Source organism: Lepidochelys kempii, chromosome 14 (genome assembly GCF_965140265.1).
Source record: "Lepidochelys kempii isolate rLepKem1 chromosome 14, rLepKem1.hap2, whole genome shotgun sequence".
In the NCBI taxonomy this organism is placed as follows: Eukaryota; Metazoa; Chordata; order Testudines; family Cheloniidae; genus Lepidochelys; species Lepidochelys kempii.
In genome coordinates this window covers 24,200,121-24,322,298 of record NC_133269.1, presented here as the reverse complement: position 1 = coordinate 24,322,298, position 122,178 = coordinate 24,200,121, and the positions used below count along the sequence as shown (strand labels likewise).

Genomic DNA, 122,178 nt, shown 5'->3' with positions numbered 1-122,178 from the left:
TTCTGCGCTCTCACAGCCCCGCTTTCCTCTCTCTGTTAAATCTCCTGGGGTGGGATCCACCTTCCACCCCTCCGCTGACCTGCCTGTGCCCCTCTCCTCTCTCTGCCAGGCCCCTGCCTTCGCTTGGAGCTCTCGCCGGGGAGGGGCTGCTGCTGCTGACTCTGCTCTGAGCTCTGCCTGAGGCTGGGGGAGATGCACTCGGCTCCTGGAGGGGTCAGGAACCGAAGGTAGAGAGCATCTTGCAGGGGTTCCTGTTTCAAACAGATCGCTGCACCCAGGGCCTGTTGCACTGGGAGAGCCATCAAGGGCCTGATTCTGGGAGCTGCCTCCTCTGTGAATCGGCCCAGAGACGCCTGGGAACTAGTTCATGGTTTGAGATTGTCTAGCTCGGCATTTGTCCAACTGGGAGTCCTGACCCAAAAGGGGGTTGCAAGGCTTTGGCGGGGGGAGGGAGGGGTCAAGAGATCACAAAAATATTCTCAGGGGAGGGGGGCAGGAGGGGAAGAGGGCTGCAACAGCTGCCCCTCTCCAGCTGCCCAGCTCTGAGGGCAGTGCCCCGCCCGTAGCAGCCCAGAAGTAAGGGTGGCAATACCATGCGTATGTTTCTATGAGTCCGTACAGTAACTTGCTATGACTGTTTGGGGGTCGGGGGTTGTCATACCCTGAAATACTTTCAAAGTGAGGCCAGCAAAACCAAAAGTTTGAGAAGCCCGGGTCCAGCTTATTCTGATACCTGTTGCTCCCAGCCTTCCCCCAGCTGGTTTTATAGAGCTGGTGAGGCTCTTCCTCCTCATCTAGTGTCCGATGATAGTAAAGCAAGAGGGAAAAAAGTGATCCAGGCAACTACAGACCCATTCATCTAAGCAAAAAGAAAAGGAGGACTTGTGGCACCTTAGAGACTAACCAATTTAGTTGAGCATAAGCTTTCGTGAGCTACAGCTCACTTCATCGGATGCATTCAGTGGAAAATACAGCGAGGAGATTTATATACACACAGAACGTGAAAAAATGGGTGTTATCATACACACTCACTTCAGATGAGCTATTACCAGCTATTATCAAGGTGGGCCATTTCACTCTCACAAATCTTGGGAGACAGGCCAGTACTTGACTACAGACAGCCCCCCAACCTGAAGCAAATACTCACCAGCAACCACACACCACACAACAGAACCACTAACCCAGGAACCTATCCTTGCAACAAAGCCCGTTGCCAACTGTGTCCACATATCTATTCAGGGGACACCATCATAGGGCCTAATCACATCAGCCACACTATCAGAGGCTCATTCACCTCCACATCTACCAATGTGATATATGCCATCATGTGCCAGCAATGCCCCCTGCCATGTACATTGGCCAAACCGGACAGTGTCTACGTAAAAGAATAAATGGACACAAATCAGATGTCAAGAATTATAACGTTCATAAACCAGTCGGAGAACACTTCAATCTCTCTGGTCACTCGATCTCTGACCTAAAAGTTGCTATATTACAACAAAATGACTTCAAAAACAGACTCCAACGAGAGACTGCTGAATTGGAGCTAATTTGCAAACTGCATACAATTAATTTAGGCTTGAATGAAGACTGGGAATGGATGAGTCATTACACAAAGTAAAACTATTTCCCCATGTTTATTCCCCCACCCCCACCCCCCACTATTCCTCAGACGTTCTTGTTAACTGCTGGAAATAGCCCACCTTGATTATCACTACAAAAGGATTTCTTCCCCCCCCCGCCCCCCGCTGGTAATAGCTCATCTGAAGTGAGTGTGTATGATAACACCCATTTTTTCACGTTCTGTGTGTATATAAATCTCCTCACTGTATTTTCCACTGAATGCATCCGATGAAGTGAAGTGAAGTGCATCCAACTATACTCTTAGCCCAGCAGAAGAATCTGTCCTAACTCGGGGCCTCTCTTCTGCCCCTGCACTTAGTCCCTTCACCTGGGGATAGGTTCAGTTGCGCTACTACCCCTTTCATGGCCATCTCACCCTGGGACAGCCTGAAACTGGAAACCTGACACAAGCTGCTAAGGTTGTTCTGTGCTTAGCCCCTATGGCACAGCTGGGCCGGGCGGCCTTTTCTCACTGTGCTGTGTGGAGCAGGTTCTAGGCACTAGGGATATGAAGAGGCTCTCAAGGACTAATTCTTGAAAATCAATATCAATGAACTGCAACCCAAATAAAAAATCACTGCTGCTAACATTGGTGGGTGATAAAATAGTAGCAGAGTGGTAACTAATGATGAGGACAGGGCAGTGACACAGAGAAATCGGATCCCTTGATAAGCTGGACCCATTCAAAGAAAACAAGTTTGAAAATAACCAAAGGAAGGGTCCTAGAGCTAGCAACAAAGCATGCAGGCCACACCTACAGAGTGGGGAAGTGTATCCAGGAAAGCACTGACTGTGAAGAGGATTTCGGGGCCATGCTGGGCAAGCCATTCAACATGAGCACCCAGGGTGATGCTGTGGTGAACGGGGCTAAAGCCATCATTAGATGTATGAAAAGAGCAGTGAGGCGCAGAGGGAGGTGACACACCATGAGGAAGACTGATCACGGAATCCTGAATCCAGTTTTGGCGTCCACCTTTGAAAAAAGATTTTGAAATATTGGAGATGGGGCAGCAAAAAGCAACGAAACGTTTTGAGGGCTGGAGAAAAATGCCTGCGAATGAGCTATTGAAAGAGCTCAGCCTGTTTAGATGATAAAAAAGATCGGGAGGTGATGTCATTGAAGTGTTGAAGTGACTTCATGGAGAGAAAATATCGGGTATTAAAGGGCTCATTTATCTAGCAGAGAAAAGCATAACAAGACCCAGTGGCTGGAAACTCAAAAGAGACCAATTCGTATTCGAAAGAGGGCACACATATTCAACCGTGAGGATGAATCACCAAAGGAACAAAGTAGAAAGGGAAGTGGTGGGAATTCCCCACTTCTTGATGTCTTCTAATGAAGACTAGATGCCTTTCTGGAAGGTGTGTAGTCAAAAACTAGCTCCTATGCTCTACAGAAAGCATGTGATATGCAGGGGGTCAGATGACACGCTCTAATTGTCTCTTCTGTCCATAAAGTCTGCTAATTTATGAAAAAATGAGCGTAGCATGGGGAGAAGCCTCTGATGTTTTACTGTGTTCGGCTTGAGCCCACAATGAACGCTCATTGAGAGGGGTGATCAAGGGGAAGCAGCTCAAACATCCAATGTAGCTGGACAGGGGCAGGACATCAGCACTGCAGGGGAGGGGTGGGTGTGGCAGTGACATCACAAGGGCCTTTGGCAGGACCTCAGCCTATTGGACAAAGGTGGTGGGGAGGCGATGACCTCACAGAGAGATCTTGACATCAGCCAGGCAGGACAGGGGTGCAGGACAGGGGCAACCTCGGAGATCCCTGTGGCTTTGCTTCAGCACGTCTCCTTCTCGAGGTCTCTCCTGGAGGACTGAGAGAGCATTCACTTTCACATTCGTGAGCGCAAGGAGGATTCTTTTCGGAGTTTTCTCCTTTTCTTTTAGTGGTTTTGCTTGAAAAGAGACGTCCCTGTAGAGAAGGTAAGAGCCTCGGAGAGATTTGGAACCTGTTCAGTCTGATCCATGAGGTGCCGGCTGATTTTTAGCAATGGAAAATACTAGATTGTGGGGGCAGCATTTTATTTCCGACCTAGGACTTTGTCCCTTAGAATTACTGGGGACATTGGGGTTTCTCCTTTTTGTTTTCCCTTTCCTGTCTCTCCCTCCTTTCTCGTCTTCTCTTGCATCTTTGTCCTTTTCCCCTGCTTTCCTTTCACCAACCAGGACCTGTCTGTGCGTCTGGAGTTGGGGACGGGCGGGGGGGGGGGGGTTGCACTCCAACTCTCATTGCGGGAGGCCCTCCCAAAGACATGTGGCTGGAATGGTGCTCTAAGAGTGACTCCCTCAGGTGGTGACCGGGACATCTGGTGAGAACTCTCAGCTTTCTGCTTCTCAGAGTCTCAATGCTGATTGGGGGAGCTTGGGGCTATTGTGAGGGAGGAGGCTCAGGTCCTTGTTACCCTCTTTTAAGACCAAGGAAATAGGCCACAACCAAATATGTATTTGATTGCTCTTGCCGCTTTTCTCCATTCATTGTCTTTGAGTAATTCACGATTCTCTCTCTAATGGGCTAGTTCTTCTAAAATACTTACTAAATAATTAGGTTTCAATAAAGTCAAATGCAACCCCATACCTCCAGTAACAAAGGAGTCAGGCGGCACCCTACAGAATTGGGGACAATCCGCTGGAAAGCAGTGACCCTGAAAAGGATTTTGGGGCCATAGTGGACGAGCTGCTCAACATGAGCTGTCAATGTGAAACTGTGTTAAAAAAGGTTAAAGCCATTCTTGGCTGGATAGAGTAGTGAGGATGGAAAGGGAAGTGAAGAGCATTGGTGAGACTGATGTTGGAACGTTGAATCCAGTTCTTGTGTCCACATTTTGAATATTATGTTAAAACAATTGGAGAGGGTGCAGAAAAGATTCATAACTGAGTGATGGCGATGATGCCCTATAATGAGACATTGAAAAACCTCAATCTGTTTAGTATATACAAGAGAAGAATGAGAAGTGAGTTGCTTGACTTCATGGAGAGAAAATGTTGAGTATAAAAGGGCTCTTTTATGTCGCAGAGAAAGGCATGACAAGACCCCATGGATGGAAGCAGAAATCAGAAAAAGTATAATGACAATAAGACCCAGATTTGTAAGAGGGTGGTTCGTCATTGGCACAAAGAACCAAGAGAAATGATGGCTTCTCCATCTCTTGATCTCTTCGAATAAAGACGAGATGCCTTTCTGGAAAAGGTTTGAGTAAAAGAAAAGCCCAGCTCTTCTGACATACAGGAAGCCTTAGGATACACAGGGGATCAGATTAAATGCTCGAACGGTTCCTTCTGGCCATAAAGTCGACTAACTTGTGAAACCTAATTGTGGCCTGGGGAAGAACCTCTGTGTTCTACTGTGTAGTCGGTGTCACCCCACAAAGAAGTGTCATTGAGTGGGGTGATCCAGGGGAAGCAGCTCAAACATCCAATGTAGCTGGACAGGGGCAGGACATCAGCACTGCAGGGGAGGGGTGGGTGTGGCAGTGACATCACAAGGGCCTTTGGCAGGACCTCAGCCTATTGGACAAAGGTGGTGGGGAGGCGATGACCTCACAGAGAGATCTTGACATCAGCCAGGCAGGACAGGGGTGCAGGACAGGGGCAACCTCGGAGATCCCTGTGGCTTTGCTTCAGCACGTCTCCTTCTCGAGGTCTCTCCTGGAGGACTGAGAGAGCATTCACTTGCACGTACGTGAGCGCAAGGAGGACCCTCTTCGAAGTTTTCTCCTTTTCTTTTAGTGGTTTTTCTTGAAAAGAGACGTCCCTGTAGAGAAGGTAAGAGACTCGGAGAGGTTTGGAACCTGTTCAGTCTGATCCATCAGGTGCTGGCTGATTTTTAGGAAAGTAAAACATAAGATTGTGGGGGCAGTATTTTATTTCCGACCTAGGACTTTGTCCCTTAGAATTACTGGGGACATTGGGGTTTCTCCTTTTTGTTTTCCCTTTTCCTCTGTCCCTCCTACCTTTCTCTTCTTGCTTCCTTTGTCCTTTTCCTCTGCTCTCCTCCCACCACCAGGAGCTCTGTGGGTGGAGCGGGGGCCGGGGGGGGGTTGTGGGAGGCCCTCACAGAGAGGTGAGACTGGACTAGTGCTCCGAGAGTGATCCCCTCGGTGGTGACCAGGGCCATTCTTTGGGCTATTTGATGAGAACCCTTAGCCTCCCACCCCTCAAAGTCCCAACCTTGATTGGCTGAGGAGGGGGCTATTGACAGGGAGGAAACTCTGGTCTTTGTTGTTCTCTTTTATGATCAAGCAAATAAGTCACAACCAGTTATCTGTTTGACCAATGTTGACGCTGCTCTCCATTCATTGTCTCGGAGCAGTTCATGATCCTCTCGAACATTCCAATTCTTCTGAAATAATTGCTGAATAATTACTAGGAACAATTGTTGGTCTGTAGCTCATTTGAGAGCAACTCTGCTACTGACTGGCTGCATCAGCTAAGAAAAGTCCCCGCTCCTTTCTCAGCCTTCGTTTCTCCTTCTGTCAAGTACGAATAACAATCCTCTCCCACCTGCCTCGCCATGGGTGGATGCTGGGGATCCACTGAAGAGTGTCACTCGGAGCAGTGCAGACTAGGGGGTGTCCTATCACACTGAGCCATAGCACATTATGACCTAATATTCAATCTCATTTGTATTTTATTGTTTTGAAATTGTGAAGAGCAGCAACTACTTAGCTCAGACTGAAGCATCTCATCTAATTTTCTAGAGCATAGTGTCTCCCCTTTGTGTACGATGAGACAGTTTAATGCACTGTGACGGACAGGAGATGCTCTTGTTTTGCAAACAAATATTTTTGCAAAGAATTTTCATCCTACTTGTTACGATTTCAAGAAACAAAGTGGTTTCGTCTGAATGGATTTTCTGACAGAAAACGGTTTCCATGCAAATGTTCACACCTGATTTCCTGGGCTTTATCCCTGCCTCCGGGGGGGGGGGGGGGTTGTTTACTGTTAGTTAGACCAGGAGTTAGGACTGTTGTCTTCTCTTTCTGGCTCCGTCCCCATTTTGCTGTGTGACACCTTGGGTAGGTCCAATGGGAACAGGGTCAATTCTCTAACTCCAGGCAGCAGGGAGCCTGGGTGAGATAAGGAATGTTAAGGCCGTCTGCGAAGGAGAAAGGGATGTTTCCAGGTGCTGAATGTCAAGAATTCTAAACTTTGCTAAAATGGCTAGTCAAGAGAAACAAGAACTAGTTGGGGCCAAACTTTAACCATTGTCTTTTTTAAAGCCCATTCAGGGATGTGAGTCCCAGAGAGCCTAGAGCGGGGGAGCAACTTGCCCAAAGTCCCACAGATCAATAGGCAGCAGTGGAAGCAGGAGTGACACCCCCTCTCAAAGGCAGGAGGACCAGACGTTAGGGCCTGGTTCCAATTGCCAGCTGTGGGAGGGAGTGTGCGGCAGTGGTTAGTGAAGGGGTCCATCCATGGCTCTGACACTCAATGTGACCCTGAGCTGGTAGCTGAGGCCCGTTTGCCTAGAGTAGGGTTGGGGTCCCATCGCTACAGCCCAGCGGGGTTGGGAGGCTCCAGGAAGATGTGTAAAGTGCTGGGATGTCAGGATCCTGGAGGCGCTGTCACCTCTGCCCTAGGGCCGTGTTCTGCACCCCCCTGCTGCTGGCTGAGTTTCTCCGTCCCTTGGCAATAAGACAAATTCTTGTTTTTACAGCCAGTCGATCGCCCTCGTGTCATCACCCTGCCTGCTGGCTGGGCAGGGTAACTCCTGAGGTCACCACCCTCTCCAGCCTGCCTTGGGCTTGGAGAGTGAGGAGGAGGGCGAGGGACGTCTGCTGACCCTGAACATCCGCCATCCATCATCCCATCACTGAGAGCAAGTGAGTGGCATTCGGATTCCTCGGTGTCTTCCCGTCTGTGTGGGGAGAGGCAGAAAGAAGGGAAGAGAATATCTCCAAAGGGGGATTTCATTTGCAAACAGCCCCCAAGAGCTCCTCTCTCTTAGACCAGGCAGGGGCTTCTCCAGAGCCGTCTCCAGTGTGTTTGGAAAGGTTCCAGCAATGGGGCTCCCAGCCCTTCCCTTGTGGGACACTGGTCCCCAGGCTGAGAGTCTCTGAGCTGGGCCAGACCCTGTGAGCTGCTGAGTCTGGAAATCAAGGGGGAACGAGGAGGGCCCTGGTCTTCCTGTGCTTAGGGTCTCTGTGACTTTGACATGGGGAATGGTTTCCCAGGAGAAGTCCGGACTCCTGGCTTCTGTTCCTTCTCTAGCCTGGGCGGGAGAGTGGCCTGGGACGTCAGGAGGGGGCTGCTTGTCCAGAGTAACCGATGGTCTTTGGGACTTACGCCATTGCTGGAAAAGGATGAGACTTCCTGGCTATTGCAGCAGCAGGGATTATGAGGGGAAAGGTTGGGAGCAGATCATGCAATGAACTCCTGCCCGTGTGTGTAGATGGCACTCCCTGCACTCCTGTGGGGGCAGAGGGTGCGGCTGTGGTTGGAGCAGGGAGGAGGAGGGACGGAAAAGGCCCAGGAGTGAAAGGATACCTTGAGCCCAGACTCACACCTGCTTTCCGCTCAATTCCAGGATGGCCAGGCTCCTGCGGATGTTGCGGAGGAAGGCTCTGCACGTGGCCCCAGAGCCTGAGGGAAGCAGCTGCCGTCTTCCCAAGGGGCAGAGCAAGCCCTGCGTCCCCGCTGGCGGGGAAGCAGCTCCCGTCCAGGCCAGACGGCGGAAGTGCCCGGCCTTCTGGAAAAGGACCCCGGCTCCCGGCTCCGGCGCCGAGCTGGGAGAGGCCCCGACCAGGCCCCAGTGGAGCTGGCCCAGGCTGCGGTTTTGCAGGCAGGACCCAGCCCAGGAGGGGCGCCGGGCAGGGTGGCTCTGGGGCTTGTTGTGTGGACAGCAGCGGCCCCAGGAGCCCAGCCCTCCTTCCCATCAGGAGGCCTCGCCCTGCCCGGTCTCTGAGGCCCTTCCAGCCCCCGCCGGCCAGGAGGGGGAAGGTCCCTGTCCCAGCACCGGCAGCTCAGCCTGGGACAGCAGCAGCACCTGGGCCTCTGGCAGCAGCCAGGCCGACGGGCGCCACTGCTTTGTTCCAGGTGAGGAGCCGGGCTGGGCTCCGGGAGGGCTGAGGACGGGATGTGAACACCCTGGGCCCAGACGCTCTCCCACGGATATGGGGGGTCCCCAGCCCAGATGTCTGGCCTGAGCCCTGCGAACCCCACGGACAGCAGCAGCTGTCACACAGCTGCCCCTTCCGCACGGGGACCTGGGGGTGGGGGCGTGAAGAGCTGCTGCCACTCTGGTCCTTGCTGCTCCGGGCGGGGGGAACAGGCACCTCCCCTGGAGTCCTGGGCAGGGGAGGGGGGCTCTGCTGTGGGCTTCTGCAACTGTTGGGGGCTGAAGGCATCCCTGAGAGGGGGGTTTGGGGCCTGATCTGCCCTTGGGGCCTAAGGTGGGAAGGGGGGTCTTGAATCCTGCTCTGCCCACCACTCCCCTGTCCTTCCCTCCCTGGTGCAGGGACCCCCCTGGATTCGGAGCAGGAGGAAGGGGTGGACATGTCCAAAGATGAAGCTGCTCTCAAGGTCATCCGAGAGCAGCTCCAGTGCAGAGATAAGGTACAAATGTTCCCCACCTGGGCTGCAACCAAGATTGCCCTGTTCCTTCCCAGCATCCCCACCCCCTGCCGAGGGTCTTGTCCCTCCTGATCCACCACCCCTAATGGGGCCCTTTTACATCCATTATGTGGGACCCCCAAGATGGGGGTGTTTATCCCACAAGAGCCGAGGTCGTCTCCCCCGACAGGCACTGTCCCAGTTCCTGATCCTGCTTGCGTAGGAGTGGTGGGGGATTTGGACAATCGGCGGGTCCCCACAATCCCCCATTGAGGCCTGAGCCCTGGAGCTGGTGTGGGTGGGGCAGGAAGGTCCCTCGCTAACAGGTTCTCTCTCGCTATACCCCACTCCTGGTGGGTCCAGGATGAGGGGCAGCAGCTCCTGTTCCTTCAGGCCATCTACCCCGCATGTCTGGCTGCACGGGAGAGAGGGGAGGACACGCTGGAGCCGCGCTGCTGCAAGGCGGCTGTGGTGAAGAGGATCGTGGTGAGTGAGACACTCCATACGGCAACTGGAGGGAGGGGGGGAATTGTGGGGCTGGGGGGCAGCTGAGAGTGGGGGACAAGGAATCACATGGTCCCAGCTTGGTCGTCGGGATGGGGCTGAATGGGGGCAGTTTTGACAGGGAGGAGGAGAGAAGGGGATTGGGAGTGAGCTGGGCAGGAATCCGGGAAGGGGGCAAGTTGGATGGGCAGGAAGGAATCGGGGGAGCGGGAGGTGGTGGGGGATCCTTCTGGCCATGTGGGGCACTGGCTGTGTCATCTCCTCCCTGGGAGGTGTCAGTCGGGCCTGAATCTCACATGCTCCTTTGTCTCCTTTGCGTCTCACAGGAGCTCATCGAGGAGCTTCCCGATGACTCGTCACCCAGCGCCGTCCTCGCCCACTCCCTGGCTGCAGTGGGCAACCTCTGGTACCGAAACAGCCCCACCCCCCCACCCCGCCAGCTCCCCTCACCCCAGTGCTGCTCAGGCCCAAGGCTGGGAGTCACCGTCACTGTCCCTCCCAGGTCACCTCCCAAGAGTGGCGCCTCTGGCAGAGATGGTGGGGTGGGAAGGGTCACTCTCTCCTGGTGGGGCTCTTCTTTTCACTCCCATAACATGACAGGGGCCTTGGGGAGGGGCTCATTCCCGGGCTCAGATACAGGAGGGGCAGCAGGCTCCAGGGAACAGGAGCTATTCCTGTCCTGCCACTGTCTGTCTGGGACACCTTGGCCTTGTCATTCCCTAGCGAAGTGCCTCAGTTTCCATTCTCGCCAGCCTGTGCCTCTATCCCTGTGGGTTGGTGTCTGTGTTGGCGACAGTCCCACCCAGTACTGCACAGTCTAATACCAGCTCCTCTCTCTTGCCAGCACCATGAAACCTGCCCTGGAGCCAGCCCTAGAGACCCACCTCTTGCGAGCTGCCCTTCACTCCGTCTTCACCCTGGGCACGGAGAAGGACACCACCGACATCCAGGTACCTCCTCCTCCTCCATCCTCTTACTTTTCCAGAGTGGTCCTTGGTCCCTGCTCCCTTGATTCACTGGAGCTCCAGATTTAGGGGTGGGGTAGCAGAGATGGAAGAAACTGCAGGGTTGGATCCTTGCCTCCAGCAGGTTAGAGATTGCCCCTCCCTGGGGGATTTCTTTCTTTCTTTCTTTCTTTCTTTCTTTCTTTCTTTCTTTCTTTCTTTCTTTCTTTCTTTCTTTCTTTCATAAGCCCTGTTTTATCCAGAAGCCCAGCTTCCATCCATAGCAACTTGGCTGTTTTATACTCTTCTGCCTACAAGGCACTCTGCAGAGACCTGCTAAGCTCATGGATCAAAGGTCCAGGGGTCATCAATTCTTGCGAATTGCCTGCAGTGGGATGTGAAGGAGAGAGGCCAGGAGATGTGTTTGGGAGTCTCCCCATTGTTTCCCAGAGACCCCTCTTCCCATCCTGTGGCACGTGTAGGCCCAGGTTCCCTAACTCTGACCCATGCTTTGCAGGCTCTGCACAAAGTCATCCCAGAGGTCCTGGATGCCATGCTGGGGAACCTGCTGGCAGAGTCCCCAGGCACAGACAGGCTCCACTTCATCTTGGAGGTGAGCCCCATTTCACCTGAACTCTTTGGAGGACTGGTAAGGAGAGACTGGAAGATCCATTTTCTACTGTGTCCTCCTAGCTGGGTCCCCAGTGGGCCGTCCTTGGTTGGGGAGGTCAGTGCAAGCAGTATCAGGTCCTTCCTTCTTGAGGGACAGAGGAAGGAGCTGGGACTTAAAGCCAGAGCACTGCCTGGTTCTGCTGAGCACTAACCACACGGCTCCTGGCTGTCTTGGGGAGTGAGAGTCTGAAAACCCACCTTTCCCTCACCCCTGCAACACACACACCCCATGAGATTTGGGAGATGGTTCTCAGAGAAGAGGCACACGCTCCTTCCTAGAGAAACAGGAGGATCCCAGGGAATCAGCCCTTCCCTCTGATCTGCTCTGAAATTCCTGGGGGGATTGTGTTCTCAGTCACTCCCTACATCCCCGCAAGGATTTTCGTAGCAGGGAAGGGCCGAGGGTTCAGTCTCCTTTCTGGTGAACTGTTCAGGAATCAGGAGTTCTGGGAGGAGGGAACCAGCCCCGACCCCGAACATTGTCCCAATCTAGAGAGACGCTGACAAGTTGTGACCTGCAGGGTACAAGCTGCATCCTGGGTGAAATAATCCCCTTCTAAAGCTCTGCCACCAAGGCCTCAGATATTCCCCCCTGCACAGAATGTCTGAGGCCCCTGGAGCTGGGGGCGTGGGGAGCTCATTTTCAAAGCAGGTGCACCTGGCCACTGAGTCTGACCTGCCTCCTTTCCCCGCAGAATATCAACTTGTGGGTCGTGTCCAGGGTGTCGCAGGAGCGAGCCAGGGCCATCAGGAGCAGCACAGCCCTGCTGAGATACACAGTCACCCTCCCTGAGTTTGACGTAAGTGAGCTCCGACCCCAGCTTGCTGGCTCCAGCTGGTGGCGGGCTGGCTCCAGCGGGCTGCAGGATCTGCTGCTGCCGGGGCTGTGGGTTAGGAGGGTTCTTCATGGGGAGGCAGAGTCAGAGCAGGGACTGAGCTAGGCTTGACTCAAGTTCTTCTTGTCCTGGTTCAGTGTTGCCCCTGGGCCTTTAAGGGGCCCATGCTCCAGTCCCTGCTTGGCATCCCAAAGCAGCTCCGTGCTCCCTTGGCAGCAGAGAAAATGAAGGGTCGATCTCAAGCTCCTCTCCCCCAGCATCTCCTGCAGAGGAACTAAGGGGAAGGAGCCCTCTGGCCCAGGGGAGCTGACAGGAAAATGCTGATGGAGTCCCCTCTCCTCTCTCTTCCATTAGATCTCTGCCGAGTTCCCCAGGATGGGTCACCATGTGGCCCAGCTGGCTCTGTTTGTCAGCGATCCAGACAAGGACATCAGCCGGCAGGCCAGGGAGGGGACTTACCGGCTCTACCAGCTGCTGCTCCAACAGAGGGGTAAGGAACCCAGCTGGGACACAGAACCCAATAGGGGACTGAGAGTGACCACAGGTGGATAATGGGACCCCAGACCATTTCTCTCAGACTCACCCAGGCTGAAGGACAAGTCTCTCTCTGCCTCTGTTCTTCTCCACTCCACTGTGGAGCCACCAATGGGATTGGAAGGACACAGAAACTGCAACCAGAATGAGGAGAAAAGTCTCTCTCTCTGTCTCTCTCTTCCAGGCCTGACCATACATGATGCAGAAGATCTCTGGTGCTATGACTGGCACCAGGACAGAAGGCTCTTAGGCTACAAGAATACAGCCAGAGTCGGGGAGGTAAGGGCACTGTGCCAGGGCATGACACAGCTCAGGGAATGTGGCTGGCTGGGTTCCCTGCAGTGGATGCCTCCTGGAGACAGGAAAAGAGCCCACACCTTATTTCCAGCTCAGAGTTCCTCATCCAGCAACCAGTGGGACAGGCTGGTGCTAAAGGTCCCACATTGGAACCTCGCTAGTTGCCGTGATTTGAGTGTCTTACATGGCTGCATTGCTCCGTGGCATAAGGAGGATCCCCGGGTGGGTGAGTTAATATAGGATTATGGCTTTGGGTGTCTCTCTGCTCCTTGTCCCGCTGGCTGATCCCCAAGTGTCTGAGAGGAGAGCCCTGAGTCAGTCAGTCAGGATTGCTTGATCAGACCCTTGTTTAATTCCCTGCACCCTGTAGAAGCAGAGAAAGGAGGTGGGCTTTGCCCAATTCCATTGCAGGTCAGGAAGCCGAATGCCCCAACCTGGGAACTGGGTAGGGGACATAGTGAGCTCCAGAGCCAATATGGACCACATGCGCCCCTCATGTCTCCAGACCCGGCCAGGGAATGGCAGAGTATCTGGACCTCAGCCACTGTTCCAAAGAAGCACATTGTCACTGACCCAAGTTGCGGCTACTTGCTGCACAAGTAGAAAATCAAAGACACCCCCCCGCCCCCGTCTCACAACTGTGGTGAGAATATCCAAACCTTCCAACACACCGTAACACAGTGCCCCCAGCCTGGAGTCAAAGGTGAAATGGGTGATTGCCACAACATCACAGAGGAGGCCCTGGAGCGGCTCCTGGATCGACAAGGGCATCGACAGAACGCTGCTCCACAGACGCCCCGTGAGAGAGACTGTGTGAGCTTGTCCCGCCTCCCACAAGCTGAATTGCTGTCGCGGAAGAAAAGTCTCCGAGGAGTGTCTGGGATGGGGACTGGGCCATGAGTCTACTTGTCCTTGTCAGGCTGCAGGTTGGATTCCCTGTGAAGAAACCAAGGAGATGCAGAGGCCATTCCCAGCAACGAGAGAAATCACTAAGCTGCGGGGAAGAGACCTTTGGTCTCTCAGCTCCAACTCCCTCCCTATCTCCCCCCATATACACTCCTCTAGCCGCTGAGATGCAGGAGATCTCTCTGCTGGAAGCAACACAGGGTCCCTTGTCGTCTCTGTGCCCTGCACAGCAGAGTGGGCCTGCTCACACACATTAGAGATCCATTTCCAGCCTATCCTGGCCCCTGCCAGAAATTGCCCTTCTGAAAGAGCCACTGGAGGCTTTGGTCCCTCAGCATCTGCGACCTTTTAATAAAGGGGCTTCCCTGAGCCCTGGGACCCTGAAAGCCTCCTGGGGAATGAACTGCCTTGGCCACAGCAGCTCTCTTCCCCGCCCTTTGGGGCACTAGATGCCATTGTACCGCCAGGACTTGGAGGCTGGCTCTGGGCAATCTGCTCGAGTCCCGTGTCCTCTTGGTTTTAGGTCTTTGGAAAATTCTTCTCCATTGGTCAGAAGAGATCCTTCCTGCAGACAGCAGTGCTGTCCATCCACGACCCCCTGTTGCGTGTCAGCCAGGCTGGGCTGATGCTCGTCTACTCCCTCCTGGGGGAAGCGCAGCGACTGATGGGGGTCACGGTAAGCAACTGCAATCGGCTCAGGAGCTTGGGGTGGGGGCCAGGGCCTCATTCCCATCCTATTGCCATTCACTGGCCCGTTCAGCAGGGCTGCCATCCTGTGGCTTTAGCTTTTGTCCCTGGGGTTACTTGGGGAAAGGTCTCAACCTCTCCCCATCCCACTTCACTGCTGCCAGAATCCCTTCTGCCCCCCGCCACCCTGCTAGAGCCCCCTCCCTGCCCTACCTGGGTGGGGATGGAGGTAGGGGTGGAGAAGAGGGTTCTAGGAACTTGAGCAGTCTCCCGAGGTGGGTTGGAGGTGGAACAGCTGTCAGGGGCACCGATGGGGCGGTGGCAGGAGCCCACCCGACAAGGAGGGGGGTTGGTACTGGAGGTCACTAGAGAGGACAGCAAGCCTCCATCCTGGGCGTCAGGAGGGTGAATCCACCACTCAGACATGAGCAGTTGCTGGGTGGAAATGATGGTGCTGGTTCCAGGTGCCCTTAATTTTCCCTGATTCCTGGGGAGTGTCTCTGTCTCTGACATGTTCTCGTTCCCCTGCAGCACGAGGATGTCACAGCCAAGGTCATGGGCCAGCTTCACATCATCAGGCACTTGCACCAGATGCCCGAGGCGCTGCAAGGGCTGTGGCTCATCTGATGCTCTTAAAGGTTCCCCTCCCTGTTCAGCAAGTCCCGCTCCCTGCTGCAGGTACTGTTCTGTCTCATTGTAAATGCGGGGCTAGTCGAAGCGGATATGGAGGCCCCTGGCACTCACAGAAATTCTCTGCCCTCTCTGTGGAGCTGGTCCTTCCCTCGGCCCCCGAAATTCCTTCATCTGGGGCAGGAGCTCTTTCCCTCCCACCCATACCCCTCCCCTCTTTCCTTGATCTCACCCCAATCCCATTGCCCGTGCTCCCAGGCAGAGATCTTCCTGCCCCATATGGCACAGAAGGACCTTTGGGTCAGGGCGACAGACTGTCTGCCCAACTGAAGCTCAGGAAGCTCCACATTTGCGGAGGTGAGGATGGGACAGAGGCTCAGGGCTAGCTTCATCTCCTGCCCTTTTTTCTTCCTTTGGCCCCTCTATGGGCTCTCAGAGTCTGACATGAAGAGGAGCCTCCTCCCCCCGTGTCTCCTAGGCCCTGGGGTGTGTGACAGCCTCCCAGATGGGTGCAGTCAGAAGCTGAACCACCTCAGGGAGCAGTGGGGGCAGGTCCCTTGTCCGAGGAAACCAAGCAGTGGTAGTTCTCAAAGAGGCTGAGAGGGAAGACCCCATTCCCTCATGGAGGTAAGAGCCATTGACTTCTTTGGGCATCTGGGTTTCTTGGGGGAGAAATGGGATCCCTGCTGCATAGCCTGGCTGGGAGCTTCCCCCATCCCTGGGACAGAGACATCTCCATCAATGTGCCACCCTTGTTTTTTTCCTAGCAGGAGGCTCCCCAGAGAACTCCTCAAAGCTGTTCTCTGGGACCGTTTCTGGGAGGAGACTCCCTTCCCTCAGTCTCCAACTCAATCATGCAGTCTCTTTCACCTAACATCTCCGCTCTCCAGCTCCACTTCCTGCAGCAGGACAAACGGACCTTCAGCTCCTAAAGAACAGACTCTGACCTCCTTCTGATCAGCAATAGGGTTTCACCATCCCCTCAGCAAACCTGTCAGCGGGCTGGACCGGATTTGGAGTCCAGGGTAGGACTGGGTTCTCTCACCGTCCCTAAGGAAGGGGACACAGAAGACCATGGAAACCCAAGAAGGGCAGGCCGAGCCGAAATCAGGCTGAGGCAGAACTCCCCACGAGGGTGGAAGACCTTGTTTCTGTTCAAGACATTTTTGGACTTTGTTTGGAAGGAGCACGACCCAGGAAGGAGTGGAGTAAAGGCCAGTCATCTGGTTGGAGGGCTGAGTTCTCAGCCAACAAACTGCAAGAGTGAGTATCAGCGGGGTTGCTAGCCCAGCTAGAAAGCGGTGACACGAGGCCTGGCCAGCATCTAGCGGTGAGTGAACTCTGGTACGCACCTGCTTCCATTCTGGAAACAGCCTGGTATTGGAGAGTGGGTGGGGAGAGCAGGGAGGTGGGAGGGCTTCCTGAGGCTGGGGTGGGGAGGCAGCTGTGGGGCTGGCAGGGGAAGGACACGGCCCAGCTTGTGGGAGGGATCCTGCTGGCTGTGTCTGGAGCCCTGTGTAGCCTCTTCTGTGGGAAGTTCCCATGGATCAGTGGGGCCTGAATCTCTCCTGCTCCTTTGGTCTCTTTGGGCTTCACAGGAGATGTCTGGTGAACTGCCCTTGGACTCTGGGCCCAGCACCACTCAGAAATTTTTTGCTACCTTCAGAGAGACAGGGCACAGCTCAGCCTGTTGGGTAGGCTGGAGACTCACACTTCACTCGAACACCCAGCGCTGAGGTGCTTTGGGAAGCACAGTAACAAAGAAGAGATTTAAGTGAAACTAAGCAAGAGAAAGAGACAAATTTCAAACAGACAAAGAAAACAAAACATACTTTGTAGTGACTTAAACTGAACCTTAACAAGTCACAATCTTTGCCTTAGCAGTTTCCAGACTAACATCTCAGCTTTCCTTACAGACCTTCTTTGATGTCCCTGTAGGGTACAAAACCACTCTCTCGAATCCGCTGTTTTGATTGCTTCGTCTTCTGGTTTCAGACCCTCTGTTCTCCTTCTGGGCTGCCTGGACCCTGACTGTAACATCTCTCTGGCCCAGCCTCTTACACAGATGTGTGCTGCAGCCAGAACAGCGCAGGGAGCAGTGGGGACAGATGATCTCATCATGTCAGACCAAGAAACAGGGGTCCCACTGAGGCTTAGATGGAAGATCCCAGGCATCTCCTGGAGGTAAGAACCGTCCACTCTTTTGGGCACTTGGGGTTGTTGCAACAAAGAGGGGGCTCCTGTTCCATAGCCTATTTGTCCTCATGACTGTGTTTTTTTATTCTCAGAGGATGCGTCCGGGACCCTGGAGACTGTTTCATGCAGGAGGTTTGAGCGGGGAGAGATCAGTCAATGTCATGACCCATGGCTCATTAACCCGGGTGTGCAGGGTTCCTGGGAGCAGCCACCCTCCAGCACGCCACCTGGAAACCTACGAAAAACTGCTTACCTAGGACTGACGAAGTCCAGACCCAGTTTGAGGCTCCTATTGGCAGAGTCCCAGAGCAGCTAATCGGCCCCCAGGACCTCCTTAAACCAGCAGCAGGAACAAGAAGCTGTCTGAACACCCGAGCTCCTCCCCGCCCCCTCTGGACCGTGTGTTGGCTGTTCCTGCTCCCACTCCCCAGGCTTGATTTCCTGGCATCCGGACTCGGGGTGACTCATCTGACTTGAGGTGCTGAACACAATTTGGTCTTTTGCTTCTGCTCTTCCAGTGTCCTGACCCAGCTGACTCTCGACTCCTGTCTCGTGAGTGTGGACTCTGCCTCTGCCCACTAGATCTGGCTGCCCATGACTCGGCCATGACACTGACTTTTCTACAATTCCTCCAGTACCCTTTTCTGCTCTCCAGCTCTGCTCTCCCAGCAAGACACACTGATTCCTTGGCTCCCAGAGTCCTGCTTACCTGCTAATCAAGGGCTCAGGGGGAGAGCTTGTCTTGCCCCCTCCCCCACCACAGCTGCTTTTCCTCAGGGACTCACTCTAGCGCAGAGGAGAATCCGTCCTGGCCGCAATTCAGGAAGTCACGGAAGGGACGGTCTGCTCAGCTCCCTCTGCAATGCCACTGCCCGAGACCATTACGAGTGGGTGCCCAGTGACTGCGCCGGCAGCTCCTTGAGAGACTCCTGGGGGCAGGGTAGTCGTGTTTCCCGGTGACCGCGGGAAGCCATGCAAAGAGTGCGGCATTGAGGAGACTCTCCTGCTGTCCCAAAGGGTTTCTGTTCTCCTGCACGGTCAGACCGTGGGGCCGGGTGGCAGAATGGGTAAGAGATGGTTGGTGATGAGTTGGAGGATTCACCATAGAGTTGGCAGCAGCTGCAAATTCTGGAGTCCCTGTGGTCGGGTTACCATGCGTCCGGATTTTCCCGGACATGTCCGGCTTTTTGGGTTTTAAATCGCCCTCCGGGAGGAATTTGTAAAACTCTCCAGAGGGCCGGGATTTCCCTCCCAATGCAGCACTCTGGGGGCAGGGGTTGGGGAGCTGTGCGCTCTGCGGGGGAGCACGGCACTGTGTCTGGCTCCGCACCCCAAACACACTGCTCTGAGCAGCAGGGTAAGGGGGCCGGGGGGCTGGAGAAGGGCATGGGGTCCCAAGGGGCAGTCAGGGGACAGGGAGCAGGAGGGGTTGGATGGGTCAGGGGTTCTGGGGGGAGCCTGTCAGGGGGTGGGCATATGGAGAGGGGTCGGGGAGACAAGGGACAGGGAGCAGAGGGGTTAGATGGGTCGGGGGTTCTGTGGGGGCAGTCAGGGGACAGGGAGTGGTTGGATAGGTGTGGGAGACCCAGGGGTCTGTCAGGGGGCGGGGGTGCGGATAGGGGTTGGAGCAGTCAGGGGCCAGTTGGGGGGGAAGTTCTAGGGGGGCATTTAGGGTGGGGGAGGTCTAAGGAGGGGGCAGTTGGAGACAGGGAGAAGGAAGGCTTAGATGGAGAGCAGGGTCCTGTGGGGGGCGATCAGGGGACAAGGAGCTGCGGGGGTTGGATGGGTTGGCAGTTCTGTGGGGGGCAGTCAGGGGGCAGGAAGTGGGAGGGAGTAGATAGGGGGCAGGGCTACAACTCCCCCCCCCGCCCCCAGAGTGTCCTCTTTTTTGAAAGTTCAAACATGGTAACCCTGCCCTATGGGCCAAGCCTCCACTCCTGAGAGTTCAGGCGAACCTCCCCCTGTTCTCAGGGAGTCTTTGGACAGAGGACTCAGTGTTTCCATCAGGCTGCTCAGTTGCAAATGCAGCCATCCAAAGGTGTGAAGAATGGAAGCGAAAGAGCAAAGCTGGACCCTCCGCTGAGCTCTTGCAATCAAGTGAGCCCAGCCTGGGAGAGAGGAGGGAAAGCTCCAAGGTGTCTGCAGGAATCCAGGGGAGGAGAAATAAATTGCGCATGATGAATCCTACAGGCTTTGTCTTGTGTGGTGAAGGGTTTAAAATGGGTCTAGTTACTATCACATTAAACTTTACAATGGCTGTGTCTGATTGAAGGGCAGATCTGGAAAGGTCAGAGGTCACTCGAGGAGCTTCAAGTCTCCGATTCTGTCCCTATTGCCTGCTTTGACCAGCTGAGCTCAGCCCAACACATCCCTCAGGTGGTTGCAGTGATGAGCTCTTTCCCCCTTTTTCTGGATTAGCCACCAACATGGGGACAGGATACATGTGGCCAAGGAAATGGAGGGGCGTGGGGGTCTCTTGCAGAGGCATGCAGAGAACTTGCAGAGTTGCCTGTTTATGCAGCTCCTCTTGGGGGAGCACGGTAGGGTACCGTGCACGCAGGGGCACCATTTCAAATTTTGGTGGTGGCTGGGAGGATAATTTCACCATGATTCAAAGGGCTACTTCGGCACCTGAAAACTCTAGTGTTTTGGCGATAACTTAGCAAAGAGCTGACAGGAACTCTTGCCAGACTGCTTTCCGGGGAAGACAGCTGTAAGAATGGATCCAGGAAATGGTTCTGCATCTCTGAGCTGTTTGGACACTTCCAGGGAACATTCCAGATGCAAGACAGAGATCCCCAAAGTTATCCTGGGTAACCCTGAGAGACTTATGGAAAACTAGCAGATACCTCATCTCTGCTGTCACTTTGCACTCTAAACTTGGACTGTCCCAACCTGTTCATGTATTTTTCCTGCTTTCACCTCTCAATAACTTTCACAAATAAAAGAAAGAAAATTAAATAAATGACGTAGTGACACTGATATAGAGCCGTAGCGCAAACCCGACCTCCGAGTTGTCCCATTGAAATGGAATTATTCACAGCAGTCATTAAAGTTAAACATGCAGGTTAAAGTGTATCCAGGGCTGAGATTAAGGCCACAGCTTATGAGAGGGGCAGACGCAAGAAGAGAAGAGCGGTGCAAAAACTGAAATAGCACGTGGAACGTGGCCCAAACAATGCATCATGAAAAATAAACTCATCTTGTTATATAGTAGTAGAGCTGGTTCAAAACGGTTTAACACTCACAATGCAACCTTTGAATTAAAAATGCCACTTTGGATTACATTGATCATTTGAAAAGAGTTCCCTTTTTAAAAAAAACATTTTGGATTTCCCTGCCCACTTGAGAGAGAACGTGGAGGTTTTCCCACCAAAACTAAACAGAAATGTGATCATTAAAAACATTTGCAAATAAGTTTGAAGAATATGGGGCGGGGGGGAACTGGTTTCTTCTTCAATTTTCATGACCCTCCCCACCCCTGCTATTTTTGACCAGTTCTAATTATGAATAAATGTCCGTCTGTCCATGAATGATAAATATGTCTGCTCCTGAAACATTTACAAACAATGGCTCTCCTGAGGAGCACTGAGGTCACATTACGCAGAAAAACACCCAGGCCTGCAGGGTTCACATTCTCAAAGAGATAAACCGCCCCAGGACGGGAATGTAACACACCACACAGCGTGACTGGCCCGTTTTGTTGTTGCTGGCAAATTGTGCTTTTTTGAGGTGGGGGGGAGTTATATTTGAAATGAGTTCTTCATCCTCTCCCACTCTCATCCAGGGGTGCTGGAACAGGGGAGACCAGGGCCCACCAGTTTTTACTGGCCATAACTGTGAGCGACTGGATGAGGGGGGAGAGAAGGAGCGGGAGGGGGGCGGTGTTTTGGGGGCAAGGGGCAGTGTGAAGTGGGAGCTCAGGGAGAAAGGCGGCATGAAGGGGGGCCTCGGAAAGGGACGTTTTGAGGGGGCCGGACTTCGAGGAGAAGGGGTGGCACAGGGGCTGGGCCACAGTTTGGGTGCCAGCAGCCCTCCCACACTTTTAGGAAGCTTTTGTCCATCTTGCCCTCATCTCAAATCAATTTGTTACAGTAAGAAAACTTTGAGCAACAAGGAGACTCAGAGACCCACAATATAACCACTAAAATCCTCACCCGCCCCAAGAGCTGGGCAAACAGAATGTTTTGGTCGCTGACAATTCCAAAAAAAGAGATGGAAAAAAACTGGTTTCAGGTTGAACAAAACTAATTTTTTTCCAAATTTTTGATGAACCAAAAAGCTTTAAAGAAAAAACAAAAACAAAAAACAAAAAAAAACACAGGAACATTTCAAGGGTTGTAACTTTTTGAATTTTTAAAATAAAACTGAAGGACACTTTTTAACAAAAGATTGTTTCAAACTGAAAAATCAAAATGGATTGTTTGGAAAGTGTCTAAACTAAATGCTTCGACTTTTTAAGAACTCGGGGGAGGGTCTGGACATGAACAATTCAGCAGACCGGATATGAATTCGCAAACTGCTGAATCTAAAATAGGTTTAGATGAAAAGTTTTGCCTAGTCTAGTCCCCACTGTTGAGGGGCATCGTAAGAGGGATCAGCTCTTCTAGCTGGTTCCCCAGCCCAAGTCTGTCTCCATTTAATGGGTCCCTCCCCCCACTCCGGTTTAGGGTTGCCAATTTTAATTGGACATATTCCTGAAGATTTTATCACATGACAATTAATCTTTAATTCCTGCAGTCTCCCGGTCATCCTGGAGGATTGGCAATGCTACTCCAGTTTCCTGGGCCACACCCGTGTCCCCACCTAATGGATCCCTTTCTCTGGGTTCCTGGGTCAAGCGTCTGTCCTCCATTAGCAGGTCTCCCTCCCCATTCTCCAGGGCTGGGTCTCGATTCCTGTTTCTGGTTCCCTGGGCCTGGTCCCCATCCCTGTCACGCACTGCGGGGAGCTCAGATTCCTGTGAATCCTGCGGACTTCTAGGCTGCTGGGAGGGATGAGTCAGCAGCTTCCTGAAGACGAGTCGCGAGTAGGCAAACACTTTCCCTCTACCTTTCCAAAGCCCACATTCGTATAGTGAGACCAGCACCCCCACCACTGCCACCACTCCACGCACCGTGAGACGATTCCAGGATGCTGGCTCTGAAACTAAAGAGAGAGAGAAAGGCCCCATGACTAAGGGACTCCGTTAAATCATCCCACTGCTGCCATGATTCTCCCAGAAGATGAAGACGTTCCTGGGACACAGTAAGAGCTGAGTTGGGTCGTGTGCACATGGTCACCACTCAGAGCAGCGGGAATGAGATCTCCAGGCTCATTATCCTCAACGGCCAACGTGACGGAGGGAGAAAGGTGAGCCCGGCAAAGCAGCCCCTGTTCCAAAGTCTGGGAACTGTGATTTTTAAGATGCTCCAGGACGGGGTCCCTCAGGTCTTAAGGTTAGAGGGGACGGTTAGGATCATTTACTCCAGCGTCTCCTGAAGCGTGGAGAAGGGCTTGCCATGGTGGGAAGGGTGGGGTTTGAAGATGTATACAAGAAAATGGGGGGTGGGGTCGCTAACACATTGCTGACGGGTGAGGGGCACGATTGGTTTCTTTGCCTTGAGGAGGGGGCTCAGCTTTTAAAAGTTTTGGGAAGAATAATTTAGTCTGAGCCCTGGCATAACCCAGGCAAGAGAACATCGCCTACTGATTTCTGCACCCAGTCCAGTGATTTATGGCACTGACTTGGCATTGAGAGGGATTTTATCATATGCTGAAATCCAGCTGCAGAAGGGAAAGGGCATTAGAAGCTGAAAGACCCCAGAAGTGGCTCTGGTTTTCTACTCAAAATAACCACCCAGGGCTGATTTTCCCCAGCCCAGCACCTTGCAGTCATGCACCCAGCGCCTAGTGAGTGTGGTGTGCAGGCAGGCCCTGAGCGCCCGTCCTGCAAACACATACACACCTGAGCCCTCCCACTGCCATCCAAGGCTACTCCTGCGGATGGAATTAAACACGTGGCTAAAGCGTTTGCAGAGGTTCCAAAGAGCTGAGGCTCTGTGCAAAAGGAACATTACTTCAGTTATTCCAATCTTGGGTTGAGGAGATGCTCCTGCCCTCCCCCTCCCTTCACAGCTGAGTCTCCCACCCAGTGGAATTCTCCAAGGAACTTCGCACTCCAAGAGACAGGGGTGCCTGAAGTGGCCATTAGCCTCTTAAGTCCCTTTGGGAATCCAGCCCTAATCAGGACAAGTCCTCAGCTCCCTGCAGCTCTTCCGTTACCCAGGCCGCACGGTGCAGGTTTCCTCTCACCCATCAGACTTCGTTTTTAAAGGAAAGTTGAGATGCAGGAGATCAAGGTGGTGCTTCCAATGAACAAGTACCAGGTCACCCACCCCATGGGATTCAGCCTCGTATGGTCCTTGCTCCAGACCCCCAACTCTGTGGGTCTCAAGCAGGGGTACATGTATGCCTGGGGCACACAGAGCTTTTCCGAGGAGTAGGTCAACTCATCTAGATATTGGCCTAGTTTTACAACGGGCTACATAAAAAGCACTAGCGAAGTCAGTGCAAACTAAAATTTCAGACAGACACTGACTTGTTCATACTGTTCTGTACGCCACACACGGACATGTAAGTACAATACTTATTTCCAATGGGTTTATTTTATAATTATTTGGTACAAATGAGTCAGCAATTTTTCAGCAATAGTGGCTGTGGCAACATTTGTATTTTCATGTCGGATTTTCTAAGCAAGTCCTTTTTAAGTCAGGAGAAACTTGGGGTACGCAAGACAAATCAGACTCCTGAAAGGGGTGCAGTGGTCTGGAAAGGTTGAGAGCCACTGCCCTAACTCACCTCACAGCCTGGGATGTCTTCTCGACTCACGCTCCGCAGGGAAGTTAGAGATGAAGGACAACACCAGAGCCCAGCTTCCCACTACGGGGAGGGGAAAGAAAGACTCACCCCTGGGCCTTTCCTTGTTACAGGGACCCACAGTGACACGGACTCTCTCTCACTCTGCAGCTTCTCAGGCTCTGCTGATGGGAACAGCTGCAGGTGGATAAAAGGCAGCCAGGTTCTGTCTGAGACGCGTGCCGCGGAGCTCAAATGGATCTGCCAGAAAGAAGCGGCCGTGATAGAAACAGTGCAACTGAGGATCCACATTTGTGTAGCTGTAACGTGAAGTACCCCCTGTTTAGTCTCCTGGGTAGAGCCCTACCAAATTCACCCATCCAGTTTGGTAAATGTCATGGTCATGAGATTTTTAAAAGTCCTTTAAATTTCACAGTTTTAGCTATTTCAATCTGAAATATCACCCTGTTGTAACTGTGTGGATCCCATCCCAGAAGAGGGTCAAGGGGGGGGGGGGGGTCTCAAGGCTATTGGGGGAGGGGTGTCACGGTATTGTGACCCTGACTTCGGCACTGCTCCTGGCAGTGGAGCTACCTTCAGAGCTGGGCTCCCGGCCGGCAGCCACGGTGCTTTCTGCTGCTGGGGGAGGTTCCTGGAGGTGGCTCTGATCTGGCCCTGGGAGCAGTCCATGCAGGGGACGAGGTCCGGTTCCTCCCCAGCCCAGCCCGAACTTGCAGCTAGAGCCTGGCACAGGGTAGGAGCACCTGCCCAGGACGCTCCCAGCCCTGCCCCTCCCCCGTTTCAGGGTCCAGCACTCAGAGGTTAAAAGGGCCTGGAGCTGGCGGGTGGCAGGGTTCTCTCCTGACCACCGCGCTCGGGGCAGTTGCCCACATCACCCACCCGTAAGATCGGCCCTTCCCCTCCCCCTCCCCCACCATGCCACCCTCAATTCTGCACTGTTGCTGGCAGCAGCGCTGCCTTCAGAGCTGGGCACCAGACCAGCAGCTGCTGCTCTCTGGCCGCCCAGCTCTGAAGGCAGCGTAGACGTAAGGGGGGCAGTACTGGGACATATCTCTCCCTCCCCCCGCAGCCAGATTTCACGGGGGAGACCAGATTTCACAGTCTGTGATGCATTTTTCATGGTCATGAATTTGGTAAAGCCCTACTCACGGGGCGGGACTGGGGCTTTAGGCAGAGCAGAACTCTGGGCGGTGCTGGGACTCAGGTGCCCCACGCAGTCACAGTTCCTCTCCTCGGTCCTCCTCACTGGGCTGGGGCCTTGGGGTGTAATTTTTAACTGCCCCAAACCTGCAGTAAGTTAATACCCTGCAATGCTTCCCAGGGTACCCAGGGCTGGGAGGCACCTCGCCACCACCTGCCCTTTGCCTGAGGGAGCCTTTTCTGTGCCTGCCAGGGGTCAGCTCCAACTCCACTGGCCACACGCACTCGCTGCTGGGCCTGCCGTCACTGCAGGGTAGCAATAGGCCCACTCTGCCCTCAAGCCCTATGAGCATCTCTCTGGAGCGTCCAGTCCCTGGTCCCCTGGCAGGATTCACAGATTCACTATTTCCAAAGGAACAGTAACATCCTCGGCCCCAGTTTACCAGGTCCAGCTCAGATCACTGCTCCACTTAACACACAGCGCTGCCATAGGCTCACAGCGAAATCACACCTCAGTTCAACAAAGCCAAGAGTCAAGTGGAAGTGTTGGAAACAAATGGTTACATATAACAAAGTCATAACATGCGTTCTAGAGCCTAGAGCAAACTAACAAGGTATTCTCCTGTCTAACCAAGTACAGCTCACCCGAAATCCTTGCAGCACTTCATAGCCAGGCAGCCTCGGACCCTTCTTTCTTGAGACATGCGTACTGTCAGTTCGTCTCCGAGGGGACGGATCCAGTAGGTCTCTGCACACCGAGAGAGATCAGGCCGATCCTTTGTCTTTATGCTTAAACACCACAGACAGACACACACACAGCCCCCTGCTGTTAGTTTCTTCCTGTAGATTTCCCTTTTTTGTGGATTTTGCAATCTAATTTTGCACCTGGCTCAGTGCGCAAAGAGACATCCAACATCAGGCACACAATACACAGAGGGCCAGACAGGGAGGTAACTTCAGTTGTCTCCTGTCTGAAAGGAGCATCTGGGGTACATCACCTCCCGTGACCTGCCTTGACTCCAAGACCTTAAGGGCACCATTGTCCGTCTGGAGACACAGCTCCTTACATAGTATCCGTAAAGAGGTCTTGCTCCGATTATGGTGACCATTGGGCTACTGGCCCTTGATACAGACCTCACATGCCCCCTTTGGTGAACTATTCTGTAGACCACTGGTTCTCAACCAGGGGAACATGGGGAACACAAAACCAGGGGAACCAGGGGAACACAAAAAGCATGAGCGAAGTCAGTAGAAACTAAAAATTCAGATTGTGACTTATTTACACTGCTCCTGAAAGAGGTACAGTCATCTGGAAAGGTTTAAAACGACTGATGTAAAGATCACGCCCAGGGGATTCCTGGAAAACCTTCTGTGCTGCCTGCCACTTGGCACCAAGGGGTCCCTGGGTCACATACATCGGTCCCCCAAACTCCATCTCTGGGCAGGCTCAGCTCCTCTCTCCTGCAAGGAGGGAACTGGAGCCAAGGCCGTGCAATAGCACTGTCTGCAGTGTCCTGAGAGAGTGCGCGCCAACCTCAGGGCAGACTGCTGGGAACCAGGGCACAAATACAAACTGACTGAGAATTCTAGACCTAGATTTCACCAACCAAACATGCAGGGTTACCTCCCCCGGCATCCTAACAGCCTAGCCATGCAGTCCCCTTGGGTTCTCCGATCTGTCTCGCAACCCAGGTGAGCCTGCCTTTGAGAGACAGATGGTCTCTCACACTCAGAATCACAACAGTATTCAGGTTACTCCCAGTCCCACAGGCCCAGGCACCGCAGGTGAACTGCACCTTAGACATCACACCAAAGACCACGCACGTAGCCAGTCTTATTATAGGACAATTTATTAAAAAGGAAATAAGATTTCTTTACAAGGCTAAAGCGGGTGAACATACATACGCAACGAAGCTACAAAGTTTCAAAAGGTAACAGAAGCATCTATAGCAGTGATGCTCTGAGCTCGGTGGTTCAGGAGCGAAATTAGTGATCAGCCTTACCCAAAAGAGCCACAGTAGCAGGAATTCATTGTTTCATTTACTATAGTATTACTCATATTTAAACAGAAGGGCAGGGGAAATATTTAGGTTTTTATATAAATGATCGCAGCAAATAACTTAGTGGCTAATAACATAGTAAAAGCATCCTGACTGGTTAACAATGAAATCACAGTGTTTTAATATCAGGTGCTAAAAAGAGCGACAGAAGACTCATTAAAGAGTCACTTGCAGCTCATGAGCCGCAGTCTGTGTATCACTGGTCCATTATAAACTCTGTCCTTTAGGGCTAACCCAGGCTAAGCAGCTGGGGATCTCTTGCTTATGCCTAGAAAACCCTGCCCCCAGCATCAACAAGCTAGATGCAGTTCCTTCTTGTATCCCACCTCCTCCCCTGTGCTCTGAGCTGCTGGAGATCAGCACTTCACACTCCTGAATGCCTTAATTCGCTCTCCTGTCTGCTGATTTACACAGTCACAGAGGCTCCCAAAACAAACGCTCCAATATTACCTCACAAGGTGGGATACAGAGGTCAGAAGAAATGAGATTAATGCTGCAGCAGCTCACAAGCGTTCAATAAAGGCTCAACACACATTCTTATAACGCTAATACCTATCTTAACACACAGATGAGCCAGCCTGATCCCAGCTGTGTATTTCTCAGGGTCCCCTTGAGACATGGGGACTTTAGCATGACCTGGCACCTGGTCTGTCTGTGTCACACTGATCACCTCCCTGCCCTTTTCAAACCCACTGGGCTCCAGGAAGGGAGAGAACAGACATTTCTCCTCTTACGCGTACGTTCCAGGCCCTAGGTGTCACATGAGGAGTGTAACGGGGGTCTACTCCCTTGGCAGGTGCAGCGCTCTTAAAACTAAAAATGGAAAATTAAAACCAGTTTAAAACATTCATGCTTTTATCCAAAGCAATATCTGGAAACAACAACAACAAAAAGGAACTGGAGGTGTAAACCTGTAAACTTCAAAATCAATTGGGTTTCCAAAAGACCCCAAAAACTGACCCATAAAAAAACTTTGTTAAAAAGTTCCTGGGGGGGGGGGGGGGAAGGCACGCGGGAATGTAGAACATCCCCCCTCAGCTCTATTCCAGACCACCAAATGGGAATGATGAATATTTTTCAAAGATTCCATAGATAATTTTCTGTAGTGAAAAGCTTCTGTGGGGGAATGTCAGGGCAGTGAAAGCTGAGGCTGGTGCCTTGCCTCAGTTAGGCAGAGCTCCTGGTCCAGCTGAGGGAAGTTGGAAAGGCTGGATTTGAGCCGTTCCACTGGCGGAAAAAGAGACGGCACGGGTTGGGGGACAAGATGTGCAAATAGCATCTCTGGTTTTCACCTGAGTCCACAGTGCTCTGCCCAGTGATGCGCAGAGCATTCCCCGATATTCTGGAAGTGCCCAGATGTGATCTTGTAAAGAGATCAGTCCAGCTTTTCTGGGACTAATTCCACAGTACTCTCCTTACGAGCCCCCTACCACGGCAGCCTCCTGTGCCTGTGTAAATGCATCGGGTTTGGTGCAGATACAGGGTCTCTCACTGGTGCATCGCAAGCTGCTGTCCCCATGCACATCATTCAGATACGCACAGTCTCCTCCTCCTCCTATCGGAAACCTGCAAGACAGAAGCCAGGGAGCTGGTGTCAGGTCAGAGTTGGACATTTCCCTTCAGTCACAGGCAGGGAGAGACGCTCTCGCACAGTGCAGGGAGCTGCTGCACTCACAGCCCCTCACGATTCCCCTTCCTGCACCTGCCACAGGCCCCAACTAGAAAGCGGGCAGTGGGGCAGCAAGGCCAGGAAAGGTTCGAAGATCAACAGATCTCCATAGAGCATATGTGCCGGGTGGGTATTAACCCAGTTCCTACTCCGTCCCCTCCCAGCCCCGCACACCCAGCTGGGTCTGGATGGGCCCCTGCAGGCCCAACCCACCCAAACTGCCCCGGGCGCAGGTTCCAGGTGACTCTCAGCATGGCGAGGAGCAGCAGTAACGCCGCACAGAAGAGCTGGGTCCAGAGCTCCCTGGACAGTTTACATCAGCTCTCGGGCCAGAAGACTGTCAGGACAGGCTGTATTGCATTGTATTGTATTGTATTGTATTGTGGCCGGGGTGAAATGCCAGCAGCACAAACCCAGCGGCCATGGGGTGACCCCAGCCACTCACACAGAGCTTCCCGTGAGAGCTGGAGGCCAGCGCTTCCCACCTGGGAACAGGGTGGGATCAAGGCCCACAGGCAAATCCTCCCCCATGGTCCCATCCTGGCTACTCACAGTAGTCATGTGCTGGGCTGGGAGGAGGCCCAGCACTACTCTTTGGGCAGGCCGGGATCTCCCTGCCCTCAGGCCACCAGCCTCTGGCTCGGGGTGAGATCTGTCCCAGAGAAGGGAGAACCCAGCTCACAGCCACCTGAGCAGATGGCTGTGGGTGGCTCCCCCACCAGCATCACCCTGGAAGAGCTCTGAGGGGATGGCAATGATGCACCCAGAGCCTTCTGCTGGGGTGGGCGCCCGCAGGGTGGCAGATTTCAGGGTTAACACCCCACTGAGATGCCTGTTTATGCAGTTTGGTAAATTGGCGTCACATTAGCTATCCTCCAGTCATCGGGTACAGAAGCGGATTTAAATGATAGGTTACAGACTACAGTTCACAGTCCTGCCATTTCACATTTGAGTTCCTGGTCCTGGTGACTTGTTACTGTTTAGTTTCTCAATTTGTTCCAAAACCTCCTCTAATGACACCTCCATCTGGGACAGTTCCTCAGATTTGTCACCTAAAAAGGACGGCTCAGGTTTGGGAATCTCCCTCACATGCTCAGCCGTGAAGACTGCTGCAAAGAATTCATTTAGTTTCTCTGCAATGGCATGGTGCCAGCTGCGGTGTGGACAGACCCCAAACAGGCCTGCTAACAGATGGGCTCATGAGGCAATCACAAAGACAGACTGCTGCTGACATCAGGGCATCCTTGCTCGAATATGTGAAAATATCTGACTGGGATCAAACAACAGGTCATCAACTGACTTGTTTTCTAAGCCTCCTCTGGGCACATTTTCCAGCTTCCCATCAATCGCAAAGGGCTTTTTTAAAAATGCCATTCAGCTGTAAGTACCTAAGACTGGGTCAGACCAATGGCCCATCTAGCCCAGTGTCCTTTCCTCCGATACTGGCCAGCGGTAGGTGCTTCAGAGGGAATGAACAGAACAGGGTCAGTATCGAGTGATCCATCCCATTCACACCCAGCTTCTGGCAGTCAGATGTTTATGGACACTCAGAGCATGGGGTTGCATCCCTGACCATCCTGGCTGATAGGAACTGGTCCAGCTATCCTCTGTGAACTTATCTACTTCTTGTTTGAACAGAGTTATACTATTGGCCTTCACAATATCCCCTGGCAACAAGCTCCACAGGTTGACTGTATGTTGTGTGAAGAAATACTTCCTTTTGTTTGTGTCAGACCTGCTGCCTATTCATTTAATTGTGACAGGTTTCAGAGCAGCAGCCCTGTTAGTCTGTATTCGCAAAGAGAAAAGGAGGACTTGTGGCACCTTAGAGACTAACCAATTTAGTTGAGCAGAAGCTTTCGTAAGCTACAGCTCACTTCATCGGATGCATTCAGTGGAAAATAACAGTGAGTAAATTGATATACACACAGAGCATGTGAGGGAGATCACATCAGAGCTCGTCTGGGGTGATGCTGGTGGGGGAGCCACCCACAGCCATCTGCTCAGGTGGCTGTGAGCTGGGTTCTCCCTTCTCTGGGACAGATCTCACCCCGAGCCAGAGGCTGGTGGCCTGAGGGCAGGGAGATCCCGGCCTGCCCAAAGGGTAGTGCTGGGCCTCCTCCCAGCCCAGCACATGACTACTGTGAGTAGCCAGGATGGGACCATGGGGGAGGATTTGCCTGTGGGCCTTGATCCCACCCTGTTCCCAGGTGGGAAGCGCTGGCCTCCAGCTCTCACGGGAAGCTCTGTGTGAGTGGCTGGGGTCACCCCATGGCCGCTGGGTTTGTGCTGCTGGCATTTCACTCCAGCCGCCCCCTGCAATACAGCCTGTCCTGACAGTCTTCTGGCCCGAGAGCTGATGTAAACTGTCCAGGGAGCGCTGGACCCAGCTCTTCTGTGCGGCGTTACTGCTGCTCCTCGCCACGCTGAGAGTCACCTGGAACCTGCGCCCAGGGCAGTTTGGGTGGGTTGGGCCTGCAGGGGCCCATCCAGACCCAGCTGGGTGTGCGGTGGGGGGGGGGGGCGGGAGGAGAGTAGGAACTGGATTAATACCCACCCGGCATAAATGCTCCATGGAGGTCTGTTGATCTTCGAACCTTTCCTGGCCTTGCTGCCCCACTGCCCCCTTTCTAGCTGGGGCCTGTAGCAGGTGCAGGAAGGGGAATCGTGAGGGGCTGTGAGTGCAGCAGCTCCCTGCACTGTGCGAGAGCGTCTCTCCCTGCCTGTGACTGGTGGGAAATGTCCAACTCCTACCTGACACCAGCTCCCTGGCTTCTGTCTTGCAGGTTTCCGATCGGAGGAGGAGGAGACTGCGCGTATCTAAACGGTCTGAGTGCGGTCAGCAGCTTGCGATGCACCAGTGAGAGACCCTGGATCTGCACCAAACCCGATGCATTTACACAGGCACAGGAGGCTGCCATGGACGGGGGCTGGTAACAAGAGTATTCTAGAATCTAGCCCTGGAAAAGCCTGACTGTGATTTCTTGTGACCATCACATCTGAGCACTTCCAGAATATCGGGGAATGCTCTGCGCATCACTGGGCAGAGCACTGTGGACTCAGGTGAAAACCAGAGATGCTATTTGCACATCTTGTCCCCCAACCCGTGCCGTCTCTTTTTCCGCCAGTGGAACGGCTCAAATCCAGCCTTTCCTACCCCTCCTCAGCTGGACCAGGAGCTCTGCCTAACTGAGGCAAGGCACCAGCCTCAGCTTTCACTGCCCTGACATTCCCCCACAGAAGCCTTTTACTACAGAAAATTATCTATGGAATCTTTTAAAAATATTCATCATTCCCATTTTATGGTCTGGAATAGAGCTGAGGGGGGATGTTCTCCATTCCCGCCCCCCCCCCAGCAACTTTTTAACAAGATTTTTTTATGGTCAGTTTTTGGGGTGTTTTGAAAACCCAACTGATTTTGAAGTTTGCAGGTTTACACCACCAGTTCCTGGTTTTTGTTGCCAGATATTGCTTTGGATGAAAGAATGAACATTTTAAACTTTAATTTAATTTTCCATTTTTAGTTTTAAGAGCGCTGCACCTGCCAAGGGAGTAGGACCCCTGTTACACTCCTCGTGGGACACCTAGGGCCTGGAACGTAGGAGTAAGAGGAAAAATGTCTGTTCTCTCCCTTCCTGAAGCCCAGTGGGTTTGAAAAGGGCAGGGAGGGGGTAGGTGTCACACAGACAGACCAGGTGCCAGGTCATGCCAAAGTCCCCATGTCTGCTATAGATGCTTCTGTTACACAACTAAGCTACAAAGTTTCAAAAGGTATGTATGTTCACCTGCTTTAGCCTTGTAAATAAATCTTATTTCCTTTTTAATAAATTGTCCTATAATAAGACTGGCTACGTGCTCAGTCTTTGGTGTGACATCTAAGGTGCAGTTCACCTGGGATGCCTGGGCCTGTGGGACTGGGAGTAACCTGAATACTGTTGTGATTCTGAGTGTGAGAGATCATCTGTCTCTCAAAGGCAGGCTCACCTGGGTTGCGAGACAGATCGGAGAACCCAAGGGGACTGCATGGCTAGGCTGTTAGAATGCCGGGGAAGGTTACCCTGCATGTTTGGTTGGTGAAATTTAGGTCTAGAATTCTCAGCCAGTTTGGATTTGTGCCCTGGTTCCCAGCAGTCTGCCCTGAGGTTGGCGCGCACTCTCTCAAGACACTGCAGACAGCGCTATTGCACGGCCTTGGCTCCAGTTCCCTCCTTGCAGGAGAGAGAAGCTGAGCCTGCCCAGAGATGGAGTTTGGGGGAAAGATGCATGTGACCCAGGGACCCCTTGGTGCCAAGTGGCAGGCAGCACAGAAGGTTTTCCAGGAATCCCCTGGGTCTGATCTTTACATCAGTCGTTTTAAACCTTTCCAGATGACTGTACCTCTTTCAGGAGCAGTGTAAACAAGTCACGATCTGAAATTTTAGTTTGTACTGACTTCGCTAGTGCTTTTTATGTAGCCTGTTTTAAAACTAGGTAAATATCTGGATGAGTTGATGTATCACCTGGAAGGTCTCTGCATATGGCCAGGAGTACATGTTCCCCTGGTTGAGATGCCTGATAGTCACAGTGGTCTACAGAATAGTTCACAAAGCGGGTTTGCCAGCTCTGTGTCAAGAGCCAGTAGCCCAATGGTCACCATAATCGGAGCAAGACCTCTGTACAGATACTATATAAGAAGCTGTGTCTCAAGACGGACAATGATGCCCTTAAGGTCTCGGAGTTAAGGCAGGTCACAGGAGGTGATGTACCCCAGATGCTCCTTTCAGACAGGAGACAACTGAAGTTACCTCCCTGTCTGACCATCTGTGTATTGTGTGCCTGATGTTGGATGTCTCTTTGCGCAGTAAGCCAGGTGCAAAATTAGATTGCAAAATCCACAAAAAAGGGAAATCTACAGGAAGAAACTTACAGCAGGGGGCTGTGTGTGTGTCCATCTGTGGTGTTTAAGCATAAAGACAAAGGATCGGTCTGATCTCTCTCGGTGTGCAGAGACCTACTGGATCCATCCCCTCGGAGACAAACTGACCGTACGCATGTCTCATGAAAGAAGGGTCCAAACCTGCCTGGCTGTGAAGTGCTGCAAGGATTTCGGGTGAGCTGTACTTGGTTAGACAGGAGAATACCTTGTTAGTTTGCTCTAGGCTCTAGAACACATGTTATGACTTTGTTATATGTAACCATTTGTTTCCAACACTTCTACTTGACGCTTGGCTTTGTTGAACTGAGGGGTGATTTCGCTGTGAGCCTATGGCAGCGCTGTGTGTTAAGTGGAGCAGTGATCTGAGCTGGACCTGGTAAGCTGGGGCCGAGGATGTTACTGTTCCTTTGGAAATAGTGAATCTGTGAATCCTGCCAGTGCCCAGGGGACCAGGGACTGGACGCTCCAGAGAGATGCTCATAGGGCTTGAGGGCAGAGTGGGCCTATTGCTACCCTGCAGTGACGGCAGGCCCAGCAGCGAGTGCGTGTGGCCAGTGGAGTTGGAGCTGACCCCTGGCAGGCACAGAAAAGGCTCCCTCAGGCAAAGGGCAGGTGGTGGCGAGGTGCCTCCCAGCCCTGGGTACCCTGGGAAGTATTGCAGGGTATTAACTTACTGCAGGTTTGGGGCAGTTAAAAATTACACCCCAAGGCCCCAGCCCAGTGAGGAGGACCGAGGAGAGGAACTGTGACTGCGTGGGGCACCTGAGTCCCAGCACCGCCCAGAGTTCTGCTCTGCCTAAAGCCCCAGTCCCGCCCCGTGAGTAGGGCTTTACCAAATTCATGACCATGAAAAATGCATCACAGCCTGTGAAATCTGGCTCGGCGGGGGAGGGGGGGAATATGTCCCAGTACTGCCCCCCTTACGTCTACGCTGCCTTCAGAGCTGGGCGGCCAGAGAGCAGCAGCTGCTGGTCTGGTGCCCAGCTCTGAAGGCAGCGCTGCTGCCAGCAACAGTGCACAAGTGAGGGTGGCATGGTGGGAGAGGTGGAGGGGAAGGGCGGATCTTACGGGTGGGTGATGTGGGCAACTGCCCCGAGCGCAGTGGTCAGGAGGGAACCCCACCACCCGCCAGTTCCAGGCCCTTTTAACCTCTGAGTGCTGGACTCTGGAATGGGGGAGGGGCAGGGCTGGAAGCGTCCCGGGCAGGGGCTCCTACCGTGTGCCAGGCTCTAGCTGCAAGTTCGGGCTGGGCTGGGGAAGAACAGGACCTCGTCCCCTGCATGGGCTGCTCCCAGGGCCAGATCAGAGACACCGCCAGGAACCTCCCCCAGCAGCAGAAAGCTCCGTGGCTGCCGGCCGGGAGCCCAGCTCTGAAGGTAGCACCACTGCCAGGAGCAGTGCCGAAGTCAGGGTCGCAATACCGTGACACCCCTCGCCCAATAGCCTTGAGACCCCGCCCCTTGACCCTCTTCTGGGATGGGATCCACACAGTTAGAACAGGGTGATATTTCAGATTGAAATAGCTAAAACTGTGAAATTTAAAGGACTTTTAAAAATCTCATGACCATGACATTTACCAAACTGGATGGGTGAATTTGGTAGGGTCCTACCCAGAAGACTAAACAGGGGGTACTTCACATTACAGATACACAGATATGGATCCTCAGTTGCACTGTTTCTATCACGGCCGCTTCTTTCTGGCAGATCCATTTGAGCTCCGCGGCACGCGTCTCAGACAGAACCGTGCTGCCTTTTATCCACCCGCAGCTGCTCCCGGCAGCAGAGCCTGAGAAGCTGCAGAGTGAGAGAGAGTCTGTGTCATTGTGGGTCTGTGTAACAAGGAAAGGCCCAGGGGTGAGTCTTTCTTCCCCCTCCCCATAGTGGGAAGCTGGGCTTTGGTGTTGTCCTTCATCTCTAACTTCCCTGCGGAGCGTGAGTCGAGAAGACGTCCCAGGCTGTGAGGTGAGTTAGGGCAGTGGCTCTCAACCTTTCCAGACCACTGCACCCCTTTCAGGAGTCTGATTTGTCTTGCGTACCCCAAGTTTCTCCTGACTTAAAAAGGACTTGCTTAGAAAATCCAACATGAAAATACAAATGTTGCCACCGCCACTATTGCTGAAAAATTGCTGACTCATTTGTACCAAATAATTATAAAATAAACCCATTGGAAATAAGTATTGTACTTACATGTCCGTGTGTGGCGTACAGAACAGTATGAACAAGTCAGTGTCTCTCTGAAATTTTAGTTTGCACTGACTTCGCTAGTGCTTTTTATGTAGCCCGTTGTAAAACTAGGCCAATATCTAGATGAGTTGACCTACTCCTCGGAAGAGCTCTGTGTACCCCAGGGATACATGTACCCCTGCTTGAGACCCACAGAGTTGGGGGTCTGGAGCAAGGACCATACGAGGCTGAATCCCATGGGGTGGGTGACCTAGTACTTGTTCACTGGAAGCACCACCTTGATCTCCTGCATCTCAGCTTTCCTTTAAAAACGAAGTCTAATGGGTGAGAGGAAACCTGCACCGTGCGGCCTGGGTAACGGAAGAGCTGCAGGGAGCTGAGGACTTGTCCTGATTAGGGCTGGATTCCCAAAGGGACTTAAGAGGCTAATGGCCACTTCAGGCACCTCTGTCTCTTGGAGTGCGAAGTTCCTTGGAGAATTCCACTGGGTGGGAGACTCAGCTGTGAAGGGAGGGGGCGGGCAGGAGCATTTCATAAACCCAAGTTTGGAATAACTGGAGTAATGTTCCTTTTGCACAGAGCCTCAGCTCTTTGGAACCTCTGCAAATGCTTTAGCCACATGTTTAACTCCATCCGTAGGAGTAGCCTTGGATGGCAGTGGGAGGGCTCAGTTGCGTATGTGTTTGCAGGATGGGCGCTCAGGGCAGTCCCTGACGCCAGGGCAATGGGGATGTGAAGTGCCGCTGTCTGGATTTGGGAGCCTGCCTGCACACCACACTCAGTAGGCGCTGGGTGCATGACTGCAAGGCGCTGGGCCGGGGAAAATCAGCCCTGGGTGGTTATTTTGAGTAGAAAACCAGAGCCACTTCTGGGGTCTTTCAGCTTCTAATGCCCTTTCCCTTCTGCAGCTGGATTTCAGCATATGATAAAATCCCTCTCAATGCCAAGTCAGTGCCATAAATCACTGGACTGGGTGCAGGAATCAGTAGGCGACGTTCTCTTGCCTGGTTTATGCCAGGGCTCAGACTAAATTATTCTTCCCAAAACTTTTAAAAGCTGAGCCCCCTCCTCAAGGCAAAGAAACCAATCGTGCCCCTCACCCATCAGCAATGTGTTAGCGACCCCACCCCCCATTTTCTTGTATACATCTTCAAACCCCACCCTTCCCACCATGGCTAGCCCTTCCCCACGCTTCAGGAGACGCTGGAGTAGATGATCCTAATCGTCCCCTCTAACCTTAAGACCTGAGGGACCCCATCCCGGAGCATCTTAAAAATCACAGTTCCCAGACTCTGGAACAGGGGCTGCTTTGCCGGGCTCACCTTTCTCCCTCCGTCACGTTGGCCATTGAGGACAATGAGCCTGGAGATCTCATTCCCGCTGCTCTGAGTGGTGACCATGTGCACATGACCCAACTCAGCTCTTACTGTGTCCCAGGAACGTCTTCATCTTCTGGGAGCCTCATGGCAGCAGTGGGATGATTTAACGACTCCCTTAGTCATGGGGCCTTTCTCTCTCTTTTGTTTCAGAGCCAGCGTCCTGGAATCGTCTCCTGGTGCGTGGAGTGGTGGCAGTGGTGGGGGTGCTAGTCTCACTATACGAATGTGGGTTTTGGAAAGGTAGAGGGAAAGTGTTTGCCTACTCGCGACTCATCTTCAAGAAGCTGCTGACTCATCCCTCCCAGCAGCCTGGAAGTCCGCAGGATTTACAGGAATCTGAGCTCCCCGCAGTGCGTGACAGGGACGGGGACCAGGCCCAGGGAACCAGAAACAGGAATCGAGACCCAGCCCTGGAGAATGGGGAAGGAGACCTGCTAATGGAGGACACATGCTTGATCCAGGAACCCAGAGGAAGGGATCCATTAGGTGGGGACACGGGTGTGGCCCAGGAAACTGGAGTAGCATTGCCAATCCTCCAGGATGACCGGGAGACTGCAGGAATTAAAGATTAATTGTCATGTGATAAAATCTTCAGGAATATGTCCAATTAAAATTGGCAACCCTAAACCGGAGTGGGGGAGGGACCCATTAAATGGAGACAGACTTGGGCTGGGGAACCAGCTAGAAGAGCTGATCCCTCTTACGATGCCCCTCAACGGTGGGGACTAGACTAGGCAAAACTTTTCATCTAAACCTATTTTAGATTCAGCAGTTTGCGAATTCATATCCGGTCTGCTGAATTGTTCACGTCCAGACCCACCCCCGAGTTCTTAAAAAGTCGAAGCATTTAGTTTAGACACTTTCCAAACAATCCATTTTGATTTTTCAGTTTGAAACAATCTTTTGTTTAAAAATGTCCTTCAGTTTTATTTTAAAAATTCAAAAAGTTACAACCCTTGAAATGTTCCTGTGGTTTTTTTTTTGTTTTTTTTAAGCTTTTTGGTTCATCAAAAATTTGGAAAAAATTTAGTTTTGTTCAACCTGAAACCAGTTTTTTTCCATCTCTTTTTTTGGAATTGTCAGCGACCAAAAAATTCTGTTTGCCCATCTCTTGGGGCGGGTGAGGATTTTAGTGGTTATATTGTGGGTCTCTGAGTCTCCTCGTTGCTCAAAGTTTTCTTACTGTAACAAATTGATTTGAGATGAGGGCAAGATGGGCAAAAGCTTCCTAAAAGTGTGGGGGGGGCTGCTGGCACCCAAACTGTGGCCCAGCCCCTGTGCCACCCCTTCTCCTCGAAGTCCGGCCCCCTCAAAACGTCCCTTTCCGAGGCCCCCCCTCATGCCGCCTTTCTCCCTGAGCTCCCACTTCACACTGCCCCTTGCCCCCAAAACACCGCCCCCCTCCCGCTCCTTCTCTCCCCCCTCATCCAGTCGCTCACACTTATGGCCAGTAAAAACTGGTGGGCCCTGGTCTCCCCTGTTCCAGTACCCATGGATGAGAGTGGGAGAGGATGAAGAACTCATTTCAAATAGAACTCCCCCCCACCTCAAAAAAGCACAATTTGCCAGCAACAACAAAACGGGCCAGTCACGCTGTGTTGTTTGTTACATTCCCGTCCTGGGGCGGTTTATCTCTTTGAGAATGTGAACCCTGCAGGCCTGGGTGTTTTTCTGCGTAATGTGACCTCAGTGCTCCTCATGAGAGCCATTGTTGTAAATGTTTCAGGAGCAGACATATTTATCATTCATGGACAGACAGACATTTATTCATAATTAGAACTGATCAAAAATAGCAGGGGTGGGGAGGGTCATGAAAATTGAAGAAGAAACCAATTCCCCCCCCGCCCCATATTCTTCAGACTTATTTGCAAATGTTTTTAATGATCAAATTTCTGTTTAGTTTTGGTGGGAAAAACTCCACGTTCTCTCTCAAGTGGGCAGAGAAATCCAAAATGTTTTTTTTAAAAAGGGAACTCTTTTCAAATGATCAAAGTAATCCAAAGTGGCATTTCTAGTTCAAAGGTTGCATTGTCAGTGTAAAACCATTTTGAACCAGCTCTATTACTGTATAACAAGATGAGTTTATTTTTCATGATGCATTGTTTGGGCCACGTTCCACGTGGTATTTCAGTTTTTGCACCGCTCTTCTCTTCTTGCGTCTGCCCCTCTCATAAGCTGTGGCCTTAATCTCAGCCCTGGAAACACTTTAACCTGCATGTTTAACTTTAATGACTGCTGTGAATAATTCCATTTCAATGGGACAACTCGGAGGTCGGGTTTGCGCTATGGCTCTATATCAGTGTCACTACGTCATTTATTTAATTTTCTTTCTTTTATTTGTGAAAGTTATTGAGAGGTGAAAGCAGGTAAAATACATGAACAGGTTGGGACAGTCCAAGTTTATCAGTGCAAAGTGACAGCAGAGATGAGGTATCTGCTAGTTTTCCATCGTTTTCTCTCAGGGTTACCCAGGATAACTTTGGGGAATCTCTCTCTTGCATCTGGAATGTTCCCTGAAATTGTCCAAACAGCTCAGAGATGCAGAACCATTCCCTGGATCCATTCTTACAGCTGTCTTCCCCGGAAAGCAGTCTGGCAAGTGTTCCTGTCAGCTCTTTGCTAAGTTATCTGCCAAAACACTAGAGTTTTCAGGTGCCGAAGTAGCCCTTTGAATCATGGTGAAATTATCCTCCCCCCCCACCACCAAAATTTGAAATGGTGCCCCTGCGTGCACGGTACCCTACCGTGCTCCCCCAAGAGGAGCTGCATAAACAGGCAACTCTGCAAGTTCTCTGCATGCCTCTGCAAGAGACCCCCACGCCCCTCCATTTCCTTGGCCACATGTATCCTGTCCCCATGCTGGCGGCTAATCCAGAAAAAGGAGGAAAGAGCTCATCACTGCGACCAGCTGAGGGATGTGTTGGGCTGAGCTCAGCTGGTCAAAGCAGGCAATAGGGACAGAATCGGAGACTTGAAGCTCCTCGAGTGACCTCTGACCTTTCCAGACCTGCCCTTCAATCAGACACAGCCATTGTAAAGTTGAATGTGATAGTAATTAGACCCATTTTAAACCCTTCACCACACAAGACAAAGCCCTTAGGATTCATCATGAACTATTTATTTCTCCTCCCCTGGCTCCCTGCAGACACCTCGCCTCTCCCAGGCTGGGCTCACTTGATTGCAGGAGCGCAGCGGAGGGTCCAGCTTTGCTCTTTCGCTTCCATTCTTCACGTCTTTGGGTGGCTGCATTTGCAACTGAGCAGCCTGATGGAAACACTGAGTCCTCTGTCCAAAGACTCCCTGAGAACAGGGGGAGGTTCGCCTGAACTCTCAGGAGTGGAGGCTTGGCCCATAGGGTAGGGTTACCATATTTGAACTTTCAAAAAAGAGGACACTCTGGGGGCTGGGGGGGGGCAGTTGTAGCCCTGCCCCCTATCTACTCCCTCCCACTTCCTACCCCCTGACTGCCCCCCACAGAACTGCCAACCCATCCAACCCCCGCAGCTCCTTGTCCCCTGATCGCCCCCCCCAGGACCCCGCCCTCTATCCAAGCCTGACTTCTCCCTGTCTCCAACTGCACCCTCCTTACACCCCCCCACTCTAACTGCCGCCCTAGAACTTCCCCCACCTGTCCCCTAACTGCCCTGCCCCCTATCCGCACCCCTGCCCCCTGACAGACCCCCGGGTCTCCCACACCTATCCAACCACTCCCTGTCCCCTGACTGCCCCCACAGAACCCCCGACCCATCTAACCCCCCTGCTCCCTGTCCCTTGTCTCCCCCGACCCCTCTCCATATGCCCACCCCCTGACAGGCTCCCCCCAGAACCCCTGACCCATCCAACCCCTCCTGCTCCCTGTCCCCTGACTGCCCCTTGGGACCCCATGCCCTTCTCCAGCCACCCAGCCCCCGTACCCTGCTGCTCTGAGCAGTGTGTCTGGGGTGCGGAGCCAGACACAGTGCCGCGCTCCCCCGCAGAGCGCGCAGCTCCCCACCCCCTGCCCCCAGAGTGCTGCATTGGGAGGGAAATCCCGGCCCTTTGGAGAGTTTTACAAATTCCTCCCGGAGGGCGATTTAAAACCCAAAAAGCCGGACATGTCCGGGAAAATCCGGACGCATGGTAACCCGACCACAGGGACTCCAGGATCTGCAGCTGCTGCCAACTCTATGGTGATTCCTCCGACTCATCACCAACCAGCTCTTCCCCATTCTGCCAGCCGGCCCCACGGTCTGACCGTGCAGGAGAACAGAAACCCTTTGGGACAGCAGGAGAGTCTCCTCAATGCCGCACTCTTTGCATGGCTTCCCGCGGTCACCGGGAAACACGACTACCCTGCCCCCAGCAGTCTTTCAAGGAGCTGCCGGCGCAGTCACTGGGCACCCACTCGTAATGGTCTCGGGCAGTGGCATTGCAGAGGGAGCTGAGCAGACCGTCCGTTCTGTGACTTCCTGAATTGCGGCCAGGACGGATTCTCCTCTGCGCTAGAGTGAGTCCCTGAGGAAAAGCAGCTGTGGTGGGGGAGGGGGCAAGACAAGCTCTCCCCCTGAGCCCTTGACTAGCAGGCAAGCAGGACTCTGGGAGCCAAGGGATCGGTGTGTGTTGCTGGGAGAGCAGAGCTGGAGAGCAGAAAAGGGTACTGGAGGAATTGTAGAAAAGTCAGTGTCATGGCCGAGTCATGGGCAGCCAGATCTAGTGGGCAGAGGCAGAGTCCACACTCACGAGACAGGAGTCGAGAGTCAGCTGGGTCAGGACACTGGAAGAGCAGAAGCAAAAGACCAAATTGTGTTCAGCACCTCAAGTCAGATGAGTCACCCTGAGTCCGGATGCCGGGAAATCAAGCCTGGGGAGTGGGAGCAGGAACAGCCAACACACGGTCCAGAGGGGGCAGGGAGGAGCTCGGGTGTTCAGACAGCTTCTTGTTCCTGCTGTTGGTTTAAGGAGGTCCTGGGGGCCGATTAGCTGCTCTGGGACTCTGCCAATAGGAGCCTCAAACTGGGTCTGGACTTCGTCAGTCCTAGGTAAGCAGTTTTTCGTAGGCTTCCAGGTGGCGTGCTGGAGGGTGGCTGCTCCCAGGAACCCTGCACACCCGGGTTAATGAGCCATGGTACATGACAGTGAGTGATCTCTCCCCGCTCAAACCTCCTGCACGAAACAGTCTCCAGGGTCCCGGACGCATCCTCTGAGAATAAAAAAACACAGTCATAAGGACAAATAGGCTATGGAACAGGAGCCCCTTCTTTGTTGCAACAGCCCCAAGTGCCCAGAAGAGTGGACAGTTCTTACCTCCAGGACATGCCTGGGATCTTCCATCTAAGCCTCACTGGGACCCCTGTTTCTTGGTCTGACCGGATGAGATCTTCTGTCCCCACTGCTCCGTGCGCTGGGCTGGCTGCAGCACACATCTGTGTAAGAGGCTGGGCCAGAGAGATGTTACAGTCAGGGTCCAGGCAGCCCAGAAGAAGAACAGAGGGTCTGAAACCAGAAGATGAAGCAATCAAAACAGCGGATTCGAGAGAGTGGTTTTGTACCCTACAGGGACATCAAAGAAGGTCTGATAGGAAAGCTGAGATGTTAGTCTGGAAACTGCTAAGGCAAAGATTGTGACTTGTTAAGGTTCAGTTTAAGTCACTACAAAGTATGTTTTGTTTTCTTTGTCTGTTTGAAATTTGTCTCTTTCTCCTGCTTAGTTTCACTTAAATCTCTTCTTTGTTACTGTGCTTCCCAAAGCACCTCAGAGTTGGGTGTTTGAGTGAAGTGTGAGTCTCCAGCCTACCCAACAGGCTGAGCTGTGCCCTGTCTCTCTGAAGGTAGCGAATAATTTCTGAGCGGTGCTGGGCCCAGAGTCCAAGGGCAGTTCACCAGACATCTCCTGTGAAGCCCAAAGAGACCAAAGGAGCAGGAGAGATTCAGGCCCCACTGATCCATGGGAACTTCCCACAGAAGAGGCTACACAGGGCTCCAGACACAGCCAGCAGGATCCCTCCCACAAGCTGGGCCGCGTCCTTCCCCTGCCAGCCCCACAGCTGCCTCCCCACCCCAGCCTCAGGAACCCCTCCCACCTCCCTGCTCTCCCCACCCACTCTCCAATACCAGGCTGTTTCCAGAATGGAAGCAGGTGCGTACCAGAGTTCACTCACCGCTAGATGCTGGCCAGGCCTCGTGTCACCGCTTTCTAGCTGGGCTAGCAACCCCGCTGATACTAACTCTTGCAGTTTGTTGGCTGAGAACTCAGCCCTCCAACCAGATGACTGGCCTTTACTCCACTCCTTCCTGGGTCGTGCTCCTTCCAAACAAAGTCCAAAAATGTCTTGAACAGAAACAAGGTCTTCCACCCTCGTGGGGAGTTCTGCCTCAGCCTGATTTCGGCTCGGCCTGCCCTTCTTGGGTTTCCATGGTCTTCTGTGTCCCCTTCCTTAGGGACGGTGAGAGAACCCAGTCCTACCCTGGACTCCAAATCCGGTCCAGCCCGGCTGACAGGTTTGCTGAGGGGATGGTGAAACCCTATTGCTGATCAGAAGGAGGTCAGAGTCTGTTCTTTAGGAGCTGAAGGTCCGTTTGTCCTGCTGCGGGAAGTGGAGCTGGAGAGCGGAGATGTTAGGTGAAAGAGACTGCATGATTGAGTTGGAGACTGAGGGATGGGAGCCTCCTCCCAGCAACGCTCCCAGAGAACAGCTTTGAGGAGTTCTCTGGGGAGCCTCCTGCTAGGAAAAAAACAAGGGTGGCACATTGATGGAGATGTCTCTGTCCCAAGGATGGGGGAAGCTCCCAGCCAGGCTATGCAGCAGGGATCCCATTTCTCCCCCAAGAAACCCAGATGCCCAAAGAAGTCAATGGCTCTTACCTCCATGAGGGAATGGGGTCTTCCCTCTCAGCCTCTTTGAGAACTACCACTGCTTGGTTTCCTTGGACAAGGGACCTGCCCCCACTGCTCCCTGAGGTGGTTCAGCTTCTGACTGCACCCATCTGGGAGGCTGTCACACACCCCAGGGCCTAGAAGACACGGGGGGAGGAGGCTCCTCTTCATGTCAGACTCTGAGAGCCCATAGAGGGGCCAAAGGAAGAATAAAGGGCAGGAGATGAAGCTAGCCCTGAGCCTCTGTCCCATCCTCACCTCCGCAAATGTGGAGCTTCCTGAGCTTCAGTTGGGCAGACAGTCTGTCGCCCTGACCCAAAGGTCCTTCTGCGCCATATGCGGCAGGAAGATCTCTGCCTGGGAGCACGGGGAATGGGATGGGGGTGAGATCAAGGAAAGAGGGGAGGGGTATGGGTGGGAGGGAAAGAGCTCCTGCCCCAGATGAAGGAATCTGGGGGGCCGAGGGAAGGACTAGCTCCACAGAGAGGGCAGAGAATTTCTGTGAGTGCTAGTGGCCTCCATATCCGCTTCCACTAGCCCCGCATTTACAGTGAAACAGAGCAGTACCTGCAGCAGGGAGCGGGACTTGCTGAACAGGGAGGGGAACCTTTAAGAGCATCAGACGAGCCACAGCCCTTGCAGCGCCTCAGGCATCTGGTGCAAGTGCCGGATGATGTGAAGCTGGCACATGATCTTGGCTGTGACATCCTCGTGCTGCAGGGGAACGAGATCATGTCAGAGACGGAGACACTCCCCAGGAATCAGGGAGAATTAAGGGCACCTGGAACCAGCACCATCATTTCCACCCAGCAACTGCTCATGTCTGAGTGGTGGATTCACCCTCCTGACGCCCAGGATGGAGGCTTGCTGTCCTCTCCAGTGACCTCCAGTACCAACCCCCCTCCTTGTCGGGTGGGCTCCTGCCACCTCCCCATCCGTGCCCCTGACAGCTGTTCCACCTCCAACCCACCTGGGGAGACTGCTCAAGTTCCTAGAACCCTCTCCTCCACCCCTACCTCCATCCCCACCCAGGTAGCGCAGGGAGGGGGCTCTAGCAGGGTGGCGGGGGCAGAAGGGATTCTGGCAGCAGTGAAGTGGGATGGGGAGAGGTTGAGACTTTTCCCCAAGTCACCCCAGTGACAAAAGCTAAAGCCACAGGATGGCAGCCCTGGTGAACGGGCCAGCGAATGGCGGTAGGATGGGAATGAGGCCCTGGCCCCCACCCCAAGCTCCTGAGTCGATTGCAGCTGCTTACCGTGACCCCCATCAGTTGGTGGGCTTCCCCCAGGAGGGAGTAGACGAGCACCAGCCCAGCCTGGCTGACACGCAACATGGGGTCGTGGATGGCCAGCACTGCTGTCTGCAGGAAGGATCTCTTCTGACCAATGGAGAAGAATTTTCCAAAGACCTAAAACCAAGAGGACACGAGGCTCGAGCAGATTGGCCAGAGCCAGCCTCCAAGTCCTGGCGGTACAATGGCGTCTAGTGCCCCAAAGGGCGGGGAAGAGAGCTGCTGTGGCCAAGGCAGTTCATTCCACAGGAGGCTTTCAGGGTCCCAGGGCTCAGGGAAGCCCCTTTATTAAAAGATCGCAGATGCTTAGGGACCAAAGCCTCCATTGGCTCTTTCGGAAGGCAATTTATGGCAGGGGCCAGGATGGGCTGGAAATAGATCTCTAATGTGTGTGAGCAGGCCCACTCTGCTGTGCAGGGGCAACAGAGACGACAGGGGACCCTGTGTTGCTTCCAGCAGAGAGATCTCCTGCACCTCAGCGGCTAGAGGAGTGTATGTGGGGGGACGTAGGGAGGGGGTTGGAGCTGACAGACCAAAGGTCTCTTCCCCGCAGCTTAGTGATTTCTCTCGTTGCTGGGAATGGCCTCTGCATCTCCTTGGTTTCTTCACAGGGAATCCAACCTGCAGCCTGACAAGGACAAGGAAACTCATGGCCCAGTCCCCATCCCAGACACTCCTCGGAGACTTTTCTTCCACGACAGCAATTCAGCTTGTGGGAGGCGGGACAAGCTCACACAGTCTCTCTCACGGGGCGTCTGTGGAGCAGCGTTCTGTCGATGCCCTTGTCGATCCAGGAGCCGCTCCAGGGCCTCCTCTGTGATGTTGTGGCAATCACCCATTTCACCTTTGACTCCAGGCTGGGGACACTGTGTTACAGTGTGTTCGAAGGATTGGATATTCTCACCACAGTTGTGAGACGGGGGCGGGAGGGGAGTGTCTTTGATTTTCTACTTGTGCAGCAAGTAGCCGCAACTTGGGTCAGTGACAATGTGCTTCTTTGGAACAGTGGCTGAGGTCCAGATACTCTGCCATTCCCTGGCCGGGTCTGGAGACATGAGGGGGGCGCATGTGGTTCATATTGGCTCTGGAGCTCACTATGTCCCCTACCCAGTTCCCAGGTTGGGGCATTCTGCTTCCTGACCGGCAATGGAATTGGGCAAAGCCCACCTCCTTTCTCTGCTTCTACAGGGTGCAGGGAATTAAACAAGGGTCTGATCAAGCAATCGTGACTGACTGACTCAGGGCTCTCCTCTCAGACACTTGGGGATCAGCCAGGGGGACAAGGAGCAGAGAGACACCCAAAGCCATAATCCTATATTAACTCACCCACCCGGGGATCCTCCTTATGCCATGGAGCAATGCAGCCATGTAAGACACTCAAATCACGGCAACTAGCGAGATTCCAATGTGGGACCTTTAGCACCAGCCTGTCCCACTGGTTGCTGGATGAGGAACTCTGAGCTGGAAATAAGGAGTGGGCTCTTTTCCTGTCTCCAGGAGGCATCCACTGCAGGGAACCCAGCCAGCCACACTCCCTGAGCTGTGTCATGCCCTGGCACAGTGCCCTTACCTCCCCCACTCTGGCTGTATTTTTGTAGCCCAAGAGCCTTCTGTCCTGGTGCCAGTCATAGCACCAGAGATCTTCTGCATCATGTATGGTCAGGCCTGGAAGAGAGAGAGAGAGACTTTTCTCCTCATTCTGGTTGCAGTTTCTGTGTCCTTCCAATCCCATTGGTGGCTCCACAGTAGAGTGGAGAAGAACAGAGGCAGAGAGAGACTTGTCCTTCAGCCTGGGTCAGTCTGAGAGAAATGGTCTGGGGTCCCATTATCCACCTGTGGTCACTCTCAGTCCCCTATTGGGTTCTGTGTCCCAGCTGGGTTCCTTACCCCTCTGTTGGAGCAGCAGCTGGTAGAGCCGATAAGTCCCCTCCCTGGCCTGCCGGCTGATGTCCTTGTCTGGATCGCTGACAAACAGAGCCAGCTGGGCCACATGGTGACCCATCCTGGGGAACTCGGCAGAGATCTAATGGAAGAGAGAGGAGAGGGGACTCCATCAGCATGTTCCTGTCAGCTCCCCTGGGCCAGAGGGCTCCTTCCCCTTAGCTCCTCTGCAGGAGATGCTGGGGGAGAGGAGCTTGAGATCGACCCTTCATTTGCTCTGCTGCCAAGGGAGCACAGAGCTGCTTTGGGATGCCAAGCAGGGGCTGGAGCATGGGCCCCTTAAAGGCCCAGGGGCAACACTGAACCAGGACAAGAAGAACTTGACTCAAGCCTAGCTCAGTCCCTGCTCTGACTCTGCCTCCCCATGAAGAACCCTCCTAACCCACAGCCCCGGGAGCAGCAGATCCTGCAGCCCGCTGGAGCCAGCCCGCCTCCGCCTGGAGCCAGCAAGCTGGGTTTGGAGGTCACTTACGTCAAACTCAGGGAGGGTGACTGTGTATCTCAGCAGGGCTGTGCTGCTCCTGATGGCCCTGGCTCGCTCCTGCGACACCCTGGACACAACCCACAAGTTGATATCCTGTGGGGAAAGGAGGCAGGTCAGACTCAGTGGCCAGGTGCACCTGCTTTGCAAATGAGCCCCCCACGCTCCCAGCCCCAGGGGCCTGAGACATTCTGCACAGGGGGGAATATCTGAGGCCTTGATGGCATAGCTTTAGAAAGGGATTCTTTCCCCCAGGACACAGCTTGTACCCTGCAGGTCAGAACTTGTCAGCGTCTCTCTAGATTCGGACAATGTTCGGGGTCGGGGCTGGTCCCCTCCTCCCAGAACTCCTGATTCCTGAACAGTTCACCAGAAAGGAGACTGAACCCTCGGCCCTTCCCTGCTACGAAAATCTTTGGGCGGATGGAGGGAGTGACTGAGAACACAATCCCCCCAGGAATTTCAGAGCAGATCAGAGGGAAGGGCTGATTCCCTGGGATCCTCCTGTTTCTCTAGGAAGGAGCGTGTGCCTCTTCTCTGAGAACCATCTCCCAAATCTCATGGGGTGTGTGTGTTGGAGGGGTGGGGGAAAGGTGGGTTTTCAGACTCTCACTCCCCAAGACAGCCAGGAGCCGTGTGGTTAGTGCTCAGCAGAACCAGGCAGAGCTCTGGCTTGAAGTCCCAGCTCCTTCCTTTGTTCCTCAAGAAGGAAGGACCTGATACTGCTTGCACTGACCTCCCCAACCAAGGACGGCCCACTGGGGACCCAGCTAGGAGGACACAGTAGAAAATGGATCTTCCAGTCTCTCCTTACCAGTCCTCCAAAGAGTTCAGGTGAAATGGGGCTCACCTCCAAGATGAAGTGGAGCCTGTCTGTGTCTGGGGACTCTGCCAGCAGGTTCCCCAGCATGGCATCCAGGACCTCTGGGATGACTTTGTGCAGAGCCTGCAAAGCATGGGTCAGAGTTAGGAAACCTGGGCCTACACCTGACACAGGATGGGAAGAGGGGTCTCTGGGAAGCACTGGGGAGACTCCCAAACACATCTCCTGGACTCTCTCCTTCACATCCCACTGCAGGCAATTCGCAAGAATTGATGACCCCTGGACCTTTGATCCATGAGCTTAGCAGGTCTTTGCAGAGGGCCTTGTAGGCAGAAGAGTATGAAACAGCCAAGTTGCTATGGATGGAAGCTGGGCTTCTGGGCAAAACAGGGCTTATGAAAGAAAGAAAGAAAGAAAGAAAGAAAGAAAGAAAGAAAGAAAGAAAGAAAGAAAGAAAGAAAGAAAGAAATCCCCCAGGGAGGGGCAATCTCTTTCCTGCTGGAGGCAAGGATTCAACCCTGCAGCTTGTTCCATCTCCGCTACCCCACCCCTAAATCTGGAGCTCCAGCTAATCAAGGGAGCAGGGACCAAGGACCACTCTGGAAAAGTAAGAGGATGGAGGAGGAGGAGGTACCTGGATGTCGGTGGTGTCCTTCTCTGTGCCCAGGGTGAAGACGGAGTGAAGGGCAGCTCGCAAGAGGTGGGTCTCTAGGGCTGGCTCCAGGGCAGGTTTCATGGTGCTGGCAAGAGAGAGGAGCTGGTATTAGACTGTGCAGTATGGGGGTGGGACTGTCTCCAACAAGGACACCAACCCACAGGGATAGAGGCACAGGCTGGCGAGAATGGGAACTGAGGCACTGAGCTTGAGAATGACAAGGCCAAGGCGTCCCAGACAAACAGTGGCAGGACAGGAATAGCTCCTGTTCTCTGGAGCCTGCTGCCCCTCCTGTATCTGAGCCCGGGAGTGAGCCCCTCCCCAAGGCCCCTGTCATGTTATGGGAGTGAAAAGAAGAGCCCCACCAGGAGAGAGTGACCCTTCCCACCCCACCATCTCTGCCAGAGGCACCAGGCACCAGAGTTTGTGTGTTTGGTTTTTGGGAGGGGGGTGAGGGGGTGAGAGAACCTGGATTTGTGCAGGAAATGGCCCAACTTTATTATCATGCACATTGTGTAAAGAGTTGTCACTTTGGATGGGCTATCACCAGCAGGAGAGTGAATTTGTGTGAGGGGGTGGAGGGTGAGAAAACCTGGATTTGTGCTGGAAATGGCCCAACTGATGATCACTTTAGATAAGCTATTACCAGCAGAACAGTGGGGTGGGAGGAGGTATTTTTTCATATTCTCTGTGTATAAATAAAGTCTGCTGCAGTTTCCACGGCATGCATCCGATGAAGTGAGCTGTAGCTCACGAAAGCTTATGCTCAAATAAATTGGTTAGTCTCTAAGGTGCCACAAGTACTCCTTTTCTTTCTGGGAGGGACAGTGACGGTGACTCCCAGCCTTGGGCCTGAGCAGCACTGGGGTGAGGGGAGCCGGCAGGGTGGGGGGGTGGGGCTGTTTCGGTACCAGAGGTTGCCCACTGCAGCCAGGGAGTGGGCGAGGACGGCGCTGGGTGACGAGTCATCGGGTAGCTCCTCGATGAGCTCCTGTGAGACGCGAAGGACACAAAGGAGCATGTGAGATTCAGGCCCGACGGACACCTCCCAGGGAGGAGATGACACAGCCAGTGCCCCACATGGCCAGAAGGATCCCCCACCACCTCCCGCTCCTACGATTCCTTCCTGCCCATCCGACTTGCCCCCTTCCAGGATTCCTGCCCAGCTCACTCCCAATCCCCTTCTCTCCTCCTCCCTGTCAAAACTGCACCCATTCAGCCCCATCCCGACGACCAAGCTGGGACCATGTGATTCCTTGTCCCCCACTCTCAGCTGCCCCTCAGCCCCACAATTCCCCCCCTCCCTCCAGTTGCCGTATGGAGTGTCTCACTCACCACGATCCTCTTCACCACAGCCGCCTTGCAGCAGCGCGGCTCCAGCGTGTCCTCCCCTCTCTCCCGTGCAGCCAGACATGCGGGGTAGATGGCCTGAAGGAACAGGAGCTGCTGCCCCTCATCCTGGACCCACCAGGAGTGGGGTATAGCGAGAGAGAACCTGTTAGCGAGGGACCTTCCTGCCCTACCCACACCAGCTCCAGGGCTCAGGCCTCAATGGGGGATTGTGGGGACCCGCCGATTGTCCAAATCCCCCACCACTCCTACACAAGCAGGATCAGGAACTGGGACAGTGCCTGTCGGGGGAGACGACCTCAGCTGTTGTGGGATAAACACCCCCATCTTGGGGGTCCCACATAATGGATGTAAAAGGGCCCCATTAGGGGTGGTGGATCAGGAGGGACAAGACCCTCGGCAGGGGGTGGGGATGCTGGGAAGGAACAGGGCAATCTTGGTTCCAGCCCAGGTGGGGAATATTTGTACCTTATCTCTGCACTGGAGCTGCTCTCGGATGACCTTGAGAGCAGCTTCATCTTTGGCCACGTCCACCCCTTCCTCCTGCTCCGAATCCAGGGGGGTCCCTGCACCAGGGAGGGAAGGACAGGGGAGTGGTGGGCAGAGCAGGATTCAAGACCCCCCTTCCCACCTCAGGCCCCCAGGGCAGATCGGGCCCCAAACCTCCCTCTCAGGGATGCCTTCAGCCCCCAACAGTTGCAGAAGCCCACAGCAGAGCCCCCCTCCCCTGCCCAGGACTCCAGGGGAGGTGCCTGTTCCCCCCGCCCGGAGCAGCAAGGACCAGAGTGGCAGCAGCTCTTCACGCCCCCACCCCCAGGTCCCCGTGCGGAAGGGGCAGCTGTGTGACGGCTGCTGCTGTCCGTGGGGTTCGCGCGGCTCAGGCCAGACATCTGGGCTGGGGACCCCCCGTACCCCTGGGAGAGCATCTGGGCCCAGGGTGTTCACATCCCGTCCTCAGCCCTCCCGGAGCCCAGCCCGGCTCCTCACCTGGAACAAAGCAGTGGCGCCCGTCGGCCTGGCTGCTGCCAGAGGCCCAGGTGCTGCCGCTGTCCCAGGCTGAGCTGCCGGTGCTGGGACAGGGACCTTCCCCCTCCTGGCCGGCGGGGGCTGGAAGGTCCTCAGAGACCGGGCAGGGCGAGGCCTCCTGATGGGAAGGAGGGCTGGGCTCCTGGGGCCGCTGCTGCCCACACAACAAGCCCCAGAGCCACCCTGCCCGGCGCCCCTCCTGGGCTGGGTCCTGTCTGCCAAACCGCAGCCTGGGCCAGCTCCATTGGGGCCTGGTCGGGGCCTCTCCCAGCTCGGCGCCTGCGCCGGGAGCCGGGGTCCTTTTCCAGAAGGCCGGGCACTTCCGCCGTCTGGCCTGGACGGGACCTGCTTCCCCGCCAGCGGGGACGCAGGGCTTGCTCTGCCCCTTGGGAAGACGGCAGCTGCTTCCATCAGGCTCTGGGGCCACCTGCAGAGCCTTCCTCCGCAACATCCGCAGGAGCCTGGCCATCCTGGAACCGAGCGGGGAGCAGGGGTGAGTCTGGGCTCAAGGCAGCCTTTCACTCCTGGGCCTTTTCCGTCCCTCCTCCTCCCTGCTCCAACCACAGCCGCACCCTCTGCCCCCACAGCAGTGTTAGGGAGTGCCATCTACACACACGGGCAGGAGTTCATTGCATGATCTGCTCCCAACGTTCCCCCTCGTAATCCCTGCTCCTGCAATAGCCAGGAAGTGTCATCCTTTTCCAGCAATGGGGTCAGTCCCAAAGACCATTGGTTACTCTGGACAAGCAGCCCCCTCCTGTCGTCCCAGGCCACTCTCCCGCCCAGGCTAGAGAAGGAACAGAACCCAGGAGCCCGGACTTCTCCTGAGAAACCATTCTCCACATCAAAGTCACAAAGACCGTAAGCACAGGAAGACCAGAGCCCTCCTCGTTCCCCATTGATTTCCAGGCTCAGCAGCTCACAGGGTCTGGCCCAGCTCAGAGACCCTCAGCCTGGGGAACAGTGTCCCACAAGGGAAGGGCTGGGAGCCCCTTTGCTGGAACCTTTCCAAACACACTGGAGACGGCTCTGAAGAAGCCCCTGCCTGGCCTAAGAGTGAGGGGCTCTTGGGGGCTGTTTGCAAATGAAATCCCCCTTTGGAGATAGTCTCTCCCCCTGTTTCTGCCTCTCCCCAGACAGACAGGGGAAGACACCGAGGAACCTGAATGCCACTCACTTGCTCTCAGTGATGGTATGATGGATGGCGGATGTTCAGGGTCAGCAGACGTCCGTCGCCCTCCTCCTCACTCTCCAAGCCCAAGGCAGGCTGGAGAGGGTGGTGACCTCAGGAGTTTCCCTGCCCAGCCAGCAGGCAGGGTGATGACACGAGGGCGATCGACTGGCTGTAAAAACAAGAGTCTGTCTTATTGCCAAGGGACGGAGAAACTCAGCCAGCAGCAGGGGGGTGCCGAACACGGCCCTAGGGCGGAGGTGACAGCGCCTCCAGGATCCTGACATCCCAGCACTTTACCCACCTTCCTGGAGCCTCCCAACCCTGCTGGGCTGTAGCGATGGGACCTCAACCCGACTGATAGCAAACGGGCGTCACCTACCAGCTCAGGGTCACATTGAGTGTCAGAGCCATGGATGGACCCCTTCACTAACCACTGCCGCACACTCCCTCCCACAGCTGGCAATTGCAACCAGGCCCTAATGGCTGGTCCCCCTGACTTTGAGAGGGAGGGTCACTCCTGCTTCCATTGCTGCCTCTTGATCTGTGGGACTTTGGGCAAGTTGCTCCCCCTCTCTATGGCTCTCTGGGACTCACATCCCTGAATGGGCTTTAAAAAAGACAATGGTTAAAGTTTGGCCCCAACTAGTTCTTGTTTCTTGAGACTAGCCATTTTAGCAAAGTTTAGAGTTCTTGACATTCAGCACCTGGAAACATTCCTTTCTCCTTCGCAGATGGCCTTAACATCCCTTATCTCACCCAGGCTCCCTGCTGCCTGGAGTTAGAGAATTGACCCTGTTCCCATTGGACCTACCCAAGGTGTCACACAGCAAAGCGGTCACGGAGCCAGAAAGAGATCACAACAGTCTTGACTCCTGTTCTAACAGACAACAACCCCCCCGGAGGCAGTGATAAAGTCCAGGAAATAAGGTGTGAACATTTGCATGGAAACCGTTTTCTGTCAGAAAATCCATTCAGACGAAACCACTTTGTTTCTTGAAAGCATAACAAGTAGGATGAAAATTCTCTGCAAAAATATTTGTTTGCAAAACAAGAGCATCTCCTCTCCGTCCCAGTGCATTAAACTGTCTCGTCGTACACAAAGGGGAGACACTATGCTCTAGAAAATTAGATGAGATGCTTCAGTCTGAGCTAAGTAGTTGCTGCTCTTCACAATTTCAAAACAATAAAATAGAAATGAGATTGAATATTAGGTCATAATCTGCTATGGCTCAGTGTGATAGGACACCCCCTAGTCTGCACTGCTCCAAGTGACACTCTTCAGTGCATCCCCAGCATCCACCCATGGTGAGGTAGGTGGGAGAGGATTGTTATTTGTACTTGACAGAAGGAGAAACGAAGGCTGAGAAAGGAACAGTGACTTGTCTTAGCTGATGCAACCAGTCAGTAGCAGAGTTGCTCTCAAATGAGCTACAGACCAACAATTGTTCCTAGTAATTATTCAGCAATTATTTCAGAAGAATTGGAATGTTCGAGAGGATCATGAACTGCTCCGAGACAATGAATGGAGAGCAGCGTCAACATTGGTCAGACATCTAACTGGTTGTGACTTATTTGCTTGGTCATAAAAGAGAACAACAAAGACCAGAGTTTCCTCCCTGTCAATAGCCCCCTCCTCAGCCAATCAAGGTTGGGACTTTGAGGGGTGGGAGGCTAAGGGTTCTCATCAAATAGCCCAAAGAATGGCCCTGGTCACCACCAAGGGGATCACTCTCGGAGCACTAGTCCAGTCTCACCTCTCTGTGAGGGCCTCCCACAACCCCCCCCCCCCAGCCTCCTCTCCACACACAGAGCTCCTGGTGGTGGGAGGAGAACAGAGGAAAAGGAGAAAGGAAGCAAGAAGAGAAAGGTAGGAGGGACAGAGGAAAAGGGAAAACAAAAAGGAGAAACCCCAATGTCCCCAGTAATTCTAAGGGACAAAGTCCTAGGTCGGAAATAAAATACTGCCCCCACAAGCTAATGTTTTCCTTTCCTAAAAATCAGCCGGCACCTGATGGATCAGACTGAACAGGTTCCAAACCTCTCCGAGGCTCTTACCTTCTCTACAGGGAGGTCTGTTTTCGAGCAAAACCACAAAAAGAAAAGGAGAAAACTCCGAAGAGGGTCCTCCTTGCGCTCACGTACGTGCAAGTGAATTCTCTCTCAGTCCTCCAGGAGAGACCTCGAGAAGGAGACGTGCTGAAGCAAAGCCACAGGGATCTCCGAGGTTGCCCCTGTCCTGCTCCCCTGTCCTGCCTGGCTGATGTCAAGATCTCTCTGTGAGGTCATCGCCTCCCCACCACCTTTGTCCAATAGGCTGAGGTCCTGCCAAAGGCCCTTGTGATGTCACTGCCACACCCACCCTGCTGCTGCAGTGCTGATGTCCTGCCCCTGTCCAGCCACATTGGATGTTTGAGCTGCTTCCCCTGGATCACCCCTCTCAATGAGCGTTCATTGTGGGCTCAAGCCGAACACAGTAAAACATCAGAAGTAAAACTTCTCCCTGTGCTACGCTCAGTTTTTCATAAATTAGCAGACTTTATGGACAGAAGAGACAATTAGAGCATGTCTTCTGACCCCCTGCATATCACATGCCTTCTGTAGAGCATAGGAGCTAGTTTTTGACTACACACCTTCCAGAAAGGCATCTAGTCTTCATTAGAAGACATCAAGAGCTGGGGAATTCCCACCACTTCCCTTTCTAGTTTGTTCTTTTGGTGATTCATCCTCACGGTTGAATATGTGTGCCCTCTTTCTCATATGAATTGGTCTCTTTTGAGTTTCCAGCCACTGGGTCTTGTTATGCTTTTCTCTGCTAGATTAATGAGCCCTTTAATACCCGATATTTTCTCTCCATGAAGTCACTTCAACACTTCAATGATGTCACCTCCCGATCTTTTTTATAATCTAAACAGGCTGAGCTCTTTCAATAGCTCACTAGCGCCTGCCAGGAAGGGAGTCCCCACAGAGGGACACCGTAATCTCCCAGGGCGGGAAAAGGCTCTCACTGCCATTTTTTAACCTCATGGGGTATTCTCCTGTTCTGCCAACCCCACCCCTATTTAAGCATCTCCAGGTGCCTGAGGGAGCAGGAACCAAAGGCCATCCTGCATCTGGGACAGAGATGGAGGTTGATGACCTACCTGCCCATGGTGACCATGGTGCAGGACAGCCCTCAGCACATGCGAATGCAGCTCCAGATCTGGGAGCAGCTTCCCTTTGCTGGCACGAGACCTTGCAAGTTGAGGGGGTGAGACAGGCACTAACTTTTGGAAACCCTCAGTGGGATCAGAGGGTAATGGTTTGTAGAAAGTGGTGTTGGACAGCTTTACAAAAACTAGACAAGAACGGTGCATGTTCCAGGGCAGCTCCAGCCCTGGTGCTGTCAGTGAGACGTGTCCTCCCAGCCCTGCTTGACGGGTCTTTCTGTTTCAGAACCTCATTGTAACTGCAAGAAAAGCCCAACCTGTGGAGTTGTGGTTGCACTGAGAGTTGTATCGTCTGCTTTGATCGCTGCCATCATTGCTCTGGCAGGTGAGTTCCCAGCTTCCGCCCTGCTCCCTTCCCCTCCATCTACAATCTCCGTGCATCCCATTCCCCGTGACCTGCCACGGTCCCTCTCTCCTCCCGGCCTGTCTGGCTTCTGCCCCTGGGACAGAGGATTCCTGGGGGATGTTCCTCCCCGACCCTCCTCCTGCTCCCTCCCAGACCCCTGCACCTGGGCACTCTCTGTGTCGGGACGATCTGACTGACATTAGCCCCCCCCCCCCCTCCTCCCAGCCCATCTCTGAGCACTTTGGGTCCAAGTCACCTTTGCCACGCGCCGTGAAGCAGTCCCTGACCAGGGTGTCCAGTGGGACAGGGTGCAGTGCAACCCTGAGCCCTTTGCCTTCCCTGTGTTGCTCTGAGGTTACCAGCCTGGCCTTCCTGGATCTTCAGGTCACGCCTGTGGCCGGGCGGCAGGTGCTGCCGTGTTATTGAAAGGAGCCGTAGAGCTCAGTCTAGACCCCTCCACCAGCGCAGTGTGAAAACCCACCAATCGCTGAGCTTGGCCATGAAGGGTCCCTTAGCACCATTCACTCCCCCGGGCTGCCCAGACAGCGTGTGCTCGTGCAGAGGGCTTCTGTTTGCCGTGAACATGAACCCTGCTGTATCCCCCCGTCGTCTGGGGCAGGGCGTGCTGGAGGCTGTTGGGGGTGGGATTTCTCTACTGCCCTGGGATCCGATCACTGGGCCCCAGGAGGGTTTAGCAGCTGGCAGAGGGGATTGAATCCAGGTCTGTCTGCATTAGGAATCCTCTGTGCCGATGTCATGACATCCGTGCCGTTGAATTGGGGCAAACCGCTAAAGGAGACGCATCGCACTGGTGCACAAAGCAGCTTGCCTTGGTGCAGTTCGCTGCAGGAAGTTACCAGAGCGAGCCGCAGTGCTCCAGCGCATCTCCAGGAGGTGTTTGCCCTGATGTCACTGCGTCACTGTGATTATACGGGTGCAGATTGCTCGGATACAGAGGTGAATTAAGTTCCATCATTCCTGGCCCACAGTACAACAGGTCACTTCCTGTGGCTGTGGTGTCTGGCGCCCCCTTGTGGCTTTCATGTCCCTGAGTGAAAGTTCCCACCTTCTTCTCAGTTGTTCACCTGCTGTTTGTTGCGAGGTTGAACATCCAGCTGTTGATCTTGTGCCTGGGGTGAAATGCTCTGAGCTGTGTCAGTCCCTCCCAGGCTGGGAGTGTCCCTGGAAGCCTTCTTGCCAGGCAAATTTACTGTGACAAACATCTCCCTCACCCTGCGTCTGATTGCCGTGGACCAGCCCCAGCTGGAGGTCCCAGTAGGCTTGGCAGGCCGGTCAATTGACTGCCTGTTTGACCTCAGTCAAATAATGTCAAATACTCCAGCAAGAGCCCTGGGGGTAGGAGGCAGCATGATTTTTGATTGCGTCTTGCAGCCTCACTTGTGTTTTTCAGAACTTGGTTTCAATGTTTCACTTTTTAATCTGAGTTAAAATAACTCAGTTCAATAATTTTTTTAAAAATTAGGCATAAGTATCTACCTTAAGCTAAACCTACTGGAGACAATGACGTCTTGCTCTTTTTTTGTTACTGTTCTGATAAATTGGTATTTTAAAATATTTGACCATTGGTTTTTTTTATGACACATTTGAGGTACCAGTCAAATGCCCAGTTCTAGGTGCAACTCTTACCCTCCATGTGACTGTCTCATTCTCAGTGCTGGCATCTAAGCTTTCATCAGCTGATCTGTGCCCCCCTGCTGGACCCTCGTGCCCAAACAGCTGGGTGGGATACCGAGGGAAACGCTACTATTTCTCCGAGAGGGAAGGGAGCTGGACCGACAGCCAGAGCCCTGCTCTGCACCGGGTGCCTCCCTGGCTGGGATCGACAGTGAGCAGGAAATGGTGAGAGACTCTCGAATTGCCAGACACTGGCCTTGGCTCAGCGGCGGCTGCTACAGTAGGACCTGGGCTCTGCCCCCTCCCGTGCTGGGAGGCCAGAGTGAATGAACTTCCAGCGGCTGAACGCCAGCCCTGGCTGGGCCCAGGGCCCTACTGTCTGTGTGTGATCACGAGGATTGGCCATTCTCAGCTTCCCCCTCCCCAAATAGGGAGACAGCCCCTCTCTAGGGCAGGGCTGGCTCAGGCATCTACTGGCTGCGGGAGTGGGACTGAGAACCCAGCCAGTGCTCCTGTTTGGGGGAAGGGAAAAGAGCAGCCAGGTGAGGCTGTGGGGGGTGGGGTGGGGTGGGGGTGGGAACCTGTCACATTGACCCCTCCCACTTTAGCTTGACTTGCTCCCTCCTCCTACCCTGCTGTGGTGAGTGGGGGCTGCTCTGTGAGAAGAGACGTCTCTGCAGAGAGTTCAGACCCAGCAGCTGCCCCCAGCCCAGGGGGACTTGGGGTGTGGGTGACTGGGAGCACTGGGGCCGGGCTGCTGTGTGCGGTGGGAACGTTAAGACTGCCCGGGTGGTCTTGTGCTTTGCAAGAGGGAGGGGAAAATCCCCCCCGAAAATAAACTGAGCGCCCTTCAATATGCGACTGGGATTCTCTGCAGCACAGAGCCCTGGAGGGGCGGTGGGGGGAGCATGGGAGCTGGGGCTGATACCTGCTGTCCCTCGGCTTTCTTTAAGGCGTTCCTGCTGAGCCATAAGGGTGTCTATGACCACTGGATCGGCCTCCGGAGGGAGCAGGGTCAGCCCTGGACATGGGCCAACAGCACCAAATTCAACCACCTGTGAGTCTCTCTCACCCCTCTGGACTAATTCCCTGGGCTTGGGGATTCTGGTGTCTGAGCGGTTTGAGCTCAGGTAGATCCACCATTCAGTGCTAGTGAAACCACCAGACACGACCCTGGTCCGTTCGCGTCCTGCGTGTATCGGAGACCGATGGGAGCCGGCGTGTCCCTGAACTCTCGGCTCCTCCCCGCAGCACGGTGCTGGGCCGGAGACAGAGCCCGCCATAGCCAGAGGTGCCCTCGCAGCACGCTGGGATTTCAGCTGGGACACTCGCTGTTCTCCCCCAGCCCTCTTCAGCAAGGTCCCTGGGGTGTCTGACCCCCCCCGGGGAAAGGAGGCAGCAGGGAGCTCAGGTTAACAGTGGCTGCTAGAGAGGGCAGCATGCCGAGCAGTGCATGGCAGGTGCAGGTCCCGCTGGGGATTGCAGCCGGCAGGTTTGAGTGACTTGGCTGGTGAGGCCTCTGAATCCGCAGCAAGGCACCGATGTTAAAGGAGCCTGCGGTTCACAGGTGCTGGACGCCTGGGGCTCCCACTGGAATGGGGTACAGTAGTGATGGCTGCCCAGCCAACACCCCGCAATGGGTTTCAGTGGGCTCCAAGTGTGATCACAAAACCTTGAGCCTGGAGCAGGGTTTGAACCCCGGAATTCAGCACTAGAAGCATGAGCCTCTGCCATAGGAGCGAAAGAATCCACTTCTTTAACTGAAACCCCCCCTGATTGATAAAGCTCTTATGCAGGCCAGCCATTAGAGGGGGATGGAGACCCCCCACTTCCCTGGTCTGGTTTACTTCAGTACTTTGAAAACTCAGGCTGTTATGGCGCTGGGTCAGGGCTCCCCAATGGACAGTCCCCATTCTGCTGTATTGGACCCAACCTTTGGATCCCACCTGCTTCCAGCCTCACTGGGTCTGAATAGCCACCAGACACTGTCCTGAGTTCGGGCCTCTGTGGCCCTCTCCTGGGGTACAGACTCCCTGTCTGGTTCCCTCCTTAGGAGGTGGGACCCTGCAGATCAGCTGCTGTAGGACCCAAAACCAGGTCTGAACCCTCCCAAACCTCCCAAGAGGCATGTTGTCCCTAGAGCTCCACCCTCCACTCCAGAGGAACTCTGGGAGGGTCACGGGAGGGTTACAAACAGGGCACACATGCTTTCACAAAGGAACTTCTTCAACACTCTCTTTTTCCCCCATCCCCAATGGAAAGCTCAGGAGTTATAGATCAATGGAAAAGGAAACCCCTGAATGCAATTTCCTCTTTCAGTGTCATCTTGGTTCTGCTCCGTGTGTTTCAAGGAGGGGAGATTCCTCCTGCCCCCCGCTTTTCCTGCTCGGTCGTCTGATTCTGGTGATGGTCTACCCCTCTTGTTAGAGGACCGGTCCCTTTTGACAATCAGTCTAAGAAATTCTCTCCATCCTGCTGGGGACTTTCCATTCTCCAGTACCCCTGTGGGCTGCTCAGCATAGAGGGTCACAAACAATCAGTGGTTCTGCAAAGTCCCCGCTGTCCTGAGCTCTGCTCCTGAGGGGCTGGGAGAGTAGCTGCTCCGCACTCAGGCCTGCACTGTGGAGAACGGCTCCCCTGGCTGGGACTGGTGTGAAATGCCTGGCCTCTGCCTGACTGCAGCTCCCTGGCTTCTGTGTTGCAGGTTTCAGATAAGAGGAGGAGGTGACTGCGCGTATCTGAACGAGGAGAAAGGGGTCAGCAGCTCACGGTGCTACATGGAAAGACGGTGGATCTGTAGCAAACCTGAGGTGTATGTGATGGGAAAAGAGACTGCACTGGAAGGGGGCTCGAAATGAGACTCCTAGAAGTGACACTGATTCAACTCACACCTACTTGAACGAGCCAAGTCCCCATTCGTCAGCCTGGCCAGGATCTCAAAATCAGGCAGCGGGGCCCTCAAGCATTAAGTGTGTCTCGTTTAAACTGTGGATTCTTCGTATGTGCCTTCTGCTTTTGAACCTTTAAACTCAGGGTCACATTGTCAAGCTTTTCTCTGCAGCTGAGAGGGAGTGATCTCATGAGAAGGAGTCTCAGCCACACGCTGGGGAAATGAGAGAAGGGAAGGCCTTGTTCGTTTAGACTCCAGAACAGCATTTCTCAAATGCAGCCACCAGCTGATTGTTTTGCAGCCACAAGAGCCTCCAAAGTGCCCCAACAATCGCTGAGATGTTAGGTATTAAAGGTGCCTTCTAAATGCCATAAATCCTAATGCGCGCTCCCTTTTACATAGTACCATGCTGGCGGAGCTGTGCTACATCGGTGTGGTTTTCTTCGAAGTCGCAAAGTGTATTCTTTGGCTAAGAACATAAGAAGGGCCAGACTGGGTCAGAGCAAAGGTCCATCCAGCCCAGTATCCTGTCTGCCGACAGCGGCCAACGCCAGGTGCCCCAGAGGGAGTGAACCTAACAGGCAATGATCAAGTGATCTCTCTCCTGCCATCCATCTCCACCCTCTGACAGAGGCTAGGGGCACCATTCCTTACCCATCCTGGCTAATGGCCATTCATGGACTTAACTTCCATGAGTTTATCCAGTTCTCTTTTAAACCCTGTTATAGTCCTAGCCTTCACAACCTCCTCAGGCAAGGAGTTCCACAGGTTGGCTGTGCGCTGTGTAAAGAAGAACTTCCTTTTATTTGTTTTAAACCTGGTGCCCATTAATTTCATTTGGTGGCCCCTAGTTCTTGTGTTATGGAAACAAGTAAATAGCTTTTCCTTAGTCACTTTCTCCTCACCACTCATGATTTTATAGACCTCTAACCACTGTGTTTACATCTCATGTTACTGTAGCTCTGTAAGTGGCTATGGGCCATCTCAGTGTGGTGTTTGGGTAGGTTGCGATTGTTCATGGGCGGGGGGGAGGTGAAAGAGTTAAAAATGTGACTAGGTATCAGAAAGTATTTCAAATAATCTAGTGCCAGAACATGACCTTGAATGTGACAGCAGGTGGCTCCTCTGGGACCTTCTGCGAAGAAAAACAAAACATAGAAAGAAAAAGGAACACTTCAGCACCAGGGGGAAAGGCAGTTTCCTGTGTTTCTGAAGCCACCCGATTCCGTTTCTGAGCAAGTTGCAGTGTGCGAGAGAAATTCATCAAATTGAAACGTATGTCGTGCAACGTCCCTACAGCACTCGTGCAAGGGAAGTTGAACCAAATTACCACGGTGAGTTTCAGAGGCGCAAGCTGTTAAATGATGCAAAAACCAAGCTGAAAAGACAACAGCAACGGCTCAGATTTTGTTGTTCCTATTATCATTATTATTATTACTGGGCTAGGTGGATTGGGTTTTTTTGTCTGTGAAAGAAATTTTGGACATATTGGCAGATACATTCTCTCATTATTATTTGGACTTCTCTTATGTAAAGGATTTTTAAATTTAGTTCAGAATTGTTGTACAGCCCTCCACCTTTGACCAAAAAAGCAAAAGAACAACAAAAAAGACAAGACTGCGCAAAGCACTGGTTTGTTCTGTGTTTAGGTCCAGTAAAGATAGGACACAACTGTACCTTATATTTATTATTGAGTCTGCAAAAAATCCCTATGTAAATATGCACATGTAATTTATTTGTTTGTTTTCCCTACAGTTAGTTAAGTATTGTCAGAGCCGCATGCTGAGGCTGCCAAAAATTTGTGAGAACCCCGGCTCTAGAAAGTGTGAGGATTTGGTTTTCTATGTAACCATTACTTTCCAGTATTTATTCACTCTCGCTTGCATCTCTGTTCTTTGATGATAAACTCGTTCCTGTTTTCTGTATATCTAAGTGCTGGGTTCTCAATAGAGTGGTTGGCCTGAATTGAATCTTACAAGCTGCTGTGGACCGCGCCTGAGGGAATAGAGTCACAGTTCTGCGTGTGCTCAGTGGAACGGGCTGAGCACTCCCGAGGGACGCTCAGAGGCTTTGGGGGTGTCGATCGCAAACCTGTACACAGAGAGCGAGGCCTGCAGGGGGCTGGAAGGTCAGGCCTGCCCTGCCAGGGGTGGTGGTTTGAGAGAGCTGACCCATGGCAGGCCTGGACAAGGCTCCCCCAAAGGTGCCTCGTTTGCCTGCTATGAATCGCTCAAACGGGCACACGTCCCCGGCTCATTCCACCCCTGCACCCCCCAGGTACAACCCGCACAAGGCATTCTGCCAGGGGCGAGGAGAACTCGTGAGCTTCTGCCCTTCCGTCCCATTCCTGCTGCTTGCCCGGAGCTAGGCTGCCTGCGATGGGTTTTCAGTGTTTGCTACTTTCAGGGGGTTTAGCGTGTGAGTGGCTGCGGGAGGGGAAAAGAGAGTCGGAAAGTTGTATCCCGAGGGTTTAGGGAAGCATCAACCTCCACCGTCCCATGAAAGCCGTGGCAAATCAAGTATGTGAGGCGGTGCAGGGCGGTAGTTCACACTCCACCGCGTATGTCAGCCTGCAATGCAAGGAGGGGGGTGCACCAGACGTCTCTCTTTTCCTTGCTCGCCTGGACCCAACCCCAGTGATGATAGGGGGCATTTCTGGTTGGCTGTACCGGGCCTGCTACCCAGCAGTGTCTTGAGCCCACTCCCGGTGAAAATTCTCACCCTTAGTCTCACAAATAGGGTGCAGGCCGTATCAGGCCATACTGGGGTTGGCATTAGCTCCGCTCACCACAGGGCCTTAGGCAGCAGACGGTTCAGATACTCAGTTGGTTTTAAGAGCCATGGCAGGAGAGGGGAGGTAGGAGCCCCTTAAAACTATATTGGGCACAGACAGGCTCTTGGGAAGTTTGATTTGTCCCATGGCCCCATCCCCACTCTGCCCCTTCCCCCAAGGCCTCACCCTCGCGCCCCCTCTTCCTGTGCCCAGGGAGTCAGCGCCCACAGCAGGTGTGCAAGACTAAGTGATGCGCGTGTGTGTGACAGAGAGAGAGAGAGAGAGAGAGGGGTTAGATAATTTCTGTATTGATAAACGCAAGAGTTCAAAATGAGTCGGGCCTCAAAACTGTGAGACCCACTTAAAAATCATGAGACTTAAAATACTAAATGCAGAGTTTTTTATTTCCTGGTTTGCGAGCCTTTGGCGGTCATGGTTTCTAGCATGCTCTGCAAGGATTAAAGACTTTGTTTTGTCTGCCCTCCCTAAGAAAACCATGAGAACTGAGATTCTGGCCTGCTGACAGGACTCTAGGAGCTGGGGTTTTAAGAAAAACACCAGATATCATGAGCCATATAAGGGGAGAATGGGCAGTAAGTTACAGCTGGTTTAGAGAAAGTGCAACTCCCTAGAAGTCAGAAGGAAGCAGACGAGGAACTGTGTGTTGGAGGTGTATCTGAGTCCCGCGCCCTCCTGGTGTAACGTGGATTATACTCTGCTTCTGCCTCCCAGCTCTGGGTCACCTAACCTGGAGGGGAGGGAAGCCCAACCCCAATGGAACAGGGTCGAGCAAGAGAACTTTTGTGATGGTTGGGTGGGTGCAAGACAGGAAATCCCTTTGCAAAGGATTCCTTTGCTCCTCTCCGTGCTCTGCTTTGCCGTGCACGTCTCCTGTGCTCCTTTCCTTTGTGGTTAACTCTCCCCTTCAGGAAGAGGTGAGAACTTTTAATAGAAGTCAGGGTATTTTTGTTCTACTACACAGACTCTGTGCTGGTGAGGGGGAAAGTGTTGCCTCATAGATGTGCCCCCGGGAGTGTTTAGTTTTCTCAGATTACTGGCTGGGGGCTTGAGCCGGTTCTGTTTTGAGTTGTTAAGGGAAACCCCTGGAAACTAAACCACGTCCTTGTTGCTGCCGACACCACCTGGAAGAGGGGTTACGTAGCTACAGCCCAAATCCTTCGCCCAGAGCAAAATTTTCCCTCAAAAAAAGTTGGACACATGTTAACCTCTTGTTAAATGTACCAGGGAACCCCCCTCCCCACATTTCTCCCCAAGTCCAGCCGCAGCCTCAGCCCACCCCCATTGCACACACTAATGTGCCCCCTGCCTGGCTCCTTTGTGCCCCCGGAGACCCATCGGGGGATCCGCACAGTGCCGGGCAAGCTGCACCGGCCAGGGCTCAGCTCAGCGGGGTCAGCGCCCAGAGATCCTCACTGGTCACAGTCTTTCCTGATCTTGGGGTGGGGGTACTCTTGTGGGGGCAGCTCCATGGCCCAGCCAGTGTGGAACCAGGAAGAGTAGTGTCGTCCCCAGGGGGAGCCAGCAGGGCCGGGGCAGAGAAGGGTGTACAGTTCCGGGGCAGGGCGGCAGGGGGGCCCAGGCCCAGGTGAGTTCAGTTTTGACAGCTGGAGGTGGTGGTGCAGGGTACGGGGAGACTGAGGCACATGTGCCGGGCTGGGCTACCTACACTCAGAGCCCTGGGTATACACAGAGAGGCTCAGCCTAAGCAATTGCTTGGGGCCCCCAGCAGCTCAAGGGGGGGGCCCCTAGTCCCTTTTTTTATTATAAGAACTTGTCTGTTTTAGTATTGGGGGAGGGGGCAAAAGACAACTTGGGGGGAGGGAGAGGAAGGGATGGGGTGGGTCAGAGCCTCTCCGCAAGCTGGGGAGAGAAGGAGACAGACAGACAGACACACACCCCTCCCAGCGCCTGTATTCCCACTTCCACATTGTAAGGTGTGGGGGGGGGGAGGAGAGAGGGGGCAGGGCCTCAGGGGAAAGGGTGGTGCAGGGGGCGGGGCCCCGGTTCGGGCATCAGTGCTCCCCCCCCACCCCCCAACACACACACTTTTAAGTACTTCCACTGCCCCGGAAAGCCGAGTGTGGGGGGGACTGGGCTGCCGCCCCTCCCCAGCCAGGCTCTCCCCAGCAGCTGGCTATGGCCGCTTGCTCCCTGCCTGGGGCCTGGCTGCCCAGTCTCTGTGGCACAATCGGTTAGCGCATTCGGCTGGTGGTTCGAGCCCACCCAGGGACGCGGACCTGCTTTGAGGGGGTAGGGATAGCCATAAGCCCGGGAGGCGGCGACACAAGAGCAGGGAGTGCTGCGGGATCCTGAGCGGCTGGAGCCTCTGCTCTTCGCCCGCTCCCCGGGGGCAGACAGCTGGGTGCGTTGTTGTACCAATAAAATAAAAACCAGCAGGATCTTATTAAAGGGAAAAAGGCAAAATACCACATTTACTGTGAATACAGAAAGAATCATAGTAAGCAGTTAGTTATAGTTATAACATTCCATTCAATCTCATATTTATTCACACATTCATTCATACAAACACACACACACACACACACAGGTTCTGCAAGGTTGTTATCATAGTTACCAGCCTTAGAGTTGCTCATGGTAATTGCTCAGTTACCAGCCTTAGAGTTGCACCACTGGCCAGGTGGCCTGGACATGAGGAGGGAGCAGGGCCTTGTCAGATGCTCATCTGATGCTCCTGGAAGTTGGTTTGCAGAATCAGACCCCCAAAGTTCTCACTTTTTAGAGTCTATTTTTACAGGAATTTCTTCCTATGCCAGTCTATGGGAATTGCTTCATCATGCTGTTGCTGAATCAATCAGCAGATAGCACATTCCTGACGGCTCCAAGATGTTATCTTGTTCTTTGGTTCTCCCATTCTTGAGGCTGTTGGGTGGATTCCAGTCTGCCCTCTGGGGGTCCTCTGGTTATTTCCACTTGACGCCTTCTTCAGCTGATGGACACTGGATTCTTAGGCTGGCACCTCCCTGATCATTCAGTTATTATCCACACCAAGCATCCATCCACATACATCCTCTATCTGTATTTTAATCACAATTGTTAATACAACAAAAGGGCGGGGAGTCTCTGGTTGCTGTTTCTGTTGTTAGAGTATTGCTTTGAGTCTCTCTCTCTGTGAATTGCTTTGAGAACAGACTCTGTCTTAGAATGTACTAACACAGTTAGCAGCTTGCAAGTTTCACACATAGAGGGAGAGAAACAGTACCAAAAACCAAGAGACCTCTTAATTAGTAATACCCTGGAATTTAAACTCTGGGGAATCAAACTCATTTGTGATTTTAATACAGAACTTCTTTAATATGATCCAACATAATCCCCCTTTTGACACTAAGATTTATAATCGTCAGTGTCACTTTCTATGTAGCCTATTCAAGAGAAAGTACTGTGAGGCAATTTGAGTTTGTGATTCCAATTCATGCCACATACATGATCCTAGTGATGTATCTTTACTACAAGGTTCTGGGGCAACAGGCAAGGTGAGGCACACCCACTTTTGAGGAGTCCATTCGGTACAACCTCTAGTGTCCAATAGCTTCCCTCCCTCCCCAGCCCACTGGCTCAAGGTCCAGGGTAGCCAAAAGGATCCCATGTGTAATATGGGGAGTGGGTTAACCTTCAATACCTTTGCCTCCAGGGACTGTTGGTGTGCAATTTTGACAACAATTTCTCCCATTAACAAGTCTGGTTTACAATACTGGAAACATATTGCATCCATTCATATTGATAAGTGTCAAACAATGATCTCTTTCTTTTTTAACAAATGCATCAAACCCTTAATATTTCCCAATATGACCCAGAACATTTTGTGTTCCAAAGTAGCTAGTGCAAGTATCTGCATTTCAGTGCATCCCATAGCTATGGCTGTGTAGTTTCCTATTTCTAATATTTTTTTTTCTTATGGATAAGCCATGTGGTAGTATTAAGCCATTACTAAAGATTCCATCGGCCTTTTAGGTTACCCAGACCAATTTGGACCAAGTCTACATTGGCATGTACTTGTTTTTGTATCAGGCTGTCCTGTAGCTGGGACAGAAAGCTTAATTTATTTTTAAGTTCCTGCAGGTCTTCAGCATTCTTTTTTTAAACACACAACAGTGCTAGCAACAAGACAAAACACAAGACAAAACATAGAACACAGAACACAATTTCTATTGTGACAGTAGATTCATGGTATTGGGTTGCTTTTCAGCTGGCATCAGCTTTTCCTGATTTTCTGAAAGACAAAAAGAACATGTTTCTACCCCTTTTGGGGTGGCAGATTATTGCTTAAAATATTTCTTTTACAAATACCCTTGCTGATTGCAGACAAAACAGAGAAATTGCCCCCATATTTTCCTGTTTTTGTTCTATAGGCAGGCCAGGTTTCAATGGCTTTTATCTTTTAAGGGTTATGGGGAAATTATCCGACTGTTTAGTCATTAAATCCCTGAGTTTTCCTTCTTATACAGCAGACCAAGTTTATAATGTTTTTCTTGCTGTGTTAAGCTTTAAGTTTTATTTACAGGTAATAACTGAGAAGCATCATTACCATACGACCTTAAAGGATTTTTCCAAAAATCATACACACTATACGTTGTTACAGGGATACTTATTATCATTAAATTTATTAAAATTATCTTGTTATCCCATGCCTTTTATTTAGACAATTTGTTTGCTGACCAGGTATGTCCTTTATCTGCAGCTCCTTTGTGCTGCTAGTTCTTTCCTTCCTTTATCATTTAGGTAATTTGCATTTTCACAGAAACTTCCTGCTTTTGGATTTAAAGCCATCAGCAGCTCAGAGACTCTATCTTAAAAGGGACACAATCAACTTTCACCAGAGTTTTGATTACTTTTAACTTCTGCTTCCAAAACACACAGCAATCTGAAAAAGAAAACCCAACCTATTGTGGCTCCCTTTGGAGCCCTAATAGCATTTTAATTAAGTAGCATGGTATGTTTGCATTTCTTTTGCCCCTTCTACAATATACCCTGCACATGTTCTGGGGCAAATGCACATTCCTTCCATAGTTTAACTTCTATAACATTATCCAGATCCATTTTTACATAAGGTGTCACTATTTCTTTTTTTGCTTACAGAGTTTTCATGTACCTTTATCAAAGTGACAGTCTGATTACTCAGAGCCATTTTAAGACTCAGTGTTTCTAACATTGCTTCTTTTTGTTTTGTGCACCTCACCCCTGCTGTTGCTTCAGAGAGGCACTGTCTTTTTTTAATTTTTTTTTACTACAACTCTCATCTGCTATTTTGTTACAAAAACAAACAAACAAAAAACAAACAAACAAAAAGAATCCAAATTTTTTTTTTATATTCTCCTGATTTTGACTGCCCTGCTGCAGCCACAACTTTAAAACATTTTAAATTTTGTAAAGCATTGAGTTACCTTTTAAGGGTTAAATGCCAAATCCCAAAGCCAAACAACACTAATTACCTGTGTCTAGCAAAAAGGTCTGTCAGTTTTGCAACTTTGAATTAAAGAGTCAAATGGATTTTTAGTGGCATTATTTAAAACAAAAACAAAACTAACTGGTCCTTAGAACTTTACATATTTACACACACACAGACAGATACATACACGTTTTCTTTTCCTTAACATCCCTTCCACACTGCTCTGTTTTTTACATCTTACATTCCCTTTATACATTTGAGGCAGTTAAGTTCCAATAGAACCCTCTTATGTTCTTTTAGCAAATTTGACTAAATTGTCCAGTCAAATGATTTTAATCAGATAGTTTATTTTTGCCTGGCTAATTTACAGACATTCCTTTGGAAAAGGGCCCATTTTTCTTTCAGAATGGCTGCAACCAAGAATGCTCTTTCTCTAACACTTTTCCTTTTTAACATTTTCATAAAGTTTAGCTGCTTAATTCCCTCCAGCCTCAGCAGAGTTAACTTTTTTTTTTAAACTCTCTTTTCTCTTTGTAATTATGCCTGGGGGTACCGTACATAGGGCCTTCTCCCCCTTTACCTGTGTCCCTCCAGCCTCTGCAGAGTTAACTTTTTCACTCTTTTTGTATTCCTGGAGTGCCTCTTTCACTATTTTCAGCTGGCTTTGGGTATTTGTAGCCAGCACCTTCCAATTGTCTGCTCCCTTTTCCATTTGTGCCTTTTCCTCTTTACATGAAGACAAGCGGAGGGAAGAATCCTTACATGCCTCCCACAACAACCAAATTGCTGCTGCATCTCTTTTGGCAGCACTAGAAGGTTTGTATATGAGGATATACTGAGCCAATCTATCCTCTAGGTCCGAAATAGTGCAGACATCAGCTAGGGCTTGTTTAGTCCAAGGACTGTGCCCAAATTTTTGAAGGATTTGTTTACAAGGTGTAATTTCTTTAACAAAAGGTGAGGTTGCAGTTCCTTCTGACTCCATTCCTCCCTCTGGTACTGGCTTACCCTGTTTTCTTTTAAACATCTTAACATGGATATTTCAATCTCTTTGTCACTGCTGGTATTACTTAGCAAGTGACACAGCCTAGATTCTGAAATCATAGCTTAATCTATGCATTTTTCCCCTGCTACCTTCCCGGAGGCCAGCAGGTCCCCTACTACCTTCCCAGAGGCCAGCAGGTCCAGTTAACCTATTTCTCCCTGCTACCTTCTCGGAGGCCAGCAGGTCTGGTTTAATCTGTTTTCCCTACTACCTTCTCGGAGGCCATCAGGTCCCCTGCTACCTTCTCGGAGGCCAGCAGGTCTGGTTAACCTAATAGAAATGCCTAGCTCACTAGAGCTGGCGGTGTGCACACCAATATTTACAATAACTGAGGTTTTTTACCAATATTCCCCCTTTCGCAATTCTCCACCAAAATGTTGTACCAATAAAATAAAAACCAGCAGGATCTTATTAAAGGGAAAAAGGCAAAATACCACATTTACTGTGAATACAGAAAGAATCATAGTAAGCAGTTAGTTATAGTTATAACATTCCATTCAATCTCATATTTATTCACACATTCATTCATACAAACACACACACACACAGGTTCTGCAAGGTTGTTATCATAGTTACCAGCCTTAGAGTTGCTCATGCCAAGCCACTGGCCAGGTGGCCTGGACATGAGGAGGGAGCAGGGCCTTGTCAGATGCTCATCTGATGCTCCTGGAAGTTGGTTTGCAGAATCAGACCCCCAAAGTTCTCACTTTTTAGAGTCTATTTTTATAGGAATTTCTTCCTATGCCAGTCTATGGGAATTGCTTCATCATGCTGTTGCTGAATCAATCAGCAGATAGCACATTCCTGACAGCTCCAGGATGTTATCTTGTTCTTTGGTTCTCCCATTCCTGAGGCTGTTGGGTGGATTCCAGTCTGCCCTCCGGGGGGGTCCTCTGGTTATTTCCACTTGACGCCTTCTTCAGCTGATGGACACTGGATTCTTAGGCTGGCACCTCCCTGATCATTCAGTTATTATCCACACCAAGCATCCATCCACATACATCCTCTATCTCTATTTTAATCACAATTGTTAATACAACAAAAGGGAGGGGAGTCTCTGGGTGCTGTTTCTGTTGTTAGAGTATTGCTTTGAGTCTCTCTCTCTGTGAATTGCTTTGAGAACAGACTCTGTCTTAGAATGTACTAACACAGTTAGCAGCTTGCAAGTTTCACACATAGAGGGAGAGAAACAGTACCAAAAACCAAGAGACCTCTTAATTAGTAATACCCTGGAATTTAAACTCTGGGGAATCAAACTCATTTGTGATTTTAATACAGAACTTCTTTAATATGATCCAACAAAGGGGGGCAAAATAGGCGGGTAACCTGCAGGAGCTGAAGTTGCCTCCCGAGACAAGAACTCCGCTGCTGGGCAGCAAATCATGAGCGCGGATTGTTTTGGGGTGGAAGGGGAAGTGGTTTTTCCCTGTCATGAGGGAAGACGTCTCCGTTGGTCCCCAGGGCAGACTTTGTTTCTTTGTCTTTTAACTGATGGGCCAAAGAGTCCTAACACCCCCTCTGAACTTGCATCCTGGCAGCGTCGCGTGTCTCAGCCCGCCATGTGGGGGGGTCTGGGGCTGACCCTCACTTGGGGTCCCAAGTGAGCCCTGGGGATGAGGCGCTGAAGGACGGGATCTTAGTGGAGGGCAGCTAAAGAGATTTTATTCTAGCAAAGCGCCAGCTCTCTGCCTGAAGCACCGATCTCCTGCCTGCTCTGAAATCCATCCACTGACTTGGAGCCTTGACAGTTTGTGTGCCTCGGGGTGGGGGCCCACAGGGCCATTTGGACAAGGGATTTCTGAGATCCCCTCCTCCCCCAAACAAAGCCCCCAACCAGCTAAAGTTGACCTGCTTTCCTTACAGCCAGGGCTGAGATCAGTGCACCAGGGTTTTAAATGCATCCGACACAGTGAGCTGTAGCTCCTGAAAGCTTATGCTCAGATAAATGTGTTCGTCTCTAAGGTGCCACAAGTCCTCCTGTTCTTTTTTTAGACGGCTGAGAGTTCTCCCAGCAGAGTGCAGGGCATCCCCCAGCCCTTTCGGGGAGATCAAATGACCACGTTATGAACCACTTTGATTCTAGGTTGGCCGGCTGCTGAGCCGGTGTGAGACTCACACGCCAAGCAAATCACACTGTGCCCGTGCAGGGAGAGAGGGGAAGGAGCTTGAAAACTAGTTATGACCCCAGGGGGAATGGTCCAGCCATTGAACCGCAGTGGGCACCATGAATTCATGCAGAACAGGTCCATCCATGGGTATGAGCCAAGATGGGCAGGGATGGTGTCCCTAGCCTCTGCCAGATGCTGGGAATGGGCAAGAGGGAATGGATCACTTGATGATTCCCTGTTCTATTCATTCCCTCTGGGGCACCTGGCCCTGGCCACTGTTGGAAGACAGGACACTGGGCTGGATGGGCCTTTGGGCTGACCCAGTGTGGGAAGTCTTATGCTCTTAGGAGTTCAAATCCAAGCCTTGGTAGGAAATCTGTATCTTAAAAAAAGGAGGCATCTTGCTCTAATCTGCCTCTCTCCAAGGGTTTTTTTTGGGGGAAACTTAATCCAAATACAGCAGAATACTCAGAAGGTGCTAACTCTGTCTTTGAAATGACAATGAATTCCACATGCAAATGCTTGCTGGGAGCGGAGGGTGAGAAGGACGGAAGAGTGGCTGGGAATAGGGGCAGAGAGGGGTTGAGGTTGGGGGCTAGGTGAAGTGGGGCACTGAGAAGGGAGGAGTGGGGGTGTGGGATGGGGACTGGGGGAGAATAGGAGCAGAGGTGTGTGGGCCATGATCTGGCACCTCCCAGCCCATATATGGCTGACACCCCCATGGGATCTGGGAGCTGGAAGGCCTTGGCCTGTCCTTGAGGGTTCTGAGCCTGTTTCCCTAAAACTTCCCATGTGTGCCTGTCCCTTGTGCGAGTGGCAGGATCTGGGGGAGGGGGGAGGGCCCTGGCCAACTCTGTAGTTCTGACCCCACCCTCTGTGCCCTCCATCCTCATGTGAGCATGGTTTTGGGGGACCATTGCTTTTGAGGGAGGGTCCTGAGTCCCCTCCCTCCCAATGATCCTCAACCCCCTCATGTGAGCTGGGCTCTGTGGGTCCCTGCCCCTCTGGGGGTGTCTGAGCACCTCTTCCTGCACCCCCTGTGAGCCAGTATGTGGGGAAGCCCTACCACTGTGGGTGTGGAGCGGAGAACAGGCATACTGGGAGCATGCACCAAGAACACACCGCTGACACCAGGGTGAGGAGCTGAGTCCGGGCACGCTTGGTGCATATCCCAGGCTCTCCAGCAGTGGGGATGAGAATATCCACGGCCATGAATGGAGCAGTTCCAGAATATCGAGTTCAGCAAATTTCAACCACCTAAAAGCCAGGAAATACAGGTACGTGCCCAGGTAGCCGTAACTCTGCCCTCTGAGTGATGTCCCAACAGGTCCATCATACGCTCACACTCGGCCTTTTCACTGTCATGGGCAGGAGCTGCCTCCGCTTGCCGAGTGCTCAAACACTAAGCATAATCCCTGCACAATACTGCACATGTGAAATGTACCAACCACTTCCCACTCACTCACTGGATACCATCTAACCTTAGACTTTCCCTTACCCACCATTCAACCCACAGCCTGCTCTGGCATCCCACCTCACTGCTGCCAATCCCCATGGCAAGACCCCCCAGTGCCTTGCTACTGAGACAACATACACAAGTTTGCAACAAAATGAGGCAGACTGGAGCCTCAAGGTACAAGGCTTCCTGCGCTTTGATGGGGTGGGGGCAACCCCTGGTTTCCTCGTAGCCCAGTCACAGCTCGGACACTCCTCAAACTAACGCCTATCACCTCTCTCGACCTGCCCCACCCTTCAGTACAGCTACAGGTCCCACAGTGAGTGCAGCCGCTGTACATGCCAATAATCCCAGTGCCTATTGCCTGCTCCAGGGAGCAGAGTTGAGGTTGCCTGGGCATGGACCGTAACTCTGTAATTCCCAGGTTTCTGATGCTTGAGTTTTGCTGATGCCCACGTCTTGGAAGGGAAGGAGCTGTCCCTGCCTGGCAAGCCGGACCTCTGCCTGCATGAAGTCTTTGCTGTTTAACTGATTTCAGATTCCTGCCCCTGGTTGGAGCTGAATTCACACTGCTGCGGGGTGGCGGGGGGGGACAGTCTCTTGGAGCCCCACAAGACTTGTCCATCCCAGCAGCCTTTCAACCCTCTGGCTCTCTTTCTGTGCATGCTCAGTGTAGTGCAGGGGTCCTCAAACTGGGGGTCGTGAGGTTATTATGTGGGGGTCACGAGCTGTCAGCCTCCACCCCCAAACCCTGCTTCATCCCCAGCCATTATAACAGTGTTAAATATATTAAAGTGGTTTTCAATTTATAACGGGGGGGTGCACTCAGAGGCTTGCTGTGTGGAAGGGGTCACCAGGACAAAAGTTGGAGAACCACTGGATAATCCATTTGGTTCTTGGGCTGGAGGCACAACCCGAAAAGGAGACGCACGCGCTTTTGCTTCTCGTGTTCTCCGTTTTGCTCCGGCTGGTGGGGCTGCAGGGGTAGCTGCTGCCCCTGTCCCAGGCTGGCTAGGGGGAAGGGAGGGACAAGGACCCTGGGCTGGAAGCACTGGGAATGAATTCTCAGCCAATCAGATTGTGGGGCGTGACACCAGGAGCATGGGCGAGGGTATGAAGCCAGAGAACTGGGTGGGGAATGGAGCGGCAACAGCTCCGGAGCCCAATGGGGTGGCATTGGGACAGGGGTGCTTGGGAGAGATACCACTGGTCACAATCCTGTAAGTGGGGAGTGGATGAACACGAGTAAATGTCACCACGTGCCTGAGGGATCCCAGCAGGCCAAGGCCAAGGACTGAAGTGAGATCCCTCCATCTGGTCCCTCCAGGGCATGGTGAGGGGATATAAGGGGGGAATCCTGATATGGGGACCCCACAACCGGTTCTAAACAATGGAGGCAATGTCGTGACTGACAGGTCTGGGAGGAACTGTCCGAGCTCCCCTTAGAGAGAAGCTTGCCACGTTCAGACAATCTGCATGGGGCCAGGAGGTGACCAGCCCTGCAAACCAGCTGCCCAGCCACTCCAGAGGGGCCTGATCCCAACCCAGCGCTCGCCCGGAGCCCAGATGGATCCAGCAGCTTCTCCCTCTGCCGGGGCACCGCAGCCCACAGGGCATCTTCATGGCAGGGATGGGCCTGGCACAGCCCCAGGTACCGCGCTTCTCTGCCCGGGACAGGGACAGGGAGAGGCTAAACACGACCCTGCAGGGCTGAGCAGCAACAGGTGCAGCTGGCTGGTCCCTGTGCGGATCCCCCCATTGGGATCTGCTGCAGCTGCTCTTTGGGGGCAGGGAAGGGGCCCTATGGCCAGGCAGGGGGCGCAGCTGTGTGTGCAATGGGTGAAGGGGATGGAGTTGCGGGGGAGGTTGTGGGAACTGGGGTGGGTGGGATGAGGGATTTCACAACAGCTGTAACGAGTGGACTGAAATGGTTCCATTGACTTTTTTTTTAGGAAAAATTGGGTGTTTGATTAAAGGCAAGTTTTTGTGGAAAGTGTCGGCTTTAATAGAAAACATTCACTGTCTTCCTGGAAAATTCAAAAACCAAAAATTGTTCTGTTTTCAATCATTCTGGACTAATTTTTTCTGATTCTGGTTGAAGATTTTGGCGGGGTTGACCATTTTTGTCGGACGTTTTTCTTGTTCTAGCCCTCCTGGCTGTGGAGAAAAGCTTGAAAAGGTGACCCCTAAAGGCTCCACCACCAGAAGATCAAGAACAGAACCCAAAGTTGTTTTCAAAATCTCATCTTGTTTCAGCCAATCTGATGGTTTTGGGGGGCTCTGACTTGTGATTTTTGTTCACTGGGGGTTGGCCACATGGGCTAGAACCAGCTTGGCCAGGATCCAGATGTTAACCCCAGTGTAGAGGGCCCTGGCAGTGGCCCATACCCAGCAGCTGTGGGGGACAGGAGAGAGATTTGATGTGTTCCCTGAAGTTCAAATTAGCAAGAGAAGCGGCCGGGGAGATGCATTATAAACTGGGGGATCAGTGACATTCAGGACGAGGCAACATTGAAAATACTCAGCAGTGTTACAGTTACTTTGCTCTGACGCTCTCAGCCCTGGTGGAGCAGAGCCCCTGGCCCTTCCCTGAACACACCCACAGATACCCCTGCAATGGGGGTCCAGAGCTAGGAGAGGGGGCAGGGGGACCCCTGGGCACCAACTCCTCACCGCACTCTCCTCTCCCTGTTCTCTCTCTCTCTCTCCAGATCCAGCCAGCCGGAGCGGGGTGGAAGCTCCTCCCGCCCCACAGGGACCCCTTGCTGCAGCTGTCGTGAGTAAGTGTTGGGGAGCGAACCCCTCTGCCAGGCCGGGATCTCGGTGTCTGGGGGTGGGGGGATTTGCTGGGGGGTGTCTCTGTTCTGCGCTCTCACAGCCCCGCTTTCCTCTCTCTGTTAAATCTCCTGGGGTGGGATCCACCTTCCACCCCTCCGCTGACCTGCCTGTGCCCCTCTCCTCTCTCTGCCAGGCCCCTGCCTTCGCTTGGAGCTCTCGCCGGGGAGGGGCTGCTGCTGCTGACTCTGCTCTGAGCTCTGCCTGAGGCTGGGGGAGATGCACTCGGCTCCTGGAGGGGTCAGGAACCGAAGGTAGAGAGCATCTTGCAGGGGTTCCTGTTTCAAACAGATCGCTGCACCCAGGGCCTGTTGCACTGGGAGAGCCATCAAGGGCCTGATTCTGGGAGCTGCCTCCTCTGTGAATCGGCCCAGAGACGCCTGGGAACTAGTTCATGGTTTGAGATTGTCTAGCTCGGCATTTGTCCAACTGGGAGTCCTGACCCAAAAGGGGGTTGCAAGGCTTTGGCGGGGGGAGGGAGGGGTCAAGAGATCACAAAAATATTCTCAGGGGAGGGGGGCAGGAGGGGAAGAGGGCTGCAACAGCTGCCCCTCTCCAGCTGCCCAGCTCTGAGGGCAGTGCCCCGCCCGTAGCAGCCCAGAAGTAAGGGTGGCAATACCATGCGTATGTTTCTATGAGTCCGTACAGTAACTTGCTATGACTGTTTGGGGGTCGGGGGTTGTCATACCCTGAAATACTTTCAAAGTGAGGCCAGCAAAACCAAAAGTTTGAGAAGCCCGGGTCCAGCTTATTCTGATACCTGTTGCTCCCAGCCTTCCCCCAGCTGGTTTTATAGAGCTGGTGAGGCTCTTCCTCCTCATCTAGTGTCCGATGATAGTAAAGCAAGAGGGAAAAAAGTGATCCAGGCAACTACAGACCCATTCATCTAAGCAAAAAGAAAAGGAGGACTTGTGGCACCTTAGAGACTAACCAATTTAGTTGAGCATAAGCTTTCGTGAGCTACAGCTCACTTCATCGGATGCATTCAGTGGAAAATACAGCGAGGAGATTTATATACACACAGAACGTGAAAAAATGGGTGTTATCATACACACTCACTTCAGATGAGCTATTACCAGCTATTATCAAGGTGGGCCATTTCACTCTCACAAATCTTGGGAGACAGGCCAGTACTTGACTACAGACAGCCCCCCAACCTGAAGCAAATACTCACCAGCAACCACACACCACACAACAGAACCACTAACCCAGGAACCTATCCTTGCAACAAAGCCCGTTGCCAACTGTGTCCACATATCTATTCAGGGGACACCATCATAGGGCCTAATCACATCAGCCACACTATCAGAGGCTCGTTCACCTCCACATCTACCAATGTGATATATGCCATCATGTGCCAGCAATGCCCCCTGCCATGTACATTGGCCAAACCGGACAGTGTCTACGTAAAAGAATAAATGGACACAAATCAGATGTCAAGAATTATAACGTTCATAAACCAGTCGGAGAACACTTCAATCTCTCTGGTCACTCGATCTCTGACCTAAAAGTTGCTATATTACAACAAAATGACTTCAAAAACAGACTCCAACGAGAGACTGCTGAATTGGAGCTAATTTGCAAACTGCATACAATTAATTTAGGCTTGAATGAAGACTGGGAATGGATGAGTCATTACACAAAGTAAAACTATTTCCCCATGTTTATTCCCCCACCCCCACCCCCCACTATTCCTCAGACGTTCTTGTTAACTGCTGGAAATAGCCCACCTTGATTATCACTACAAAAGGATTTCTTCCCCCCCCCCGCCCCCCGCTGGTAATAGCTCATCTGAAGTGAGTGTGTATGATAACACCCATTTTTTCACGTTCTGTGTGTATATAAATCTCCTCACTGTATTTTCCACTGAATGCATCCGATGAAGTGAAGTGAAGTGCATCCAACTATACTCTTAGCCCAGCAGAAGAATCTGTCCTAACTCGGGGCCTCTCTTCTGCCCCTGCACTTAGTCCCTTCACCTGGGGATAGGTTCAGTTGCGCTACTACCCCTTTCATGGCCATCTCACCCTGGGACAGCCTGAAACTGGAAACCTGACACAAGCTCCTAAGGTTGTTCTGTGCTTAGCCCCTATGGCACAGCTGGGCCGGGCGGCCTTTTCTCACTGTGCTGTGTGGAGCAGGTTCTAGGCACTAGGGATATGAAGAGGCTCTCAAGGACTAATTCTTGAAAATCAATATCAATGAACTGCAACCCAAATAAAAAATCACTGCTGCTAACATTGGTGGGTGATAAAATAGTAGCAGAGTGGTAACTAATGATGAGGACAGGGCAGTGACACAGAGAAATCGGATCCCTTGATAAGCTGGACCCATTCAAAGAAAACAAGTTTGAAAATAACCAAAGGAAGGGTCCTAGAGCTAGCAACAAAGCATGCAGGCCACACCTACAGAGTGGGGAAGTGTATCCAGGAAAGCACTGACTGTGAAGAGGATTTCGGGGCCATGCTGGGCAAGCCATTCAACATGAGCACCCAGGGTGATGCTGTGGTGAACGGGGCTAAAGCCATCATTAGATGTATGAAAAGAGCAGTGAGGCGCAGAGGGAGGTGACACACCGTGAGGAAGACTGATCACGGAATCCTGCATCCAGTTTTGGCGTCCACCTTTGAAAAAAGATTTTGAAATATTGGAGATGGGGCAGCAAAAAGCAACGAAACGTTTTGAGGGCTGGAGAAAAATGCCTGCGAATGAGCTATTGAAAGAGCTCAGCCTGTTTAGATGATAAAAAAGATCGGGAGGTGATGTCATTGAAGTGTTGAAGTGACTTCATGGAGAGAAAATATCGGGTATTAAAGGGCTCATTAATCTAGCAGAGAAAAGCATAACAAGACCCAGTGGCTGGAAACTCAAAAGAGACCAATTCGTATTCGAAAGAGGGCACACATATTCAACCGTGAGGATGAATCACCAAAGGAACAAAGTAGAAAGGGAAGTGGTGGGAATTCCCCACTTCTTGATGTCTTCTAATGAAGACTAGATGCCTTTCTGGAAGGTGTGTAGTCAAAAACTAGCTCCTATGCTCTACAGAAAGCATGTGATATGCAGGGGGTCAGATGACACGCTCTAATTGTCTCTTCTGTCCATAAAGTCTGCTAATTTATGAAAAAATGAGCGTAGCATGGGGAGAAGCCTCTGATGTTTTACTGTGTTCGGCTTGAGCCCACAATGAACGCTCATTGAGAGGGGTGATCAAGGGGAAGCAGCTCAAACATCCAATGTAGCTGGACAGGGGCAGGACATCAGCACTGCAGGGGAGGGGTGGGTGTGGCAGTGACATCACAAGGGCCTTTGGCAGGACCTCAGCCTATTGGACAAAGGTGGTGGGGAGGCGATGACCTCACAGAGAGATCTTGACATCAGCCAGGCAGGACAGGGGTGCAGGACAGGGGCAACCTCGGAGATCCCTGTGGCTTTGCTTCAGCACGTCTCCTTCTCGAGGTCTCTCCTGGAGGACTGAGAGAGCATTCACTTTCACATTCGTGAGCGCAAGGAGGATTCTTTTCGGAGTTTTCTCCTTTTCTTTTAGTGGTTTTGCTTGAAAAGAGACGTCCCTGTAGAGAAGGTAAGAGCCTCGGAGAGATTTGGAACCTGTTCAGTCTGATCCATGAGGTGCCGGCTGATTTTTAGGAATGGAAAACACTAGATTGTGGGGGCAGCATTTTATTTCCGACCTAGGACTTTGTCCCTTAGAATTACTGGGGACATTGGGGTTTCTCCTTTTTGTTTTCCCTTTCCTGTCTCTCCCTCCTTTCTCGTCTTCTCTTGCATCTTTGTCCTTTTCCCCTGCTTTCCTTTCACCAACCAGGACCTGTCTGTGCGTCTGGAGTTGGGGACGGGCGGGGGGGGGGGGTTGCACTCCAACTCTCATTGCGGGAGGCCCTCCCAAAGACATGTGGCTGGAATGGTGCTCTAAGAGTGACTCCCTCAGGTGGTGACCGGGACATCTGGTGAGAACTCTCAGCTTTCTGCTTCTCAGAGTCTCAATGCTGATTGGGGGAGCTTGGGGCTATTGTGAGGGAGGAGGCTCAGGTCCTTGTTACCCTCTTTTAAGACCAAGGAAATAGGCCACAACCAAATATGTATTTGATTGCTCTTGCCGCTTTTCTCCATTCATTGTCTTTGAGTAATTCACGATTCTCTCTCTAATGGGCTAGTTCTTCTAAAATACTTACTAAATAATTAGGTTTCAATAAAGTCAAATGCAACCCCATACCTCCAGTAACAAAGGAGTCAGGCGGCACCCTACAGAATTGGGGACAATCCGCTGGAAAGCAGTGACCCTGAAAAGGATTTTGGGGCCATAGTGGACGAGCTGCTCAACATGAGCTGTCAATGTGAAACTGTGTTAAAAAAGGTTAAAGCCATTCTTGGCTGGATAGAGTAGTGAGGATGGAAAGGGAAGTGAAGAGCATTGGTGAGACTGATGTTGGAACGTTGAATCCAGTTCTTGTGTCCACATTTTGAATATTATGTTAAAACAATTGGAGAGGGTGCAGAAAAGATTCATAACTGAGTGATGGCGATGATGCCCTATAATGAGACATTGAAAAACCTCAATCTGTTTAGTATATACAAGAGAAGAATGAGAAGTGAGTTGCTTGACTTCATGGAGAGAAAATGTTGAGTATAAAAGGGTTCTTTTATGTCGCAGAGAAAGGCATGACAAGACCCCATGGATGGAAGCAGAAATCAGAAAAAGTATAATGACAATAAGACCCAGATTTGTAAGAGGGTGGTTCGTCATTGGCACAAAGAACCAAGAGAAATGATGGCTTCTCCATCTCTTGATCTCTTCGAATAAAGACGAGATGCCTTTCTGGAAAAGGTTTGAGTAAAAGAAAAGCCCAGCTCTTCTGACATACAGGAAGCCTTAGGATACGCAGGGGATCCGATTAAATGCTCGAACGGTTCCTTCTGGCCATAAAGTCGACTAACTTGTGAAACCTAATTGTGGCCTGGGGAAGAACCTCTGTGTTCTACTGTGTAGTCGGTGTCACCCCACAAAGAAGTGTCATTGAGTGGGGTGATCCAGGGGAAGCAGCTCAAACATCCAATGTAGCTGGACAGGGGCAGGACATCAGCACTGCAGGGGAGGGGTGGGTGTGGCAGTGACATCACAAGGGCCTTTGGCAGGACCTCAGCCTATTGGACAAAGGTGGTGGGGAGGCGATGACCTCACAGAGAGATCTTGACATCAGCCAGGCAGGACAGGGGTGCAGGACAGGGGCAACCTCGGAGATCCCTGTGGCTTTGCTTCAGCACGTCTCCTTCTCGAGGTCTCTCCTGGAGGACTGAGAGAGCATTCACTTTCACATTCGTGAGCGCAAGGAGGATTCTCTTCGGAGTTTTCTCCTTTTCTTTTAGTGGTTTTGCTTGAAAAGAGACCTCCCTGTAGAGAAGGTAAGAGCCTCGGAGAGATTTGGAACCTGTTCAGTCTGATCCATGAGGTGCCGGCTGATTTTTAGGAATGGAAAACACTAGATTGTGGGGGCAGCATTTTATTTCCCACCTAGGACTTTGTCCCTTAGAATTACTGGGGACATTGGGGTTTCTCCTTTTTGTTTTCCCTTTTCCTCTGTCCCTCCTACCTTTCTCTTCTTGCTTCCTTTGTCCTTTTCCTCTGCTCTCCTCCCACCACCAGGAGCTCTGTGGGTGGAGCGGGGGCCGGGGTGGGGGGGTGGGGGTTGTGGGAGGCCCTCACAGAGAGGTGAGACTGGACTAGTGCTCCGAGAGTGATCCCCTCGGTGGTGACCAGGGCCATTCTTTGGGCTATTTGATGAGAACCCTTAGCCTCCCACCCCTCAAAGTCCCAACCTTGATTGGCTGAGGAGGGGGCTATTGACAGGGAGGAAACTCTGGTCTTTGTTGTTCTCTTTTATGATCAAGCAAATAAGTCACAACCAGTTATCTGTTTGACCAATGTTGACGCTGCTCTCCATTCATTGTCTCGGAGCAGTTCATGATCCTCTCGAACATTCCAATTCTTCTGAAATAATTGCTGAATAATTACTAGGAACAATTGTTGGTCTGTAGCTCATTTGAGAGCAACTCTGCTACTGACTGGCTGCATCAGCTAAGACAAGTCACTGTTCCTTTCTCAGCCTTCATTTCTCCTTCTGTCAAGTACGAATAACAATCCTCTCCCACCTGCCTCGCCATGGGTGGATGCTGGGGATCCACTGAAGAGTGTCACTCGGAGCAGTGCAGACTAGGGGGTGTCCTATCACACCGAGCCATAGCAGATTATGACCTAATATTCAATCTCATTTGTATTTTATTGTTTTGAAATTGTGAAGAGCAGCAACTACTTAGCTCAGACTGAAGCATCTCATCTAATTTTCTAGAGCATAGTGTCTCCCCTTTGTGTACGATGAGACAGTTTAATGCACTGTGACGGACAGGAGATGCTCTTGTTTTGCAAACAAATATTTTTGCAAAGAATTTTCATCCTACTTGTTACGATTTCAAGAAACAAAGTGGTTTCGTCTGAATGGATTTTCTGACAGAAAACGGTTTCCATGCAAATGTTCACACCTGATTTCCTGGGCTTTATCCCTGCCTCCGGGGGGGGGGGGGGTTGTTTTCTGTTAGTTAGACCAGGAGTTAGGACTGTTGTCTTCTCTTTCTGGCTCCGTCCCCATTTTGCTGTGTGACACCTTGGGTAGGTCCAATGGGAACAGGGTCAATTCTCTAACTCCAGGCAGCAGGGAGCCTGGGTGAGATAAGGAATGTTAAGGCCGTCTGCGAAGGAGAAAGGGATGTTTCCAGGTGTTGAATGTCAAGAATTCTAAACTTTGCTAAAATGGCTAGTCAAGAGAAACAAGAACTAGTTGGGGCCAAACTTTAACCATTGTCTTTTTTAAAGCCCATTCAGGGATGTGAGTCCCAGAGAGCCTAGAGCGGGGGAGCAACTTGCCCAAAGTCCCACAGATCAATAGGCAGCAGTGGAAGCAGGAGTGATACCCCCTCTCAAAGGCAGGGGGACCAGACGTTAGGGCCTGGTTCCAATTGCCAGCTGTGGGAGGGAGTGTGCGGCAGTGGTTAGTGAAGGGGTCCATCCATGGCTCTGACACTCAATGTGACCCTGAGCTGGTAGCTGAGGCCCGTTTGCCTAGAGTAGGGTTGGGGTCCCATCGCTACAGCCCAGCGGGGTTGGGAGGCTCCAGGAAGATGTGAAAAGTGCTGGGATGTCAGGATCCTGGAGGCGCTGTCACCTCTGCCCTAGGGCCGTGTTCTGCACCCCCCTGCTGCTGGCTGAGTTTCTCCGTCCCTTGGCAATAAGACAAATTCTTGTTTTTACAGCCAGTCGATCGCCCTCGTGTCATCACCCTGCCTGCTGGCTGGGCAGGGTAACTCCTGAGGTCACCACCCTCTCCAGCCTGCCTTGGGCTTGGAGAGTGAGGAGGAGGGCGAGGGACGTCTGCTGACCCTGAACATCCGCCATCCATCATCCCATCACTGAGAGCAAGTGAGTGGCATTCGGATTCCTCGGTGTCTTCCCGTCTGTGTCGGGAGAGGCAGAAAGAAGGGGAGAGAATATCTCCAAAGGGGGATTTCATTTGCAAACAGCCCCCAAGAGCTCCTCTCTCTTAGACCAGGCAGGGGCTTCTCCAGAGCCGTCTCCAGTGTGTTTGGAAAGGTTCCAGCAATGGGGCTCCCAGCCCTTCCCTTGTGGGACACTGGTCCCCAGGCTGAGAGTCTCTGAGCTGGGCCAGACCCTGTGAGCTGCTGAGCCTGGAAATCAAGGGGGAACGAGGAGGGCCCTGGTCTTCCTGTGCTTAGGGTCTCTGTGACTTTGACATGGGGAATGGTTTCCCAGGAGAAGTCCGGACTCCTGGCTTCTGTTCCTTCTCTAGCCTGGGCGGGAGAGTGGCCTGGGACGTCAGGAGGGGGCTGCTTGTCCAGAGTAACCGATGGTCTTTGGGACTTACGCCATTGCTGGAAAAGGATGAGACTTCCTGGCTATTGCAGCAGCAGGGATTATGAGGGGAAAGGTTGGGAGCAGATCATGCAATGAACTCCTGCCCGTGTGTGTAGATGGCACTCCCTGCACTCCTGTGGGGGCAGAGGGTGCGGCTGTGGTTGGAGCAGGGAGGAGGAGGGACGGAAAAGGCCCAGGAGTGAAAGGATGCCTTGAGCCCAGACTCACACCTGCTTTCCGCTCAATTCCAGGATGGCCAGGCTCCTGCGGATGTTGCGGAGGAAGGCTCTGCACGTGGCCCCAGAGCCTGAGGGAAGCAGCTGCCGTCTTCCCAAGGGGCAGAGCAAGCCCTGCGTCCCCGCTGGCGGGGAAGCAGGTCCCGTCCAGGCCAGACGGCGGAAGTGCCCGGCCTTCTGGAAAAGGACCCCGGCTCCCGGCGCAGGCGCCGAGCTGGGAGAGGCCCCGACCAGGCCCCAGTGGAGCTGGCCCAGGCTGCGGTTTGGCAGACAGGACCCAGCCCAGGAGGGGCGCCGGGCAGGGTGGCTCTGGGGCTTGTTGTGTGGGCAGCAGCGGCCCCAGGAGCCCAGACCTCGTTCCCATCAGGAGGCCTCGCCCTGCCCGGTCTCTGAGGCCCTTCCAGCCCCCGCCGGCCAGGAGGGGGAAGGTCCCTGTCCCAGCACCGGCAGCTCAGCCTGGGACAGCGGCAGCACCTGGGCCTCTGGCAGCAGCCAGGCCGACGGGCGCCACTGCTTTGTTCCAGGTGAGGAGCCGGGCTGGGCTACGGGAGGGCTGAGGATGGGATGTGAACACCCTGGGCCCAGACGCTCTCCCAGGGGTACGGGGGGGGTCCCCAGCCCAGGTGTCTGGCCTGAGCCCTGCGAACCCCACGGACAGCAGCAGCCGTCACACAGCTGCCCCTTCCGCACGGGGACCTGGGGGTGGGGGCGTGAAGAGCTGCTGCCACTCTGGTCCTTGCTGCTCCGGGCGGGGGGAACAGGCACCTCCCCTGGAGTCCTGGGCAGGGGAGGGGGGCTCTGCTGTGGGCTTCTGCAACTGTTGGGGGCTGAAGGCATCCCTGAGAGGGGGGTTTGGGGCCTGATCTGCCCTGGGGGCCTGAGGTGGGAAGGGGGGTCTTGAATCCTGCTCTGCCCACCACACCCCTGTCCTTCCCTCCCTGGTGCAGGGACCCCCCTGGATTCGGAGCAGGAGGAAGGGGTGGACATGTCCAAAGATGAAGCTGCTCTCAAGGTCATCCGAGAGCAGCTCCAGTGCAGAGATAAGGTACAAATATTCCCCACCTGGGCTGGAACCAAGATTGCCCTGTTCCTTCCCAGCATCCCCACCCCCTGCCGAGGGTCTTGTCCCTCCTGATCCACCACCCCTAATGGGGCCCTTTTACATCCATTATGTGGGACCCCCAAGATGGGGGTGTTTATCCCACAACAGCCGAGGTCGTCTCCCCCGACAGGCACTGTCCCAGTTCCTGATCCTGCTTGCGTAGGAGTGGTGGGGGATTTGGACAATCGGCGGGTCCCCACAATCCCCCATTGAGGCCTGAGCCCTGGAGCTGGTGTGGGTGGGGCAGGAAGGTCCCTCGCTAACAGGTTCTCTCTCGCTATACCCCACTCCTGGTGGGTCCAGGATGAGGGGCAGCAGCTCCTGTTCCTTCAGGCCATCTACCCCGCATGTCTGGCTGCACGGGAGAGAGGGGAGGACACGCTGGAGCCGCGCTGCTGCAAGGCGGCTGTGGTGAAGAGGATCGTGGTGAGTGAGACACTCCATACGGCAACTGGAGGGAGGGGGGGAATTGTGGGGCTGGGGGGCAGCTGAGAGTGGGGGACAAGGAATCACATGGTCCCAGCTTGGTCGTCGGGATGGGGCTGAATGAGGGCAGTTTTGACAGGGAGGAGGAGAGAAGGGGATTGGGAGTGAGCTGGGCAGGAATCCGGGAAGGGGGCAAGTCGGATGGGCAGGAAGGAATCGGGGGAGCGGGAGGTGGTGGGGGATCCTTCTGGCCATGTGGGGCACTGGCTGTGTCATCTCCTCCCTGGGAGGTGTCAGTCGGGCCTGAATCTCACATGCTCCTTTGTCTCCTTTGCGTCTCACAGGAGCTCATCGAGGAGCTTCCCGATGACTCGTCACCCAGCGCCGTCCTCGCCCACTCCCTGGCTGCAGTGGGCAACCTCTGGTACCGAAACAGCCCCACGCCCCCAGCTCCCCTCACCCCAGTGCTGCTCAGGCCCAAGGCTGGGAGTCACCGTCACTGTCCCTCCCAGGTCACCTCCCAAGAGTGGCGCCTCTGGCAGAGATGGTGGGGTGGGGAGGGTCACTCTCTCCTGGCGGGGCTCTTCTTTTCACTCCCATAACATGACAGGGGCCTTGGGGAGGGGCTCATTCCCGGGCTCAGATACAGGAGGGGCAGCAGGCTCCAGGGAACAGGAGCTATTCCTGTCCTGCCACTGTCTGTCTGGGACGCCTTGGCCTTGTCATTCCCAAGCTCAGTGTCTCAGTTCCCATTCTCGCCAGCCTGTGCCTCTATCCCTGTGGCTTGGTGTCTGTGTTGGCGACAGTCCCACCCCCGTACTGCACAGTCTAATACCAGCTCCTCTCTCTTGCCAGCACCATGAAACCTGCCCTGGAGCCAGCCCTAGAGACCCACCTCTTGCGAGCTGCCCTTCACTCCGTCTTCACCCTGGGCACGGAGAAGGACACCACCGACATCCAGGTACCTCCTCCTCCTCCATCCTCTTACTTTTCCAGAGTGGTCCTTGGTCCCTGCTCCCTTGATTCACTGGAGCTCCAGATTTAGGGGTGGGGTAGCAGAGATGGAAGAAACTGCAGGGTTGAATCCTTGCCTCCAGCAGGTTAGAGATTGCCCCTCCCTGGGGGATTTCTTTCTTTCTTTCTTTCTTTCTTTCTTTCTTTCTTTCTTTCTTTCTTTCTTTCTTTCTTTCTTTCTTTCTTTCTTTCTTTCTTTCATAAGCCCTGTTTTATCCAGAAGCCCAGCTTCCATCCATAGCAACTTGGCTGTTTCATACTCTTCTGCCTACAAGGCACTCTGCAGAGACCTGCTAAGCTCATGGATCAAAGGTCCAGGGGTCATCAATTCTTGCGAATTGCCTGCAGTGGGATGTGAAGGAGAGAGGCCAGGAGATGTGTTTGGGAGTCTCCCCATTGCTTCCCAGAGACCCCTCTTCCCATCCTGTGGCACGTGTAGGCCCAGGTTCCCTAACTCTGACCCATGCTTTGCAGGCTCTGCACAAAGTCATCCCAGAGGTCCTGGATGCCATGCTGGGGAACCTGCTGGCAGAGTCCCCAGGCACAGACAGGCTCCACTTCATCTTGGAGGTGAGCCCCATTTCACCTGAACTCTTTGGAGGACTGGTAAGGAGAGACTGGAAGATCCATTTTCTACTGTGTCCTCCTAGCTGGGTCCCCAGTGGGCCGTCCTTGGTTGGGGAGGTCAGTGCAAGCAGTATCAGGTCCTTCCTTCTTGAGGGACAGAGGAAGGAGCTGGGACTTAAAGCCAGAGCACTGCCTGGTTCTGCTGAGCACTAACCACACGGCTCCTGGCTGTCTTGGGGAGTGAGAGTCTGAAAACCCACCTTTCCCTCACCCCTGCAACACACACACCCCATGAGATTTGGGAGATGGTTCTCAGAGAAGAGGCACACGCTCCTTCCTAGAGAAACAGGAGGATCCCAGGGAATCAGCCCTTCCCTCTGATCTGCTCTGAAATTCCTGGGGGGATTGTGTTCTCAGTCACTCCCTACATCCCCGCAAGGATTTTCGTAGCAGGGAAGGGCCGAGGGTTCAGTCTCCTTTCTGGTGAACTGTTCAGGAATCAGGAGTTCTGGGAGGAGGGGACCAGCCCCGACCCCGAACATTGTCCCAATCTAGAGAGACGCTGACAAGTTGTGACCTGCAGGGTACAAGCTGCATCCTGGGTGAAATAATCCCCTTCTAAAGCTCTGCCACCAAGGCCTCAGATATTCCCCCCTGCACAGAATGTCTGAGGCCCCTGGAGCTGGGGGCGTGGGGAGCTCATTTTCAAAGCAGGTGCACCTGGCCACTGACTCTGACCTGCCTCCTTTCCCCGCAGAATATCAACTTGTGGGTCGTGTCCAGGGTGTCGCAGGAGCGAGCCAGGGCCATCAGGAGCAGCACAGCCCTGCTGAGATACACAGTCACCCTCCCTGAGTTTGACGTAAGTGAGCTCCGACCCCAGCTTGCTGGCTCCAGCTGGTGGCGGGCTGGCTCCAGCGGGCTGCAGGATCTGCTGCTGCCGGGGCTGTGGGTTAGGAGGGTTCTTCATGGGGAGGCAGAGTCAGAGCAGGGACTGAGCTAGGCTTGACTCAAGTTCTTCTTGTCCTGGTTCAGTGTTGCCCCTGGGCCTTTAAGGGGCCCATGCTCCAGTCCCTGCTTGGCATCCCAAAGCGGCTCCGTGCTCCCTTGGCAGCAGAGAAAATGAAGGGTCGATCTCAAGCTCCTCTCCCCCAGCATCTCCTGCAGAGGAACTAAGGGGAAGGAGCCCTCCGGCCCAGGGGAGCTGACAGGAAAATGCTGATGGAGTCCCCTCTCCTCTCTCTTCCATTAGATCTCTGCCGAGTTCCCCAGGATGGGTCACCATGTGGCCCAGCTGGCTCTGTTTGTCAGCGATCCAGACAAGGACATCAGCCGGCAGGCCAGGGAGGGGACTTACCGGCTCTACCAGCTGCTGCTCCAACAGAGGGGTAAGGAACCCAGCTGGGACACAGAACCCAATAGGGGACTGAGAGTGACCACAGGTGGATAATGGGACCCCAGACCATTTCTCTCAGACTGACCCAGGCTGAAGGACAAGTCTCTCTCTGCCTCTGTTCTTCTCCACTCCACTGTGGAGCCACCAATGGGATTGGAAGGACACAGAAACTGCAACCAGAATGAGGAGAAAAGTCTCTCTCTCTGTCTCTCTCTTCCAGGCCTGACCATACATGACGCAGAAGATCTCTGGTGCTATGACTGGCACCAGGACAGAAGGCTCTTAGGCTACAAGAATACAGCCAGAGTGGGGGAGGTAAGGGCACTGTGCCAGGGCATGACACAGCTCAGGGAATGTGGCTGGCTGGGTTCCCTGCAGTGGATGCCTCCTGGAGACAGGAAAAGAGCCCAATCCTTATTTCCAGCTCAGAGTTCCTCATCCAGCAACCAGTGGGACAGGCTGGTGCTAAAGGTCCCACATTGGAACCTCGCTAGTTGCCGTGATTTGAGTGTCTTACATGGCTGCATTGCTCCGTGGCATAAGGAGGATCCCCGGGTGGGTGAGTTAATATAGGATTATGGCTTTGGGTGTCTCTCTGCTCCTTGTCCCCCTGGCTGATCCCCAAGTGTCTGAGAGGAGAGCCCTGAGTCAGTCAGTCAGGATTGCTTGATCAGACCCTTGTTTAATTCCCTGCACCCTGTAGAAGCAGAGAAAGGAGGTGGGCTTTGCCCAATTCCATTGCCGGTCAGGAAGCCGAATGCCCCAACCTGGGAACTGGGTAGGGGACATAGTGAGCTCCAGAGCTAATATGGACCACATGCGCGCCCCTCATGTCTCCAGACCCGGCCAGGGAATGGCAGAGTATCTGGACCTCAGCCACTGTTCCAAAGATGCACATTGTCACTGACCCAAGTTGCGGCTACTTGCTGCACAAGTAGAAAATCAAAGACACTCCCCGCCCCCGTCTCACAACTGTGGTGAGAATATCCAAACCTTCCAACACACCGTAACACAGTGCCCCCAGCCTGGAGTCAAAGGTGAAATGGGTGATTGCCACAACATCACAGAGGAGGCCCTGGAGCGGCTCCTGGATCGACAAGGGCATCGACAGAACGCTGCTCCACAGACGCCCCGTGAGAGAGACTGTGTGAGCTTGTCCCGCCTCCCACAAGCTGAATTGCTTCCGCGGAAGAAAAGTCTCCGAGGAGTGTCTGGGATGGGGACTGGGCCATGAGTTTCCTTGTCCTTGTCAGGCTGCAGGTTGGATTCCCTGTGAAGAAACCAAGGAGATGCAGAGGCCATTCCCAGCAACGAGAGAAATCACTAAGCTGCGGGGAAGAGACTTTTGGTCTCTCAGCTCCAACTCCCTCCCTATCTCCCCCCATATACACTCCTCTAGCCACTGAGATGCAGGAGATCTCTCTGCTGGAAGCAACACAGGGTCCCCTGTCGTCTCTGTGCCCTGCACAGCAGAGTGGGCCTGCTCACACACATTAGAGATCCATTTCCAGCCTATCCTGGCCCCTGCCAGAAATTGCCCTTCCGAAAGAGCCACTGGAGGCTTTGGTCCCTCAGCATCTGCGACCTTTTAATAAAGGGGCTTCCCTGAGCCCTGGGACCCTGAAAGCCTCCTGGAGAATGAACTGCCTTGGCCACAGCAGCTCTCTTCCCCGCCCTTTGGGGCACTAGATGCCATTGTACCGCCAGGACTTGGAGGCTGGCTCTGGGCAATCTGCTCGAGTCCCGTGTCCTCTTGGTTTTAGGTCTTTGGAAAATTCTTCTCCATTGGTCAGAAGAGATCCTTCCTGCAGACAGCAGTGCTGGCCATCCACGACCCCCTGTTGCGTGTCAGCCAGGCTGGGCTGATGCTCGTCTACTCCCTCCTCGGGGAAGCACAGCAACTGATGGGGGTCACGGTAAGCAACTGCAATCGACTCAGGAGCTTGGGGTGGGGGCCAGCGCCTCATTCCCGTCCTATTGCCATTCGCTGGCCCGTTCAGCAGGGCTGCCATCCTGTGGCTTTAGCTTTTGTCCCTGGGGTTACTTGGGGAAAGGTCTCAACCTCTCCCCATCCCACTTCACTGCTGCCAGAATCCCTTCTGCCCCCCGCCACCCTGCTAGAGCCCCCTCCCTGCCATACCTGGGTGGGGATGGAGGTAGGGGTGGAGAAGAGGGTTCTAGGAACTTGAGAGGTCTCCCCAGGTGGGTTGGAGGTGGCACAGCTGTCAGGGGCACCGATGGGGCGGTGGCAGGAGCCCACCCGACAAGGAGGGGGGTTGGTATTGGAGGTCACTAGAGAGGACAGCAAGCCTCCATCCTGGGCGTCCGGAGGGTGAATCCACCACTCAGACATGAGCAGTTGCTGGGTGGAAATGATGGTGCTGGTTCCAGGTGCCCTTAATTTTCCCTGATTCCTGGGGAGTGTCTCTGTCTCTGACATGTTCTCGTTCCCCTGCAGCATGAGGATGTCACAGCCAAGGTCATGGGCCAGCTTCACATCATCAGGCACTTGCACCAGATGCCCGAGGCGCTGCAAGGGCTGTGGCTCGTCTGATGCTCTTAAAGGTTCCCCTCCCTGTTCAGCAAGTCCCGCTCCCTGCTGCAGGTACTGTTCTGTCACATTGTAAATGCGGGGCTAGTCGAAGCGGATATGGAGACCCCTGGCACTCACAGAAATTCTCTGCCCTCTCTGTGGAGCTGGTCCTTCCCTCGGCCCCCCAAATTCCTTCATCTGGGGCAGGAGCTCTTTCCCTCCCACCCATACCCCTCCCCTCTTTCCTTGATCTCAACCCCATCCCATTCCCCGTGCTCCCAGGCAGAGATCTTCCTGCCCCATATGGCGCAGAAGGACCTTTGGGTCAGGGCGACAGACTGTCTGCCCAACTGAAGCTCAGGAAGCTCCACATTTGCGGAGGTGAGGATGGGACAGAGGCTCAGGGCTAGCTTCATCTCCTGCCCTTTATTCTTCCTTTGGCCCCTCTATGGGCTCTCAGAGTCTGACATGAAGAGGAGCCTCCTCCCCCCATGTCTCCTAGGCCCTGGGGTGTGTGACAGCCTCCCAGATGGGTGCAGTCAGAAGCTGAACCACCTCAGGGAGCAGTGGGGGCAGGTCCCTTGTCCGAGGAAACCAAGCAGTGGTAGTTCTCAAAGAGGCTGAGAGGGAAGACCCCGTTCCCTCATGGAGGTAAGAGCCATTGACTTCTTTGGGCATCTGGGTTTCTTGGGGGAGAAATGGGATCCCTGCTGCATAGCCTGGCTGGGAGCTTCCCCCATCCCTGGGACAGAGACATCTCCATCAATGTGCCACCCTTGTTTTTTTCCTAGCAGGAGACTCCCCAGAGAACTCCTCAAAGCTGTTCTCTGGGACCGTTTCTGGGAGGAGACTCCCTTCCCTCAGTCTCCAACTCAATCATGCAGTCTCTTTCACCTAACATCTCCGCTCTCCAGCTCCACTTCCCGCAGCAGGACAAACGGACCTTCAGCTCCTAAAGAACAGACTCTGACCTCCTTCTGGTCAGCAATAGGGTTTCACCATCCCCTCAGCAAACCTGTCAGCCGGGCTGGACCGGATTTGGAGTCCAGGGTAGGACTGGGTTCTCTCACCGTCCCTAAGGAAGGGGACACAGAAGACCATGGAAACCCAAGAAGGGCAGGCCGAGCCGAAATCAGGCTGAGGCAGAACTCCCCACGAGGGTGGAAGACCTTGTTTCTGTTCAAGACATTTTTGGACTTTGTTTGGAAGGAGCACGACCCAGGAAGGAGTGGAGTAAAGGCCAGTCATCTGGTTGGAGGGCTGAGTTCTCAGCCAACAAACTGCAAGAGTGAGTATCAGCGGGGTTGCTAGCCCAGCTAGAAAGCGGTGACACGAGGCCTGGCCAGCATCTAGCGGTGAGTGAACTCTGGTACGCACCTGCTTCCATTCTGGAAACAGCCTGGTATTGGAGAGTGGGTGGGGAGAGCAGGGAGGTGGGAGGGCTTCCTGAGGCTGGGGTGGGGAGGCAGCTGTGGGGCTGGCAGGGGAAGGACACGGCCCAGCTTGTGGGAGGGATCCTGCTGGCTGTGTCTGGAGTCCTGTGTAGCCTCTTCTGTGGGAAGTTCCCATGGATCAGTGGGGCCTGAATCTCTCCTGCTCCTTTGGTCTCTTTGGGCTTCACAGGAGATGTCTGGTGAACTGCCCTTGGACTCTGGGCCCAGCACCACTCAGAAATTATTCGCTACCTTCAGAGAGACAGGGCACAGCTCTGAGGTGCTTTGGGAAGCACAGTAACAAAGAAGAGATTTAAGTGAAACTAAGCAAGAGAAAGAGACAAATTTCAAACAGACAAAGAAAACAAAACATACTTTGTAGTGACTTAAACTGAACCTTAACAAGTCACAATCTTTGCCTTAGCAGTTTCCAGACTAACATCTCAGCTTTCCTAACAGACCTTCTTTGATGTCCCTGTAGGGTACAAAACCACTCTCTCGAATCCGCTGTTTTGATTGCTTCGTCTTCTGGTTTCAGACCCTCTGTTCTTCTTCTGGGCTGCCTGGACCCTGACTGTAACATCTCTCTGGCCCAGCCTCTTACACAGATGTGTGCTGCAGCCAGCCCGGCGCAGGGAGCAGTGGGGACAGATGATCTCATCATGTCAGACCAAGAAACAGGGGTCCCACTGAGGCTTAGATGGAAGATCCCAGGCATCTCCTGGAGGTAAGAACCGTCCACTCTTTTGGGCACTTGGGGTTGTTGCAACAAAGAGGGGGCTCCTGTTCCATAGCCTATTTGTCCTCATGACTGTGTTTTTTTATTCTCAGAGGATGCGTCCGGGACCCTGGAGACTGTTTCATGCAGGAGGTTTGAGCGGGGAGAGATCAGTCACTGTCATGACCCATGGCTCATTAACTCGGGTGTGCAGGGTTCCTGGGAGCAGCCACCCTCCAGCACGCCACCTGGAAGCCTACGAAAAACTGCTTACCTAGGACTGACGAAGTCCAGACCCAGTTTGAGGCCTCTATTGGCAGAGTCCCAGAGCAGCTAATCGGCCCCCAGGACCTCCTTAAACCAGCAGCAGGAACAAGAAGCTGTCTGAACACCCGAGCTCCCACCCGCCCCCTCTGGACCGTGTGTTGGCTGTTCCTGCTCCCACTCCCCAGGCTTGATTTCCTGGCATCCGGACTCGGGGTGACTCATCTGACTTGAGGTGCTGAACACAATTTGGTCTTTTGCTTCTGCTCTTCCAGTGTCCTGACCCAGCTGACTCTCGACTCCTGTCTCGTGAGTGTGGACTCTGCCTCTGCCCACTAGATCTGGCTGCCCATGACTCGGCCATGACACTGACTTTTCTACAATTCCTCCAGTACCCTTTTCTGCTCTCCAGCTCTGCTCTCCCAGCAAGACACACTGATTCCTTGGCTCCCAGAGTCCTGCTTACCTGCTAGTCAAGGGCTCATGGGGAGTGCTTGTCTTGCCCCCTCCCCCACCACAGCTGCTTTTCCTCAGGGACTCTCTCTAGCGCAGAGGAGAATCCGTCCTGGCCGCAATTCAGGAAGTCACAGAACGGACGGTCTGCTCAGGTCTCTCTGCAATGCCACTGCCCGAGACCATTACGAGTGGGTGCCCAGTGACTGCGCCGGCAGCTCCTTGAGAGACTCCTGGGGCAGGGTAGTCGTGTTTCCCGGTGACCGCGGGAAGCCATGCAAAGAGTGCGGCATTGAGGAGACTCTCCTGCTGTCCCAAAGGGTTTCTGTTCTCCTGCACGGTCAGACCGTGGGGCCGGCTGGCAGAATGGGGAAGAGATGGTTGGTGATGAGTTGGAGGATTCACCATAGAGTTGGCAGCAGCTGCAAATCCTGGAGTCCCTGTGGTCGGGTTACCATGCATCCGGATTTTCCCGGACATGTCCGGCTTTTTGGGTTTTAAATCGCCCTCCGGGAGGAATTTGTAAAACTCTCCAAAGGGCCGGGATTTCCCTCCCAATGCAGCAGTCTGGGGGCAGGGGTTGGGGAGCTGTGCGCTCTGCGGGGGAGCACGGCACCGTGTCTGGCTCCGCACCCCAAACACACTGCTCAGAGCAGCAGGGTAAGGGGGCCGGGGGGCTGGAGAAGGGCATGGGGTCCCAAGGGGCAGTCAGGGGACAGGGAGCAGGAGGGGTTGGATGGGTCAGGGGTTCTGGGAGGAGCCTGTCAGGGGGTGGGCATATGGAGAGGGGTCGGGGAGACAAGGGACAGGGAGCAGAGGGGTTAGATGGGTCGGGGGTTCTGTGGGGGCAGTCAGGGGACAGGGAGTGGTTGGATAGGTGTGGGAGACCCAGGGGTCTGTCAGGGGGCAGGGGTGTGGATAGGGGTTGGAGCAGTCAGGGGCCAGTTGGGGGAAGTTCTTGGGGGGCATTTAGGGTGGGGGGTGTAAGGAGGGTGCAGTTGGAGACAGGGAGAAGGAAGGCTTGGATAGAGGGCGGGGTCCTGGGGGGGGGCGATCAGGGGACAAGGAGCTGCGGGGGTTGGATGGGTTGGCAGTTCTGTGGGGGGCAGTCAGGGGGCAGGAAGTGGGAGGGAGTAGATAGGGGGCAGGGCTACAACCCCCCCCCCCGCCCCCAGAGTGTCCTCTTTTTTGAAAGTTCAAATATGGTAACCCTGCCCTATGGGCCAAGCCTCCACTCCTGAGAGTTCAGGCGAACCTCCCCCTGTTCTCAGGGAGTCTTTGGACAGAGGACTCAGTGTTTCCATCAGGCTGCTCAGTTGCGAATGCAGCCACCCAAAGACGTGAAGAATGGAAGCGAAAGAGCAAAGCTGGACCCTCCGCTGAGCTCTTGCAATCAAGTGAGCCCAGCCTGGGAGAGAGGAGGGAAAGCTCCAAGGTGTCTGCAGGAATCCAGGGGAGGAGAAATAAATAGCTCATGATGAATCCTACAGGCTTTGTCTTGTGTGCTGAAGGGTTTAAAATGGGTCTAGTTACTATCACATTAAACTTTACTATGGCTGTGTCTGATTGAAGGGCAGATCTGGAAAGGTCAGAGGTCACTCGAGGAGCTTCAAGTCTCCGATTCTGTCCCTATTGCCTGCTTTGACCAGCTGAGCTCAGCCCAACACATCCCTCAGCTGGTCGCAGTGATGAGCTCTTTCCTCCTTTTTCTGGATTAGCCGCCAGCATGGGGACAGGATACATGTGGCCAAGGAAATGGAGGGGCGTGGGGGTCTCTTGCAGAGGCATGCAGAGAACTTGCAGAGTTGCCTGTTTATGCAGCTCCTCTTGGGGGAGCACGGTAGGGTACCGTGCACGCAGGGGCACCATTTCAAATTTTGGTGGTGGCTGGGAGGATAATTTCACCATGATTCAAAGGGCTACTTCGGCACCTGAAAACTCTAGTGTTTTGGCAGATAACTTAGCAAAGAGCTGACAGGAACTCTTGCCAGACTGCTTTCCGGGGAAGACAGCTGTAAGAATGGATCCAGGAAATGGTTCTGCATCTCTGAGCTGTTTGGACACTTTCAGGGAACATTCCAGATGCAAGACAGAGATTCCCAAAGTTATCCTGGGTAACCCTGAGAGAAAACGATGGAAAACTAGCAGATACCTCATCTCTGCTGTCACTTTGCACTGATAAACTTGGACTGTCCCAACCTGTTCATGTATTTTACCTGCTTTCACCTCTCAATAACTTTCACAAATAAAAGAAAGAAAATTAAATAAATGACGTAGTGACACTGATATAGAGCCGTAGCGCAAACCCGACCTCCGAGTTGTCCCATTGAAATGGAATTATTCACAGCAGTCATTAAAGTTAAACATGCAGGTTAAAGTGTTTCCAGGGCTGAGATTAAGGCCAGAGCTTATGAGAGGGGCAGACGCAAGAAGAGAAGAGCGGTGCAAAAACTGAAATACCACGTGGAACGTGGCCCAAACAATGCATCATGAAAAATAAACTCATCTTGTTATATAGTAATAGAGCTGGTTCAAAACGCTTTAACACTCACAATGCAACCTTTGAATTAAAAATGCCACTTTGGATTACATTGATCATTTGAAAAGAGTTCCCTTTTTAAAAAAAACATTTTGGATTTCCCTGCCCACTTGAGAGAGAACGTGGAGGTTTTCCCACCAAAACTAAACAAAAATGTGATCATTAAAAACATTTGCAAATAAGTTTGAAGAATATGGGGCGGGGGGGAACTGGTTTCTTCTTCAATTTTCATGACCCTCCCCACCCCTGCTATTTTTGACCAGCTCTAATTATGAATAAATGTCTGTCTGTCCATGAATGATAAATATGTCTGTTCCTGAAACATTTACAAACAATGGCTCTCATGAGGAGCACTGAGGTCACATTACGCAGAAAAACCCCCAGGCCTGCAGGGTTCACATTCTCAAAGAGATAAACCGCCCCAGGACAGGAATGTAACACACAACACAGTGTGACTGGCCCGTTTTGTTGTTGCTGGCAAATTGTGCTTTTTTGAGGTGGGGGGGAGTTATATTTGAAATGAGTTCTTCATCCTCTCCCACTCTCATCCAGGGGTGCTGGAACAGGGAAGACCAGGGCCCACCAGTTTTTACTGGCCATAAGTGTGAGCGACTGGATGAGGGGGGAGAGAAGGAGCGGGAGGGGGGCGGTGTTTTGGGGGCAAGGGGCAGTGTGAAGTGGGAGCTCAGGGAGAAAGGCAGCATGAAGGGGGGCCTCGGAAAGGGACGTTTTGAGGGGGCCGGACTTCGAGGAGAAGGGGTGGCACAGGGGCTGGGCCACAGTTTGGGTGCCAGCAGCCCTCCCACACTTTTAGGAAGCTTTTGTCCATCTTGCCCTCATCTCAAATCAATTTGTTACAGTAAGAAAATTTTGAGCAACAAGGAGACTCAGAGACCCACAATATAACCACTAAAATCCTCACCCGCCCCAAGAGATGGGCAAACAGAATGTTTTGGTTGCTGACAATTCCAAAAAAAGAGATGGAAAAGAACTGGTTTCAGGTTGAACAAAACTAATTTTTTTCCAAATTTTTGATGAACCAAAAAGCTTTAAAAAAGAACAAAAACAAAAACAAAAAACACAGGAACATTTCAAGGGTTGTAACTTTTTGAATTTTTAAAATAAAACTGAAGGACATTTTTTCACAAAAAATTGTTTCAAACTGAAAAATCAAAATGGATTGTTTGGAAAGTGTCTAAACTAAATGCTTCGACTTTTTAAGAACTCGGGGGAGGGTCTGGACATGAACAATTCAGCAGACCGGATATGAATTCGCAAACTGCGGAATCTAAAATAGGTTTAGATGAAAAGTTTCGCCTAGTCTAGTCCCCACTGTTGAGGGGCATCGTAAGAGGGATCAGCTCTTCTAGCTGGTTCCCCAGCCCAAGTCTGTCTCCATTTAATGGGTCCCTCCCCGCACTCCGGTTTAGGGTTGCCAATTTTAATTGGACATATTCCTGAAGATTTTATCACATGACAATTAATCTTTAATTCCTGCAGTCTCCCGGTCATCCTGGAGGATTGGCAATGCTACTCCAGTTTCCTGGGCCACACCCGTGTCCCCACCTAATGGATCCCTTTCTCTGGGTTCCTGGGTCAAGCGTCTGTCCTCCATTAGCAGGTCTCCCTCCCCATTCTCCAGGGCTGGGTCTCGATTCCTGTTTCTGGTTCCCTGGGCCTGGTCCCCATCCCTGTCACGCACTGCGGGGAGCTCAGATTCCTGTGAATCCTGCGGACTTCTAGGCTGCTGGGACTGATGAGTCAGCAGCTTCCTGAAGACGAGTCGCGAGTAGGCAAACACTTTCCCTCTACCTTTCCAAAGCCCACATTCGTATAGTGAGACCAGCACCCCCACCACTGCCACCACTCCACGCACCGTGAGACGATTCCAGGATGCTGGCTCTGAAACTAAAGAGAGAGAGAAAGGCCCCATGACTAAGGGACTCCGTTAAATCATCCCACTGCTGCCATGATTCTCCCAGAAGATGAAGACGTTCCTGGGACACAATAAGAGCTGAGTTGGGTCGTGTGCACATGGTCACCACTCAGAGCAGCGGGAATGAGATCTCCAGGCTCATTATCCTCAACGGCCAACGTGACGGAGGGAGAAAGGTGAGCCCGGCAAAGCAGCCCCTGTTCCAGAGTCTGGGAACTGTGATTTTTAAGATGCTCCAGGACGGGGTCCCTCAGGTCTTAAGGTTAGAGGGGACGGTTAGGATCATTTACTCCAGCGTCTCCTGAAGCGTGGAGAAGGGCTTGCCATGGTGGGAAGGGTGGGGTTTGAAGATGTATACAAGAAAATGGGGGGTGGGGTCGCTAACACATTGCTGACGGGTGAGGGGCACGATTGGTTTCTTTGCCTTGAGGAGGGGGCTCAGCTTTTAAAAGTTTTGGGAAGAATAATTTAGTCTGAGCCCTGGCATAACCCAGGCAAGAGAACATCGCCTACTGATTTCTGCACCCAGTCCAGTGATTTATGGCACTGACTTGGCATTGAGAGGGATTTTATCATATGCTGAAATCCAGCTGCAGAAGGGAAAGGGCATTAGAAGCTGAAAGACCCCAGAAGTGGCTCTGGTTTTCTACTCAAAATAACCACCCAGGGCTGATTTTCCCCAGCCCAGCACCTTGCAGTCATGCACCCAGCGCCTAGTGAGTGTGGTGTGCAGGCAGGCCCTGAGCGCCCATCCTGCAAACACATACACACCTGAGCCCTCCCACTGCCATCCAAGGCTACTCCTGCGGATGGAATTAAACACGTGGCTAAAGCGTTTGCAGAGGTTCCAAAGAGCTGAGGCTCTGTGCAAAAGGAACATTACTTCAGTTATTCCAATCTTGGGTTGAGGAGATGCTCCTGCCCTCCCCCTCCCTTCACAGCTGAGTCTCCCACCCAGTGGAATTCTCCAAGGAACTTCGCACTCCAAGAGACAGGGGTGCCTGAAGTGGCCATTAGCCTCTTAAGTCCCTTTGGGAATCCAGCCCTAATCAGGACAAGTCCTCAGCTCCCTGCAGCTCTTCCGTTACCCAGGCCGCACGGTGCAGGTTTCCTCTCACCCATCAGACTTCGTTTTTAAAGGAAAGTTGAGATGCAGGAGATCAAGGTGGTGCTTCCAATGAACAAGTACCAGGTCACCCACCCCATGGGATTCAGCCTCGTATGGTCCTTGCTCCAGACCCCCAACTCTGTGGGTCTCAAGCAGGGGTACATGTATGCCTGGGGCACACAGAGCTTTTCCGAGGAGTAGGTCAACTCATCTAGATATTGGCCTAGTTTTACAACGGGCTACATAAAAAGCACTAGCGAAGTCAGTGCAAACTAAAATTTCAGACAGACACTGACTTGTTCATACTGTTCTGTACGCCACACACGGACATGTAAGTACAATACTTATTTCCAATGGGTTTATTTTATAATTATTTGGTACAAATGAGTCAGCAATTTTTCAGCAATAGTGGCTGTGGCAACATTTGTATTTTCATGTCGGATTTTCTAAGCAAGTCCTTTTTAAGTCAGGAGAAACTTGGGGTACGCAAGACAAATCAGACTCCTGAAAGGGGTGCAGTGGTCTGGAAAGGTTGAGAGCCACTGCCCTAACTCACCTCACAGCCTGGGACGTCTTCTCGACTCACGCTCCGCAGGGAAGTTAGAGATGAAGGACAACACCAGAGCCCAGCTTCCCACTACGGGGAGGGGAGAGAAAGACTCACCCCTGGGCCTTTCCTTGTTACAGGGACCCACAGTGACACGGACTCTCTCTCACTCTGCAGCTTCTCAGGCTCTGCTGATGGGAACAGCTGCAGGTGGATAAAAGGCAGCCAGGTTCTGTCTGAGACGCGTGCCGCGGAGCTCAAATGGATCTGCCAGAAAGAAGCGGCCGTGATAGAAACAGTGCAACTGAGGATCCACATTTGTGTAGCTGTAACGTGAAGTACCCCCTGTTTAGTCTCCTGGGTAGAGCCCTACCAAATTCACCCATCCAGTTTGGTAAATGTCATGGTCATGAGATTTTTAAAAGTCCTTTAAATTTCACAGTTTTAGCTATTTCAATCTGAAATATCACCCTGTTCTAACTGTGTGGATCCCATCCCAGAAGAGGGTCAAGGGGCGGGGTCTCAAGGCTATTGGGCGAGGGGTGTCACGGTATTGTGACCCTGACTTCGGCACTGCTCCTGGCAGTGGAGCTACCTTCAGAGCTGGGCTCCCGGCCGGCAGCCACGGTGCTTTCTGCTGCTGGGGGAGGTTCCTGGAGGTGGCTCTGATCTGGCCCTGGGAGCAGTCCATGCAGGGGACGAGGTCCGGTTCCTCCCCAGCCCAGCCCGAACTTGCAGCTAGAGCCTGGCACAGGGTAGGAGCACCTGCCCAGGATGCTCCCAGCCCTGCCCCTCCCCCGTTTCAGGGTCCAGCACTCAGAGGTTAAAAGGGCCTGGAGCTGGCGGGTGGCGGGGTTCTCTCCTGACCACCGCGCTCGGGGCAGTTGCCCACATCACCCACCCGTAAGATCGGCCCTTCCCCTCCCCCTCCCCCACCATGCCACCCTCAATTCTGCACTGTTGCTGGCAGCAGCGCTGCCTTCAGAGCTGGGCACCAGACCAGCAGCTGCTGCTCTCTGGCCGCCCAGCTCTGAAGGCAGCGTAGACGTAAGGGGGGCAGTACTGGGACATATCTCTCCCTCCCCCCGCAGCCAGATTTCACGGGGGAGACCAGATTTCACAGGCTGTGATGCATTTTTCATGGTCATGAATTTGGTAAAGCCCTACTCACGGGGCGGGACTGGGGCTTTAGGCAGAGCAGAACTCTGGGCGGTGCTGGGACTCAGGTGCCCCACGCAGTCACAGTTCCTCTCCTCGGTCCTCCTCACTGGGCTGGGGCCTTGGGGTGTAATTTTTAACTGCCCCAAACCTGCAGTAAGTTAATACCCTGCAATGCTTCCCAGGGTACCCAGGGCTGGGAGGCACCTCGCCACCACCTGCCCTTTGCCTGAGGGAGCCTTTTCTGTGCCTGCCAGGGGTCAGCTCCCCAACTCCACTGGCCACACGCACTCGCTGCTGGGCCTGCCGTCACTGCAGGGTAGCAATAGGCCCACTCTGCCCTCAAGCCCTATGAGCATCTCTCTGGAGCGTCCAGTCCCTGGTCCCCTGGCAGGATTCACAGATTCACTATTTCCAAAGGAACAGTAACATCCTCGGCCCCAGTTTACCAGGTCCAGCTCAGATCACTGCTCCACTTAACACACAGCGCTGCCATAGGCTCACAGCGAAATCACACCTCAGTTCAACAAAGCCAAGAGTCAAGTGGAAGTGTTGGAAACAAATGGTTACATATAACAAAGTCATAACATGCGTTCTAGAGCCTAGAGCAAACTAACAAGGTATTCTCCTGTCTAACCAAGTACAGCTCACCTGAAATCCTTGCAGCACTTCATAGCCAGGCAGCCTCGGACCCTTCTTTCTTGAGACATGCGTACTGTCAGTTCGTCTCCGAGGGGACGGATCCAGTAGGTCTCTGCACACCGAGAGAGATCAGGCCGATCCTTTGTCTTTATGCTTAAACACCACAGACAGACACACACACAGCCCCCTGCTGTTAGTTTCTTCCTGTAGATTTCCCTTTTTTGTGGATTTTGTAATCTAATTTTGCACCTGGTTCAGTGCGCAAAGAGACATCCAACATCAGGCACACAATACACAGAGGGCCAGACAGGGAGGTAACTTCAGTTGTCTCCTGTCTGAAAGGAGCATCTGGGGTACATCACCTCCCGTGACCTGCCTTGACTCCAAGACCTTAAGGGCACCATTGTCCGTCTGGAGACACAGCTCCTTACATAGTATCCGTAAAGAGGTCTTGCTCCGATTATGGTGACCATTGGGCTTCTGGCCCTTGATACAGACCTCACATGCCCCCTTTGGTGAACTATTCTGTAGACCACTGGTTCTCAACCAGGGGAACATGGGGAACACAAAACCAGGGGAACCAGGGGAACACAAAAAGCATGAGCGAAGTCAGTAGAAACTAAAATTTCAGATTGTGACTTATTTACACTGCTCCTGAAAGAGGTACAGTCATCTGGAAAGGTTTAAAATGACTGATGTAAAGATCACGCCCAGGGGATTCCTGGAAAACCTTCTGTGCTGCCTGCCACTTGGCACCAAGGGGTCCCTGGGTCACATACATCGGTCCCCCAAACTCCATCTCTGGGCAGGCTCAGCTCCTCTCTCCTGCAAGGAGGGAACTGGAGCCAAGGCCGTGCAATAGCACTGTCTGCAGTGTCCTGAGAGAGTGCGCGCCAACCTCAGGGCAGACTGCTGGGAACCAGGGCACAAATCCAAACTGGCTGAGAATTCTAGACCTAGATTTCACCAACCAAACATGCAGGGTTACCTCCCCCGGCATCCTAACAGCCTAGCCATGCAGTCCCCTTGGGTTCTCCGATCTGTCTCGCAACCCAGGTGAGCCTGCCTTTGAGAGACAGATGGTCTCTCACACTCAGAATCACAACAGTATTCAGGTTACTCCCAGTCCCACAGGCCCAGGCACCGCAGGTGAACTGCACCTTAGACATCACACCAAAGACCACGCACGTAGCCAGTCTTATTATAGGACAATTTATTAAAAAGGAAATAAGATTTCTTTACAAGGCTAAAGCGGGTGAACATACATACGCAACGAAGCTACAAAGTTTCAAAAGGTAACAGAAGCATCTATAGCAGTGATGCTCTGAGCTCGGTGGTTCAGGAGCGAAATTAGTAATCAGCCTTACCCAAAAGAGCCACAGTAGCAGGAATTCATTGTTTCATTTACTATAGTATTACTCATATTTAAACAGAAGGGCAGGGAAAATATTTAGGTTTTTATATAAATGATCGCAGCAAATAACTTAGTGGCTAATAACATAGTAAAAGCATCCTGACTGGTTAACAATGAAATCACAGTGTTTTAATATCAGGTGCTAAAAAGAGCGACAGGAGACTCATTAAAGAGTCACTTGCAGCTCATGAGCCGCAGTCTGTGTATCACTGGTCCATTATAAACTCTGTCCTTTAGGGCTAACCCAGGCTAAGCAGCTGGGGATCTCTTGCTTATGCCTAGAAAACCCTGCCCCCAGCATCAACAAGCTAGATGCAGTTCCTTCTTGTATCCCACCTCCTCCCCTGTGCTCTGAGCTGCTGGAGATCAGCACTTCACACTCCTGAATGCCTTAATTCACTCTCCTGTCTGCTGATTTACACAGTCACAGAGGCTCCCAAAACAAACGCTCCAATATTACCTCACAAGGTGGGATACAGAGGTCAGAAGAAATGAGATTAATGCTGCAGCAGCTCACAAGCGTTCAATAAAGGCTCAACACACATTCTTATAACGCTAATACCTATCTTAACACACAGATGAGCCAGCCTGATCCCAGCTGTGTATTTCTCAGGGTCCCCTTGAGACATGGGGACTTTAGCATGACCTGGCACCTGGTCTGTCTGTGTCACACTGATCACCTCCCTGCCCTTTTCAAACCCACTGGGCTCCAGGAAGGGAGAGAACAGACATTTCTCCTCTTACGCGTACGTTCCAGGCCCTAGGTGTCACATGAGGAGTGTAACGGGGGTCTACTCCCTTGGCAGGTGCAGCGCTCTTAAAACTAAAAATGGAAAATTAAAACCAGTTTAAAACATTCATGCTTTTATCCAAAGCAATATCTGGCAACAACAACAACAAAAAGGAACTGGAGGTGTAAACCTGTAAACTTCAAAATCAATTGGGTTTCCAAAAGACCCCAAAAACTGACCCATAAAAAAACTTTGTTAAAAAGTTCCTGGGGGGGGGGAGGGGAAGGCACGCGGGAATGTCTGAGCAGATGGCTGTGGGTGGCTCCCCCACCAGCATCACCCTGGAAGAGCTCTGAGGGGATGGCAATGATGCACCCAGAGCCTTCTGCTGGGGTGGGCGCCCGCAGGGTGGCAGATTTCAGGGTTAACACCCCACTGAGATGCCTGTTTATGCAGTTTGGTAAATTGGCGTCACATTAGCTATCCTCCAGTCATCGGGTACAGAAGCGGATTTAAATGATAGGTTACAGACTACAGTTCACAGTCCTGCCATTTCACATTTGAGTTCCTGGTCCTGGTGACTTGTTACTGTTTAGTTTCTCAATTTGTTCCAAAACCTCCTCTAATGACACCTCCATCTGGGACAGTTCCTCAGATTTGTCACCTAAAAAGGACGGCTCAGGTTTGGGAATCTCCCTCACATGCTCAGCCGTGAAGACTGCTGCAAAGAATTCATTTAGTTTCTCTGCAATGGCATGGTGCCAGCTGCGGTGTGGACAGACCCCAAACAGGCCTGCTAACAGATGGGCTCATGAGGCAATCACAAAGACAGACTGCTGCTGACATCAGGGCATCCTTGCTCGAATATGTGAAAATATCTGACTGGGATCAAACAACAGGTCATCAACTGACTTGTTTTCTAAGCCTCCTCTGGGCACATTTTCCAGCTTCCCATCAATCGCAAAGGGCTTTTTTAAAAATGCCATTCAGCTGTAAGTACCTAAGACTGGGTCAGACCAATGGCCCATCTAGCCCAGTGTCCTTTCCTCCGATACTGGCCAGCGGTAGGTGCTTCAGAGGGAATGAACAGAACAGGGTCAGTATCGAGTGATCCATCCCATTCACACCCAGCTTCTGGCAGTCAGATGTTTATGGACACTCAGAGCATGGGGTTGCATCCCTGACCATCCTGGCTGATAGGAACTGGTCCAGCTATCCTCTGTGAACTTATCTACTTCTTGTTTGAACAGAGTTATACTATTGGCCTTCACAATATCCCCTGGCAACAAGCTCCACAGGTTGACTGTATGTTGTGTGAAGAAATACTTCCTTTTGTTTGTGTCAGACCTGCTGCCTATTCATTTAATTGTGACAGGTTTCAGAGCAGCAGCCCTGTTAGTCTGTATTCGCAAAGAGAAAAGGAGGACTTGTGGCACCTTAGAGACTAACCAATTTAGTTGAGCAGAAGCTTTCGTAAGCTACAGCTCACTTCATCGGATGCATTCAGTGGAAAATAACAGTGAGTAAATTGATATACACACAGAGCATGTGAGGGAGATCACATCAGAGCTCGTCTGGGGTGATGCTGGTGGGGGAGCCACCCACAGCCATCTGCTCAGGTGGCTGTGAGCTGGGTTCTCCCTTCTCTGGGACAGATCTCACCCCGAGCCAGAGGCTGGTGGCCTGAGGGCAGGGAGATCCCGGCCTGCCCAAAGGGTAGTGCTGGGCCTCCTCCCAGCCCAGCACATGACTACTGTGAGTAGCCAGGATGGGACCATGGGGGAGGATTTGCCTGTGGGCCTTGATCCCACCCTGTTCCCAGGTGGGAAGCGCTGGCCTCCAGCTCTCACGGGAAGCTCTGTGTGAGTGGCTGGGGTCACCCCATGGCCGCTGGGTTTGTGCTGCTGGCATTTCACTCCAGCCGCCCCCTGCAATACAGCCTGTCCTGACAGTCTTCTGGCCCGAGAGCTGATGTAAACTGTCCAGGGAGCGCTGGACCCAGCTCTTCTGTGCGGCGTTACTGCTGCTCCTCGCCACGCTGAGAGTCACCTGGAACCTGCGCCCAGGGCAGTTTGGGTGGGTTGGGCCTGCAGGGGCCCATCCAGACCCAGCTGGGTGTGCGGTGGGGCGGGGGGGGGGGGGGCGGGAGGAGAGTAGGAACTGGATTAATACCCACCCGGCATAAATGCTCCATGGAGGTCTGTTGATCTTCGAACCTTTCCTGGCCTTGCTGCCCCACTGCCCCCTTTCTAGCTGGGGCCTGTAGCAGGTGCAGGAAGGGGAATCGTGAGGGGCTGTGAGTGCAGCAGCTCCCTGCACTGTGCGAGAGCGTCTCTCCCTGCCTGTGACTGATGGGAAATGTCCAACTCCTACCTGACACCAGCTCCCTGGCTTCTGTCTTGCAGGTTTCCGATCGGAGGAGGAGGAGACTGCGCGTATCTAAACGGTCTGAGTGCGGTCAGCAGCTTGCGATGCACCAGTGAGAGACCCTGGATCTGCACCAAACCCGATGCATTTACACAGGCACAGGAGGCTGCCATGGACGGGGGCTGGTAACAAGAGTATTCTAGAATCTAGCCCTGGAAAAGCCTGACTGTGATTTCTTGTGACCATCACATCTGAGCACTTCCAGAATATCGGGGAATGCTCTGCGCATCACTGGGCAGAGCACTGTGGACTCAGGTGAAAACCAGAGATGCTATTTGCACATCTTGTCCCCCAACCCGTGCCGTCTCTTTTTCCGCCAGTGGAACGGCTCAAATCCAGCCTTTCCTACCCCTCCTCAGCTGGACCAGGAGCTCTGCCTAACTGAGGCAAGGCACCAGCCTCAGCTTTCACTGCCCTGACATTCCCCCACAGAAGCCTTTTACTACAGAAAATTATCTATGGAATCTTTTAAAAATATTCATCATTCCCATTTTATGGTCTGGAATAGAGCTGAGGGGGGATGTTCTCCATTCCCGCCCCCCCCCCAGCAACTTTTTAACAAGATTTTTTTATGGTCAGTTTTTGGGGTGTTTTGAAAACCCAACTGATTTTGAAGTTTGCAGGTTTACACCACCAGTTCCTGGTTTTTGTTGCCAGATATTGCTTTGGATGAAAGAATGAACATTTTAAACTTTAATTTAATTTTCCATTTTTAGTTTTAAGAGCGCTGCACCTGCCAAGGGAGTAGGACCCCTGTTACACTCCTCGTGAGACACCTAGGGCCTGGAACGTAGGAGTAAGAGGAGAAATGTCTGTTCTCTCCCTTCCTGAAGCCCAGTGGGTTTGAAAAGGGCAGGGAGGGGGTAGGTGTCACACAGACAGACCAGGTGCCAGGTCATGCCAAAGTCCCCATGTCTGCTATAGATGCTTCTGTTACACAACTAAGCTACAAAGTTTCAAAAGGTATGTATGTTCACCTGCTTTAGCCTTGTAAATAAATCTTATTTCCTTTTTAATAAATTGTCCTATAATAAGACTGGCTACGTGCTCAGTCTTTGGTGTGACATCTAAGGTGCAGTTCACCTGGGATGCCTGGGCCTGTGGGACTGGGAGTAACCTGAATACTGTTGTGATTCTGAGTGTGAGAGATCATCTGTCTCTCAAAGGCAGGCTCACCTGGGTTGCGAGACAGATCGGAGAACCCAAGGGGACTGCATGGCTAGGCTGTTAGAATGCCGGGGAAGGTTACCCTGCATGTTTGGTTGGTGAAATCTAGGTCTAGAATTCTCAGCCAGTTTGGATTTGTGCCCTGGTTCCCAGCAGTCTGCCCTGAGGTTGGCGCGCACTCTCTCAAGACACTGCAGACAGCGCTATTGCACGGCCTTGGCTCCAGTTCCCTCCTTGCAGGAGAGAGAAGCTGAGCCTGCCCAGAGATGGAGTTTGGGGGAAAGATGCATGTGACCCAGGGACCCCTTGGTGCCAAGTGGCAGGCAGCACAGAAGGTTTTCCAGGAATCCCCTGGGTCTGATCTTTACATCAGTCGTTTTAAACCTTTCCAGATGACTGTACCTCTTTCAGGAGCAGTGTAAATAAGTCACGATCTGAAATTTTAGTTTGTACTGACTTCGCTAGTGCTTTTTATGTAGCCTGTTTTAAAACTAGGTAAATATCTGGATGAGTTGATGTATCACCTGGAAGGTCTCTGCATATGGCCAGGAGTACATGTTCCCCTGGTTGAGATGCCTGATAGTCACAGTGGTCTACAGAATAGTTCACAAAGCAGGTTTGCCAGCTCTGTGTCAAGAGCCAGTAGCCCAATGGTCACCATAATCGGAGCAAGACCTCTGTACAGATACTATATAAGAAGCTGTGTCTCAAGACGGACAATGATGCCCTTAAGGTCTCGAAGTTAAGGCAGGTCACAGGAGGTGATGTACCCCAGATGCTCCTTTCAGACAGGAGACAACTGAAGTTACCTCCCTGTCTGACCATCTGTGTATTGTGTGCCTGATGTTGGATGTCTCTTTGCGCAGTGAGCCAGGTGCAAAATTAGATTGCAAAATCCACAAAAAAGGGAAATCTACAGGAAGAAACTTACAGCAGGGGGCTGTGTGTGTGTCCATCTGTGGTGTTTAAGCATAAAGACAAAGGATCGGTCTGATCTCTTTCGGTGTGCAGAGACCTACTGGATCCATCCCTTCGGAGACAAACTGACCGTACGCATGTCTCATGAAAGAAGGGTCCAAACCTGCCTGGCTGTGAAGTGCTGCAAGGATTTCGGGTGAGCTGTACTAGGTTAGACAGGAGAATACCTTGTTAGTTTGCTCTAGGCTCTAGAACACATGTTATGACTTTGTTATATGTAACCATTTGTTTCCAACACTTCTACTTGACGCTTGGCTTTGTTGAACTGAGGGGTGATTTCGCTGTGAGCCTATGGCAGCGCTGTGTGTTAAGTGGAGCAGTGATCTGAGCTGGACCTGGTAAGCTGGGGCCGAGGATGTTACTGTTCCTTTGGAAATAGTGAATCTGTGAATCCTGCCAGTGCCCAGGGGACCAGGGACTGGACGCTCCAGAGAGATGCTCATAGGGCTTGAGGGCAGAGTGGGCCTATTGCTACCCTGCAGTGACGGCAGGCCCAGCAGCGAGTGCGTGTGGCCAGTGGAGTTGGAGCTGACCCCTGGCAGGCACAGAAAAGGCTCCCTCAGGCAAAGGGCAGGTGGTGGCGAGGTGCCTCCCAGCCCTGGGTACCCTGGGAAGTATTGCAGGGTATTAACTTACTGCAGGTTTGGGGCAGTTAAAAATTACACCCCATGGCCCCAGCCCAGTGAGGAGAACCGAGGAGAGGAACTGTGACTGCGTGGGGCACCTGAGTCCCAGCACCGCCCAGAGTTCTGCTCTGCCTAAAGCCCCAGTCCCGCCCCGTGAGTAGGGCTTTACCAAATTCATGACCATGAAAAATGCATCACAGCCTGTGAAATCTGGCTCGGCGGGGGAGGGGGAGAATATGTCTCAGTACTGCCCCCCTTACGTCTACGCTGCCTTCAGAGCTGGGCGGCCAGAGAGCAGCAGCTGCTGGTCTGGTGCCCAGCTCTGCAGGCAGCGCTGCTGCCAGCAACAGTGCACAAGTGAGGGTGGCATGGTGGGAGAGGTGGAGGGGAAGGGCGGATCTTACGGGTGGGTGATGTGGGCAACTGCCCCGAGCGCAGTGGTCAGGAGGGAACCCCACCACCCGCCAGTTCCAGGCCCTTTTAACCTCTGAGTGCTGGACTCTGGAATGGGGGAGGGGCAGGGCTGGAAGCGTCCCGGGCAGGGGCTCCTACCGTGTGCCAGGCTCTAGCTGCAAGTTCGGGCTGGGCTGGGGAAGAACAGGACCTCGTCCCCTGCATGGGCTGCTCCCAGGGCCAGATCAGAGACACCGCCAGGAACCTCCCCCAGCAGCAGAAAGCTCCGTGGCTGCCGGCCGGGAGCCCAGCTCTGAAGGTAGCACCACTGCCAGGAGCAGTGCCGAAGTCAGGGTCGCAATACCGTGACACCCCTCGCCCAATAGCCTTGAGACCCCGCCCCTTGACCCTCTTCTGGGATGGGATCCACACAGTTAGAACAGGGTGATATTTCAGATTGAAATAGCTAAAACTGTGAAATTTAAAGGACTTTTAAAAATCTCATGACCATGACATTTACCAAACTGGATGGGTGAATTTGGTAGGGTCCTACCCAGAAGACTAAACAGGGGGTACTTCACATTACAGATACACAAATATGGATCCTCAGTTGCACTCTTTCTATCACGGCCGCTTCTTTCTGGCAGATCCATTTGAGCTCCGCGGCACGCGTCTCAGACAGAACCGTGCTGCCTTTTATCCACCCGCAGCTGCTCCCGGCAGCAGAGCCTGAGAAGCTGCAGAGTGAGAGAGAGTCTGTGTCATTGTGGGTCTGTGTAACAAGGAAAGGCCCAGGGGTGAGTTTTTCCTCCTCCTCCCCGTAATGGGAAGCTGGGCTCTGTGTTGTCTTTCATCTCTAACTTCCCTGCGGAGTGTCAGTCGAGAAGACGTCCCAGGCTGTGAGGTGAGTTAGGGCAGTGGCTCTCAACCTTTCCAGACCACTGCACCCCTTTCAGGAGTCTGATTTGTCTTGCATACCCCAAGTTTCTCCTTACTTAAAAAGGACTTGCTTAGAAAATCCAACATGAAAATACAAATGTTGCCACCGCCACTATTGCTGAAAAATTGCTGACTCATTTGTACCAAATAATTATAAAATAAACCCATTGGAAATAAGTATTGTACTTACATGTCCGTGTGTGGCGTACAGAACAGTATGAACAAGTCAGTGTCTCTCTGAAATTTTAGTTTGCACTGACTTCGCTAGTGCTTTTTATGTAGCCCGTTGTAAAACTAGGCCAATATCTAGATGAGTTGACCTACTCCTCGGAAGAGCTCTGTGTACCCCAGGGATACATGTACCCCTGCTTGAGACCCACAGAGTTGGGGGTCTGGAGCAAGGACCATACGAGGCTGAATCCCATGGGGTGGGTGACCTAGTACTTGTTCACTGGAAGCACCACCTTGATCTCCTGCATCTCAGCTTTCCTTTAAAAACGAAGTCTAATGGGTGAGAGGAAACCTGCACCGTGCGGCCTGGGTAACGGAAGAGCTGCAGGGAGCTGAGGACTTGTCCTGATTAGGGCTGGATTCCCAAAGGGACTTAAGAGGCTAATGGCCACTTCAGGCACCTCTGTCTGTTGGAGTGCGAAGTTCCTTGGAGAATTCCACTGGGTGGGAGACTCAGCTGTGAAGGGAGGGGGCGGGCAGGAGCATCTCATAAACCCAAGATTGGAATAACTGGAGTAATGTTCCTTTTGCACAGAGCCTCAGCTCTTTGGAACCTCTGCAAATGCTTTAGCCACATGTTTAACTCCATCCGTAGGAGTAGCCTTGGATGGCAGTGGGAGGGCTCAGTTGCGTATGTGTTTGCAGGATGGGCGCTCAGGGCAGTCCCTGACGCCAGGGCAATGGGGATGTGAAGTGCCGCTGTCTGGATTTGGGAGCCTGCCTGCACACCACACTCAGTAGGCGCTGGGTGCATGACTGCAAGGCGCTGGGCTGGGGAAAATCAGCCCTGGGTGGTTATTTTGAGTAGAAAACCAGAGCCACTTCTGGGGTCTTTCAGCTTCTAATGCCCTTTCCCTTCTGCAGCTGGATTTCAGCGTATGATAAAATCCCTCTCAATGCCAAGTCAGTGCCATAAATCACTGGACTGGGTGCAGGAATCAGTAGGCGACGTTCTCTTGCCTGGTTTATGCCAGGGCTCAGACTAAATTATTCTTCCCAAAACTTTTAAAAGCTGAGCCCCCTCCTCAAGGCAAAGAAACCAATCGTGCCCCTCACCCATCAGCAATGTGTTAGCGACCCCACCCCCCATTTTCTTGTATACATCTTCAAACCCCACCCTTCCCACCATGGCTAGCCCTTCCCCACGCTTCAGGAGACGCTGGAGTAGATGATCCTAATCGTCCCCTCTAACCTTAAGACCTGAGGGACCCCATCCCGGAGCATCTTAAAAATCACAGTTCCCAGACTCTGGAACAGGGGCTGCTTTGCCGGGCTCACCTTTCTCCCTCCGTCACGTTGGCCATTGAGGACAATGAGCCTGGAGATCTCATTCCCGCTGCTCTGAGTGGTGACCATGTGCACATGACCCAACTCAGCTCTTACTGTGTCCCAGGAACGTCTTCATCTTCTGGGAGCCTCATGGCAGCAGTGGGATGATTTAACGACTCCCTTAGTCATGGGGCCTTTCTCTCTCTTTTGTTTCAGAGCCAGCGTCCTGGAATCGTCTCCTGGTGCGTGGAGTGGTGGCAGTGGTGGGGGTGCTAGTCTCACTATACGAATGTGGGTTTTGGAAAGGTAGAGGGAAAGTGTTTGCCTACTCGCGACTCATCTTCAAGAAGCTGCTGACTCATCCCTCCCAGCAGCCTGGAAGTCCGCAGGATTTACAGGAATCTGAGCTCCCCGCAGTGCGTGACAGGGACGGGGACCAGGCCCAGGGAACCAGAAACAGGAATCGAGACCCAGCCCTGGAGAATGGGGAAGGAGACCTGCTAATGGAGGACACATGCTTGATCCAGGAACCCAGAGGAAGGGATCCATTAGGTGGGGACACGGGTGTGGCCCAGGAAACTGGAGTAGCATTGCCAATCCTCCAGGATGACCGGGAGACTGCAGGAATTAAAGATTAATTGTCATGTGATAAAATCTTCAGGAATATGTCCAATTAAAATTGGCAACCCTAAACCGGAGTGGGGGGAGGGACCCATTAAATGGAGACAGACTTGGGCTGGGGAACCAGCTAGAAGAGCTGATCCCTCTTACGATGCCCCTCAACGGTGGGGACTAGACTAGGCAAAACTTTTCATCTAAACCTATTTTAGATTCAGCAGTTTGCGAATTCATATCCGGTCTGCTGAATTGTTCACGTCCAGACCCACCCCCGAGTTCTTAAAAAGTCGAAGCATTTAGTTTAGACACTTTCCAAACAATCCATTTTGATTTTTCAGTTTGAAACAATCTTTTGTTTAAAAATGTCCTTCAGTTTTATTTTAAAAATTCAAAAAGTTACAACCCTTGAAATGTTCCTGTGGTTTTTTTTTTGTTTTTTTTAAGCTTTTTGGTTCATCAAAAATTTGGAAAAATTTTAGTTTTGTTCAACCTGAAACCAGTTTTTTTCCATCTCTTTTTTTGGAATTGTCAGCGACCAAAAAATTCTGTTTGCCCAGCTCTTGGGGCGGGTGAGGATTTTAGTGGTTATATTGTGGGTCTCTGAGTCTCCTCGTTGCTCAAAGTTTTCTTACTGTAACAAATTGATTTGAGATGAGGGCAAGATGGGCAAAAGCTTCCTAAAAGTGTGTGGGGGGGCTGCTGGCACCCAAACTGTGGCCCAGCCCCTGTGCCACCCCTTCTCCTCGAAGTCCGGCCCCCTCAAAACGTCCCTTTCCGAGGCCCCCCCTCATGCCGCCTTTCTCCCTGAGCTCCCACTTCACACTGCCCCTTGCCCCCAAAACACCGCCCCCCTCCCGCTCCTTCTCTCCCCCCTCATCCAGTCGCTCACACTTATGGCCAGTAAAAACTGGTGGGCCCTGGTCTCCCCTGTTCCAGTACCCATGGATGAGAGTGGGAGAGGATGAAGAACTCATTTCAAATAGAACTCCCCCCCACCTCAAAAAAGCACAATTTGCCAGCAACAACAAAACGGGCCAGTCACGCTGTGTTGTTTGTTACATTCCCGTCCTGGGGCGGTTTATCTCTTTGAGAATGTGAACCCTGCAGGCCTGGGTGTTTTTCTGCGTAATGTGACCTCAGTGCTCCTCATGAGAGCCATTGTTGTAAATGTTTCAGGAGCAGACATATTTATGGACAGACAGACATTTATTCATAATTAGAACTGATCAAAAATAGCAGGGGTGGGGAGGGTCATGAAAATTGAAGAAGAAACCAATTCCCCCCCCCCCGCCCCATATTCTTCAGACTTATTTGCAAATGTTTTTAATGATCAAATTTCTGTTTAGTTTTGGTGGGAAAAACTCCACGTTCTCTCTCAAGTGGGCAGGGAAATCCAAAATGTTTTTTTTAAAAAGGGAACTTTTTTCAAATGATCAAAGTAATCCAAAGTGGCATTTCTAGTTCAATGGTTGCATTGTCAGTGTAAAACCATTTTGAACCAGCTCTATTACTGTATAACAAGATGAGTTTATTTTTCATGATGCATTGTTTGGGCCACGTTCCACGTGGTATTTCAGTTTTTGCACCGCTCTTCTCTTCTTGCGTCTGCCCCTCTCATAAGCTGTGGCCTTAATCTCAGCCCTGGAAACACTTTAACCTGCATGTTTAACTTTAATGACTGCTGTGAATAATTCCATTTCAATGGGACAACTCGGAGGTCGGGTTTGCGCTATGGCTCTATATCAGTGTCACTACGTCATTTATTTAATTTTCTTTCTTTTATTTGTGAAAGTTATTGAGAGGTGAAAGCAGGTAAAATACATGAACAGGTTGGGACAGTCCAAGTTTATCAGTGCAAAGTGACAGCAGAGATGAGGTATCTGCTAGTTTTCCATCGTTTTCTCTCAGGGTTACCCAGGATAACTTTGGGGAATCTCTCTCTTGCATCTGGAATGTTCCCTGAAATTGTCCAAACAGCTCAGAGATGCAGAACCATTCCCTGGATCCATTCTTACAGCTGTCTTCCCCGGAAAGCAGTCTGGCAAGTGTTCCTGTCAGCTCTTTGCTAAGTTATCTGCCAAAACACTAGAGTTTTCAGGTGCCGAAGTAGCCCTTTGAATCATGGTGAAATTATCCTCCCCCCCACCACCAAAATTTGAAATGGTGCCCCTGCGTGCACGGTACCCTACCGTGCTCCCCCAAGAGGAGCTGCATAAACAGGCAACTCTGCAAGTTCTCTGCATGCCTCTGCAAGAGACCCCCACGCCCCTCCATTTCCTTGGCCACATGTATCCTGTCCCCATGCTGGCGGCTAATCCAGAAAAAGGAGGAAAGAGCTCATCACTGCGACCAGCTGAGGGATGTGTTGGGCTGAGCTCAGCTGGTCAAAGCAGGCAATAGGGACAGAATCGGAGACTTGAAGCTCCTCGAGTGACCTCTGACCTTTCCAGACCTGCCCTTCAATCAGACACAGCCATTGTAAAGTTGAATGTGATAGTAACTAGACCCATTTTAAACCCTTCACCACACAAGACAAAGCCCTTAGGATTCATCATGAACTATTTATTTCTCCTCCCCTGGCTCCCTGCAGACACCTCGCCTCTCCCAGGCTGGGCTCACTTGATTGCAGGAGCGCAGCGGAGGGTCCAGCTTTGCTCTTTCGCTTCCATTCTTCACATCTTTGGGTGGCTGCATTTGCAACTGAGCAGCCTGATGGAAACACTGAGTCCTCTGTCCAAAGACTCCCTGAGAACAGGGGGAGGTTCGCCTGAACTCTCAGGAGTGGAGGCTTGGCCCATAGGGTAGGGTTACCATATTTGAACTTCCAAAAAAGAGGACACTCTGGGGGCGGGGGGGGGCAGTTGTAGCCCTGCCCCCTATCTACTCCCTCCCACTTCCTACCCCCTGACTGCCCCCCACAGAACTGCCAACCCATCCAACCCCCGCAGCTCCTTGTCCCCTGATCGCCCCCCCCAGGACCCCGCCCTCTATCCAAGCCTGACTTCTCCCTGTCTCCAACTGCACCCTCCTTACACCCCCCCACTCTAACTGCCGCCCTAGAACTTCCCCCACCTGTCCCCTGACTGCCCTGCCCCCTATCCGCACCCCTGCCCCCTGACAGACCCCCGGGTCTCCCACACCTATCCAACCACTCCCTGTCCCCTGACTGCCCCCACAGAACCCCCGACCCATCTAACCCCCCTGCTCCCTGTCCCTTGTCTCCCCCGACCCCTCTCCATATGCCCACCCCCTGACAGGCTCCCCCCAGAACCCCTGACCCATCCAACCCCTCCTGCTCCCTGTCCCCTGACTGCCCCTTGGGACCCCATGCCCTTCTCCAGCCACCCGGCCCCCGTACCCTGCTGCTCTGAGCAGTGTGTCTGGGGTGCGGAGCCAGACACAGTGCCGCGCTCCCCCGCAGAGCGCGCAGCTCCCCACCCCCTGCCCCCAGAGTGCTGCATTGGGAGGGAAATCCCGGCCCTTTGGAGAGTTTTACAAATTCCTCCCGGAGGGCGATTTAAAACCCAAAAAGCCGGACATGTCCGGGAAAATCCGGACGCATGGTAACCCGACCACAGGGACTCCAGAATTTGCAGCTGCTGCCAACTCTATGGTGATTCCTCCGACTCATCACCAACCAGCTCTTCCCCATTCTGCCAGCCGGCCCCACGGTCTGACCATGCAGGAGAACAGAAACCCTTTGGGACAGCAGGAGAGTCTCCTCAATGCCGCACTCTTTGCATGGCTTCCCGCGGTCACCGGGAAACACGACTACCCTGCCCCCAGCAGTCTTTCAAGAAGCTGCCGGCACAGTCACTGGGCACCCACTCGTAATGGTCTCGGGCAGTGGCATTGCAGAGGGAGCTGAGCAGACCGTCCCTTCTGTGACTTCCTGAATTGCGGCCAGGACGGATTCTCCTCTGCGCTAGAGTGAGTCCCTGAGGAAAAGCAGCTGTGGTGGGGGAGGGGGCAAGACAAGCTCTCCCCCTGAGCCCTTGACTAGCAGGCAAGCAGGACTCTGGGAGCCAAGGAATCAGTGTGTCTTGCTGGGAGAGCAGAGCTGGAGAGCAGAAAAGGGTACTGGAGGAATTGTAGAAAAGTCAGTGTCATGGCCGAGTCATGGGCAGCCAGATCTAGTGGGCAGAGGCAGAGTCCACACTCACGAGACAGGAGTCGAGAGTCAGCTGGGTCAGGACACTGGAAGAGCAGAAGCAAAAGACCAAATTGTGTTCAGCACCTCAAGTCAGATGAGTCACCCCGAGTCCGGATGCCAGGAAATCAAGCCTGGGGAGTGGGAGCAGGAACAGCCAACACACGGTCCAGAGGGGGCGGGTGGGAGCTCGGGTGTTCAGACAGCTTCTTGTTCCTGCTGCTGGTTTAAGGAGGTCCTGGGGGCCGATTAGCTGCTCTGGGACTCTGCCAATAGGAGCCTCAAACTGGGTCTGGACTTCGTCAGTCCTAGGTAAGCAGTTTTTCGTAGGCTTCCAGGTGGCGTGCTGGAGGGTGGCTGCTCCCAGGAACCCTGCACACCCGGGTTAATGAGCCATGGTACATGACAGTGAGTGATCTCTCCCCGCTCAAACCTCCTGCACGAAACAGTCTCCAGGGTCCCGGACGCATCCTCTGAGAATAAAAAAACACAGTCATAAGGACAAATAGGCTATGGAACAGGAGCCCCTTCTTTGTTGCAACAGCCCCAAGTGCCCAGAAGAGTGGACAGTTCTTACCTCCAGGACATGCCTGGGATCTTCCATCGAAGCCTCACTGGGACCCCTGTTTCTTGGTCTGACAGGATGAGATCTTCTGTCCCCACTGCTCCCTGCGCTGTTCTAGCTGCAGCACACATCTGTGTAAGAGGCTGGGCCAGAGAGATGTTACAGTCAGGGTCCAGGCAGCCCAGAAGGAGAACAGAGGGTCTGAAACCAGAAGATGAAGCAATCAAAACAGCGGATTCGAGAGAGTGGTTTTGTACCCTACAGGGACATCAAAGAAGGTCTGATAGGAAAGCTGAGATGTTAGTCTGGAAACTGCTAAGGCAAAGATTGTGACTTGTTAAGGTTCAGTTTAAGTCACTACAAAGTATGTTTTGTTTTCTTTGTCTGTTTGAAATTTGTCTCTTTCTCCTGCTTAGTTTCACTTAAATCTCTTCTTTGTTACTGTGCTTCCCAAAGCACCTCAGCGTTGGGTGTTTGAGTGAAGTGTGAGTCTCCAGCCTACCCAACAGGCTGAGCTGTGCCCTGTCTCTCTGAAGGTAGCGAATAATTTCTGAGTGGTGCTGGGCCCAGAGTCCAAGGGCAGTTCACCAGACATCTCCTGTGAAGCCCAAAGAGACCAAAGGAGCAGGAGAGATTCAGGCCCCACTGATCCATGGGAACTTCCCACAGAAGAGGCTACACAGGACTCCAGACACAGCCAGCAGGATCCCTCCCACAAGCTGGGCCGTGTCCTTCCCCTGCCAGCCCCACAGCTTCCTCCCCACCCCAGCCTCAGGAACCCCTCCCACCTCCCTGCTCTCCCAACCCATTCTCCAATACCAGGCTGTTTCCAGAATGGAAGCAGGTGCGTACCAGAGTTCACTCACTGCTAGATGCTGGCCAGGCCTCGTGTCACCGCTTTCTAGCTGGGCTAGCAACCCCGCTGATACTCACTCTTGCAGTTTGTTGGCTGGGAACTCAGCCCTCCAACCAGGTGACTGGCCTTTACTCCACTCCTTCCTGGGTCGTGCTCCTTCCAAACAAAGTCCAAAAATGTCTTGAACAGAAACAAGGCCTTCCACCCTCGTGGGGAGTTCTGCCTCAGCCTGATTTTGGCTCGGCCTGCCCTTCTTGGGTTTCCATAGTCTTCTGTGTCCCCTTCCTTAGGGACGGTGAGAGAACCCAGTCCTACCCTGGACTCCAAATTCGGTCCAGCCTGGCTGACAGGTTTGCTGAGGGGATGGTGAAACCCCATTGCTGATCAGAAGGAGGTCAGAGTCTGTTCTCTAGGAGCTGAAGGTCCGTTTGTCCTGCTGCGGGAAGTGGAGCTGGAGAGCGGAGATGTTAGGTGAAAGAGACTGCATGATTGAGTTGGAGACTGAGGGATGGGAGCCTCCTCCCAGAAACGCTCCCAGAGAACAGGTTTGAGGAGTTCTCTGGGGAGCCTCCTGCTAGGAAAAAAACAAGGGTGGCACATTGATGGAGATGTCTCTGTCCCAAGGATGGGGGAAGCTCCCAGCCAGGCTATGCAGCAGGGATCCCATTTCTCCCCCAAGAAACCCAGATGCCCAAAGAAGTCAATGGCTCTTACCTCCATGAGGGAACGGGGTCTTCCCTCTCAGCCTCTTTGAGAACTATCACTGCTTGGTTTCCTCGGACAAGGGACCTGCCCCCACTGCTCCCTGAGGTGGTTCAGCTTCTGACTGCACCCATCTGGGAGGCTGTCACACACCCCAGGGCCTAGGAGACACGGGGGGAGGAGGCTCCTCTTCATGTCAGACTCTGAGAGCCCATAGAGGGGCCAAAGGAAGAATAAAGGGCAGGAGATTAAGCTAGCCCTGAGCCTCTGTCCCATCCTCACCTCCGCAAATGTGGAGCTTTCTGAGCTTCAGTTGGGCAGACAGTCTGTCGCCCTGACCCAAAGGTCCTTCTGTGCCATATGAGGCAGGAAGATCTCTGCCTGGGAGCACGGGGAATGGGATGGGGGTGAGATCAAGGAAAGAGGGGAGGGATATGGGTGGGAGGGAAAGAGCTCCTGCCCCAGATGAAGGAATTTGGGGGGCCGAGGGAAGGACCAGCTCCACAGAGAGGGCAGAGAATTTCTGTGAGTGCTAGGGGCCTCCATATCCGCTTCCACTAGCCCCGCATTTACAGTGAAACAGAGCAGTACCTGCAGCAGGGAGCGGGACTTGCTGAACAGGGAGGGGAACCTTTAAGAGCATCAGACGAGCCACAGCCCTTGCAGCGCCTCGGGCATCTGGTGCAAGTGCCTGATGATGTGAAGCTGGCACATGATCTTGGCTGTGACATCCTCGTGCTGCAGGGGAACGAGAACATGTCAGAGACGGAGACACTCCCCAGGAATCAGGGAGAATTAAGGGCACCTGGAACCAGCACCATCATTTCCACCCAGCAACAGCTCATGTCTGAGTGGTGGATTCACCCTCCTGACGCCCAGGATGGAGGCTTGCTGTCCTCTCTAGTGACCTCCAGTACCAACCCCCCTCCTTGTCGGGTGGGCTCCTGCCACCTCCCCATCCGTGCCCCTGACAGCTGTTCCACCTCCAACCCACCTGGGGAGACCGCTCAAGTTCCTAGAACCCTCTTCTCCACCCCTACTTCCATCCCCACCCAGGTAGGGCAGGGAGGGGGCTCTAGCAGGGTGGCGGGGGGCAGAAGGGATTCTGGCAGCAGTGAAGTGGGATGCGGAGAGGTTGAGACTTTTCTCCAAGTCACCCCAGTGACAAAAGCTAAAGCCACAGGATGGCAGCCCTGGTGAACGGGCCAGCGAATGGCGGTAGGATGGGAATGAGGCCCTGGCCACCACCCCAAGCTCCTGAGTCGATTGCAGCTGCTTACCGTGACGCCCATCAGTTGCTGCGCTTCCCCCAGGAGGGAGTAGACGAGCACCAGCCCAGCCTGGCTGACACGCAACACGGGGTCGTGGATGGCCAGCACTGCTGTCTGCAGGAAGGATCTCTTCTGACCAATGGAGAAGAATTTTCCAAAGACCTAAAAACAAGAGGACATGAGGCTCGAGCAGATTGGCCAGAGTCAGCCTCCAAGTCCTGGCGGTACAATGGCGTCTAGTGCCCCAAAGGGCGGGGAAGAGAGCTGCTGTGGCCAAGGCAGTTCATTCCCCAGGAGGCTTTCAGGGTCCCAGGGCTCAGGGAAGCCCCTTTATTAAAAGATCGCAGATGCTGAGGGACCAAAGCCTCCAGTGGCTCTTTCGGAAGGGCAATTTATGGCAGGGGCCAGGATGGGCTGGAAATGGATCTCTAATGTGTGTGAGCAGGCCCACTCTGCTGTGCAGGGCACAGAGACGACAGGGGACCCTGTGTTGCTTCCAGCAGAGAGATCTCCTGCATCTCAGAGGCTAGAGGAGTGTATGTGGGGGGAGGTAGGGAGGGGGATGGAGCTGACAGACCAAAGGTCTCTTCCCCGCAGCTTAGTGATTTCTCTCGTTGCTGGGAATGGCCTCTGCATCTCCTTGGTTTCTTCACAGGGAATCCAACCTGCAGCCTGACAAGGACAAGGAAACTCATGGCCCAGTCCCCATCCCAGACACTCCTCGGAGACTTTTCTTCCGCGGAAGCAATTCAGCTTGTGGGAGGCGGGACAAGCTCACACAGTCTCTCTCACGGGGCGTCTGTGGAGCAGCGTTCTGTCGATGCCCTTGTCGATCCAGGAGCCGCTCCAGGGCCTCCTCTGTGATGTTGTGGCAATCACCCATTTCACCTTTGACTCCAGGCTGGGGGCACTGTGTTACG

The 122,178-nt window shown here is 52.9% G+C and overlaps 1 pseudogene; it reads left to right on the top strand.

Annotated features, from left to right (window-relative positions):
• Positions 1-45,606: 45,606 nt before the first annotated feature.
• LOC140898039 (C-type lectin domain family 2 member D-like) lies at positions 45,607-107,826 on the top strand (annotated as a pseudogene).
• Positions 107,827-122,178: the final 14,352 nt, after the last annotated feature.